The sequence below is a fragment of the Cyprinodon tularosa genome, unplaced genomic scaffold, assembly GCF_016077235.1.
Source record: "Cyprinodon tularosa strain WSP-4 unplaced genomic scaffold, ASM1607723v1 ctg14, whole genome shotgun sequence".
Taxonomy (NCBI): Eukaryota; Metazoa; Chordata; class Actinopteri; order Cyprinodontiformes; family Cyprinodontidae; genus Cyprinodon; species Cyprinodon tularosa.
The window spans coordinates 616374-760552 of record NW_024038220.1 but is presented as its reverse complement, the minus strand read 5'-3'; the positions used below and the strand labels follow the sequence as shown (position 1 = coordinate 760552).

The window sequence follows — 144179 nt, the reverse complement described above, 5'->3', positions numbered from 1 at the left end:
GAGGCACTTCATCCACGTTGCTTGAAGTCCAGTGTAAAGTTTCCACAGTCAGTGATGGTTTGGGGTGCCATGTCATCTGCTGGTGTTGGTCCATTGTGTTTTCTGAGGTCCAGGGTCAACGCAGCCACATACCAGGAAGTTTTAGAGCACTTCATGCTTCCTGCAGCTGACCAACTTTTTGGAGATGCAGATTTCATTTTCCAACAGGACTTGGCACCTGCACACAGTGCCAAAGCTACCAGTACCTGGTTGAAGGACCATGGTATCCCTGTTCTTAATTGGCCAGCAAACTCTCCTGACCTTAACCCCATAGAAAATCTATGGGGTATTGTGAAGAAGAAGATGCAATACACCAGACCCAACAATTCAGAAGAGCTAAAAGCCACTATTAGAGCAACCTGGGCTATCATAACACCTGAGCAGTGCCACAGACTGATCGACTCCATGCCACGCCGCATTGCTGCAGTAATACAGGCCAAAGGAGGCCCAACTAAATACTGAGTGCTGTACATGCTCATACTTTTCATGTTCATACTTTTCAGTTGGCCAACATTTCTATAAATCCTTTGTTTTTATTGGTCTTCAGTAATATTCTAATTTTCTGATATGATGAATTTGAGATTTTCATTTGTTGTCATTTGTAATCATCAAAATTAAACAAAATAAACATCTGAAATATATGAGTTTGTATGTAATGTATGAATATAATATACAAGTTTCACTTTTTAAATGGAATTACTGAAATCAATCTACTTTTTCATGATATTCTAATTTTATGACCAGCACCTGTATTGCTTAGATTTAGTTATATCTTTCTACCCCTTTATATCATTACATTTGCTTTTATTTGTTTGGGCGGTGAAAGCCGCCGAAGGTTGGACCTGTTTGAATTCACAGCCAAGATTCCAAACTCATTTTTCACGGACCTCAAAGATCCAGTCCAGATTGACTGGATCCTTTGAGGTAGAATCATTGAAGGATGCAGCCTTGAAAAATGAACACAGCCCTACTCTCTACCATTTTGATTTTATGCTACTTGTCTCTCTCTAAGTTTTAAGTGGAAGCTACTCAAATGGATGTATATGCATGCACAGGAAACCAACAGAAAAGATGGTGAGGGAGATTACACCATATTGCATCTAAAAAGATATCTTTCCTTTTTAGCATCATAATTTTTTAAAGTTATTTTGTATGCAATAATTAATGTTTGAACACCTAAGTGTCATAATTCTGCCCTTTCTTGAGTTTTTGGTTCTGTTTAGGTTTTTTAGGGGGTTCTCAATTATGCTTTATTTTATGTTATTCTGTGTTTGTCAAGATTTATATCATTTTTGAATTCTTAGTTTTACTTTCCCTTGTTATTTCTTTCCGCACTTTTGGTATTATCTATTCCTTGGTCTAGTTTTAGTTGTAGTCAGTTTTATTTCCCTTTAGTTTCATTTAAGTTATTTCCAAGTTGCAGTTAGATCATGTTGTTTTCCCTGGTTATTCTTTGTTGCACCCCTAGTGTCTCTTTCCTTTCCAATTAGCTTCTTTTTAGCTGCTACTGTCTACACCTGCTGCCTATCAGCTGATTAGCCTATTCATTTTTTTGTTTCTCCCATATATACTACTCCTCTGCACTTCCTTTTTGTTTGATTCTCTTCGGTTTCTATGCATGTTCCTCCTAAGTGTCTCCTCATTTTGGTTCCAGGAACTTAAGTTCCCTGTTTATTCAGTCTGAATTTATGCTTCTGTTGCCACTAACTTCATCATTAAACCTACAAGAAACAATATCTGCTTCTGTCTCCACAAACATCCAGCAAAGCTGACACTTACTCATTTGATTGTGATAGGTTGTGTCTTTTAATCCCCATTCAAGTTTCTCACTTTCTTGTAAGAATGCTACTAATAGCTAGATATTAAACTAGGAGCTCAACAATGTGAGCTTTGTTAAGAAATAATATCAGAAACAAAAGTGCCAGTTTTATCAGTGGTACTACTTCAAGCACCTTAAAGTGCTTTAAACAGTTGTCATGGATTATTTAAACAAAGGTCCTTTTTTATATATTCCCTTATTATTCCAAACATAAACACCAACACAACACAGTGATGATCAATATACAGTACACATTATTTCATATCATTTATGTATTGCTTGGCATGTTAGCTTGAAGGGGCCTTATTTCACTTAATTAAAAACCTTAAATTTGGATAGCAAAAAGTTTTTTTAATTAAATGGAGATTGTTTCACTAGTTATTCCTATTTTTATTATTGTTTTATGATTGTCTTTTATTTTCATTTTATTTTTTTTTTCAGTTCAGCTGTTGTAGGAAATGTTCTTTCTATATTCTCTTTTTCTATGTGGCATATATTTTTTTAAACAGGTAATTCTAGAAATACAATCTTGTATCACGTGTAGAAACACTTGCAAAAAGTTGAAAAAAAGACTAAAAATAGTCCTCAATATTTTGAAACGGATTTTTTAAAATTATATATAAATAACTATAAAATCCAGAGTGGAAATGTAATGTTGCAGCTAATGAATTGCCTGCATTTCAGGTGGTTTTCATCCTCTGTCAAACATTTTTCTGCTAAGGGCAACAACAGTCCATGAGGCTCTCCCAGCATGTGTTTGTTGGGAGTTGAGATTTACTGCTGCAGAGACTGCCAGATCATTATGAAGGTAATACGAAGAGGCACACAAACATTTTCACACTCGTATATGCATACAGGCAACTGAGAGATTCTTTCACCTTGGTTGCATGTCTTTAGAACTACAACATTTCTGGAACACATATATAGCCCACCTAATGCTTAGCCTATAATCTAACGAGCTGTTTTACTTGAAGTTAGTTAATCTTTTGCCTTTTGATTCATAGAAAACTGATCTTAAAAAAAAAAAATACCTTCACACATTGATTTTTCTGAAGCATGCATTGTCTGAACTTCATTACTAAATAAATGTGTTTCCTTGTAGCTCTTATTGCTGTGTATGCCCGGAAAGTAAAGTCTAGAATACTTGATTTCAGTCAATACCAATATCAACAGTCTATCTTGCTATGATGCATTTTTTATCCAGAACACGTGCTGTTTTTAAGCGGAATGGTGAGGTGGCTCAGTCGAAATTACTAGTAAAAACCTGCTTGTCTAGAATGTTTCACAAGTAATAGCAGCTGTAGTCCTAAAACAGAAATGCAAAAATAAACAAAGAATAAAAAGCATATTTCAAATTTAAAAGGATTTTCTTGGAAAGTTTTTATTTTATAGTAGATATTAATATTTTGCTGGATATATTTTACAGTAGAATGGCCTTAAGTTTAACACAATGTATAATTTAAACATGCAGATCTATATGTATATATTATACAAGGTATAAAACAAAAAACACTATTCTCAGCGGCAGCAAAGACATTTTTTTTTTTTTGAGCCAATCTCTCCTTTTGTGTCACAATCCTACAGTGAAACAGCCTAAACATAGTGCTTCTGCATTCTCAAACATTTGACTAAAATATCCAACCACTTTATTGAACAAATTTTATCTGGCATTTGAATGTATAGAGGCATTTGCTGAATTGAACTTGGCAAAATGAATAAATAAATAAAAAATTGAAAAGGAAAACTTACTGACCCCTACTCACTCAACATATTGACACTTCCAGACACTTTAATGGACTTCTACATCTGGGAAATGCTTAAGCTTGAAAGTCCTGCAGGGCCTTTCAGAAATCAGTATTAGGAAAACTTGCAACCAGAAACCAAACTTTATTCTTTTTTTTTTTTGGTTTCACATTCTTAAAAAGGTTTTTTATTCAGTGAAATTTGCTTTCAAACAAGTACATTTAATCTTGACTTTTGCAAATGCATCCTCAGTGTGGTGAATTTAAATTCCGCATATGATGGCACAAGTTTTTTCCCATAAATTTCATTCAATGCAAAATTACTATTTTAATGTTGTTTTGTTTCACATATTTTTTTTATACAAATAGATATCTTCAAGGCAATAAAATAGTTAAATACAGACGCAAAATGTGTCCATCTTAGCTTTCAGCCAGTGCTTTTGTTGTGGTTATATGGTATTTTTTTAACATGTTGTTGCACTAGCCTGTTAGTTCAAATTGAAAAAATTTATAATAGCTGTATGTACCCCACAAGCACAACAAACGAATATTAAAGTTGGAACATTAATCCATCTAGATTCTCACTTGTTAATTGCAGAAAGGTCTATCAGTATTGTCGGTGTTGTCTCATAAATTGCTAAAGAAATGTGTACAACCCTTTAGTAGGAATGTTAACTGTTTTGATAGAATATAAGACTTTTTGACTTTCTGTCAGATATGAACAACGGGACAACACCAACAACTACTGGCTGAAGAAGCTAATTTCTTTCCATTAACACCTAGCAGCACAAATGACCACATCTCTAAAGAATGGGACTCATTGTGTATGGCTGACCAAGGGCCAAAAAGTCTTTATAGTAAAAGACCCCCAGAAAGGGACAATATCAACCAACTATTGGTCTAAAACCTGCCTCTAGAAAACATCGAAGCTCCTGTCAATGATCATAACAGCTAAGGTAAGTGGGCACATGGATCAACACATGTCATAGGTACAGGAAGACATTGGTAAACACAACAGAGGAGCCAAACACCAACTACTTGGTGACATAACACTTGTATTAGACTTTAAAACAAGACAAACAAACCTTTGCACAGCTTGGGCTGTTTACAAGAAAGCCCATGACTCCATGCCACACTCATTGATCTTGTCTTGGAATGCCTAAAGCTGAACAAGATCAGCTGCACTCTAAGATTCTTCATTGTAAAGTCCACTGGGCTTTGGAAAACCAACCTTGAGGCCAATGTCAAGCAATAGCAAAATCTCCATCTACTGTGGAAAATACCAAGGGAATGCTCCACCCCTGGTGTGGGCAATTACTTTCATCACAGCTACGTAAATGTCCTGCTTTAAAATGTAACACCTTAAGAATACAGGAATGGCCACCCCAATTTTTTTTTGGTCTCAAACAGGTTAAGCTGGAAAGGTACATGATGAATTCTTCTGTTTGCAAACACACAGCTACCATGGGAGTTCAGCACGATGGCAAAAATACATTCATGCGTAAACTATGAGATAATATTCAAGACAGTCATATAGTACCTTCAAATAATTTGTTTTCTTGTGCATTGTTCCCAAAACTCCAATTTACAGCAGTAGCAATTCAATATGGCCCTTCCCAGTTTAACGCCAGCCGAATGGCAGCCCACTTCCCTCCAACTCCCAGCAAAATCCCTTCTAACTTCCAGCCACTGGAGTGATCCCCTCTTGCTTTTTTTCTTTTTACTTTAACTCCACCCTTTCACTGAATTACAGGGTCTGACCGGGAGATGATGCTTCTCTTTAGATCTTAAGATTCACAAATCATGAGTAAACTAATATTTTAGTACAAAGAGTGATGTTTAAAATGGAATCGTAGGGTACCAGACAAGGAACAGCCAAATAAAGTCAAAGTGGGGTCAATTTGAATGGCTACTATTTTATGTTATTTAAATAAAAGCAAGAGTGCTGTTTAGTATACGCTCATCCTTTGCTGCATAATGTACATGGTATTGGGGGGTTGGTGCCTATCTCAAGCAGTTTGTGAGACTTGCATAAACACTAGTGCATCAGTGCAAACTCTCTACAATTTAAGGACTACAGTTCTGTGTACACAAGAATGATCACTGCTTTCAAATTTAAGTTTTCAACCAAAATACAAAGGGAGATTGTTCCCATTAAGGAGCATCATTGCCACCCATGGCAGAGATACTTGGTCAGCAGCAATTTGTAAGTAAAATATTTCAGTTATATCATGTTATTGGAAACTAAGACTACAATGAAACAAGGAATTTTAATTATGAGTTGTAAATTATTTTACTATTCATTGAAATATAATTAATAAATCCAGTTTCTTTTCCCGATTGCTTAAAATGAGGCAAAAATCGCATTGATGTATTGATACAGTAAGTATAAATCCATAATTAGCCATATGAAAGATGAATACATGTGCAAAATGTAAATAAATATAAACATTTTAATCTACCAGGAAGAACGCAGTACTAAAACACTTACCATAAACATCTATTTGAACACAAAATTTGGAAACAGGATTGTGGAGACCCTTGCCTGTTTACTAATCACCTCATCTATATCTAGAGTTTCACTATCATCCGCCATCATCATCATCTTCAGTAGTAGCTGTAAGCCTTATCTATCTAATTAAATTGGGGTCAATCTGTTCTTAGCTTGGCTCATGCACTCTATTCTCAGTTTCTTTTCTCTGAAATATTTATTGTTGCAGTGCATTTTAAACCAAGAGGTCAAACATCAAACCAGCAGAAACAAAAGAAAAGTTCTTTAACTAAATCCAATTTAAATCCAATGACATTTATTTGATATTATACACTTTTTAATATTGATGCAGGAAGAATGAAAAGATTAAAAATAAAATGCCAAAATTAAGCCGACAGAAACCTTTATATGACATCATTTCACAACTGGAGATGTATGGCCTGCAAAAGGTTTAAATTGTTTGTTGTGTTTACTCTTAACTGGATTACCTTGTAAAGCTTGCAGTCAAACCATCTGTAGCTTTCCTGATCTCATGAGCCCAGGATTGTATTGTCTGGTCAGTACAGTAGCTGGAAGACTATGTAATAGTCTGGAGCTGTGCTTCTCAGCATTAGTTAGGAAAACACTATGGGGCTTTAATTTTGATTAAGTGATTAAAATGATAATTCTCAGTTATGGATAGTAATTTTAGAATTTGATCAATGTGGTATTCACTCCTTAAAACAATTTCAATCTTTGTCACGTCATATTTATAAATTGTGATTGTGTCGGGATTCTATCTACTGACTAATTAAAATCCAATTTGGATGTAAAACATATACAGTTAAAGTTAAACTCTTCTTGCCTGTTGCTTTTTTCTTTTTAATGTATGAAGCCACCCTGAACCAATGCAGTTTTGAACTACCATTTGGTGTAAGTATCATTTACAAAACTCATTTGGTAGTTTAGCAGCTGCCCCATGCTTTTTCTGTGTTTTTGTTTTTAATAAATAGTGTGAACTGAGTTTTTGCTACAGTACAGCAGACCTTTGTCTCGTGAACAAATGGCCTCTTGATATTTGTATTGTATCTGCAGAGTCTTTTAAATCCTTCCTGCAACTCAATTTCAGTTTAAATTGTATCAGAACAAGGTGGTTGATGTTTCTTTTATTTATTTTGTACTTTTTAAAAGGTTTTCTTTCTCTTTCTTCTTAATTTTAACTGATTAGATTTTTTTAAGAGAAGCATGTTGGTCAAATTTGTTATTTAATGTCCAATGTAAATAAAATCAAAACTAAATGCAATTGGTCGCCATTGATTTTATTTAAAAAGTATCTCAGAAAAGCAAACTAAAGATAAGAAATGTGACTTTTAGATTTTTATTTGTTTACCTCGCTCTGCATTTATCATGATTTCAGTCAGAAACCCAGATTTTTGTATACAACTTTAAAGTGCTGCCATGGACACCTACACCATATTTTTACATGAACGTAATAGACAGTCAAACCCTTCACATTTTTTTTTGCATGTTAATAGGGATAAAAAGCACCATGCAAGCGTCCAATGCTATAAGGAGGTAGAGAGTGAGTATATTTGAGTTACTGAGTTATTCACAACGTTGAACTGAGAGTTTAGAAAGTGGAGTAGGGCGGGCTTAATTACTTTAAGTCAAATATTTATGGTGGTCAGGGATAAACTTTTTATAAAGATTCAAAGGTCACAGGGGAGCTTACGTTCTTTAGCTCTGGAGAGGAAGCCTCCCAGTAGTGCATAAACAATTGTGAAGGTCAAGCTCCCCTTTTGCAGGTTAAACATGATAAAGCACATTGTAGAGCGGCGGCTCCTCCTGGTACAATGTTTACTTTGAAGCGTATTATATGTATGTCAAAAGAATAAAAAATAATAATGCTGCCCTAAAAGAATGTAAAATTAAAAACAGAAAGTTATGATACTATTGTTTTTAAGATGTGCTCATACAGCATATTGCGAAAGTAATCGGCCCCGTGGAAATTTTCGAACTTTCGCCCTGATGCCTGATAGCTGATCTAATGAACAAAAGATAAATGAAAAATGAAGTTTTATATCTTTGTGTTTCAAGCCTGAAATGTGGCAAAAGGTTGTAAGGTTCAAAGGGGGTGAATACTTTGAAAAGGCACTGTTCACATACAAACACACTCACACACACCCCCACATACAGACACAAACTTGTCTCACTATCTTCGTTTGGTGTTTTCCACTGACTTCGATTGATTTCTACAGTCTAACCGTGACTATTTCTATAGTAGTCTTTACAAGAAGTTGAACAAATAGTCTAAAAATAAGCTTAATGATTTTTAACTTTCAACTAATCTGATGGCTGAATAATTTTAACGAAGGATGAAAATAATTAATATATACGTTGCTGTGATCATATGTTTATTTAATAAAATGCAATTAGTTGTGATTAGGTAATTAATTATATACCCTATAAGTAACTTGATTAAATGTTTTTGTTTTTATTCCCAACACTGATATAATACGAACCAATAAGCAGATTTGTATAGTGGTAAGGAGAATTTTTTTTTTTAGATTTTTATCTGTCACAATTATGTAAAGAACGGTTTAAAAAAAAAAAAAAAAGATCTAACCTATAATCACAAAACTTTCTGTGACAAAAGAAAAGAAGAAGAAAAGAATGACAGATGTGGGGATAACACAGGTTGGTTCATTAATAGCTCGAGGCAAGGGTTTTATGAACAAAAGTCATGTGGCCCGTGCGGGCACATGCCTTCTTTATTTTCAGGTGCAGGCACTTTGATTTGCACTCTGTCTCGAATAATAATGAGCTTTTCAATCTCTCTCATTCTACATGCAGTATGCCCACCAGTCTCCTCTTCTCCTCACTGGCAGCCGTGTTGACAGGTGGTCCCTGTGACTTGCCGCTGCATATCGGTCATTTGAAAGATGATTCCCTTGGTCTGCTTGGAGATCAGCTGGGCTTTGCTCTGTATTAATGAGTTGGTTCTGGGTTCCTTCAGGCTCCAGAGTAATCTATCAGCATAAATCTTCTATAACAAGAATGAAGAGTTGTAGCCCATCAACTTGGTGCACATAAATCATAGACCTCAATTCCTTTGGTAAAAACAAGATGGAAACTCACATATTACTCTGCCTGGACAATTCCCCAATTGCAGTAAACACATTTAATTGCTCACATGGAAAAACACAAAACAAAACGTTAAGGCGGGCATGCACTGTAGGAGTTTTTGCCCTTTTCAGGCCAATTCTACAGTTTGGGGAGAATTTTTTGAATTGGGCCGAGTGTCTGCCTCGTTGTGTTTCCTGGTTAGTTATATTAGTTAGATAAGGTTGGTTATCCTTAAACAAAATTGGTTTAATGATTTTTTTCCATTACTATAGATAGATAGATAGATAGATAGATAGATAGATAGATAGATAGATAATTAGATAGAGTTACTGCATTTTATCTTGGTTTAGAGTTAGTTTACCTAGAAACAGAGCAATTAGAATGTTTAAGTGATAAAAACGGTTAAAAATGTTTCTACATGTTTCATTTGCTGGGAAGTTGGATACTGCTGGTTGGATGTTCTGTGCATTTTCTTCTTTAAGATGAAGTTTTTGACGTAATTATGGTGTCAACATTGAGAGCAAAAACTACAGGTATCTCAGAAGTGTTGTTAGACATACAATTGTGATGTTGATTGATTCATCAATTGTTGCACATGTTCACACCCTTATGGTCGCTACATTGTAGTCTACATTGACTACATTGTAGTCACAGCTGCCTATTGAGAGTGAAGATTCTTTTCACCAGGTCATTTTAGGTTTGGTTTGAAAACCGCTTATCCAAGTAGATGAATTCTACCCACCATCACAAAAATCTTCCCTAACTGTTGTGCATCAATTGAAAGTGAAGGAAAATGAGCTTCAGATATATAACCAGTTTTCTGCTTTACATCTTACAAGTTTTCTTAACAAGTAGTTCATTTTCAAAGAATTTTATTGTTTAGGGATCAAGATCATTTGTTGCTCATCTTAGAAGGTGAAAGCAATTTTTTAAAGGTTCATTAATTATAAAATTACAAATTAAAAGCTTTTCTTTCAGTTATTTTTAATGACTCAGTCTCTATTGGCACACAGATGAGGAAAACCAGAATTTCTGTGTCTTAGAAATTTGAATATTGAAAATAAGTTAAAGATTTGAAAATCATGGTGCCACAATTTAAGCACCTGATTATGGCTGAAAATGTCCACTTGACTGAAGCAGTGGACACAGGAATGGTCACTGCCAAACATACAAATGTGTACAGGTGCCCCATGCTTTCACTCAAGTCAAGGAGATCAGTGGGAGATTTTCCTGCAAATTCATCCATGGCATACATTACAGTCTGTTTCAGTTCAGTTCTGTTTTTAGCCGAGACAGTTCAAAAAGTGTTCCATGGCTCTGTGTTATACTGGAGAAGGCAGCTGCAGGAAATTTTTCTTGTATTCCGGAAACTTCTGGGGGTTGAGGAGGGTGACAAACATCGGTTTTTCGTGGTCTTGAAATCTGGTCTGTGTCTGGAAAATAATGTCCAGAATCCTGCAGTGGAGTTGGCGGTAGTGTGCACCAGGATCTTGCGCTTGACCCTTCGTGCGTTCGGAGCGCCGGCTGTGTCTCTCTCTCTCATCGGTGTCACAAAACTTTTACCCTAGCCAGACAAGACTGTACATCCAGTTTTTTGTCATGTAGTATTGAAAAGAGCATGTCTGAACACTCAAAAATGCTGTTAAATGTGTGAGGAAAAAACAAAACTTAAAATCATCCAGAAGTTCTTCCTGTCATGATGGGTTCAGAAAAGCCCAATATGCAGAACACAACGGAGACAGATGAAAAGTTTAACAATGTTTATTGAGCACAAGCACATGGAATAAACACTGGAACTGGTTCAGGCCTGGGGGCAGGTTCACTGGAGTCTGTGAGGATGATAGTTCAGTTAGCTCAGGAACTGAAGAGTTTGAGTTAGAGAGTTTCTGAAGAATACCTTGATTGATCCGGGTTTTGCTTGGAGAGAGGAACTGTTGGGTCCAGAGACTGTTTAGTTCAGCAGAGTTCAATAACCGCTTCAGCGTCTTACTTCTGACTTGAGGGCAGACCTTGGTTTTGGGTTTCCAGCTCTTAGCCAAGAGCTGCATGGGAATCCAGAGAAGAGTCTTCAGGTTTGGCTCAGAGGGCAGGCTAGGCAGGTTAAGCTCATCCAGAGCTTACAAGGGAAACAGGATTCCTGAAAGCAGAGACAAGGAGGTGTTAGAATCTAATCTCATCAGAGACAACAAAGATTCTCAGGTGATTGCTAGGCTCAGGTGCTAACCAAACTGGATCAACACTGCGGCGTTGAGGCAAGGTCTGAAGGCAGGTTATATAGGAGAGGATCCTCTGATGACGAGATGCGCCTCAGGTGTGTTGGAGGCTCAGCTCAGGAGGATCCACGGCGCACTCTGCTGGAGAAAGGTGGTACAGCTCCAGATCCCAACACTTGCTCTTCATACTCGTCATGATGCTCCAGAATGTGAGTTCCTTTAGAGGATCTCTCTTATTAAAGACTAAAAAAATGGAGCAAGGCCACTGAGGTGGCTGAAAAAGATTTTGCATTCTTTGAGTTTGCCTTAATTACTCATGCCGTTCACCTGCTTAACTCTTTCCAACTCCTAATTACTGTATTACTCATCTCATCCACCTGCCAGTTGCCCTTATATAGGGCTCAGTTCCAGCTATCATGGCCAGATCATTAGATATCGCTCCATTAGACTGTTCCTCCCCTGCTGAGTCCTCAGAGTTTTTGGCTCTTTAAGTGGGGAGGTTCAGTTTTATTCCAGTAAGCCTTGCTGCAAGTGGGAGGCAAGTTTAAAGGTCCTGCTCAAGCTCTGGTTCCACGTCCTGTCTTGGCTACCCTCTTCCACTAAGCCTGCCCTAAGCCTCTGCACCTGATCCTGTCTGCTCCTGTGCGTGTTCGCCTGGTCAGGCTTCTGGACTGTGAACCTGCCTGGGAGTTCTAGAATGCCTGGAAGCCTGGATCCTGCCTGTTCTGTATGTTCCTTCCTGCAAGTTCTCTGGGGCTGCTGCACCGGGGACACTCAGTGACACATGTCATGTCTGTCTTCAGTCCAGTGGCTGCATTGCACCGCTTTCCAGGGAGATGGACTGGACTGTCTAACCAGAGTGTCAGTGATTGGGCGGTGTTTTCCGCTGAAATCCTTTTCATTGTGCAGCTCAGATCCACTCTGGTTTCCCTTGAAAGTTTTGGAAAGCACCATTGCTTGGTTAGGCAAGTCAAATTTACAAACCAAGTGTGGCTCCAAACACCATGTCGACCAGTGGCAAGCACTCCCAATAATTCAATTTGCAGTGTTCCTCAGATTCTGAGGGGCCAGTGGTGGACAAATCCTCTTCTAGTTTGTGACAGGCTTGCTAGCTTCAGAGTTGTCCGACCTTTCTTAACAATGTCAAGCTTTTCTTGAAAAGTCTTGATGAGTCTTGAAAATGGCCTTGACAGTAAATCTGCCACCTAATCAATTTCTTCTCCCCCTTCAGCCATGGTGCAGTGATTATAACTATTAATAACATTATGTTTCGATCCATCCGACGCCGCCAGGTTGCACCTTAGACTGTCCAGGAGCTCAGTGATGCCCTGTTCCAGATCTGGGAGGAGATACCCCAGGACGCCATCCGTCATCTCATTACGAGCATGCCCCGATGTTGTCAGGCATGCATACACGCACGTGGGAGCCATACAAATTACTGAATACTATTTTGAGTTGCTGCAGTGAAATTTCAGCAAAATGGACTAGCCTGCCACATAATTTTTTCACTGTAATTTTTGGGGTGTCTTTGAATTCAGCCCTCCGTAGGTTAATAATTTACATTTCCATCAAATGATGTGGCATCCTTTTCATGTCCATCAAATGATGTGACATCCTTTTGTTCCTAACACATCACCTAACACATCACCCAGTCCATATCATTATACATAACCAGCATGATTTTTTTGCCTATTGAGATCTGATATGTTTTCAAAGTGTCCTTTAAATTTTTTTGAGCAGTATATATATATATATATATATATATATATATATATATATATATATATATATATATATATATATATATATATGTATATATATATATGTATATGTATATATGTAGGGAGAAAGAGCTAGAGAGAGATAGATACACAATATGAAGATTTCCAAGTTACCTGTCAAAGGTTTCAACCTGTATTTATTTGCTTGTTCTATCACCCACAGATGCAGCTTCATTGGAGCACTTTCTGTTAATTATACTAGCTATTTGAGCTTTGATCTTCAGTGCTGATCTCATTTGAGAGCCAAATGTAGATACTCTCTTCTTCTGAGTTGATCGCCCATATCCAATTAGGCACTGCGTTTGACAAGGGCTGAGGAACTTTAGTGTTTGCTCTCTTCAAGTACTTAAACTTAGTCTGCAAGCTTGCAGACATCTGATTGCTCTTCCATGTCCTGAGATTGCATGTTCTTTACTGAACTTTGCTGAATAGATGATGGAAGGAGTACTTGGAGGCAAACAACAAATCATCCAACAAAGATTTTACATGGAATAAAAATTACATATTGTAAAGCTCAAGGATTTATTAGAATTTATTACAATTAAGTTTCTTTGTCCATGTTATATTACAAAGCTCCTTGGCTGTAGCAAACAAACTAAGCCAATTCATCATTGCCAGCTTCAGCAGCTTTAGGTTCCACTTCAATGAACACCAACATTTTTATTGTATTCTGAGCAATACCTGTTTTTTATTTTATCCTGCTTGGCATCTGATATGTTTTGTGCCTTTTCACACTTGATCTTGGACTTTTTCTTTTCTATTGCTTGTTTACACATGCATGCAAGTGCAATATCATACTTCTAGTCATATGCTCTTGTGGTGGTGAATATAGAAAATGTTTACATGTATTAACAAAGGGGACCAAAACAGAGTATATAACATTGAAATGTCATAAGCCAAGATTAAACGTTTTTTTTTTTTTTTATCCAGACCCTTTTTATATATTTTGCAAGTTTCTATCCTGGAATACTCTTGTTTTCTCCTTGAATCAAAAATCAAGGAAATTATTTCCCAGATGTAAATCACTTGGTGTGCGTGTGTATGTGCATGGGTGATGATGCTTTCAAGTGAGGTGCATCTCACCTGTCTGCAAACAACTCCTGGGAAAGAAAACAGACAAAACACAATTGTTGTGTAAAATGCTCCTAAATAATGCTCACTGCTAATAAACAAACAAACAAAATGTTAAGCGGAAATGTACATCTTTTAAAAGTATTAAATGAGATCAATTATTCCCTTAGTCATTACTGTCTTTCTACCTTCACTGTATTAAAATTTGTGACAAGCTGTGCATGACGGCCCATCTGCTAAATGAAAAATTGATATCCAAATGAGTCTGACAGGTGTGACCATCTTAGAGGTAGAGGTGATCTATGGTGAGGCTTCCATTAGTCCACTGTTAACAGCTGTCAACCTGATGTATATAAAACAACATTTTACTGTGATCTAAATGAACATTAGAACTAAATGATAAAAAGGATCATAAATACAGAATTATCCTATTGAGCAACACAGGGAGTATTTGTGTAGGGGGGGAAGCTTAATTCTTGAAAAAAAGAAAATAACATCAAAAAGCTGTACATCACGAGAAGTCAAAAATTAGTGTTTGAACTTGATATTATTTTCAAATTATATTTTATTATGTTAAATTATGAATTCATCTTTTATTGATTTAGAATAGCATGGAATGTCTTGGCATATGTTGCAGTGTGTATTTTTTTCTTGAAATGATGGACATAAAAAATAATTACCTACTCTATCTGCCATCAGTCTGGCATTGGTACAGCTTATTTTGGCTGTAATTTGGCTCTAAAATAGCTCCACCACCATGGTGTTAGTTTATTAGAAATACTTCAAATTTTATGTTTTTTTTCCCCCCTTACTATCAATATCTAATACACGTTTCGGCTTTTCTTACATAAATTTCTCACTTCAGAAACAACCATGAAATAATTTACTTGTGATATCCCTTATCACGTCTTTAATTCTCTCTGTCATTACGCGGTTTACTTACACAATGGCTCCTCTAAAATAGATTCTTTCATCAACCAACATGTTTTTGTTGCTTTTGAAGGAAATTAAATCTCTGTACAATAAATGTTTTACATTTAGGTATAACAAGACTTTAGTTGAAAATGCATTTAAAATACATTGATGGAAGGAGTACTTGGAGGCAAGCACTGCTCATCCAATATGGAAAGAGTATGGCAAATCCCCAGACATGCCCACTTTGACCATATAAACTGGAGAAATCAAAGATTTCTAAGTGAACACATCCTTTGAAACATTTAGTCATCCACTCCACAATTCTCCACAAGAAGACAACTACAGGTGCTGGTCATAAAATTAGAATATCACGAAAAAGTAGATTGATTTCAGTAATTCCATTTAAAAAGTGAAACTTGTATATTATATTCATACATTACATACAAACTCATATATTTCAGATGTTTATTTTGTTTAATTTTGATGATTACAAATGACAACAAATGAAAATCTCAAATTCATCATATCAGAAAATTAGAATATTACTGAATACCAATAAAAACAAAGGATTTATAGAAATGTTGGCCAACTGAAAAGTATGAACATGAAAAGTATGAGCATGTACAGCACTCAGTATTTAGTTGGGCCTCCTTTGGCCTGTATTACTGCAGCAATGCGGCGTGGCATGGAGTCGATCAGTCTGTGGCACTGCTCAGGTGTTATGATAGCCCAGGTTGCTCTAATAGTGGCTTTTAGCTCTTCTGAATTGTTGGGTCTGGTGTATTGCATCTTCTTCTTCACAATACCCCATAGATTTTCTATGGGGTTAAGGTCAGGAGAGTTTGCTGGCCAATTAAGAACAGGGATACCATGGTCCTTCAACCAGGTACTGGTAGCTTTGGCACTGTGTGCAGGTGCCAAGTCCTGTTGGAAAATGAAATCTGCATCTCCAAAAAGTTGGTCAGCTGCAGGAAGCATGAAGTGCTCTAAAACTTCCTGGTATGTGGCTGCGTTGACCCTGGACCTCAGAAAACACAATGGACCAACACCAGCAGATGACATGGCACCCCAAACCATCACTGACTGTGGAAACTTTACACTGGACTTCAAGCAATGTGGATGAAGTGCCTCTCTTCTTTTCCTCCAGACTCTGGGACCTTGATTTCCAAAGGAAATGCAAAATTTACTTTCATCAGAGAACATGACTTTGGACCACTCACCAGCAGTCCAGTCCTGTTTCTCTTTAGCCCAGGCAAGACGCTTCTGACGCTGTCTGTGGTTCAAGAGTGGCTTGACACAAGGAATGCGACAGCAGAAACCCATGTCTTTCATACGTCTGTGTGTGGTGGTTCTTGAAGCACTCACTCCAGCTGCAGTCCACTCTTTGTGAATCTCCCCCACATTTTTGAATGGGTTTTGTTTCACAATCCTCTCCAGGGTGCGGTTATCTCTCTTGCTTGTACACTTTTTTCGACCACATCTTTTCCTTCCCTTCGCCTCTCTATTAATGTGCTTGGACACTGAGCTCTGTGAACAGCCAGCCTCTTTAGCGATGACCTTTTGTGTCTTGCCCTCCTTGTGCAAGGTGTCGATGGTCGTCTTTTGGACAACTGTCAAGTCAGCAGTCTTCCCCATGATTGTGTAGCCTATAGAACTAGACTGAAAGACCATTTAAAGGCTTTTGCAGGTGGTTTGAGTTAATTAGCTGATTAGAGTGTGGCACCAGGGGCCATCAATTTTGAACCTTTTCACAATATTCTAATTTTCTGATATGATGAATTTGAGATTTTCATTTGTTGTCATTTGTAATCATCAAAATTAAACAAAATAAACATCTGAAATATATTAGTTTGTATGTAATGTATGAATATAATATACAAGTTTCACTTTTTAAATGGAATTACTGAAATCAATCTACTTTTTCATGATATTCTAATTTTATGACCAGCACCTGTATTATTGGGAGAAAACAACAGAAAGCCCTGTTTGTATTTTAAGTAAAAAATTTGTCATCTGGTTGATTGAAATGTTTTATATTTCGGCCAACATCTACATTATTGGCCTATATCTGAAGAAAGATGCTTAAAACTAACACGGTATATCAGGCCAAAATGATTATCACCACAGTGAAAAATGGTGGTTGAACCATCCTACACTGTGGAGGCACTATTCTTCAGGAACAAAAGGTAAGCCAGTGAGTGTCACAAGAAAAATACTAAAGATGTAGCTAAATACAGAAGTCCTGAAGGAAAATCCACTGGAGGCTGAAAAGACTTGAGATGTTTAACATCTGGCAGCGAAATTGTTCCAGAGAGCTACAGTCACAGCTACAGTAATGTGGTTTAGATCAGAGCAAAACTACGAAAGGCATGATTTATGATTTTTCTTATAGAAACTTGGCTGCAATAAGAGTATTATGTTAGTATAAATGAGGTAACTTACTTGGGCTAGGTAAATTTACCCTTTACCAGAAATTCTTGACAAGGAGAAGGAGTATCCAAAATCTTTAAGTAAGATTTACAGGTTTGTCCAAAGCCAGTTAAAAGTTAAAATTCTTTTAAACATTTAAACTTTGGTTTCCTCAATCCAAATTGCAAAGCAACAAACAAGTTCTATTTGTTACATTTTATCATCCGCTAAATATGGTGGTAGGCGGTTAGGGCCTTTAAGGCTTACGCTTCAATGCCCTAAAATCAATCAGAAACACTAACCTGCATTCATAACCTAAATATTACTTTTCTTCTAACCAACTATATTAATTTATTCCAAACAATCTGTTCTCTCAAGATATCAGATTTACCCCACTGGGTCAGCTAGAGGGCCAACCCTAACATCAGCCTTTTCTGTCCTCTGGTCAGTTAGAGCAAAGTGTTTACAACCAAGTTAAACTCTCACATAGAAAGTATTTATTGTTTGTTTTGTATGTCTACTTCTGGGTCCTTGAGCTCCCAGTCAGCCTCAATAGAAAAATTACCACACTGAACCTGATTCAGCTGGAGGTTTATTCCTGTTGAACGAGAGTTTTTCCTCACCACTTTCACTGCATGCATGATCAGTGTGAGACATTGGTGTAGAGTCAATAACACAATGCACAAAAATGCCTGTTGTTGCTACATTCTCATCCAGGAAGAGCAATCTGAATATATATTCACACTAAATTAATGGAGAAAAGTAACTTGATGACATGTGTTGAGAATTGGATCCATCTGAAATCAACTGAATTAAATTAAAGTTAACTATCAGTCATTACTAAACCAGGATTTATGTGAAAATGTTTTTTCATATATTTGTTGAAAAGTAACTTTTGTAGAACCAAACTCTAGCTGAAGATATTTTAACTTTATCATGCTAGTCATGCAAACTATTTGTTTTTACATGTGACTTTCATTCATTTTCCGCAATGCTCAACATTCATTACCATTTGACCTACCAAGGCTGTTTCAGTGATAATACTGGATAATAAGAGCTACTTTTTCTCTCCCTTCCGCCTTCTGTCTCCTCTTCAACCCCATTACCTCTCCCTCTTTCACTCTTCTTCAATGCACCCCCAACCACGTCTCTCTCCATCACCCTGGGCAAATATAGATAAGGGAGAGTTGAAAGGGAGTTTGGAGTTGGTTATGAATTGCTTTAATGAATGTTCACTAATTATTTAAAACTTTACTGAATTAATTACAATATAAAAATATGATTACTAATACATTAATACTGTTACTAATTGCTCATACTTGTTGTCTTCTGCTTATCTGGGACTATGAAAGGCCAAAATGGCCAAAAGCTGGATGAAACATGCAAGACTGTTCAGAGGAAATGGCACTCAACTGAATGATATATAAGCAAGACTGAATTGAAGTGCTTGCAAATGAGTCACTTACACACACACACAGTGAATGAGAGTGTAGTCTACAAAAGATAGAATGAAATACAAGCGAGACCAAATAAAATGTAAGCTAGCAGAAACAAAAGTGCACAACAGTGAATTAAAAATACACAAAAAATAAATTAATTGTAAATAAAACTGCTTTTTCTGAACAATTAAATAAAATAATCAATAGATAAACACCAAAAGAAGACTAAACCTGGTGCCTAGATTTCATATTCGATTAAAATGAACAGAGTCCTTATATAACTCAGAAAACAATAACAAAAAATGAACATACTATATGCAATTGTCCTTTTAAATTATTGGCTTCCAAATAATATGACATTTTGTTTATATGCCATTTTCCTGCTTAGAAACGGGTTAAAAGTGAATAATTTGGCATTAAGTCAAAGTCATAAATTCACAGTATCCCAGTATCCATCCACTTTACCGTTACCAGAGTGGGGAGAAAAAAACAACAACAGATCCAACTGTTTAAAAAAGAAAAATTAAAACCATTTAAGTTTTAACTGTTCTTGTGCATCGTTTTTTCTTGCTTTTTAAAAATTCTGTGTTGTTTGTACTATATTCCCCTTTAAGTGCCACTTGGTCACACCAGTCAATTCCGTAACATGCAATCTCCTTTGTTCATGCTCAAATTTAATTCAGTTGTGAGCTCTTTTATTCAGTCATTCACAGTTTTTCATTCTGATCATTCCTGCATGCTTCATTCAGCTTTTGGCTACTTTGGCCCAGATACCTCCTCCTCAAGCCCCTTCCAGGGCCAGCTGAACAAATGTCTCAGCCAACTCAGCTGACTCCTCTCAATAAGGAGGAGAAACGGCTCTACTCTGAGCCTTACGTGGATGGCCGGCCTTCTAAACTTTTCTCTACAGGAGTGTTTTGTGTAAGAAGCTAATTTCAGCCACTTATATCTTTCAGTCACTATCAATATTTCAAGACCCTAAGAGAGATAAAAACTGTAGACTTACTGGTAAATGGAGCTTTGTCATTTAGCTCATCTCGGTGCAGCATCTGTATTTCAGAGTTAGTTGCACCAAGCTCCCAGCACTCGATCGTGCAAAGGAACCAAAGGAACTTAACTCAAAAACTTGAGGTAGGAGCTCCCCTTTGACTTGAAGAAAGGTATATATATGTAAAAAACTAGGTGTCGAATCCATCTTTTTTTCACTGCTTTTGGGGGTTTTTAAAAAACGTTATGGTTTCCCCAAGACGATTCATAAGTTGTTCATAGAGAACAATTAAGCAGAAGTCTGTGATGTTAACTTTCACCTGTGCTTTCATTGTGAAATGCCGTCTGGAGGATCTTGACAGGAAATGCTATGTGTTGCCAGGGGTAACAGCAGGTCGAAAGAGAAGGTTCTTGAAGGTTGATAAACTACTTAAGATTAAACAATAATTAAAGCCTATATATAAGGCTATATGTAAGGTAAACATACCCACTGTTATATATACCAACACAGGAATGATAGATGATGGTATGCAATAACTTAAGGCTATATCAGGAGCGAGCGCCGCACTTGCGATTGCTGGGATTGCAAAGTCAATGGCCAAAATGAAAAATGATTTTATCTTAAAAACCAAATTGGCCCTGAAAAAGGTAGCACTGAAATTTTGATTCAATTTGGAGATTAATGGGTGATCGTTAACCTCTGGAATGCCTAAACAATAATCTTTAATATCTGTAACAACAGTAGCACACATGATATGTATTCATTTGTTTGTTTGTTTATTTTAAGTTTTATAAATGACTATTTTGAATGCACAAACCTGCACTAATGAAGCACTAACCATTCAGGCTATTTGCTGAGTTTTTTTCTAATCGGTGGGGTGTAAGCTTCACGCAGCTGAAGCTCTTCTAAATTGATTACGCGTTCCAGGGTGTAAACTATGTGCATCTGAAATGCAGAGTGGTGAACTCCCCTGAGGGGCTCCCGGAAATCACCATGGACACCACATTCGGCCTGAACGCATCATAACACTGCCTCCCCGTAGCTCAGAGAACAGACCTTAAATTCCTTATGTTATTCTATAAATCACTGAATGGATCAGCACCATTGCAGATTTGTTGTCAGTGTATAAACCTCCCAGACCACGCACGTCTTCAAGTTCAAGCCTGTCCACCCAGAACTAGAACCAAATATATAGAAGCTGCATTTAGTTCCTATGCTCCACTTATATGGAACAAACTCCCAGAAGGCTGTAAAAACACTGAAAGCCTGAGTTCTTTTAAATCAAAGTTAAAAACCCATGTATTTGGAACTGCCTTTAACTATTAGTTTAAGTTTATGGTCCAGCTATTTTATTTATTTTACTACCTGCTTTTATAATGTTTTTATCTTTACTTGCTTTTATTTTCCTTATACACTATTGTTCAATTCATGTAGAGCACTTTGATATGTCTTTGTACGGAATTGTGGTATATAAATACATTTATGTATCTACATGTGTGCATTTTTTTAAACTCTTTTTGGAAGACTCTAGTCCTAGTCTTAAATGAAATCATCCATGTGCAGTTCCATTGCGTACTGATGTCTGGGAGACTAAAGGCTGTCTGGATTCAGCAGAGCAGTCTGGAGTTCATTTTCTGTTCACCCTGTTTAACCAACAGAAACTGAAGGAAGATGAACTATGAGAAAAAGACTTACATTTTACCACATATAGATGGAAGGAAGGACTCTTTCAACTTCAGCCAGCAGAATTTGTTAATCTAGACAGAATTCATTAAAACACATAGATCTCTCTGATACACAGGTCAACCCAATCTAAATTATGTGAAATTTGACGTGGGTATACCATATCAGAATGCGATGATGTTGTATACTCCTTCCACCTTCAGGTATCTGGAAATTGTATCCAAGCATTAACAAGACTTGTAGAATTTTTTGTTTTGTTAAATCACACAAGAAAACAGTGCTTTTTCATATGCACAATCAAATACATTTACATCAAATAGAGGCTAAGAAATAGGATAGTTCAACCTGCTCTGAATCAGAATATTTCAACCCATGAAATCTTAAACCTTTGGAGTTTCCTACATTTTTAAAAATCATAGTAATCATGTATAGTCCTTTCACACACTTCTCAAACTAAGCACTAATAACTTTGTAAATATATGACAAAAGCAATGATTATGACCATAATAAGGATACTGACCTTGCTGTATGTGCACCCTTAACTTTATTTCACAGTAATTTGTCTGAAAGCAGATAACATAGTTTTAAGAATTTAAAATAAAAAAAACACATTTTGTGCTCTTGTTTGTTTCAATGCACTCAAACAACAACTGTTGATCTCTCTATGTTTTCCTCATCACTTAAAACTTCTATTAGACACAGAAGTGCTACAATATGCAATATATAAAAAACATGGTTTTAAGGGGCTAAGCAAATTAGAACCCTGACAGCTCTTGAAATATTCTGAAATGCTTTTTATATATATATATAAAAAAAAGTTGTAAATGGAGTTTAAACAATATAAACATTAGAAATAAAACAACAATTTACACTTTTACTCAAATCTTAAAAATTTAAGGCGGTTGAAATATTAAGTCAGACAACCAAGTTAACTGATAACAAGGTGCTTACATAGGACATTCACATCAGGCTCATGAATGTTTCATTTCACAGTAAAATAATATAGTGACGCACATAATTAAGATGAGTCATTTAAAAGGAAAAACTAAAAATGGGTTTGAAATCTTAATACATGAAATCAGGCTTACAAAGAACAATCAGCTTACAAATGTTTTCTGATAAATTATTTTTCTCAGGCCTGAGACGGCTCATGGCCGTCAAGTACACAGATGTTTAACATACTGCTGCTGTTTTTTTCTAATCTATTTTGTTAATTAATTCCAATTGAGCTGTTATTGTTACATTATGATATTAGCCCAAAAGTTAATATCTTAAAGTAATATAATTTAATTGAACTTTTCTTTTAATAGTGCAAGTGAAAACTGCAATCAATGTTTTGTTTTTTCCCCAAAAAACTAAATTTTATAACAATAGCAACAAGGGAATCTAGTCACCCACTAAAAGTGTTTTAGTGTAGAACTATAAAAATAAGTTGTTAGCTCTAGCAAGATGTCAATAGTTCCTACTTTCAACCACTAAAAATGATAGGTTGGTTCTGGCCTGGTCACAGCCTTTACCTTTTGGATCAGGTAAAAAAACAAACAAACAAACAACTTGTTTTAAACAGTAACAACTAAAATATGATTTAAGATTAAATGTAAGATAAAAGAGAATTCAGAAAATATATTATATAAATTTTCTAAGTAATTCCGTATACTTTTCTTAAAAGTGAAAAAGGGTAATACTGCTCCTATTCCCCTTGGCTAAAATCTTCCAGACTAAGAAGGGGGTTGGGTTAAATTTGATCTCAAATGTAAATTGTCAGAATAATTGAAGACACATTTTCCTTAATTTGCTTTCTTGTTTGTGGGTAAGTAAGTTGCATTTAAAGTACTGACCATGAAATTTATAAAAACATTTATACAGATTGAAATTCTAGCAATTTGGTGTGCATAACAGAGTATATTGATTACATTTTAGCCATGTAATGAATCATCATGAGCCTTGTTGGAATAAAATACATAAACATCTTACAAATAAAAAAGCTTGAAAAAATTGATAAATGTAATATATAAATTCACAGCCATTAAGTCAGAGGATTCAGTTTAACATTCGAAAACTAAACTTTAGTATGTTGATGTTTGCCTGGTCCTTATCTCTCATAATATACAAAATGCAGAGAAAATTCACAATAAACCTCTCAGCAAGCATCAAGGCCCATTTGAAAAACCAGTTATGTTTGTTTGTATATTATCACACATTATACAATATAGCAGGCTGGAAGAAATATAAAGCAAAATAAAAATTAAAATAAAACCCTCAGTTGTTAACTTGATTTTGAACTCCTCTTAAGAATACATAGAGGAAGCTGCCATAGATAAATTAGAATATGTATCTGTTACATTCATCCTCAGACTTCCCAGCAGGGAAGCTTTCTGTCTTAAATAATGATAATGTACAGCTGCCTTCCCATTGGTCTTTTAGAGATGTACAGCAGACTTTAAAATAAAATCCTATTTCTGGATAAAAAAAGGTTTCCCAATTATTAATTTTAAGGGGGAACCTTAAATAAAATACTGACCTACTCCTGTATGTTAATTAATTCCTCAGACTACGCAGAAAATTTGTAAACATTTTAACTTTTTCTACTTTGGTATAAAAGATATAAATGGCGGTTAATGTAACTGAAAAACAGACGTTTATTGCAGTATGATTTATACTGCATTTTTGCCTGCAGGGACTGGATCCAAACCAGTGAATACTGCACTCTGTGATTCAGGGGACTAAAAACTGAATCCATCTGAATCATTACAAAAATAAAAGAACAAATTAAGTAAAGGTGGCAATAATACAACAGGTGGTGTTTTTTGAAATTACTTTAACACTAGAACCGTAAGAAAATCATTTTTACTCCTTGCACTTTTTCAGCTCTATGTAAAACACTAATTAAACCCTCTGTCTAATACTCTATGGCTTTTACTAAAGTTTCTCTCCTTAACATTGTATCAGGTATAAGATATTTGTGTCATAAAAAGAAAAGGCATTTGACCTTTTATAACAACAACTGCCAAGTAGTCATTTTTATCCCAGAAACACATTATATTATCCTGTAAATCATAAAAAAATATATTATATTTAAATGTGTGGGCCAGAACAAATTGCTTTTGGCCATAACTATAGACTGGTTTTGTTAACTATCTAAAAGCTTGAAAAAGAACAAGATTTGCAAAAAGGTGCAACAAGCTGTTTTTAAAAATTTCAATGCAGGATTTGGATAGAAAAATGTCCTTTTTTGTTTATGAAGGGCTGAAAATCTTTTCACTGCCATATGTACTGAAAACTAACCATAGCAAACATGGGTCTTCTTCTGAGGATGTAGGCATTTTTTACATACATTAATCTGCAAATCACTAAATGCCTTCAGTCGTTGGCAAAAAAAAAAACAAGAACTGCACAAAAAAGAACCGAATGGGCAGAAAACCATTCAATATCAATAAATATAGATTGCTTTTATCTTTGTTTTATAGACTACTATTATTTTATTTTATTTTTTTACTTGTAAGTTAACTACCAACCTTTTCGAAACTTCAACTACATTATATGCCTGTCGTGACTTAATGTAAAACAAAAATATTCCAAATAGCTTTTCTCTGCTGGTTAAGTGTTATTCTCCCTACATAATATATAACAGTTGATGATCAAAAAGCAGTGGTTGTGAATAAAACTTTTGCCTTTTTATGGTCTTAGAAATGGGCTTTAAAACTCTGGCAGTTCGGAGGAGTACTGAAATGATTGCGGTTCTAGGGCTAAAGTTAAACTTTAACATAATTGTATTAAAAGCAGAATGCGGTCAGTTTGATAAACCTGATTCATCTAAAACTTCACCATTTACACAGAAAACGTTTCAAATATAGAAACCCATATCTGTACACAATTTTCAATTAAATATATGCAAGGAGGAAGAAAAAGTGTTCTCTTTGCTTGGGTCCCGAAAGTTCGTCAAAAAAATAAAAAGTTTCAGTTTCTTCATATAGTAGTCTCATATTACACAACAGCAAATCCACTGTCACAGGACTTGGCCATGCGATACCCGAAAAACCTAATATCCATTGTCACATATATATATATATATATATTTATATTCATAATTAATTTGCACTTTTTTCCCCAGATGAATGCTTTAGATAATAATTGAAGTTTTACAAATCTTCACTTCATCTTCTTCACAGTCAAAAGAGATGTGATATACATGAGAGATTAGTTAATTATGGTATAGAATTATCCATTGACTCAGATGTCATACAATGTTCTTGTGTCATTTTAACAACAGAAGGTCCATTTTAAAATCAACTACATGAATTATGATTTATGCTGGGCTGAAACCCCTTTCCAGTAGTCTAAAATATCATGCAGGTCCTCATCTTTTGCAAATTGAACTTTCTTACGAAGAGCATGGCCAGCTGCCATGTACTCTTCATCTTTATGTCGCTTGCGGTGGAGTCTGAATCGCTCCCAGATGCTGTGTGAAGGTTTGCAGTAGTATTCAGGACTAGATGAGTAGCTTAGATTGTGATATTGTGAGGACATCTGGGAATAGGCTAAGTCTCTGGAGCGAGAGTGGCTAATGGGTTCCAACAGCTTGTGGCTATCAGGTCCTTCAAGCTCCTCTATCTGAGCATCGGGATATGAATGCCTGTGGTCACTGTACTGGCGGATCTTGTCTGCCTCAGCCCTCAAGATGGCTGCGGCAGGTGTCACTGTTATTATGCTCTCTCCTGTTGGAGAGGTTTTCTCTATGTACTTGGAGTCAGAGCGATAAGGCCTTGGGCTTCGCATGGGCCCACCTGTGGCAGTGCTGGGCCTCTTCGGCGAGACATCAGAGCTTCTATGCCGCTGAAGAGAGTGATGGTAGCTGTCCTTATAAACTGGAGAAAGAAGGCCAGATTTACTTTGAGGGTGCTCTGATAAAAGAACTAGTTGAGGCTCTGCTGTGGATACTGCTCCAGATTTAACCCCTTGAAAAGAAGTTGATTCTGACTTTAGGGCATCTATACAGTTATTAATAATTTGATTTACTTTATCAACTTCTTTTGCAATTGTGGAAATTTCTGCTACTGATCCTTGACTATTCCCAGCCATTCCCATGTCACACTCCCTACGCTCATGATGATCCATGCTCCGGACATCCATGTAGTTACCCTTCATCATTTTGGGAGTCTCACTTATCTCCTGAAACTTGTACTGCTCCATTTCACTTGCAGATGGTAGGTATGGCATACGGCCCATGCTTTCTCCGGCCATCAGTTGCTTTTGAGACATTCGAGAAATAGTCCCACCTTCTAGTTCTTGTCCATATTTGAGTTCCATTATATTCTTCTTAAGACTGCCTGCTTTCCTTTGCTTTTCATCTTCTTGACGCTTCCTGCGCAAGCAGTAATAAACAAATCCAAGAAAAATCACCATGCTAAAAAGGCAGCCCAAAATAGTCATAATATAGTGAGTGGCAGTTGTGTTGTTTACAACTCTGTCTTTTCCATTCCAAGGCCCAGTGGAGACTGTTAGACATGTGTGGTTGTGTCTAAGAGCATTACGTATCGAAGCAACACAGTATGTGTAGTTAGTGTGGGGTTTAAGGTTTTTCAGCTCTATGTCTTCCTTTTTGGCCTTTAGTTTTTGAATATCTGTGAAAAAGCTGTTGTTATAAAGTACCAGACTAAACATCTTCAGAAAGGGATTAGGAAGCTGTACTGTAATGGTTGCACCTGTGTTTGTTACTTCCCTAACTTTCATCAGAGGGGTTCCCTCTACATCATTTTCAGTTGTACTGATGGTTAAATCCTCTGGTTCGGTGCCTGAGGGACAGTCTTCCAGCCCACAAAGTGTAACATCAGGTGGTAGCGTTGTGGACTCCATGGAGACAGTAATAAATGGTGTCACGTAGTCGTCAGTACACACAGTAGTTAGCATGTGCAGTGCATTTCGGTATGTAGGGTTGTTAGGATTCTGGCTCAGTAAGCTGTAACCTGCAACACCACGTGGAGAGTCACAGACCATCCGCTCATTTGTCCGATTTGGAAAAGTTGAAAGCCATTTTACAAACCCAAGCAGCTCACAAGAGCAGTTGAAAGGGTTTGTGTACAGCTCACAAGTGGTGAGTTTGTTTAGACTGGCAAACGTGGACCCATCTAACTGCTGTATTCGATTCATTGAGAGATCAATGTTTTCTATGTTGGGGCATTCCCAAAAGGCATTAGGTGTCACAGTTTCAATCAAGTTTGCCTGGAGGTAGAGGTACTGCAGCTTTCCTAAACCCCGGAGAATCCCCTCTGTTAGATTTCGTAACTTGTTGAAGCCCATTTGGAGAACTTGCAAGTTAAACTGTGCAGAAAAGGCTCCATCCTCTACGTATGAGATTTCATTCTTGGTCAGGTTTAGGTAGGTCAAGTTGGCAAAGCGACTGAGAGAGGAATAATGAATGCTTTTGATTTTGTTTTCATTAAGACGAAGGTCAACAATGGTGTTATTGATATGCTGTGGGATGGCCTCATAAGGCGGTTGATTTTGGCTGCAAATTGCAAGCCATACAAAGCCCTTTTCACCCTCAATTAACCAACAATCACCATTTACTCCTTCAATGTGAGTCAAACATACAACAGTAACAGACCAAAACAAGGCACTCATCACCATGCCTGATCTGCAGGCCATTTGTGCTTCTCTGAAAGTCATGTATAGGGCCGAAAAAAACAAGGGGGCTTAATACCACGGTTTCAGTACTTTGATGTGATCCTTCTATTGAATCAGCAGGATGTTCAACTGTTCTCAGAGCCAGAATAATTGCTTTTACTTGTCTTGCTTTTACTGATGGATGTGTGATGACACATATTGTCCCCATGTACCAATCAAAAAAATGTTGACTGTCTTCTTTCAACTTCTTCTCAATGAGATATGCTTGTTGGAAACTTGAGGCGACGTTCAAAAGGAGATTTCACCACCTTAGCTTGTCTGGAACTTTTGTCCTCAGAGGCTACCATCATTAAATTGTCTCATCTTGGTGATTCTGGCAGTTCTCTCTTTTCTCTGTCTCTCCCATGTGCACAGATGAATAACCTGCAATATAAAAAAATAAGAGAAGAAAGTGGATGAGCTTGGATAATAACTTATGAAAGATATTAATGTTGATAATAAAATGTAACATATGAAAAGGGAATTCGTGTTCACTCAAGCCCTTCTTATTTGCTCTTCACCAATTATTTTGTACACAGTTTAAGAAGTGTTTGCAGTCTCTGTGGCACACTGCTATTAAAGGAAACTGTTGGCCAATTACCATCTGACAGGTTGAGGAAAGCATGGTCCCTGTTTTCACACCATTAACCTGAGGACTGTCAGGCGGGAGGTCCATGTTAAGAAGCAGTGTTAATTCACATACACAGCATCATGTGAAGTGACAGTTTGGATCAATGTATTTAGCAATTTCCACTGAGAACCTTTTGCACACATTAAATGTCTCAAACGATTGGATTATATCAGGGAGATAGATCATATACCATGATCATGAGTTTTTTTTAAATGTTATAGTAACAGAATCAATTAAAGATAAACAACTTCAGCTTGTGCAAGGAGTGGTTACACAATAAAAATTATGTAATGCAGTGAACAAGTATTACCTCTACAGATTGCTTCTATTTTTTCTTTTTTTTTTTTTTATCACATGCGAGTGATTTAGATACAATCAATTAACCTTAGGGAATACAAATTGTAGTTTTTGAATAGTGATTTTTCTTTTTATGAAGGCAAAAGAAATATAACATGGCCCTATGTGCAAACGTTCATTTCCCTAAACCTAATAACAGGCTGTGCCAACCTTGGCACAAGCATCTAATCAATTGCATTGATGAGAGCAGTTTTAGTTTCTTTCGGGCCATTCTGTAGCATCTCAACCTAAAAAGACATTTCAGATAGATCCATTAATTACAACATGATGTGTGCGTATTGAAAAAGCAAAGCTGCCACAGACGGCGGCTCTGGGATAAGACTAAATTGTTAGTTTTATTCCAGATGTGATGGGGTGGAGCTTCTAAACATCTTTTGTTCTTGTCTTGTCAGTTTACAGGTTATCTTAATAAACAATTTGGGTATTTTTAAGAATATGAGACCAGTGTTTGTGTTCATCTTGCTCAGTAGAGTATTATGTAATAGAATTCTTCCACTCATAACACTTTAACCAACTTTCTGTGTTATTTCAGAATAATGGAGGCTGTTCTTAATTGAGGCAAGTGAGGCCTTAAGTGCTTTAGATGTTCAGTTTTCATCTGTGACCTTCTTGATGAGCTGTAAATTAGCTTTTGGAGGCTGGCCACCCCTGGGATTGTTTACTGTTGCAGTGTTATCCATTTGTGGAAAATGGCTCACATCGTGTTCACTAGAATCGAAACCCACAGATGTCTTTGGTACCGATTCCAGACTGAGAGATGTAATCATTGTAAATGTTTTTTGGTTTTTTTTAGTTTCTTAGTTTCTTCAGATCAGAGAAAGAAAAAAATCTTTTGTTTCTTTATACTTCTCTCCAACTTCATATTGGCGACATTCCATTGTCAGAGAGGTTTTATCCAAGCAGGTTTGTGATTCTAAAGATCAGGGAGTGAGAAATACTCCTCCTCCAGAAGAAGGGTCATTGCTAAAAAGAGTATCAACTTGTGTTGCCTTCCACATACTTATGTAGTCTACCTCAATAACCAGATGAGATTATGTGTATCCCTAAAGGTAATTTGTCTTTCAGTTTGTGCATCCTTATGAATCCCGTGTTTTGGGAGGCCCTAAATGATCTTTTTCAAAACAAGGTCCCCAGTGTTAAAATAAAATGTCAAAATGACAGATTTGTTGTTTACATGTGTTTTCTGCGTTTTTTTTTTTTTTGGAATATATATTTTCTGAAAAGGTGACATTGAACCTCCATCTTTTACTGTACTGTAAGTTGCATTAGCCTAGCTGTCACAAATAAAAACAACCGTGGTACTGCTTGCTGTACATATATAAGAGCTTTTTTATGGTTGTTAATAGTTTCCTGTGATTCTTCCCTTTTAGAGAACCTACTCCACATAGCATGTCCCCTACCAAAAGACATAAAGGTCACACTGAACATGCATACATTTTTGTATATGATCCTGCTCCATGTTGCTCCGTCTACTTCACACAACCTCCCTGCACATGGCTAGGATTTTTCAAATTTTTTGTGGCATTGTCAAAGCATCACCAGCAGGCCTAACATACCTGCCACAGCTGTTTATGTGATTCTCTTGAATTGACGCACCTAATTTCTTAGCCATTTGTGGAAATTTTTTTGTTTTTTTTGTGCATGGACAGAGATTGAGAATCCAGAGGCACAAAGGACCATTGACAGTGTTTTGAGTTAATTACAGTTAATTACAGATGTGTTCTTGAAGTTTATGTTAAACCATAAAAGATGCACAACAATACCAGTTTAAACTTTTAACTACTTGCTAAAAATTGTGGTCTGTAAGAATAAAGCCAGACATTGGTGTAAGGAAACTATAGTAGTGCTTCTTCTCAATAACTATGTTTACATTTACATAAGTAATCCGAATAAATGGCCGATTAGTGAAATTATTTGTGGTGTAGACATTCTAGTCGAACTATTCTGATCAGATTCAGCAATGTCTTAATGAAAATGTAAATGTCTGACTGAGAGGATTGTTGTATACTAAATGACAATGTGATCAACATCCATTTAAATGCTCCTCAGGATCAAGTTATTCTGAACGAGTCATTATTGTAATGTATTTTCACCTTGAGTAGCTAGATGATATGTCAGAATGCTCCAACTGTGATGTTTACATGACACACTTTTAGTCCGATTGGCCATTTTATTCAGATTACATATGCCCATATAAATAGTATTAACCAATTTTTTTTTGTTTCCAAATCTTAATATATTGCCTCTTAAATTCTACGTATATAAACATAGCTAGTGCTTTTGTCAGTGTCATGTGGCACCATCCATGCTTTCTTCAAGAGAATGGGCTATATTTTTACAAGAAGCATATTCTGCAGTCTGACATTCTCTGAAAGCTTCCAGCATCCATATGTACAAAATTCAAGATGCTTTGTTAACATGATTCCAATACAGCATTGTTAAAACATATGAAAGCAAACCTAAAATAAAACATAAGATATTATAAAACCAGTTACAGTACAACAACATCAGTTGGATGTACACCAGCTAATGTCAGCAAACAACTGTAATGTTTATCTTTATCTATTAAAATTGCTGTTGCTATGAAGTCTAATGTCTGAACATGTGTCATTGTCTTTAATGTGAATAAAAACTACAATGCAGGCACAACACTAGTAATGCAAAAGAGGTTTAATCAGTCTCAAATGGAACAAAACTAAGTGAAACCAAAAGTATAAATTTGTAATGAAGGGCTATGTAGCAATTACAAAGTTTAGGATTCTTGAATGGCTGGTGTTAAGGTTAATGCTGTGTCCACACAGGTTGCATTTTTTTTCTTTACAGCTTTTTTGCTGTCTCATTGCCACTCTAGCTACTGCAGGTGGTACAGTCAATGGCAAGCAGGGGAAAATGACAGTCTCCACCCACTTTGAAAATAGGGGGGAAAAAATTAGTGTTTTCAATTCCCGAAGATGTCAAAAAGACAAAGAAACAGATAATTGGAGAAGAGAATGATTGTAAAGGATGTGTAAAATGAACTAAATGTATTTGGAGGGGCCAAGACCCTTTAGAGCGAGTCAGACCAGGGAAAACACTGGACCAAGCAGCATGGCTATGGCAGGTCAGAAATACATGTCCCTATCATCACAGCCCAGACATGGCAAAGAACATTAAAGACAGCCTATTGACAATGTTACACTATATATGTATAGGTAATTAGTCTGTTTTATCAATCAAAATGAAAGTCTACCCATTCTATGACTGACCAGGCAAGGGCCCACACATTTCTTTGCTGCAAAAGGAAATATTCTGGAGATAGGCCATGTTCAAAGTTATAAAGATAATATTTGAATAAATATACACCCTGTTATCCAGTTCTCTTTCAACTTTAATACAGAACTATTTTACCAGCCCAATAAAAGATAAAATAATAAGAAAACAAAATAATAGAGGAAAGTTGAATGATTCACTTAGACCAGTGTCAGTCGTGGCCATATAACCATAATAGCAACAATAATGGCAATGATAATATTTTCAATAAAGATTTAAAATAATATCGAGCAAGTAGGCTACATCTTATTTGATTGTAGATTTTAAGGGGCCTAGACAATGTTGCAAATTATAAAACAATAATGATGTGTTTTACTGTGGGTTACAAGGGAGAAAATGTATCTTTATATGTCTTCACTTAAATTTTTTCAGCTAACAGAAAATGGCATCTTTGATCCAAAATGGCCAACTTCCTGTGGGGTTTAGACCAAGGCTCCAAGAGACTTTTTTCTGCATCTGTTGGGTTTTACATGTGAACCAAATTTCATAATCCTCACTTAAAGTATGGCCTGAGGCTGTTTAGTTACTAGTAGTTGTTAGTTGTAATCATGCAAGCCTCGCTTTTCCTTTAATGGTCAAATTTCTATTTAAAATGCCAAAAAAAAGACAAGCAGCTCTTATGCTTACAATTTTTTTTTTCAAAGTTCAGTTCTCCTTAGTTCACACAGTGTTAGGAAATTATCAGCGACGATGCTTAGATAATCAAGTAAAAGCCCTGGTCAGCTTTTCGAGTACAGTTAAAGTGCAGCAATAAATGGTGCCATGAATACTGCAACAGACTGCCAAAGGCTGCCATTATAAAACCACCTTCATGATGACAAAAGAGCAGTGGCACAGGAGCACTGAAGAAAAAACATTCTCAAAACCCCTGAGAGGAAAGAGGTTCCAAATCAAATGTTCCATGAAATGAATATGAAAAATACAGCTCTGCAGAATATCTAGCCAAGCAAAAAGATATTCTAAAGAAAAAAGGGGCCTTGTTACTGTTCCTCAGTCTATGACCTTTATTGCAAATACAGCATGGCAGAGATTGAGCTCATCTGACCTGGCCTCCGCTTGCTCACAGCGTGGTAACATGCTTTTAGCCATTAAATGGAAGTTTAAGTTAAACCTGAGAACTTTCCCACCTCCCCCTCATTTAGAATGCATTGGCTGTTTTGTTTGTCCACAGTGACTCACTCGTAAGTGACTCACTGTATTACTGCTTAAACTGTTGCACAAATTAGACAGAGAATAGTTCCCCTATGTAAGGTTAGAGTAAAACACACCTCCTTGCTAACACTGACTGGTAAAACTGTATCATTTGGGTGGGAAAAGATAAAATGTACTGTTGGATTTGATAAGATATGTAACTCCTCCGGCTTGGGAGCTAAGAAAGACAAAGCAAATAGCAACAGGAACAATGCCTGAAGTCTTAAGTTGTTCAGGGATAAACAAAACAACTAGCTACATAAATTTAATTTTCAGGGCTTCAGTTTTATGCAAATTACACCAAAGTCAGTGGTGAGATCACAAAAAGGGCCAGAGGGACAGAGTGTGCATGTTGCCTTGTGAAAGCTTATGTCTATTTGCCACTGCAGACCCACTTTCCATAATAGCAGCAATCCGTATGGTCCAGTGTGAGGCCTTAGTGCAGCAGGCCAGAACACCCAAGGCATTAGAGCTGAGTGTATGCCCCCATCACACACAGGCAGCCATTTCACAGACTCTTTTCCATTAAGGTCCTATGTGCTCAGTAATGAAGCCTTTTCTTTTCTTTCCCCCTTCTGTGGATAACCTATTGAAGCACTGCTGCTCAAAATGAAGAGACTCAAACAGGGTAGTCTATATTTCTGCTTTAGTCATAGATGGGTTCATAATAGAGAGATGGTACAGTAAATCATTTGCTCAACTTTCATAAAAAATGGGCATTAAATTACAGCTTTTTAGTTTTTTTATGAAATGTCTGAACTTTGTACTAAAAACGAAAGAACTGTGATTTGAGGAGCAATATAAGTTATTTTTGGTTGCCCAGTGGCTGTTGCCTTGCAACAAGAAGTTATTTGGTTTTGATCCAGGCCAGGGCTTTTTTTGCATGGAGTTTGAATGTTCTCCTTTTTCTTATCTCTAATTTACCCTTATGAGTAAGAGTGACCACATGGCAGTTTATTCTCTGCATATGTCATTGTTTCCCTGTTAAATAGCAACCTGTCTTAGGTGTATCTACCTCTCGCCCAATAACTGTTGAAGACAAAAAGCGGCATCCCAGACCTTTAACAAAGCATAGAGAGGTTTAGACAATATAGCAAATAGATGGATAGTAAACCAAAACTTTAAAATGTCTTAGATAAAGTTTGTCATGACTTTCAGAGACCCAAATATACATTTAGAAAACTGGAATTTAATGTACCGGTATGTCCTCTCTTCCCCAGACCCTGAGTTTTGCTGATCTAGTCACATTGTCAGGGCAACTTTGTCAGTTGCTCAAGAACACCACACATAGAAAACATATTAAAATCTCTGCCCACCCTCCCAACAAAGAGTTTAGTGTATGCAATAAACAGCACTGCACTGCCTAGCTATCTCTGCCTGTCAGTTCACTCCTTTTTTTTTCTCAATGAGCCTGTCCAAAACATTCACTCTGCATACCAAACCACAATTCCTCTTTCCTGTCTGCAAGTGTCTAAAAAAGCATTATATCAAAGAATCTGTTTTCACTGTTAAAGGCGCTGCTTTTTCTTGTTTCTCCCTTGGCTTCCTATCTTTCACTTTTGTGACAGTGAAGGTGCCTCAATCTCGAAGGATCCTCCTCATCCATACCAATGACTGCCCTTTATTTGATGTCATTGACAATGCATGCACTTCTTACTCGGAATGAAAAAAAAGTTAGAGATGGGAAACTAGAATAGAGAAATCAATTGAGTTGAAATGGAAGGATTTCTCTTGGGGCAGGAAAACATTGAATTGCTTAGAGAGCGGAGGAAGAGGATCACGTATGTGAGAGGATAACAGATGATGCTTTAATTACTCTGGAAGTTTACTAGGAAAATATTCAATTGTTCTTCTTCTAATTTTTATTATTAGATAAGGTTAAAATACTCCTATCTGTCATATGAAAGCAAAAAAGTATATGTTTTTTCTTAGATTAAGACTTAATTCTTATAGTTCAAAATTAAAACACCTTCTAAATGTCTGTGTGAGAAGCAACTCAAAATCCATGAACAGGAATTCTTTATAACTTTTTTAGGTTAACATTGCCTCTAAAGTTATATTTCAAAACCTCAGTTTATGAAGATTTTTTACTTGTGAGGCTCACAAACTCAAAACTCGGAAATTTCTTACCTATTGTTGAAAAGGGCAAAAAATTGAGATTGAGCTCTGAATTATTAACTTATGGGCCAGTATAAAATAAAAAAAATAAAGTATGTCCTTTGTGAGTGCTGTATGCCTTTTAGAATTGGAAATCATGCTGATAAGAATAAAATTGTTTATTTTTTGTTCATAAACATTACTATGTAAAACTTACAGATAATACATCAACTCTTGATAGTTTTGATAGAGATGTTTCTCAAGCTACTCTATATAATTACAACTAACTTAAATATTTTGCTTATCAAAGGCCTACTAACCTTTTTCGTGGTTTTTAAGTTTGTGATTAAAGCCTTTATTTCTGTTACGTATTTGTTCTAAAAAATAAGTGTAGCACATTGGTTTTAATGTTTCCTTGCCTCAATCTTTAGATTAATGGTTTAGCAAGGCTTGCTCTGCATTTTTAATGCGGATAATTGCAGTTGTCAGCATCATTTTGATTTATCGTCTACAACTTAAAATGCACAGATTAATAAGCTAAACTTTTATGATACTTCCCATTTGATTTTGCTGGCATGTTTTACAAGGATGCAGCCCTTATGTAATGGTAAATGGTAAATGTCCTGTGCTTGTATAGCACTTTATCAAGTCCAAGGACCCCAAAGCACTTTACACTACATTCATTCATTCATGCACACATTCACACACTGAAGGTTGTGAGCCATATTGTAGCCATAACTGCCCTGAGGCTTACTTATAAAAGTGTGGCTGCTGTACACAGGCACCACCAAGTCCTCAGAGGGCCTGGTAGTTTTAGATGAAGCCTTCCATGTTTTCCACTTTCACATGTCATACATCATCTCTGAAAATATTAATCCTAAAACATTTCCACACTTACATATTCAAGCACAAACCTTAGTGTGTTTTATATGATTACTTGTATTACACTACTATAAAACTAGTGAATGTGTTTTTTAAAATTTCTTTTCATTAATTTTACATTGAACTAACTGAAAACAATGACATGAAAAAGTAAAGGCACATTTTTAGTTAAAATATATGTCATCACACACTATTTTTCTGTGCCGTTTTTCAGTCTCTTGTTTATGAGCCAGACCAGGTGGAGTGGAGGTCTAGAGAGGCGTCACACATCTTGTTTGGTCTACAGACAGTGCTGTTTATTTTTATTTCTCAAAGTTTTCCATGAATGAAGCGCTGTGCCACAAATTAAATTAATATGTAATTTAAACAATGATTCATTTATAGTGTATAAAGACCAAAATGAAGAACAAAAGCCACATTACATGCAAAATGTAAAATTATGTTGAAGTTAGGAGCATGGTTAGGTTAGGAAAACTTAAATTGTTTTGATAAAGCTTAATGGATAAAGCTCTGAAAAGGTAGCCACAAACCATCCAAAGGACATATCTAAAAGGTGCTTTGGCTACGTGAGCTGTAAATTGAACATTTGGGCAATTTACTATTTAAGGAGAACTATTTATTCCACATATTATTATTATGTATTCTTGAGGGTTACAGCACTGTGCTGTGGTGATGCTTTTCTTCAATAAGGTTAGGGTCAGTTCTGGATGAAAACCAGTTAGGTGCTGGAAAAGATTGGAAACTGCCATAGAACAGACTTTCACGCATGAAACCTTAAGCCAGAGCTCAGATGCAATTGTTTTGACTAAAAAGCAAGCAGATACAGCCCAGATGAAGCTACTATGACAGGGAAAACATAACAGGGAGAACATAACATTATAACTGGAACAAATACTGCAGAATGGGAGAATATAAATAGAATGAATCAAGATGAGGAAAAGTGGTTTCTTTGTCATCCAGTAGCCTAAACATACAGCAGCATAAAAATAGAAAGTAGTTCAGGATAACTGCCTATTTTGGATAAGTTGTGAGAAAGGTAGAGCCACTGTAGGACCAAGGCAGAGCCAAGGAGAAACATATGCTCAGATTGAAATTATTTCCCGCGAGATTGGGCTGTTAATGCTCTACCTCCACCTACCTCTCTACTCACACAGATACTGAGCGAACATCATTCTGTTTTTAAATATAAGTTTAAACTGTTAGAAATGTGAGGAAAAATAAGATCACTGATCTAAGAGGGGCTTTGTTATTTAGGGCTTTATATGGGAAATTATATTCTGGATCCAACAGGAAGCCATAGAAGGTATGCATTTGGAACAGCTGAAGGCTTTTAAATACAGTTTGTGGGCTTTCTGATGGTAAAGAGTTACAATAGTCCAGCCTTGAAGTAACAAATGCATAAACTGATTTCTCAACACAACCCCTGGACAAAATATGTCACATTTTTTGCAAAATTTCTAATATGAAAAGTTTTTAGTCATTTAAATGTGATTCTTCATAAAAAATAACCATATTTTCTTTAAATCAATTAAATCCCATCCAAACTATATGATTGTCTAATCCGCTTCTTTTTCAGAGACTGACCAAAAGACAAGAATTTTTTTGCTGTGATAAAAAGTAGAAAGTGTAATCTATGTAATGAGTTAGTTTCTTTAGGAATTATCGACAGATAAAGCTGAGAATCATCAACATAACAGTGAAAATTAAGCCTTGCTGTCTGATAATATAACAATTGGGAGCATATATATAGTAAAGAGAAGTGGCCCAAGCACTGATCCCATGTGGTACTCCACAGGTGACCCTGTGAAAACTATCAGACAAATAAGATTTAAACCAGCCTTGTGTATTTCCCTTAATTCTTACAAAATGTTCAACTCTATTTATAATAATATTATGATTAACTGTGTCAAATATTGCACACGAGGCCATGAGAATATCATTTGTGACTTTTACCAGTGCTGCTTCAGTGGTAGGATGAGCTCTAAAACCTGACTCAAACAAAATTTCCTTATGGTCACAAACTTGTTAAGCAACAGTTTTCTCAAACATTTTAGATACAAAAGGAAGATTAGATATAAGTCTATAATTGACCCAGTCATCTGGGTCAAGAGATGGAAAAGAGTCAGGGGAGACAAAAGCCATAATGGAGCTAAGCTAGTGATAATCAAGGCTAGCTACCCTTTACTACCAGAAGTAAAAGCCATGACAACACAAAAGCTACACAGTAGAGAAGTTTAGCAGTAGAAAGTGTGTTTAGGGTGCTTCTGGACAGTCAGAGTAACTTAGAGTTATCACAGAAAAAATAATGAACCTTAAACGCAGAGAGCCTTAACAGTGCTGGAGAAAGACAGTTTGTACGTACTGTAGGTCTACAAAAATTAAACAAAAAATTATGCATGGTTGGTACAATTGTACTGGGAGGCAGCTCTACCGAGTGTAAACCTTCCCACTGCAGTGATAAAGCAACCAACAGCTGTAAAAGAGAGTTTTGCCTCTCTGCTTTCAGGTTTTAAGTCATTTTTAAATATTTTTTTCCACCAATCCTAACATCAGATTTATCTTCCACTTGGAATCTCTTTACATGCATTTATCACACCAACATTTAATGACAGTTTATAATTTTTTTATCCAGTTTGGATGAAGTCCCTTTTATAAATCTATGGACCGTAAAATTTTATTTAAATTTTGAAAAAGTGCTTGCTTTCCTAAGTTTTACATTTTTTGCATTATACCTTGTAATTTATAATGCTATTATGAACATAATTATCTAAAATAATAAAGAAGACATTATAATGTCTTCTTTTCTTAAGGTATTTCCTAAAATCATTAAATAAATACAGATTCTCAAATATTTCAGCTGCCAATTAGTGCATTTTTAAGGCAATCAACATCAAATTAGTATCTAGATAATAAGCATTGCAGAAAAGTTGTTAGATCTCAATTAATGCTTATTATACATTCGTGTTAAATGTCAGGGAACAGGTCTTTTTAGATAATTGAGACCTTGAGGGCTAAGATTTGGCTGATACAAATATATCCTGAGGCAGTCTGAATTTGAAATTGTCTCCTGGTCTTCTTCACCATACTTTGTATTCCATGCATGTGTCATACTTTGTAAAACTTTAAATGACTTACTGCCCTGCCGTCTCTTGTAAATTCCTTATATCTGCCTTTATTGTTCTTCATTGTATTAAGAGTCCTTCAGCAGGCTCACGACTTAGTGCGATTTAAGCATAGACGAGAGCTAGAAAATCTCATTAAAAACTAAAGGCTCGACTTTAGGTGACACCTCTTATGAAGATGATAAGCCATGGAGAATGGCACTGAATCGTGGTGCACTGATTGAAAAAGATGCATCAGTGAAACCCTGAAGGAGAATTAAAGTAGCTCACTGCCATCGTTAGCAGAAAACCAGAAAGAAGATAAGTCCATCCTGCATGGCCCTCTGCAGCACCTTCTCTTTCACTTTTGTGGTGATCTCTGTTGACTTAAAGAGTGACATTCTATAATAAAACCATAACACTTCAGCTTAACAGGATGCATACTGAACAGGGGGTGCAACTGGAATGTAGAGCGCATTTATCAAAGAGACAGGAGGAAAGTGGAGTTTAATTTAATTCGGTATGTTTGAGAGTAAGCTACAACTTAGAATAACACCTGAAGGTTTAAATGCAATTTTCCAGGCCATCAACTGACTATCAACGGGCCACGATATTTTGCCCTCCAAGCCAAAGTGTCTGCCAGCCACGTCTGTAGCTGCTGATTCATGACATATTAAATAAAGGTGGGAGCTCCTGTGTATGCCTGGCCATGCTGTAAAGATGGCGAAACCTCACTCTGAGAGAATTTATACTGCACTGTGAACAATGTTAAGACAGTATTCTCTCTATAGTTTCAATGTCTAATTGTTAGGAAACTGATAAAGTTCATGCATGCTGACAAAAAATTGTGATAAGACGGCCATCCTTATCTTTGTCAATTACTTTGCCACGTTCAGGCAAGGTTTCACCACCAATTAACCTTCAGGGAGAGACTGGAGCTAATTCAATTAAACCGGACTGCAGGACCGCACTTCTGACTGACAGCTCAGCATCCCTCCGAGTTCTGATTGAAAGGCTGTGAACACGAGCATTTATGTGTAGATCTGTCTGACCCAGCGGGGCTACCTGACACATTTAGGAAGACCACATTATCACTTTGAGATTAGCAGCCCAAAAGAAAATGTCGGGGTTAGATGAGATTTGTAAGTAAGTTAAGTTTACTGATAATTTAGCAGTTTCTAAATTTACTCAGATTTAGGTTAATCATAGAAATGTATATGCTTACTTATTTCTTAGTCATTTATCATGGAATTAGGCATTTAATAAAAGAATGTAGAAACATGACACTATAATTAAGCAGATACATCATTCTCACACAGGTGTATAGGTTGATTGTTCTTGTGGGCAATAAGATCATGGTATTTGAGTTTGAAACTGCTCTTCCTACTAAAAAAAAAAGAAAAAAAAGCTTATACCGTTGGGCAAGGTGAGGGGAAAATCAATTGGTTCTAGCAAGGATATCAGGAAAGCCTGGCTTGTATTGCTGTTTGATCCATTTGCAGTAAGCTCGGAAGTGAAGGGAAACTCCATGGAGGCAAATGGAAAGAACCGCCTTGTGTGATAGCTTTACCTCGATAATGAAATTGTGCCTGAATGTTTTTGATTTTGACATAATACATTTAGATTAATACAGATCAGGGGATACATCCGGAGTGTCAGGTTGATGGTTGGATGTAGTCAAGATTTAACCGGTCTACTGTTCTAATAACCATTCTACTGTTCAAATTCAGAGTAGCATAAAAAAAGACCTCAGCAGAACATTAAAGATCCATAAATGGGACAATTCCTTTCATGAACATAGTTGCAAGAAATTAAAACATTTGTTTAAGAATAAATGTGAAGGGATGTTGTGTCCTATAGATAACAGTGAAGATTCTCAGTCATCCAGGTCATAGTAATTCCAAAAAAGCTAAAAAAAAAAAAAAGGCAGGCCAATGACATCAATGACTCCCTATTACTTAGGGATGGACCAGGTTTTTTTAGTTCAATTTGCATGGTTTCTTAACCATACCAAGGCTTTATTGTGCTTTGCAATAAAGCCTGGAACTCAAGGCTAATCCAGACATTTTGAATTGAAAATGCTTTTCCTGGATGGGAAGTCTTCAAACTGGGAAAACAAAGTCCAGTGATTTGTTTTTTTTAATTTTAAAATCTTTTTTTGGAAGTCCCTTAGATTAAACAAACCCAGATCTAAGTAATGTTTAGCTAAGTACCTCTTAAGGTGGATGAGGCAAGTAAAGGGGCTGCTACTGCCATTAGCTTTTTACTTTTCAATGACATGGAAATTAGTTCTTGACCAGAACTTATGTCTTACTTTATTGTCTTTATGCTTTGCCTTTTCAACCCCCATTCAGTCTTTGCTCGTGGCCCCAGAGACTGAGCCAGATTTTGATCCAGTGTGGCTACTGCTGACCCAGAAGGAGTGAATACAGAAAGTCAGTGATTTTTTTTGTTAATTAACCTTGATTACATAGTTTAATAACTAGGATCAGTCTTGCATTTAAGAATATGACAAATTTTGCTTCTTTTTTCATGAAAGTCTTTGAAATGTAATTTATTGTGGCACGATATGAATGAATTGAATTTAAATAAATAGTCCTCACATAGTGACCTACTGTATTTATCCATCTTTAAAATGATCAATAAGGTGATTTCTAATGATTTGTATAAATATTTTTATAAGGGACTGGTTAATGTCAAAAGATATCTATTCTTTCTTATTATATGCTATAATTTTTGGCAGTAATCCCTAATCAAAACATAATAAAATATATACCCTTATCTAGTTAGATGAGCTAGAAAGCTCCATTATTATATGAGTATGTTATAAAAAACAGGCAAAGCGACAAATTTATGCTCCATACTTTAGAAACACATTTTAAAGCCTTGAATTATTCATGTTGTGTTTGACCTTATCATCAACCAGCATTGTTAAAGAAATGTTTCCTGACTCTTCAAAACAGTATTGCTTTACATTGTTGAGGTTGCAGGTATCCAATTATGCATTGTGCTGGCCAAGATCATAGCTTCAGCTGTTGGGCCAGTGACTAAAGTTCTTGGTATATACTGTAGAAAATATCATGATTGGCCTGATAAAACTACCAAAACCTTCTTAAGCAAAGGTACATCACACAATTATCTTTTAGTTCAGGTGACTGGTTTAGTTTTTTTTTATTTGCACAGGGGAGCTTTTTACTCCCTTAAATCCTCAGTTGGCTCTAATGTCGTGATCTTGGCACTGATGTTTAGTCTGATTACTCATTTCACACACGTGCTTAGCACAGCCCAGTTTCTCATTACCTGCTTATCTGATCCACCTGTACTAGTCTAACCAGCCTTCAGACCAGTCATCAGTGCCAGATTATTTTCAAGCCATTGGTGAGAAGTTTTCTAGCATACCTGTGTTTAGACTGCCTGATCCTAACAATTTCTGCCTTTCCACCTCTGAACCTTCCTGTCTCCGTCAGATCTGTTTGCCTGACCTGTCTTCTGACTCCTCTCGGATTTCTGCCTGTCTGTGTACGTACAGTGCCTGGAACTGTTACCCAACCTCTGACTTCCGGCTTCTGACGTCACTCACATCTGATTTGGCTTCAGCCCCAGGACTATACTTCCTTCCTTTGTCTGTTTGGTTCTGATCTTCTGCCTGTCCTCTGGCCACCAATACACCTGTGTCTGGGACTCTCTGGGTGGCAACCGCTGCACTGCTTTGGCAGCCAACCGGCTGGAACCATCCTCTGGGCTCAGACTGGACTGTAAGACCAGGTTAGTGACTCACACATTTGTTATCATCCATCTCCAGAAAAGACATGGTCACTAACTTGTTGTCTCCTTCTGCAGAGGTTTCTACCTTAGATGCCAACAAATCTGTTTGTCTGCCTCAAATACTGGATCCTACTGTTCTTAGCCTTTTCAACTAAACACTTTCACTGCACATTGCCTTAGTTTTTGTTTAGGACAGCATGTGTTACCCTTCATTCCTTTTCTATTAGAAGCAAAAATAGTTTAAATTGTACAATATGTGATGTTGGAAAAATAAGATTCAATTGAATAAAAATCTGAAACGTAAGTTTACCCTTTGTTTTTATCTTTTTTTATATTTATTTATCATTTAGTATTTGACCACCGATCAAGTGGCCATTTAGTCGTCCTCCGGTTCTGTCCTCTAATATATTCCCTTCAAAAATGTCCTTGACAATGTTAACCCACATCATTTTTGTCCCCAGAGAAGCTATTTCACTCTCATTCAGTATAGAGGGAGATAGTTGGGGGAATTGGTTAGTGTATGACATTTAGATGAATTCCAAGCCCTATATCTCTCGCAAAAATCCCAAAGACAATGGTACTACATCAGTGGCAAAATTCCTTAAAACCTTTTAAAGTTCATATCCACATGACTACCTAATTTCACTTAATGTGTTGTTGTGATATTTAGCTCCTGAACATCATGATAGGGGAGTGAGATAAAGGTAGAACAAAATCATAAAACTGCTTTCGATCAAGTAATACAGATGAAACAGAGTGTCTTTTTAGTGGAGCGCAAACTGGCTGTCTGAAAATGATATGTCATTGCTGTACAGTATAAGTGTCCCCAATTAGTCTGATTAGATTGATTAATCAGAAAGTAGGTCAAACTGCATAAAAACAATGTGGCAGTATTTTGTGTGATTAAATTTGCTTTACAACTATGACCAATAGATACAAAGGTGATGCTTGAGAAATACTTTATTATAGTGTTGTTTTTGAAAGGACTAAAAAAAAAGCTGATATGCAATCATGTAAAAGTGTAAAAGCCCAAAATGAAATTCCCTTCACTCCTAAATAATTAGATTTTTTTTTATTTTTAAATAGGTAGGTTGTCACTGGCTATTCTGGATGTTTGAACTTATATGGATATCATATTTGGAGATTTGAACAAAAGTTCTCCTGCTTGTGTAAAGCCAAATACCATAGTACTACTGCTTTACTGTAAATAAAATGTGTCCTTTCCTGATCAATGGCAACTGACATCACCAGCAGTTTTTTTTTAACATAATAGATTAATAATGCCTTTAACCATACTAGGTTTTCAAAGCACTATGCTTGAATGAATTGTTGTTAAGCTTGTACCACAACACAGATAAATCACCACCCAGTTGAAGAGTCAGACATTGATAGAGATCTTTATATCCTCTACGGTGCAATTAAAGGCTTTAGTGCTTTTTCCCAAAGGAGGCAGAGAGACAATAAGGAAAAAGTCTAAGGCCACTTCTTAAATAGAAGCGACCCGAGCTAGCCATAAAAAAGCCTTTTTCGAAGTATTTCCAAAAAGTGTTGACAAAAAGGTAATACAACACCACACTCTGAGAGCTAATAATATAAGCCATTTGCAAATGGTTTATCTAATGACACTGTGAAGGTTTTCTCATTTCAGCGGCCTGCTGTCTCATATCCTGCAATCTTGACATCTTTCACACCAAAAAAAAAACTCATGAAAGTCACTACACTAGAGGGAGGATGCCAAGAGAGGCATATACACGTGACAGTTTTCATTACAATTCATCATAAACAATGAGTAATTTATCACTCAATTCCAAAGATCTTATAGCTTTACAGACAAGATCATATCAATAGTTTTAAAGTCTCATTTATGAAAGTCTTTTGTCTGGTTTTAATAATAATTTTGGTAGAAAAAAAAAGCCTTATTGAAATGAGCTAGGAAAGTTCTGATGAAATAAATAAATTAAAAACAAATGGGGGAAATTAAACATAAACATATAAGGTAGCTTTAAATAGGTGCAAGCAACAGTAGAATGCCACAGAATCGACTTTAAAGATGATTGGCCTCTGTTTTCTAATGCTACTCTTTAGGCTATAAACATAAGCATCAGTGATCACCACGTTTTCTGTTAGTACGTTGCCATATGTGCATTTCAACTTTATGTTTCCAGGTCTTCCATAAGTTATTATAATATGGATAACAGGGTCTATGCAGGACGAGTCTGAATCTCTTTATGAAATCCTTCTCTTGCACCAAATTAGTCTTAAAACAAAAACAAAAAAAATTAGAAATACCTTTTTTAAATTCATTCCCATAAAGAAGCCACTTTCCCAGAATGTATTCTTATTTCTAATTAGCTATAGCTACATCACATAACTTTCATTTTAGTTAAGACATCAATTCAAAGTCTGATTCAAACATGAATGTTAATACTGTTCCTTTGTGCACTTATTTAATTTAATGCCTATATTCCAACTGAGAGCAGAGACCTTGTCTTGTGCCGCCTCGTAAAATGAATGGCAGGTAATAAGAGCGGAGAACCTAGGTGTCATGATTTGAGAGAGGTATGCTGTCATATAGAAAAGGTGCCACAGCATTTTATCGGCAGTGTAATAAAAAAAAGTCATTAAGCAGTCTTTAATAAAAATGGCTGACAGCTGTCTGTCAAAAGTGTTGGGATATTTTTTAAACATCTTTTTGATTTTATTTTTTGTTTAACATGCTTGCTTGTCATTGCAGTTATAAATAATTGTGGTATAGGAGCACTAATTTACTTACAGTCTCGCACACTATTTACATTCTATCACTGATGCATCTTATGGAATGGAAATGTTCTGAAAGCTGTCCAAAACAAAATTTTGTATTGTCTACACTTTGTGCATACAATATGTAGAATATATTTTAGCATATATTTATGTATGTTTCCAGGACAGTTTTTTTTATGAACAATTTAATTTTGAAACATCTGTGCATTTGTTTTTTTTTAAAGCATTGTTATTTAAAGGGTTTTCTCAAGACTCATCTAGAACCACATCTAGAACTAGTCAGTAAAAAATTGAGCTCTAAAATAACGATCCTTTAGTACGATGAGAGCTGTCTAATCAGACCATGATTGGTTTCAGACGGAACAAACATCATTACAATTTCTGCCACTATTTTAATTTAGCAAAAAGGGTGCTGTTCAGTCAAAACAAACACTAATATGTATTATGTAATAATACATAATGTAATGTAATAATATATGAATGGTGGGTAGCACCCCTGCCTTGCAGCAAGAAGGTTTAGGGTTTGCAAGAAGGTTTAGGGTTTGATTCCTGGCCTGGAGTTTGCCTGTTCTCCCTGTGCATGCGTGGGTTCTCTCCGGGTACTCCAGCTTCCTCCGAAAAAAATAAATAAAATAAAAATAATAATTTTATTAGGGATTACTGCCAAAAACATGACTGTTAGGTTAATTGACTTTTCAAAATTCTCCTTTGGTGTGAGTGTGTGGGTGAATGGTTGTTTTTCCTGTTTGTCTCTGAGTTGCCCAGCGATAGACTGGCGACCTGTCTAGGGTGTAGCCTGCCTCTCGCCCATTGACAGCTGAAGATAGGCACCAGAACCCCTCAACCGTGGTTTAAAGTTGTTGTTTTTTTTTATAATTTCACACTGAAATTATAAAAACAAACAAACAAAAAAAAAGGTATTTCTTGTGTACTTCTTCAGTAGGGACAATGGATCAGTTTAGAAAATTATGTGTTCCAACAAAATCCCCCGTGTCACACTTCAGTCACTTTATACAGGTGCTGGTCATAAAATTAGAATATCATGAAAAAGTAGATTGATTTCAGTAATTCCATTTAAAAAGTGAAACTTGTATATTATATTCATACATTGCATACAAACTCATATATTTCAGATGTTTATTTTGTTTAATTTTGATGATTACAAATGACAACAAATGAAAATCTCAAATTCATCATATCAGAAAATTAGAATATTGTGAAAAGGTTCAAAATTGATGGCCCCTGGTGCCACACTCTAATCAGCTAATTAACTCAAACCACCTGCAAAAGCCTTTAAATGGTCTTTCAGTCTAGTTCTATAGGCTACACAATCATGGGGAAGACTGCTGACTTGACAGTTGTCCAAAAGACGACCATCGACACCTTGCACAAGGAGGGCAAGACACAAAAGGTCATCGCTAAAGAGGCTGGCTGTTCACAGAGCTCAGTGTCCAAGCACATTAATAGAGAGGCGAAGGGAAGGAAAAGATGTGGTCGAAAAAAGTGTACAAGCAAGAGAGATAACCGCACCCTGGAGAGGATTGTGAAACAAAACCCCTTCAAAAATGTGGGGGAGATTCACAAAGAGTGGACTGCAGCTGGAGTGAGTGCTTCAAGAACCACCACACACAGACGTATGAAAGACATGGGTTTCTGCTGTCGCATTCCTTGTGTCAAGCCACTCTTGAACCACAGACAGCGTCAGAAGCGTCTTGCCTGGGCTAAAGAGAAACAGGACTGGACTGCTGGTGAGTGGTCCAAAGTCATGTTCTCTGATGAAAGTAAATTTTGCATTTCCTTTGGAAATCAAGGTCCCAGAGTCTGGAGGAAAAGAAGAGAGGCACTTCATCCACGTTGCTTGAAGTCCAGTGTAAAGTTTCCACAGTCAGTGATGGTTTGGGGTGCCATGTCATCTGCTGGTGTTGGTCCATTGTGTTTTCTGAGGTCCAGGGTCAACGCAGCCACATACCAGGAAGTTTTAGAGCACTTCATGCTTCCTGCAGCTGACCAACTTTTTGGAGATGCAGATTTCATTTTCCAACAGGACTTGGCACCTGCACACAGTGCCAAAGCTACCAGTACCTGGTTGAAGGACCATGGTATCCCTGTTCTTAATTGGCCAGCAAACTCTCCTGACCTTAACCCCATAGAAAATCTATGGGGTATTGTGAAGAAGAAGATGCAATACACCAGACCCAACAATTCAGAAGAGCTAAAAGCCACTATTAGAGCAACCTGGGCTATCATAACACCTGAGCAGTGCCACAGACTGATCGACTCCATGCCACGCCGCATTGCTGCAGTAATACAGGCCAAAGGAGGCCCAACTAAATACTGAGTGCTGTACATGCTCATACTTTTCATGTTCATACTTTTCAGTTGGCCAACATTTCTATAAATCCTTTGTTTTTATTGGTCTTCAGTAATATTCTAATTTTCTGATATGATGAATTTGAGATTTTCATTTGTTGTCATTTGTAATCATCAAAATTAAACAAAATAAACATCTGAAATATATGAGTTTGTATGTAATGTATGAATATAATATACAAGTTTCACTTTTTAAATGGAATTACTGAAATCAATCTACTTTTTCATGATATTCTAATTTTATGACCAGCACCTGTAAATCGAGCAGAGGGATTCCTTTATATAATCTTTCCCTTTTTTCTAAAATGTTGAAAAGATTTCCTGTAATTTAGCAGGCTATACTTTTCATATCTCCCACTAAGCTCTTTCTTTGCAAAACTTTACACTAATTGTCTCTATTCTTTAAAAAATCCTATACAGCTTGCAATTATTTATTTCAACTTATATTATATATTCCAATTTATTAATTTCAGCAGTATGCATGTTTATGTGAAGCACCTATCAGCAATTTTTATACCATATTATTGGCAATAAAGCTTTTTCTGATTTTGATGCCTTCTGGTAAGTACTGTATGAGGATTGCAGCATAAACACTTTGAAGTATCAGGACCTTTGATTTAAAAATGTTAAGTGAATCTTTCAGCAGTGTAGTGATGCAATACTGTATATGGCCATGTATGAAATGGAAATAAGTAATTATTGCCCTTGGTGATGTAAGGGGATTGTCTAATGATCAACAGCCAAAGAATCCTCCCATTGTTTCCCTCAGCATGTTGAAGAGACATAGGAGAAGGCTGGGTGCTCTCTCTTTGACAAAGTAGGACAGTGTTGATGAAAAGCATAATTAGAATTGTGCTCATTTTGATTTTATTTTCAAACAATAGTGCCGTTTTGGAAATTTTTCTTCAAATGCACTGAATAAAAGATACCTTTTTCAGTTTTTGTTTAATCTTGCACTTTTTCTGCAGTGACATGTAACGCTCTGTGAAGAAAATTTTGTTCATGGCAAAAGCACACTTTTACCATGGAGCAAGTACTAAATTTACTTCCCCTTCATTGCACAGCAAAGCCTAATAAGCTATAAAAATACTGTCCACAAAGCTGAAAGATGTGGTGCTCACCAAAATATTTTGTTGTGAAGCAGCATCTATTGAGCTAAATGATCACTTGATGACTATTAAAGCTGATGAAAGTCTGGCCAGGATAAGTAGATAAGTTGAGCTCTGGGAAATGCACTAAAACTTCAAGCATTAACACTTAATGAACATTTCCGTCATTTTTGTTTTTTTGTATATTTTCTTAAGACTTAAATATGATTTTACCATTCAGAGAAAATAGGATGTTTTATATCAGAGACCTTTAACATCAGTTCAAATCTGGCTGATTTGACTTTACAATCTGTCACTATTTATTGTTATCCATATAACAAAACTGTTGATGCCTTTATAAACTAAAGCTATGTTTAGGCACTGATATACACAACAGCCTATGCGGTTTAAAAAGCTGTAGTATTACAAACACACCAAGAAAAGGCCTGCATTGCTTTAACGGGACAGGAGTCCTATAATTGTCCACCATACAGATGTTTTATAATCACTTTATGTGAGCAATTTAAAAACTCCCTTGGGGTCCGAGGCTAATCCATGATGCTCTTTACAGTAATCCATTCAAATAACTCTTCTCTAGTGTCATTGATTAGAAATCCAGGTTGATGGAAGAGCTTGGACTATGCAGCATGATGAGGCTAAATTGGTTGTAACTCAGCCTCAACACTATCCAATCCAATAAATAATGAATTCATAATTTTCTGAAATCAGTTTTTAAAATGCACTCTAAATGTATGAAAAAACACAACAAAAGTCATGCAAACAGTGGACAACAATCAAAGCACTGTAATAAAACAATATTTTCTCAAATCCTAAAACCATATCTCACATTTTTTGTACTCAAATTATTTAAGCTAAACGAATGCACCATTACTGAGAATTGACTTCTGATTAAGACTCAAATTAAACTATTTTAATTGGTAGAAAAGAAAAAGAAAAAAAACAAAAAAACACCCAATTCATAAAATCTAGCAGGTCAGAAATGCAATATTCTTATCACCTTTCTGTCTAATAAATTGACACGCAAAAAGTTTTCATATGATGTTGCATCAGTTTAGTTCATCTTTGCATTTTATGCCCCTTTTTCAGCTCCACCTGGTCTGGCTCTATAATCCTCCCAATTCCAGTTGTTTTCCACTCGCTCTGTTACATCCATGGTTCTTAAACAGTGGTAAAAAGAAGTAATACATTAGAGCTATGTTTCCCAACTTTTTTTGACTTGTGTACTCCTTTGGGCATTTTGTCTTACCATGAGTACCCCTCTCAGTCAAAAGTATTGATGACTAGAATGTGCAATACTTCATTATAAAATATGCATCTAATTCTTAGCCATTTGATTCTTTCGATCGCAAATAAAAAACAACAACATAAATATGTAGCCCGGAACTTAGTAAGGAATCAAAAATAAATACATAAGAATAAAATATAAACTTGAGGAAGTGGGAACAAAATACCGAACAAAAATTATAGTCAGACTGACTCCATTTATTTTACTATGATTTCAAAATTCATGACACCTGAGCTTGCTTTGATGAGCTCAGGTGTGAAAAACACCAAATACAAGACTGTTCTCTACATCCAGTCTGCTCGTCTGCCTTGTTTTGATGTTTCTCAAAGCTGAAGGTGACTCAAACATAGAAGAAAAAAGGACTATTTGGTTGATAAAAACTTGCTTAAAGTTTTTTTTTCCAATTGTGTCCCCACAAAGTAAAACAGATCCCAGCCCTATTTTGTTTTACTACCTAAGAAATAAATTATTTTCATGTAGTCCTTGCAATGCAGTTCACGGGCCACTAGCGGTACGAGTACCCCTGGTTGGGAATCGTTACATTAGAGGATATACAGTACTGTAGAGTAAGAAAGGACACAGCCAGGTTGATGAAAGTTACATAACAGAACATTTTCTTTAACAATACTAGCAAAGCAAACTTTAGTGAAAAATATCTTTAAGACCTTTTCCTGAGAACTAAGGTCGGTGACAACGAGGAGAAAGTCTTAATATTAGTAATGGTAACAGAGTTCAAACTTAAGTTAAATGAAACATCTTTTTAAATGAGCATTTCTACATTATTGTGAAAGTTATAACCTTTGTGTATATTTTAAAGAAATGTTAATGAACCCAGATTAGGTCAGATAAGAGTGCAACAATTAATAAAAAAGTTGTTTTAACAACATGCTAAAAAAGCCATCTTTAACTTAAAAAAATTGACTTTTATTAGACTTACTACTTTATTTAGTTTGTAACAACACAAATAAGGTAATGTTCTGCAATCATAATGTTTTTTTTTTCTTTTTACTTTTTGCACTTTACAGTCATTGAAGAAGTTAATTGCTCATGAAAATCATTGGTTGGAGAAAAAGTCAGCCTCTTAGATTTCTGTTGAACCAATGACAGATGGTTTAATGAAGCCAAAGGCCACCTACCCTTTGCATTTTTTTTACATGACACCTGAATAATATGTGAGTCAGCTGAGCTGAAAGGTTGTACTAGTTGGGAGAATAAATTGCAAGAAAATTAGTCAGTGCTGATTCATGGGGTCAAATCACATCTTAAGCCCCACTTAATTAGCACTAATAGTTAAGATTGCACACACTCATTCTGTCATTGTTCCTACATCACTTAGCAAAAGGATCCATTTATTGAACAGATTAAAGAGGGAAAGACAAAAAATGATTTCTTTATTTAAAAACAGCACTTTCATATCTTTTCAACTAAATGTATTTAATATTTCAGATGAGTACTATGCAAAGCCTGAATTCTAAACAATTTTGTATAGCAAGTTATCTCAGGAATGCTCATTCAACACAACAAAAATGGAAAAGTAAAAGATGTTTTCTGCACGAATCATAATCAATAGGCAAACAGACAACTGTGGATGTGTAAAAACGGATGAGTCATATTTATGTGGCTCAAAAATCATCATTAGAGAATTAATTAAAATCTAATTTGATAATGACTAATTAGTAACCATTTAACAAAGTAATTAACATTCTCAAATGTGTTTTTTTCTGTTTATTTCCTAACTTATCACTTGTGTGCTGAGAACAGGACAGATGGTGTTATTTTGTTATTAAAGAGTAAAATGTTTAACAAAGGCTCCAAACAAAGAAGAAAATCACATAAATTTAAAAAGATAAATCTGATAAAATAGGGATTTTGACAGACTTTATATTGAAACTGTATCCAGAAAATAAAAACCTTTGAACTTGAACACAGCTTAGGTTCTAAAAAGGGATATTTATGCTGTCCACACTCAGGATGACACATCCTTTGAGTGACGGGCTTTGGCGCTGTACTGTTCTTGTCATATGTATTGACCAGCGGATTAGAGATGTAATCCTCTTAGGGGTACGTTTGCTCATGCAGAACCTCAACTGAATCAAGTCACATACGCAGCTGTGCTAAACACCTGCACTGTACTTACTGATGGAATCTGGGTTGGAGTCCTCAGTTATTGAACACATCCCTGATAGCCTTGTAGAGGGTAGATCTTTCCTGAATTCTCTCACTGGTTTCTGTAGAGAAAGATTGATAAAGATGCATGTTAAATGCTGCTTTTCCTCACAGGGAATGTTAATTAAAAGCGTTGAGGATTTATCTCCACAGAACACAACAATTTTCACAAAAAAACTTAGATCATGGATAACTTTCTCTTTCTTGAACAAAATACTATTGGAGAAGTGTAAGCTAATAAAAACCCTGTGTTTCAGTTTAGTTAACCAAAGTTAGTTTTTCTAATTAATCAAACATAGCCTGCACTTCTCCATTATGTTAATGACTTTCCCACAAAGCAAGTAAGAATGCATAAACTGCCCAAGGGGAGACTACTTTGGCACAAATTTCATGCATTTTTATTGGATCCTGAAGTAGCGACAACAAAAAAGCTTTGCACATAGAAATATGGATGCTCTGCATTTCCAAATATGCTTAATGGAGATGAAACACAATTTTTTTTATTGCTTGGCCATCTTTTATCCTTTTATGTATCTGTTTACAGACTCTACAGAACGCTGCAATCTTAGGTTGCAATTTTCTAAACTACATACATATTTATGTCTTGAAAGCACATTGTAACAAAGTATTTCGAGTGTGCATCTTTCAAACAAAACATTTTGGTGCTTTCATCCATTGTGATCCACAGTGTGTGACATGTGGTACCAAATGAGAAGCTTGGGCAAAATCCAATCTTCACCAATCAGTGATGGGAATTTGCAGATTTTCACTAAATTAGAGGACAAAAGAAAATGCGATTCAATTAGCTTCCAAGGCTGCTATTTGCATTTTAGTGAAAGGGGTGATAGTTAAAATGGCCTATGGCAGGTGCCTTTCTGCAAAGAACCATGACAACACACAGCTGAACCAAGAGAAAAGGGTAGTTTGGGAGTCTTCAGCTGTATTCTTTTAATCACTCATCATAATGACACCATTTAGTACTTCAATGACCCATTTCACAGCATTGAACAGGCATTGGAAGCTCTTCGTCCTTGGCAGGGTCGGTTCTGCAGCTGCCCCTGTTCCCATGGACGTTTTTTCCATTGGGCTTGGGAGGCAGGTTTATCCCTCATTTTCTCTTATTAACACTTACACTCCCAAATTATCACCAAAAATAAGGTGTGGTCTAAATATCTGTCCATTAGGGATGTCCGTTTATAAAGGTGCTCATGATGTGAGCAAAGCTTCAGAGGAGTTAAAGTCTGACATGTACTGTAACCATCCTCGTACCATCAATAAAGACATTTAGAAAATCATACAAATTTAAAACATAAATAAATAATGACCCATTGGTTATTCCATGCAGACCAGACTTTTCCTTTAAGGAAAGCCAAGTTGAGAACAAAAAAGTGTTAGAAAGGTAACTATAATCAGCGTCCAAAATTAGATTGGAGGGTGGAAGCATGGCTTTGTTTTACCTAAAAAAAAGTGGAACATAATTTAACAGTTCTTGAATTGCTAAGAGAAGCAGGCAGGTCATCTGTCAAAAAAACAGCTGCATTTTGTTTCATCCTGAAAAGGTATTTTTTTTTAAAAACTGTGTCAAATAAGGCATTTTGAGGGGATGCGGAAATAATGTTGCATGTCAGGGATGTTTTTAAGGGCTTTTGATTCTGATACGGATACTATAGGGCCTCAACTTTGCTTTTTGCAGATAATGTACATGTTTGAGCCAAGTGTGTAGGATGGGAGCCTCCTCAATTTCTTCACAGAAAAAATGTGGACTGCTTCATCCAAGTGTGAGGCATGTCTGTGTCTGAAGCTGTGGTGATTTTTGCCTTATCTCCAGAAAGACAGAGGCTGCTCCGCTCTCTTGTGATAAAAAAAAAAAAAAAAAAAAGAAATACATATAATACATATACAAGACAATGAAATACTCTTTCCCCTTAGGGTGCTGAACATGGTCTTAGATATAAGATTACAAGCCCCGTCTTCCAGAGATTATATTGTAACAAAGCTGACGCTACTCCACACTGAAAGGAGTCCTCCATGATGATTCAAGTGTCACTCTTTTTGTTTTTTTCTGCACATATACTACTGGAAAGTACTATACAATACACGTGAAAGCCTTAAGATCCCCTATAATGATTCAACGGTGTACCAAGAGAGAGAGAGATCCTTGGATTTTTGTTGCAGGTCCCTAGCTTTGCAATTTGGTAAAGAAAATTCAATTGCTGAGCTTCACCTCTCATAAAATGATCATTAATTGTATTAATTACATTTTTGCTATATCAAAATCATTTGATAATGATTTGTCACATTATTTTTTTTTCCATCCATTTATTTTCCGTCACCCTTATCCCAAGCAGGGTCGCTGATGCCTGTCTCCAGCTCTCAATGGGCGAGAGGCGAGGTACACCCTGCACAGGTCGCCAGTCCATCGCAAGGAAACACAGAGATAAAAAGGACAAACAACCATTTATGCACACACTCACACCTAAGGAGAATTTAGAGAGGCCAATCAACCTAACAGTCATGTTTTTGGACCCACGCATGCAGGGAGAAGGTGCAAACTCCATGCAGAACTTCTCTGGGCCGGGAATCAAACCAAGAACCTTCTTGTTGTAAGGCAACAGTGCTACCTACTGTGCCAATGAGCAACCTCATTATTTTTTTCAGTTCTTACATTTTTTCACCAGTATGTATAGTATGATAAATATAAATTGAGAAAGCATAAGTTCACTTCTAATCGCCTGTGTAAGAATGAAGTTTGAAATCTTAGGTGAGTGGCGGCCTAGTGGTTAGGGCATAGAACTTGGAATCTTGAAGTACTGGGTTCGAGCCCCACTCCCACAGACTGTTACTCTGGGTCTCTGAGCAAGACCCTTAACCCCACAATGCACCCCAGGCATCCCATGTTGGCAGCCCACTGGTCCCCAAGGGGATGGGTTGAAATGGAGAGGTAAATTTCTCCAATGTAAGATCCCTAAAGTTCAGATAAAACATTATATACAATATTATTTAATGTCCTTTGTCTTTTATCAGCAGATGCTGGGAAATCTTCACAGAATCTCCACATCTAGTGATGTGATTAGGATAAACAATTGATGTTGTTTACCTCAATCCATTACCTCCAGGAACCAGATCTTAAATATTTTAGCTCATGTAAATAAGCGCTCAGTAAAAAGGCCATTAATGTGGGAAACTAATTAATTAACAGGATATTAATTAAGTCCTATATGTCCTATATATTCAACCAGGACCAATCCTTTTCCTACATGTAGGTTTATTTTTACTTTTTAGAGCATCCTTAGCAGGCAAGTAGTCCAAGCCATTTAACTATACTTAGGCTTAGCTTACATGCTGTAAAATTACATTGAAGAACTGTCTCTACATTAAAATTTATGACCAAAGGGTGTAAAAAGCTTTAGTATGTGATGACAGTTGGGAGGATGTGTTAACTGTGAAAAGCTTCTTTTTCATTTATTTATTTATTTATTTTTTTATTGAATGAGCGCAAATGGATTCTTGTGTTCTGATAAATTGTTTTGCCTCATCTGCCCCGGTAATACAACCTTATATTATACTCATGAGGGTAGGACAACATACCACCATTAGTTTAGCTAAAGAGGTCAAGTTTCTGCCACAGCTGTTACCTTGTTATTCTGCAACATTATTGATTCTGGAAGCACAATTTTTTTTCATATTCAAAGTGGTACTCAGTGTTGTAGATGAAAATGGTGGAACCTTGTACTGCTTCAGGGCAGCCATCTGCTGAATGCTCCATGGTCAAAAACTTTTCTTTTCTTCTTTCGTGGGAGGGTAGGGAGTCATGATGGCTAGAAGCAGCCCACCCAATATGGTCTCAAAGAGCAGGGGGGGTTTGGCAAACGTCTGTGATGCTGACCCAGAGCATTCAAAGGTTGAGCTTTGGCACTGATCTGACTGATTCTGCACAGCTGTTAAGGTGCAGAGGAGTGCACAAAGATATGAGGACAAAAATAGATTGCTAGGGTCCACAGCTCAATGCTGGTCTTAAGAATGTGAATCACAGCCAGGTTGATCTGTTGCATGCTTATTTTGTACAAATTAAATGCCACACTTACAAATGTGAAGACAAAACTTATTTCACGATTTGCCTTTTTGTATTTTTTCATCATAGATCCACAGAGGTCAAATTTTACATAGCTACAGTTCAAAATAATGTTTAGACGAGACCTTCTTTTCCTGCTGAGTCACAACCTTCTTTAACAAATATTACAAGTAGCATTCAGTACAAAAAAAAACCCAAAACATTTTGTTCGTGCACTTTATACACAGGTTTTTAGTTAACATAGAGGACATCACAAGCAATTCCTGGAATGAGATAGTCGTGAAAACCAAGCTTTAACACTCCTTTGTTCTCTCAAGGTGAACTTTTCTATTGTAGATAGTTGGTACTGAAGTCAAGTTTTTTTTTTTTTGTCAGTGTTTGTTTCTCTTATAAAACTTGATCAAACTTGTTTCTAATGATTGAAGGTGTTTCCTGAAGCATTTGATGCTTTTAGTGACATTTTCATAAAAATCTACTCTAAAGAAGTCCTTGCATCTACTGTACTTGTTTTCTGCTGTTCATGGGACTTCCAGGGATTGATATTTGTATCAAACATCCCTGCATCATCACACTTGTATAACTACCTTCTAGTATAAGTAAAGTGTATATCTCTATAAGCTCCACGCACTTAAAGGAAAAGCGATTTGCACATTCTCCGTACAAAAAAACTGCACATATGTAATTTTGGACTTAAACCTGTGAACAGCAATTTTCAAGTAAAAAAGAACAAGAAACAAACATTGCATTTCAGCTCTTGTTTGTCTGTTTGAGTCTTTTTCACAGAAATGGGGAGCATCTAAAGCATCTACCAGGTGTATGTACTATATATATATATATATATATATATATATATATATATATATATATATATATATATATATATATATATATATATATATATATATATATATATATATATGTATATAAAATAAATATTCAAAAATATTCACTACAGAAACGTCTAAAAATTCAAATACTACTTTGAGCACAGTGTTACAATATAAAGAGATGTTGTTGCCTTAATTGCATGAATCACAACATGATTTATCACACTCACTGTGTGAAATGTATGAAATTTGTTGTAAATTTGCACAGTTTTGATTTTGGGCAAGGCTATGAGGAGGTGATGCTAGTGAGAATGTTTCCTGTTATTCACTTCAGAGGAGCAGTCAATCAAGAAGTACCTAGCTGTCCTTAAAAGCATGACAGATGGTGTGGAGGAGGGAGTACAAAAGCGCAATGAATCTTTGAAGCCAACCGCAGTTGCAGGCAGGCTAAAAGTGTCTCTTTGAAAGGTCCACTTGGATATGGAGAGGCAGGTTATGTGACTGGATGTGTCTCATGAATACTGCTAGGTGAGCTTTTTGTTTTACTCTTGCTGACTCAACCTGTGTTAGTGTCTGACAAGGATTTAATTGATGAAAAAAAGAGATGAAGTTGTATTGGAATCCAAACTCAGGCAAATTTCCAACTGTCCATAAAATTTGGAGCTAAAGTAATTAGATTCAGATTCTGCCTTGCCAATACTTTACAGGGGAAATTCCTGATAAGGTTTTTGAGCAGCTCTATTTCACAACAGAACAAGGAAGCATCCCATCTTCATCCTCTAACGGAAAATAAAAAAAGTTACCTGTAGAATCCTGGAAATTAGCCTTGAACAAGTAATATGCCTACAGATATTTAGATGAATAAACACATATATGCAGAGAATAATCTCCTAACAAGTTAAATAAGTTGTTTGCATCTCCTCTGTTCATTTCACATTCTTTCCTTTTGTGCTGTTGTTTTTTATGCACTATTGTTATATATTTTATACAATTTTTAATTCCTCCTACTCAGTTACACACATAATTTAATCTCAGTGTGCTGTTTAAGAAAAGTGCACATTTTTTCTTCTTTCCATTGCTGTTTAAAACACCTGCATTACACACTGTGGAAAAACTAAATAAATTCTATTCTATTCTGTTCTATTATTTACTATAACTGAATTAACTTTTCAGGATTGGACAACTATGTTTAATATATCCTTAACTAAAGTGAATGCAATCCACTGTAAAAACTTAATAGGTTCTAAAAGTAAGACACTGGTGTTGTGTTCTTTCAGTCATTCAATATTAAACTGGGATAGTATTGCGTCTAGTCTAAAGTACACATGATGATTTCATGGTGTCTTTGCTCCTGGAGTTAGTGCATGGCAACATTGAAATCCACAGCTTGGTTAATCATTGTAAGGTTTATTTCGACAGGGTGTATTTTGTATACTGCACCATTTCTGTTAAAATGCAGCAGTTATGTAGTACAGCTTCCAATATTTTAACATTTTAAAGATCCATCTATTTAAACATTTCCAAACTGACAGAGTCTTCGTTGTTGATGCTCAATTTTAGGCAAGCATTTGTTAAAACAATTTTGTGACTATGTCTCTTTTTGCATCTATGGCAGCAATAAGCTAAGATGAAATTGTGAACATGTTTCTGACATGCAGTGACTTATAGAATTCACCTAAGTTGCAAAAATATTACTGCACTCATTCTTTTAACTTAAATGCTGATTTTTTTGTGAAACTTACATTTATTTGTCAGTATGAATAGACCATTCGAGGCATCTACTATGGGCTCTGTGTGGTCTTATCTTTACAGGCTATCTTCAGGGTAAGCTGTGCAAAAAGTGCCTTTTGTTATGCTACCCAAGAACTGTTTACGAACAGTGAAATAGAAATCGTCTAATGTAGAGAGCCTTTCTTTTGGAAAAGATCCTCACTAGGTGGTGTGCTGGACTGAAAAAAATGTCAGGTTCTGCTTTGTTCACAGTAATTCAGTATTTCTGAACACTGGATTCAGAAGCATCTTAAAGATCTTGTGCCAGCATGTCTGAATATGAATTTATGACACTTCCAATGACTTTACATTAAATGCTGAAGTCATATTAGGTAGAATTTGGTGCAATGGATCACTGATTTTGCTGAGACGCTCTGGTCCACTGCACTTTCTAGATAAAGCTCATATAATGTTCGTAAAAGTCACTTAGGATTCGCTGCAGAGAAAGTTGACAGCCTCAGCACTAACTTAAGATAAATCCATGCCTCGGTGCCAGCAATAAACCTCGGTTCAAGCTATAATTCAGGGACTCAGACAATAAGTCTATGAGGAATGCAGTGCTTACTTCTGTGTCATTAACTATAAACTAACTTAATTTAATAAATGGAATATCATAATTTAGGCCATAAAAAGGGAAAAAAAACAACATATATCCCCAGCCTTTTTGTTAAATTGCGTAATTTTTGTTCAGTGGGTATTAGTTGATAAGACTGAAACATTAAAACTAATTTTATTCAGTTTTAGAGGCAAGTCAAGGTCTAAAATCAGCACTTCAGTAGTGCATTGTCCTTTGCCGTTACTTGTTATTAAATTTGTTGATGACAGAAATTTACATATGAATCGAATTTATTGCAAACTTCAGGGTTTTTTTTCACAAACCTGAAGGACATAGAAAGACAAAGAAGACATGTCAGCAAAATCTAATAACAGCACTCCACATTCCTGCCTCTTGTCCAAAAAAATTGCAACTCAGTGTTTCACACGCTCATCAAAGCACAAAAACCAGCAGCGCCAAATGTCTTGTGGCTCAGTCTTAAATAAACCCCAATGGAATAAGAAAATAGTGAGCGGAGCATTGCAACATCAAAACGAGCAGCAACAACAGTATCATACTCAGATTTGAAACCTAAAAAGGAAACATAAAAACATGAAGTGGCAAAGTGTTTTTGTGTTCTTCTTTGAAATTTTTTTTTTGGATATAGCAAGTCCTTGTTTGCTCTTTTCAAGTTATGCATTTTATAAGTTTAAGATTACAACAGACATAAAACAAACACAGTTCTTTATAGCCATATCTAAGCACAAAAAAGCTAATTTATATGTTATTATTTTAAAAGTATGTATTCGAACATGCATTATCATAACATTAAATATTTGATAGAGTTGTAGATGAGTAGCAAAATAAAAAAACAGCCTTTAACTAACTTATCATGCTAACTGCATAAGAAAATCAGTGATTGTCAGGACTCTGTCTGTGTTATGTGTTTTTTCTGTGTTTGTCTCCCTTCCTCCACCAGGAGGCGCCTGGTTCTGGTCTGCCTCTCTACACACCTGCTGTGAGTTACCTCATTAACGGAGCGCTCTTACGCTGCTAAATGCCACTACCTCGACGCCAGTGTTTGCCAGTTTTGGGTACTCTAGCCAAGCTGAGGTTTGCTGAGTCAAACTTAGTTCTTGTCAACCTGAGTTTTAATCTTGTTTTGTCTTTGCCTCTCAGCAGGAAGTCATCCTGCAGACTGGATTTTTTTGGACCTTCTCTCCCTGGAAGGATCTACTGAGCTTCAAAATGAGTTGAGGTTTCAAACTGGAGGTTTGAACCCACTTTCCCTCAAGGGATCATTTGAGCTTCACACTGAGCAAGGGATTCATCTCCACTACAACCCGTTCAAGTACCGCAGGAAATCTGAGTGGCAGTCAGCTTCTCCGTTCGCCTACAAACAGCTGCATTCTGGGTAAACCCTGTCCACCCTCCACCGAATCAGACAAACACTGGAACTACCGCACACAGACTGGGGTCTTAGAGTCAGCTACTTCTCTGGAAATGTGAGTTATCTACCAAATTCTCCTCTTCAAGTTCGAGATTCAAATTTCCTACTGAGTCTGAACTAACTGCAGTGTCTTCCCCTCACCTTTCAGTTCCGATTGAGCAGTGTTCAGAGAAACCCTGGATTCTTCACAAACTCCTAAATAAACCTGTTAAACCTTTCCATTGGTCTCTCTGAATTGCTCTCTCTGCATGTGGGTCCGAGCTCTTCATAAATCATGACAGTTATCAGTCACCGCAATCCCTATAATATAAATTTCTGAAATCTGAAAAACTAACACGAAGAGAAAAAAAAAAATAGGAGAATCTATTGATACAATTACCTTGTCTTTGGCACTCAAACCTCAGCAGGAAACATAGCGCTTAATTTTTATAGATATGCATGAACAGGAACAAAGAATAGGGCTGTTTTCCCCCAGGCCTGAAACTGGTAGTGGAGTGGAGATGAAATTGGTCAGTCTGTAGACTGCTGGTTAGCGAGACGCCTGCTGAGCTTTAAGGGGAGATCCAGTGGATCACTCAGGGACCTGGAAGATGGAAGTCCAGTTTGGATAACACAGGTTGAGCGATCCTGTCCATGATGAGCAAGCATGAAGCGACAGTAGAGAGGGAAAACTCCCCATTGGGAAGAAACCTCTGGCAGAAGCAGGGCAGTCTTCTGCCGGACCAGTTGAGATGAGACAGGGAACGCAGTAAGTGTCTGGAAGAAATGACACTCTGACGAAACTTTAGCTACGATGGTGGAGAAGGGCTGGAGGTGGGTTGAAACGGGGTCATGTGAATAAAGTCACATAGCGCATCCGCTGCGTGCGCACAGGAGCAGACAAGTGCGGATTGGAGGCCTTTTAAGATGAGCTTTTGGATGCTGTTTGGCTTTCGTAGAGGTGTGGTTCAAAACTGATTGGCTGTGTCGCAGACGGATTTGGAGAGCAATGAGTTTCTTCAGTTGAGCTTCCGCCGAGACTCCATGTAGCTAAACCTTTTTTTGAAAAATCATATTATCACCTTATAAAGTCAACTGTAAAGTTGAAATAACTAGGAAGTACAGTTTTTTTTAAATGGGATGCAGCTTCAGACCTTTCAAGGCCCAAAAACAAATGTTTGCGTCTTCAACATTAGCTATACAAAGAGCAGTTGGTGTTGCCGTGCAGATTAGGTGCTACGGGACACATTTCATCCCAGCTATGAGCAGGAAAAGTCACACTCTGCCTCACTTAACTGCTGATAGATCAGAGAAGGTGGCTATTTGTTTGCAGAGCAGGCACAGTGTGATCAGGGTATGTGCATCCTGGATGGTCAGTAGCTGTTCAAAGGACAGAATCTGTAAAGATTACTCAGAAATTCATACATTTTAACATGATTTTAATGAACTAACAGCATAATAACATGGCATTTTTTCTTTTAATAAGGCCCTTAATTTTTTTATATTCTTAATTCCTAATATTCCTAATATAATATAGCAAATAAATATATAAAAAAAATTCCCATCAGCATAACTTCTAATTTTAAGTGTTTTACATATTTTTTTCCCCTTCGTTACTAATAACAGCCCAAGGTTACATATATGAGGCGCTTACTGGAATTTCAAATGGGGCTGCCACTGGAGTTTGTCTCACAAGCCACTTCAGAAAGCATGACTCCTGTCCTGTGTTTTAGGCTTTAGTATTTTATTATTAAGCATTTACAGTTATGTTGCAGTTCCTTGAAGACAAAAAATTTAAATTGATCTTTTAAAGGACATGAACGATTCTGTATAGCTTCACAATTTCACCAGCCGCATAAATAAAACAGATTTTATTTTTCAAACTGGTGAAAGCAAAAGGAAAACTAACATTTTTCAATCTTTGATTTTGATAATCAACTTACCATATCAAGCACTTTTGCTTTAAAGATGGCACTTAGTTAAAAAGCTCAATTATTCAGTGTTTTCTCTGATTCTTTAAAGACCAAGATAATTAAAAAATTGTTTTTAGGATGGTCATGATTTGACAGTTTTGAGTATAAAAATCTCAATAATTAAATCAGTTCATAAAATGCAAAACCAAAGGTAGCCTTTATACCGTAACTTCATATGTTTTACAAGTATGTAGGACAGTCACTATTATCCTGTTAGAATAAATAAATAAATAGTAGTTGTGTCAGTTGGCTGATGCCAGCAAAGCCACCATCCAGGTCATGTGAACAGCTTTAGAGCAGGCTTTTCAGTGCAATCGTGAGGACAAAAAGTGTAAGCCTTCCATAAAAAGAAGCCTGCACTTTAATTGATGGGATCAGAGGAGTCTTAGAGTGCGGATATCCCCAGTTAGCACATTTAAGCCTTTGAATTGTTTGCCGAGGGTGAAGGGTGACACAGCGTGATAAAGTCCTCATATTTAAGTTCGTTCTTACGCATCGAATGAACCAGTTTGGAAGATTGGCTGCAATGCATTAAATATGAATGAAAAGGAGGACACACTAAACACATCCTGTCAAGGTGATGCATATCTCAGACATAATCTGACATGAAAAATTACCAAAAGTATCCCGCCCTGCTCAACTCTCATAGGTCAGCTGGCAAAGGCTGTTAGCCCCATGGGCGCTTTGCAATGCATATGTTAATACAGAAGCTTGAAAGGCCTAAAAGCAGAGGAGACATCGAATGCAAAACACCTTAATGGTGACTGTATGCCAGCAGATTACATGTCTGGTGTTTTTAGCTAAACACACTTAACAAAGACACATGCACATTACCAACCCATTATGTTCATTATTTAGAACAAGCTGTCAGCTCGGCTACTTTATTCTGTCCTTCCTCATTCATATATTCAACACTGATAAATGTTAAGAATTAAATTGCCTCTGAAGACACAATTCTTGCAACTGTTCATTAATTCACTCATGAATATGGAATCATTCAGACCTCATTGGCTCTTTTTACAGTAATGTGAGCAGTGAAACCTCGAGGGGAAAAAAAATCCTCCTCAGACCACAGTCAGCCGCACATTCCAGGTGAGAGCACTTTATTCTCCCTGCTTCCCGTTGCAGTAGGCCCATTCAATAAATCACAGTGCAAAGCGTTGCCTTTACTCTGCAGCTAAGACACCAATGTCACTGGCTGCGAGGATAAATTATCATGAGTCAGCAAACTTTTAGCTGAAAAAAGGGTGTCCTTTTGCTTTATATTTAAGGCAAGATATGCAAAAAATTCCACTGCCAATCTTCAGACCAAAAACTAAAACAAAGATCTATTATGCCCTCTTGACTTTTACTGCAACAAGAAGGATGATTAGTTTAATTTGCCCCTTTAAATGATCTGAATTATTAAAAAGGGAAAATTAAGAGAAAGATCATCTATAATAGAAGAAGTAGAAAGCAACCTGAGATACGTGCTTGTACAGGTATTGTTATCTGTAAGAGACCTGCTCAGGGACCCGTGTTGCATTTCATGGTTCCATTTACAGTGTGCCATGAGAGGAAAATAGTTTCATGAGGCATTTTATGCACGATTGTTCCAGCGTTATGTAAGTATCACCAGATCATTAGAACAGTGTCAATATCTCTATGAATAATTTATCAAATTGAGGTATTACAAAGACTTCAATTAGGTTGACGATATGAATGAGAGTACCGTAGCAGTATAGGGTATACACTTCCCTGTTTCTTCAATCAGCACTGAAGGAATGAATACGGTAACAAGCTAAGCGCCTGCACTAAAGGCATTATTCAGTGCCTTCATATTGATGAGTCTTGCCAGTGTTGATTCATTAAAGAGCTTCAGTGTGACTGGTAATGCACTTTGAAGTCTGTTGCAGCTAGAGGCAGTGAGTGTGAGTCGTTGCTGTGGGATTTTTCTCTCTTTTAACAATCACCATGGATCACTGAAGAGGAAGTCGTAATAAAACTAAAATGTCTCCGACTTCAATTATCTAAAGAATCTGACTCACCCAGGGATTCAGTTTGTGAAATTTGGAGGAGCTTCTAAGTTATTGGCCAGAAATACTCGGCTCAATGTTAAAGCAAAATGTATTTGATGACAGAAGCTTGTTTTATTGTACACATATGCCACAAAACAGCAAAAACAGCTCTTTATCCTGCTATGTATCAAAGATTGTCTGATTAGTTGTTTTTTTTTTAAGGCCGATTGCTGATTATAATATACAACATACTGATCTCTAATGCATGCTGCCAATAGAAGGGGGATGTGGGAGTAATTCTTACATGATAAAAATCATACAATGATACCAGATATAACATTTATCAACAACTCAAATAAAAATGGAGGGAAGAGTAATAATCCTCTTCATGTGATCTCAAGGCAGCAGCTGAATGCACTAATTAAAGGGAAAAAAAAGATGCAGATGCTAGAAGCCCAAAATATCATTCATTCACGCACACACTTACCCCTAAGGAGAATTTAGACAAGCCAATTAACCTAACAGTCATGTTTTTGGACTGTGGGAGGAAGCCGGAGTACCCGGAGAGAACCCATGCATGCTCAGGGAGAACAAGCAAACTCCATGCAGGAAGGTCCCGGGCTGGGAATCGACCTAGGAACGTTCTTGCTGCAAGGCGTCAGTGCTACCCACTGAGCAGCCCCTAAGGTGAATATTTTTTTTACTTTAATTCTCTTCCCAACCTACATTTTTTTTCTATCTTACATCAAAATATGGAACTGCTTTCAAAATCCTAGTTCCTTTGCAGCTAATGATAAACTGATCCATTGTTAAAATTGACTCATTTTTATCTCTGTTGGTCATGACCAGTAATCAGCAAGTTAAGTGCTGATAATGTGGGTTTTTTCTCTGCTCATTAATGCTTCCAAACTGAAAATACCCAATTATTATAGAAATATAGATGTTTTTTGACTGCTGTAATTCCTGTTTTATTGTACTGCTTGTATTGGGCAGGGTGCTCTTGAAAGGAAGAAATTAAATCACACAAAAGTATTTAATGGTTTTTATGATCTCATTCATATTGCTAGCTTGGTTAAAAAGTGCTTAAAACATTTTAGATTACTAAATGTTATTTTTATCTAGTAATAAACCTTCTCCTGCAGCTTTTAGATGTGCCTCTGCTGGTGCAGGACATCAGACCTAAAGGACAGGAATCAAGGAACTCATAACGCAGGACAGCAGTTTTAAACCAAATCTGGGACGTATTCATGCTCTTCCATTGTACTTTGGTCGAGAAAGAAGAGAGCCCAATATTCCATTTGAACATCACGTTCCACGTGGTAGAAACTCCAGAGCTGAAACCAACTTTGCTGGCGAGGTAGTGGTTTCTGAGAAGCCTTGAGCTAAAATAACAACAACTTACTGTATTGTTGGTACTGTTCACTGTTTTTAATGGGTGTGTAGACAGTAACTTCCACCTGTCTGATCAACTGAAATAGCACCTGGTTCTGTCCTGGCCAGACGTTTTCATCTGAATTGTCTTTCTGCCTGCTTTCTGCCCCTCTCTGCTGGTGAGCTCCCACAGAACCCCCGCTGAGCTGAGCTGCAACCTACACCCTTACAAACTCAAAGTGAATGTGTGTGTTAAGAGGTTAAGATTCTACATAGTCCCTGTGTTGCTTTGCACTAGACTAAATTTGGATTCTTCCAAGTGGCCATGATGGACTTAAGAGAAGACCCGCCTGGAAGGTGAATTGCATTTTTCCATGCATACCTTAAACTACAATTGTGAGATCGAGTAGAAGAGGAGCTGGCAACAAGCCTGATTTTTGAATACAAGAAACAACTTCAATAATCTAGTCATGAATATTTTGTATCCACAAATGTGTAGAAATTTCTCTGTGCTAATCAATCATTGGCAACAACAAAAAATAAAGTTTTGGCATAATGTTGTTTTTAAAAATTTTTTAATTTAATTTCTTTAGAAAAGATTTCTCTGTGTTTGTGCCTTCAAACAATCTTATGCAATAGGTCCTAAATTGTATTCTTACTAATTTCGACAGAACAGGTAAGGTCTTTTCCACTGACTGCATCTTTACCCAATAACAATCTTAGTTCTCTTCAGAGTAGTGGTAAATTGGAGCTGGCGTTGGTACATGAAAAATAAATCCATTATGCTCTCCCAAACTCTATCTATCTATCTATTTTATTTATTTGTTTATTTATTTTTTTGCCTGGTCAACAATTAGGTTTAGTTTAAACCCAGCATTTCACAGTTTTCCAGTTTTTCAAATCATAGAATGGACTAAAAAAGTATACATTCATAGTGCTGCAGTGGCTATTGTACTGTCTATCATGGTTGTAAAAAAAGCTAAATGTTTTATTATTCTTTTTTCAATTCCACTATGCATTTGACCCTCATTGAGAGATGTATCATTATCCATTTGTGAGTACCTAGCTACCTGACTTCTCTACTGATGCTAACATCTCATTAGTAATCTTGCAACATAGGCAGACCCATTTCCCCCATTGCCTCTTTCTCTCATCTTCTCTTGATCTTCTTTTTCTCAATAGGGTTTTAATGTCTAACAGAACTTGAGTGTATTGGCAAAAGGGGGAAAGAAATATGGCGTTTAGAGATATGCTAGAAAGCAAGTTGACAAAACATGATAAAACCAGAAAGGTTTATTGAAGCTGCCCTCCGATGTGTTTTGCTCTATTAAATAAAATTGATAATCAAGAATCTGCCACCTGTGTGTCGAAAGTAATTACTTATGTTTTTAGAAAATTAACAAGAAGCATTTGTTTTTAGTCATCCTCAAGTTTTATTTTTTTTTTCACTTGAAAAAATCCCAAAACATTATAGTGACATCATGCAGCACCAAAAAGAAATCGATCATATTTAGGTCTGTAAAAGCAGAATGATTTGGACAATTGCAATGGATCAGAAAATGGCTACAAATAGCTAGACTTAAGGCACACCTTTTCAAAATATAACTTTGCTTTTAATCATTCTAATAAGTGTATTTTTTTAATAATCCTTAAATGGGTATAAGGGGATTGTTATATGATATTATTGAGGTTTTATCTGCATGTATGTCTTTTGATTTGAACTTATTTATTTCTTCTAGTTTGATTTTTATGTGTTGCATGGCAATAACCTGGGTTCCTAACTAGTATAAGCAACACTTCGGCATTTTCATTCTACTCATCTCCTTTGTGTCTATTGGTGCATTCTCTACCATCTGTTTGCATTGGCTATTTTCCCGGAATTTCCTCTGCCTCCATAGTTCATTTCAGTGGGTCATAAAAAGGGAAATGTCTTTTTTATTGCATGCATTGTTTTCCTCCTGTTGATCATCTCTTTGCATATTTTTGAGTTATCTGTTCAAATTTCTTCTACACCAGTCCTTAAGGATCAGTTTGTTTGCTTTTTGATAGATGTTGACTAATATATATAATGATTTACCAAACTCACAGTGCCTATAGACTGAATAAAAAATTCTACATGCCTGTTTTAAAATTCCAAGTTTTTGAAACCATAAAATTAAAGCCATGCTATAACATTTAGCTCTGGATTCCAGAAGTGTTGGCTAAAGAGGGATTTTATTTATTTAGTAAGATTATTTTTCTTCAAGAGGAATCATTACATTTTTTGTTCTGGTGTAATGGGACATTGGAACACAATGTAATGTAATGGAAAACTTTTTGTTCGGAGCAAAAAAAAATTAACTTTGCAAATGACCAAAATGAATATTATGCCCATTGTGAAACAAGGTGGTGAGAGTATCTTGTTGTAGGGTTACTGTATTTTTTATTTATTATTCTTTTTATGGAATTGTGCTTTTTCTGCCATTGTCGATAAAAATTTGAGCTGTAAACCCCAAAAAACTGTTGCATAAAGAGACAGTGTCCCGACATTTTAGAGCAAATAATTGCACGCTTTCTTTTAGTTTTTCAAATTTGCTCTTTTCCCAGCTGATTTCTATCATATCAAATGTATGGGGTAAAATGTATGCTAGGGGTCTGAGGGTTTTTGCCAGCTCCTGGTTCCATTCGACATCAAATATTTAACCTGATATGATATTAATATAGAAGCTATGAACACAAGTTACAAAGGTTGCAATGAAGCAAATACAAATCACAGATTTGTGAGTATGAATTACAAATTTATGAGTAAATATCACAAATTTACAAATATGAATAAGAAATGTATGTATTCAAATCTACAACCCGTGATGAAGCTGCTATACTTGTTACCAGACGGTGGTGGTATGCATCTGAAGGTTGATCACCACCCATGTTAAGTTAGAAGTGTCCAGAGACTGTCGTCACTACCAGGACATGTAAAGGAGGCTATAGGAGGGCAACAACCCAAAGGCAGGACCGCTATCTCAGGCTTTGTTCAAGGAGGAACAGAAGGAGCACTGCCAGAGCCCTTCAAAAACCTCCAGCATGCCAGAAACCATTCAAAACCGACTCCATGAGGATGGTATGAGGGCCCGACATTCAATAATGGAGGTTCTGTTCACAGCCCAACTGTGCCAGCGCTTGCCATTTGCCTGAGAACACCAGAAATGGCATATTTGCCACTGTGCTCTTAACAGATGAAAGCAGTTTCACACTGTGAACTTTTGACAGACGTAACAGAGTTGAGAGACTCCATGGACAGCGATCCTTCAGCATGTCCAGTTTGGCAGTAGGTAAGTAGTGGTGTGGGTTGGAATCTCTTGGGGGGCCACACAGCCCTCCATGAGCTCACCAGAGGTAGCATGGTTGCCATGAGGTATGAAATCCTCAGACCTCAGGATATATCTTCAAAAATTTGTATCTTTGTCCCTCAGAGCTTCTACAAACTGTAATCTGGCTGTTTTTATTTATTTGGAGCAAGTGGATTCTTCATGTCTTTCAGCCCATATTGATACATCTCTTGTTTTACTGTGGATAATCAATTTTACCAGTTTTTTTCCAGTGCCATGTTTATAAGACTTCTTACTTTTGCTGAACAGTTAATACAGACAACTTCCAAAAAATAGTAAAAGGTATAGTATAAAGGTATAGTGGAGGATTTTCGCACATTTTTGTAAAGACCCACCCTCTTTACTTTAAACAAAAATGCACATTCACAACCCTGTACCTGCTTCCGAGATGGAATGCCTATTAAACGTGTGTGAGAGCGTGCAAAAGCCCATTTCTCCTTGTGCACGCACTATGTAAAAATTACTGTTTGCATTGCTCATACAAGCTTACTTTACAAATGAAGGTTTGTAATTTTTCACTATGTCAGACTCACCACCGGTAAGTGAAAATTGGGACAAACACGTCGGTCGGCATTATGTAAACATATCACCAGAATGATTGACAATTAGGAGGACCACTTATTTGATGATCCACCCGGAAAAAGAAGATCCTCCATTACACCTTTAATCTCTTATACGGAATGTATTTTTTCCTGAGCAGCATTATGCCTGTATGTTGAGTGATCACAATAAGACAGATTGCTCAAATGTATTCTTTCTCAATTTCTAAAACTTAAAAACAGGCCTCCCAGGCACTGTTTTCTTCTAAAATGCACGTATGTTCTAATATACATTTTCAAATTGTGAATGTTGTGAATATGAATGTTTTGCTTACTTTATTGTGTATGCCAACTAGAGAGGTTTAGATATAAAACACTGATTAGAACACATCCAGTGTTCCTCTTTCAATGTCTAAAGATATAAAAAAAGATAAATCATTTACCTCCTCCACACAAATAAAAAATGAGAAATATTCAAAAAACAAAACCATGTGCCAAATAATTAGCAAATGGATGCAGTGGGGACCACATTATTAAGAAAGTAAAAGAACTGCATATTTCACCGCTTTATCAACTCAGAGCCTTCTTACAATGCTGTCTTAATTCCTTTAATAATAAAGAAAGTAGTTACATTTATTCTCTAATGTTATTTTTAGCACATTATTTTGGATGTATAATTTTTCATGACAGAAGCCATCATAAACAAGAGTTGCTTCATTGGCAGTCTGCTTGAATCCTGACCTCCTGTACAAACTTGGCTTCTCTATCCCCACATTGCCCTACTAAAGCTAAAGCTCTAGACCTGCTGGTGGTGGATTTGTGCCCCGTTTTAAAATAGATAAGTGTTTTTCAGGTCAAAGTTAAACAAGGCAAGTGGTATTTTCATCCTACTCTAGTAAAAGCTCAACAGAATCCTCTACTATGTGCTCTGACAGTCAACAAGAATATTCACATCATGTTTAAGTGCTTTTAAAAGTGAGGTATAAAAAGGTATTTGTCTTTGCTCCAGGGGAATCCAAATGTTTTCCTCTGCCTGCCCTGCATCATTTATGAAACACGAAAGTCAAGGCAGAGATTGCGCTCACTGAAATGTGATTTGCTGCCCATCACTCATGCCTGCCTCCCTCTCATATATCATTCTACCTGAATACACACCAGCCAGCTGAAAGCCTCACATCAGTGTTCAACAGGGAGGAAATATTTGCAAAATTTAACACTCACCCCAAAGCAAACGTTTAAAATCACCACAGAGCACAGAAAAACTGCATTTCTTAATCCATGTTACATGGTACAGCTCGTAAAGAGATATACTGCCCTAATGCATACTCTGTATACTCCGAACTCTTTAATGTTTAATTGATGACATTTTCTAAAGGTTTTTCAAAAATAACTTTGAAAAAAATGAAAAAACATATAGGTCAAATATGTTTAAATCCAAGAAGCAGTTATAACACAATTTTTACCAAACCTCTATTGTTGTGATTTGATAATATTGTCATAAGGAGTACAATAAGCACTACCATGTGTATTTTAGATCTTTTACATTTATAGTAATTTGCACGATGTGTTGATTTGTTCATCTTTGATCTACTATTTAGTCTTTTTGGTCAAGGTTTACTGTACAAGTGACGTGTTTATAAATCAACATGTAGGGCAGTGGTTCCCAAAGTGTGGGGCGCGCCCCCTGCGGGGGGCGCAATGCCATTGCAGGGGGGGCGCAGTAAGCGGTATGGATGAATGAAGAAAAAAAAACAGTTGTGACACTGCAACCCAGATATGAGAAGATCTACAGCAAAAAGCAGGCTCACTACAGCCACTGAAAAGATGGGAGGATTAAAGTACAAAGAAAAAACTCTCAGGGAGCTGTTCAATGTTTTCACTCCATTTTGCACAGAGGCTTTTTTAATGTATAGATTATAGCAAAGTTAAATATTGTTACAAATAAAAAAAAAGAAATGTGTTTAAAATAACACAGACAACAAAGAATCCTCTTCTAATCTATAGTATAGAACTATGAAAAAAATACAGTTACACAAAAGTATTCCACTGTAAAGATGGTGTATAGTTTGCTTTGTTGCAAACCTGAAGTGTAAAATAAACTTCAGTGGAGTTTGAAAACAAAATATGTGTATAGGTTTATTATATGTGGTTGAACGCTGTGTGTGCCCAGTTGATTTTTTTATTTATTTTTTTATTTTTTTGGGGGCGGGGGGGGGGGGCGTGGAAATTTTATTGTAATCCAAAGGGGGCCCCAGAAGAAAATCTTTGGGAACCACTGATGTAGGGGAACATTCATACTACAGAGGCTGACCTGTTACTGGAGGTTACACAATGCAAGCTGTTTGGACCATCTTGAAAATATAATTTCATTACAGCTTCAGTGTCAGGGCAGAGGGCCCTCTAAATGCACTTTACAAAACAAACTGTACCACAGTGGTTTTTTGAAGCTTCTCCCTGAGGACTGACTTAGAAACTCCTGCCTGGTTGAACATGCATATTCAACTTGGGAGAGAAGCAAAATGTGAGGAACAGTTACCTATAAAGTCCTCAGTATGAATCTATGGCTATAGTTAAACTTTTTAACTTTGAACCTCATGGCAACTTCTCATCAGTCAGTCTAATTTCTAGAGTTATACTCGATAAATGGATATATAAACGTCATCAAAGCCAGACAGACTCCATCTTAAATAATGACTCACCCTTCTAATAATACCAGACATTATGCTGTATGACGACGCATTAGTAAATCTAAAAATGTACCTGAAATGCAGCCGCTTAAGAGCAAAGGGGTTGGATTTTTCTTTGAAAACTGGGTTCATATGAGCTTTTGATAATAGTTGCAAGTCTTGCACACAGAAAGACATCTATGAATCACAGTGTTTGGATGGAAATAGACTTGTCATCATTCACAGCCTTTTCCATAACATTTATTTTTTTTATCATATAAATGTCTTCATCCTGTGAATGTGTGAAACCATAGTCAAGTTCCTGTTTTTTTTTTTTTTTTTTAACAAAAGCCTGGCCAATTATTATTTTTTGGTATTTGCCAGTGTCATAGTTTTGGTAAATCTTTTCAAATTACCCCTTATGTAGCTGCTGCTCATGAGGATATGCTCTTTAAGGTATGCCACAAAACCCACAAGAAGTTGGCCATTTCAGGTCAATGTTCAATTTTTCATTTAGTTCATGTTGGACTTTAACAGACGTCTAGAAATTTTGAGAAAATAGCTTCAAACATCGGGCGTCACGGTGGCGCAGTTTGAGCACAGTTGCCTTGTACGTCTTTTGTGTGTCTCTGTGCTGTGTTGTGTGACTGCAGAATTTGTTAGTTCAATTTCTAACGATATGCTCTCTCTACTTTTTCTTATAGTTGCTTCATCTGGTCTGTTCATGTTTGGCTGTGACACCACCATGGAGAGAAATATCAGCTATGTTGCTGCCATCAACGCCTTTTTTTTTTATAGATGTTAAAGATTGGCCCATTCAGTGTAATCCTTCTTCTCTGACTGTGACTGGTTGGATGTTCTCTCTTCATCCTCTAAAATGGGAGCTGGCTCGGAGCTCATCTGCCCTGGTTGTGTGTTTACTGGATGCAGCTGCCTGTGAAGCTGGTTTACAGTTGCCTTTTCTATCTCTGCTTCTGTCTCCTTGAATCCCCCGTCAGACAGCCTCGGTAGATGGCCGCTGGTTCTGCTGGAGGTTTCTTCCTGTTAAAAGGCAGTTTTTCCTCTCCACTGTCACTACAAGCATGCTTAGTGTGAGGGATTTCCTTTGAGTCAATGAGTTGATGCAATCAACTGGTTTTCCTTAGATAGAAAACTTTGAATCAATTTGACTGTATGATTTGGTGAATTGTAAAGTGCCTTGAGATGACATGTGTTGTGAATTGTTGCTATATAAATAAACTGAATTGAAAAAATTGTTGCCCTGGGGCAGGCTGCCAACCTGTCAAGGGTGTACCTTGCCTCTCACCCATAGACTGCCAGAGATGGAGACCAGCCCCACCACGACCCTGACAGAATAAGCGGGAGTAGATGGATGGCTTCAAACTTGGTCTATATGCAGTTAAGGCAAAGGAGTATAAAAGTTATCAAGTTATGTTTAGGGGGTGTGGTCAGGCCCCAAAGTTAGATCCAAAGTTAACCAGGTTTGGTAGTATTGAGCCCCTTTGGGTTCTGGCCAATCAAATTATGACATCATCGATGCCCTTGCCCCTGAGAGAAGAGAGACACTTTCTTCACTTGGGAGGGTCCTTTTCTGACATTTACATCATCTACTTGAAACTAAGTCAAAAGGGAGATACCATGTTGTTCTTACTTTGTTTAAGACACAGGAGTTTTAGTTAAAGGCTGTTTCCATGGCAAAGAGAGGTGTTCTGTCATGATCATATGTTTTGCTGTAATTTCCACATAGATCATTATATCTGCACCAGAATGACTATGATAGATACTAGTCCAACCCCACAAAGGAATCCAGCTCAACATTTGTTGGCTTCATTTTTCTAGTTCCCTAGAAAAACTGAAAAACCCCAGCCCCAATCCAGGCTTTTCACATACTTTTAGGATTGTGAAATCTGGCACACGTGTAGGAATCCAGGATCTACAAAAAAGTCTCTTGGAGCCATGATCCAAACCCCACAGGAAGGCAGGCATTTTGGATTAAATGTTCCATTTTCTCAATTATGCTAGGATGAGCTTTGAGCAAGCTCCTCTTAGAGCATTTGATTTACAATCTTCAAATTCACTATGCATAGAGATCATGCATTGGGGATGAAAAGTTAACAAAGTAATTTTTTTACATTAAAGAATGTGGCTGTGGCTAACCATTAAATTCTGACTTTTTGTCATAAAATTAGAAAATCAACCCCATATAATTGCTTGACTAAGAATCATGAAATTTGGTACACATGTATAATCCACCAAGACCTACAAAAAATTCGATTGGAGCCATGGCCCAAACCCTAGAGTAATATATTTTCTTTGACATCTCAGACCAGCAACTTGTCCAAGGTGATTGCCAGAGAAAAATAAAGATGATGAACTGTATGGATGGAAAGATTTACATTTCGTATATTATTGTTGACATTTTCTTGTTTGTTCTAGTTTGTACAATTACTAACACAATACCTCTCATAACCTCTTATAAGGGAAACAACTCAAAAAAGAAAAACTGCTCACCCAACTCCAAGATCCATGATGAGTGTCTGTTGGTACCTCCAAGGCCAACTCTGCCTAAGCTTAAACATCTGCTGTACAGTAGCTCACTGTGGTTTTACTGAATAGCTGCAGAAATTGCCAGAGCACTCAAGCCATAAGCTGCAAACCAATGGAAGACAAAGCATTACCAAATATGAAGAGAACCCAGAGGAATATAATGCAAGAAACACTTAATCAAAAATGGAACATTTTCACACATGCTAGCCAGGCACACATGGCAGAGTCTTTAAGGAAGTGGAGAACTGATTTTCAGTTCAGTGAATTTAACAGCTGATGTGTGGGAAGAGGTCTGTCCTTTCAAAGAAAACCCGAGCAACACTTTACCTCAATATATCCCAGATTTAACATGATGCTGCTGAACCCTCAAGATGTCAAGCAGCAAATGATTGGTGTAAGTCGCTTGACTTTTTTCTCATCACCTGACACATCTGTCCCTGTAATATATTGAAGAAGCTTCGGGAAGATAGGACATGTAGGGATGTACTAAGCTTATATACTCGTGAATGACTCATACCTCTGCACCTGGGAAGATGCAACATATTTGTTAAAACCTTGAAAAGGCATGCACAGTTTGCTGCATATTTATTTTTCACCACAGTCCTTTCTCCTCTGCTGTGTCAACCTGGTGTGTCGATGTGGACCACAGCAAGCATAAGAGAGGAAACGTGTTATCTCAGCATGCAGGTCGTAGCTTAATATATGTAGGTTCAAACTACTGTAAAAAATATACTGCAATAGGCTAACTGGCCTATGTTCCCTCTGAGTCTCAGGGCAGGTCTGCTGCATAGTGATAACTATCAAAGATTCTTAATTGTGTCACTCACCCACAAAGATTTGATAAATGTACTCACACATTGAAAAATATTATGTTTCAGAAATAAGAATACCATACACCTATTATAAGCAGAAGGCCCCTTTAGAAGGTCTATGCAGATGTGATTTTACTTAAAAAAGTTAGTTTGAAATAATCATTTTAATCAACACTACTTTTTAGCATGCATTCTACATACAGCCTGCTCATTTAAAATATTAGATTTTTCAGAACTTCCTCTTTAACAGTTTTTTTTTATGTTTAAGATAAAGGAAATACACATTTTTAATAAAAATAAACAGAGAAAGAAAACCCCAACAGTAATAGCTATGGGCTGGCTTTGGCTCAGGTGAAAGATTAGTTGACGTCCAATTGAGAAGTTGGAGCACAATTTCTTCTTTTTACCACCTTTTGACACCAGTATGATTGTTTTATTAGAGTATGAGTGTGTGAATATTGTGAATCCGGTTGGGTGAATGGGACAGATAGGGTAAAATTGGGTGGTACAATTAGAAAAGCAGTATAATAGTTAATTTAATAATTAGCATGTATGGGAGGGGAATAAAATGTATTTCTCTTTAAAGATTTCTGATTGAAGTGTGGCCCAAAAGTTAACCAGGACGATTCCTGCTCCTAAAATTCTCTGCATTAATTCAGCTGCGAATAAAGCTGTAAATCGATCAAGACACAAATTAAGAAGTCTTTCATTTATTTCACATCAGAAGCAAATAAGGGTTGAGGCCCAGCTTGTAGAAAACCACATTGGCTAAAATATATCTTATAAGCAACTCTTTTCTATGTCCTCCTTAGTATGTTAAACACAACCTTCAGAGCCAAATATGGAAAAGTCTAGCATTAAGAATTAAAAGCAACTATTAAACAATGCCAACTCATAAAAAATGCAGAATATGACGAATATATGAAATATCGTCAGATAAGCACTGAATAAATCTTGTAATTGTGCCCTTCTTCTCATTAATGCCGCTTCTGGTTTTGCAGGGAAGATGGGAATGTTAGTGCTGAAACTATGAGTAAGACAAACAGCTAAGATGATGGCAACAGAAACCCAACAGTGCAGACAGAACAGGCCCCTGAGTGAGAGCCAGGCCATTCCCCCAAAGACCAGACAGAGCATCACTGACATGGTAAGGTTTATTATGATGACAAAGCTTATTTGGCTTGCTTGCTTTTTGGCAGTATCAGTCACAGTAGCTAATTGCTACAGAGGGATTTATGAAATATTAATAGGATGGGTTCCTACTTCCATTTTTACTGGCAAGGGCAAAACTTGATCTTTGTCAATATTCTGAAGAAAATGAGAAATGGCAAAGGGAAGGTAAATTTACATAAGTGTTAAGTTGGTAAGGGGGTGGGTAGCGATACTAAACTCTAAACAATGTCTTCATTCAGTTATTGTGTTTTCCTGTGGATATAACAGCTTGCTCAATCCAGTCTAATATTCACCCAACATCTTATTAACAGGGAAATCTACGGTGATCTAATGATTTCTAGCTTCTCCAAACCTGACAAGTGAACAGCCAGACTGAAACTGAAAAAGTAATTTCCATCGGTTGAAGTGTCATATCCAATATACTGGTGAATATTCTCAGTCATCCAGGTCATAGTCATTCCAAAAAAACTGAGCTGAAACCTGAGTCACACGGGGGGGGGTGGGGAGAGGGGTGTATACTCAGGTTTCAGCTCCCAAAAACCTACAATGCAGCAATAGAGTTGGTTCCTGCCCGCTATCATTTCAACCTCCCATTGAATTGAAATAGCCTCCCTGATAGGAAGCAAAACATCTTCAAACTTAGATACAGTCCAGTGGATTGTTTTTACCTTTTTTTGCAATATCATATCCAAGTCTGAACAGAAGGGACAAAAAGAGCTAGATTTTGTAGGGTGCTGATCTCTTTCCATGTCGTTCTTTGTCATATTGCAGGCTGTTTCATATGTGAATTTTTGAGAATGAAAAGGAGCCTGCACAGCTTCACAGTTCATTCCCCTCGTGAGGAAGTTTTATTGGATTGTCTCTTATTTAGTTTTTACATGTTTTTATAAATGCATTTTTCTTTTCAAGTTGCCTCACATAAAAGCACAGATTCTATTTCACTCTATTTAACATACATAGTACAAACTAAAAAAGAGAAGAAACATTGCTGTCACAGCTCAGAGTCATGATAAAAAAAAGATGATCCTAACCACATAAACGAACAGTTTCTGTAAAGGCTCCCATTTTCATTGCTTCTAGCAGGCTACATCAAACATCGGCTCTTTGAGTAGTGGTCAGGGCTCTTCTCTCTGCTGTGGGAATCTGTGGAGGCAGGATGGATAAACAAAGAGAAAAGAGTGGCTGTGGACTTGAGCTGAGCCTGGGCAGCCTGGAGGCAGCAACAGACTGGAGGTCTAAACTGCATCCTAAACAACACATGGGAGCCTCACGCACCCACAGAGCACGTCCTACCTCTGGCACATTACATATAAACTCCTTTACTTCTCCCATGAGACTTGTCAACCAAAAGTCTTTGTGGTTGTACTTTATTAAGACACTTGGCTTTCTCTCAGCATTTGGACAGTGTGTGTGAACATGCTGTATGTAATGAAATCCCAAGCTGTTCAAGATAAGAAACAAACAATGCAGAGTTTGAGCTCTAGCCTGCTGTGGATTTCCTCTTTAATTCTCCAAACAAAACAATTTACAGGGATTTTTTCCTAAAAATCTCTAGCTACCGAAGCCTATGGAATCATACTGTGTCATTCTTTGTGATACTTTAACCAAAACAAGAATTGCATATTCTGCTTATCAACACTACATAAAAGAATGATTCAAAAATCATTCAACATTTAATATGTTACCAATATACATTAGATAGATACTGTATAGTCCTGGCCACATCTTGGCTATTAATCCCTGGCCAGGAGGTGGGGAGATAGGGGTGTGTTGCCTTAAGACAAGTACAAATCTAATATGTTAACCTGCTTAAAGAAATGTAAAAACAATAGATACATAAATACACAAAAAATAATGAATGTCCTTCTCAAACAAAACAGTTTTATTTTATTTTATTTTACTCCACATCATTTGCAGTGTCTACTGCATGCCATTTAAACTTGTTCTAAGGAGGATTTATGACAGTCATTTTAGTGCAATTGCTGTAGCTCGTAGTTGGACTCCTTAAGTTTATGCAAGGTTGAGAAATGTTGGAGTAATCTTCATAGCAGTCTTTAAAAACATAGGAGTTTAAGATATATGTTTGATGTCAGATAGAACTACTAGGGGATTTCCCTTCAAATGGGAAATTTCAATGTTATATAAGTATAAGTTTTAGGCTATATATATTAATGGGAATGTGCAGCCCTATGTAAATAAGCAGAATTAAAATTTACAAATTTTTTTTGGAGCAAACATCTTTTAGCTACACACCCCAGATTGTTGTGCCTGGATAAAGTCCTCCAATCACATTTCACAAACTTATGAGCATGTCAAGGACAGACTGAGAGTCAGTCCATCGTAAAATAGTTTAAAGCCGCAACTGGCAGGCTAAGTTAATTTAACCACATACAGGTGCTGGTCATAAAATTAGAATATCATGAAAAAGTAGATTGATTTCAGTAATTCCATTTAAAAAGTGAAACTTGTATATTATATTCATACATTACATACAAACTCATATATTTCAGATGTTTATCTTGTTTAATTTTGATGATTACAAATGACAACAAATGAAAATCTCAAATTCATCATATCAGAAAATTAGAATATTACTGAAGACCAATAAAAACAAAGGATTTATAGAAATGTTGGCCAACTGAAAAGTATGAACATGAAAAGTATGAGCATGTACAGCACTCAGTATTTAGTTGGGCCTCCTTTGGCCTGTATTACTGCAGCAATGCGGCGTGGCATGGAGTCGATCAGTCTGTGGCACTGCTCAGGTGTTATGATAGCCCAGGTTGCTCTAATAGTGGCTTTTAGCTCTTCTGAATTGTTGGGTCTGGTGTATTGCATCTTCTTCTTCACAATACCCCATAGATTTTCTATGGGGTTAAGGTCAGGAGAGTTTGCTGGCCAATTAAGAACAGGGATACCATGGTCCTTCAACCAGGTACTGGTAGCTTTGGCACTGTGTGCAGGTGCCAAGTCCTGTTGGAAAATGAAATCTGCATCTCCAAAAAGTTGGTCAGCTGCAGGAAGCATGAAGTGCTCTAAAACTTGCTGGTATGTGGCTGCGTTGACCCTGGACCTCAGAAAACACAATGGACCAACACCAGCAGATGACATGGCACCCCAAACCATCACTGACTGTGGAAACTTTACACTGGACTTCAAGCAACGTGGATGAAGTGCCTCTCTTCTTTTCCTCCAGACTCTGGGACCTTGATTTCCAAAGGAAATGCAAAATTTACTTTCATCAGAGAACATGACTTTGGACCACTCACCAGCAGTCCAGTCCTGTTTCTCTTTAGCCCAGGCAAGACGCTTCTGACGCTGTCTGTGGTTCAAGAGTGGCTTGACACAAGGAATGCGATAGCAGAAACCCATGTCTTTCATACGTCTGTGTGTGGTGGTTCTTGAAGCACTCACTCCAGCTGCAGTCCACTCTTTGTGAATCTCCCCCACATTTTTGAATGGGTTTTGTTTCACAATCCTCTCCAGGGTGCGGTTATCTCTCTTGCTTGTACACTTTTTTCGACCACATCTTTTCCTTCCCTTCGCCTCTCTATTAATGTGCTTGGACACTGAGCTCTGTGAACAGCCAGCCTCTTTAGCGATGACCTTTTGTGTCTTGCCCTCCTTGTGCAAGGTGTCGATGGTCGTCTTTTGGACAACTGTCAAGTCAGCAGTCTTCCCCATGATTGTGTAGCCTATAGAACTAGACTGAAAGACCATTTAAAGGCTTTTGCAGGTGGTTTGAGTTAATTAGCTGATTAGAGTGTGGCACCAGGGGCCATCAATTTTGAACCTTTTCACAATATTCTAATTTTCTGATATGATGAATTTGAGATTTTCATTTGTTGTCATTTGTAATCATCAAAATTAAACAAAATAAACATCTGAAATATATGAGTTTGTATCTAATGTATGAATATAATATACAAGTTTAACTTTTTAAATGGAATTACTGAAATCAATCTACTTTTTCATGATATTCTAATTTTATGACCAGCACCTGTATATACAATCCCCTTTAGAAGATGCGTAAAAGCAAGAGCTTTTATCCTGAACCTTTTTCAATGTGTCTCTGCTTCAAAACACATTGAAAGAAATAATGATGCCTTTAGGTAATTCAGCCCTTTTATTTAGATACATTTTACCTGAAAAAGGTTTCAGTGTACCTTCCCCTCAAGAACTGTTGTTGGACACCATGTCCCTGGAATGAGCTGGATAGGGCGCCTGAGAAGATGGATGGATGGATGGATGGATGGATGGATGGATGGATGGATGGATGGATGGATGGATGGATGGATGGATGGATGGATGGATGGATGGATGATTGGATGGATGGATGGATGGATGGATGGATGGATGGATGGATGGATGGATGGATGGATGGATGGATGGATGGGGAGATAAGAGGATGTTTAGAACTCTACCACATTATTCTATAGCCTCCATATTCATTTGCATTAATGAATCCCTATATTAAAAAATAATGTAGAGAAATTAATATTTCTGTCCAAAGATGCATTTCAGCCTTTACCTTCAGAAATGAAATGAATGAAAGTCTTTTTTTCTTCTACATGTACATGAGAGCTTTTTTCAAAATCTCTTTTTCTTTCAATTGAATCATGCACAGACCCTTAGACTTTTAGTTATCAAGAATAGCCACATATTTATTGGGTCCTTATCAGTGTTATTTAATCCTACTGAAGTTCAAACACAAGGAGCTAAATCAGAGCATTGAAAATATAATTAAAAGGATTACAGGCCAGAGAACATGAAAGGAACGATATGTTCTGATTTTCCGAAGGATCAAGATGTGTGTTTGCACAAAGGAATTGATAACGACAGAGGTAAAAGCTTGTGCACGCTATAAACCAAAGTGAGATGATTTTTATGTTCCAGTGTTTGATGTGCAACTTGGTGGGTTGAAGAAATCAATTTACAGAAGATAATTGTTGATTTCCAAGGGGAAAGGAGGAGGCAATGAGAGGGTATGAAAGATTGAGCCTACATCACTGTACACAAATGGCACTAATGGGTACAATGATCATCTCCATATGAATCCAATTACAGAGCCGCTCTCCTCACACCTCACACATTGTCAAATCTTCATTACAGAAGCTAATAAAAAATACTTTGTAGATTACACCTTGCTAATAACCTCTTATTTTGTCCGAAACAGTCTGACAGTGAAATGTGAGAAGCTGACAGCTGTTCAGGAAAGCTCAACCAGAGAGTTTATGGTTGTAGGGAAGTCGATGGGATTACCAGAGGGGATTAGGGGCTCTAAGTATGATAACAATATGGCTCGACGAGGACACAATTACATGGCATGTTTGAGACAAGCAGATAAAGGCAGGGGATGTGAAAATTAGTACCTGAGTTACTGTCATACTTAGAGATTGGCTCCTGCCACGAAATGAGCATGCTGCAGTCCCTAAAAATATCTTAGTCTTCTTAAACCCTTTTCCATAAACCATCATACATAATGACTTTGTACTGTGTGGATACATAAATGGTTATGTTTGCATAAAAAATATGAAAATATGACAAAGATAATCAGAAAATACAACAAGGTTTCTCCCGATGTTGCATATCGTGCTTTATTACGGGTAGGTGAAATGTCTTTTGCTGAACTCAAATCACCTCTTATTTAATTCTATCAAAAGCCTTTTATTCAAAATTCGGTATTATGAAAACCACATCAAGTCCTATCTTTTCATTTCTTACTGTGAAAAGTAAAATCAGTGGAAGTAAAGATGAAATCCCTCCTGAGAAATCTAAAGATGCAATTTCCCTGTGTCTCCTTAACCCAACATATTGAAAAGCCAGCACACTATTGAGACGGTAATCAGCCCTATGCTGAAATTATATCAGATCTCAGACTACTATTCACAAACCTCTCATCTACTCAACATTAGACCTGAAGCCCCACAAATGATGGAAAGCGCTCCTTCAAGGACCAACTTCTTTTCCTTGATGAAACCTTTCCAAATAGTTTAGGAACACTACGTGGTCACACATCATTTTCAAACGGTATTAGGGAGAATAATCAAACTCCAAGAGCTGACTAACTACCTCTCCAAGCCAGAGAACCAATATTTTACTGCAGTGTCAAACTGATACACAGCCTGGAGCTCCCTCATTTGTAATGAATAGGAAATGAACTCAGAAGACTCATAAATTGTTTGTCTGAACCACAGCTTAAAGAGCTTTACATTATTCAGATGTCACAAATTGATCAAAGGGGAGCTGGAGTAAAAGGTCCTTCAAATTGCTTCTGTCCCTTATTCTTCCTTTGATCATTAAATGTATCAGACATTGTGTTTGAGGAAATAAGAGTTAGTTTAAATATAAATTATGGTTTCAATTTATGGTAATGTGGTAGGTATCAAGGTCAATTCTACATTGTTTTTCATCTCTGCAAAATTCAAAATTAATTTCTTCAAAAAGAGACAGCATTAGGCCATCCACTCAACTTTTCCAAGTTAAATGTAGCAAGTTAGGAGAAGTCTACTCACATTTTTGCTGCTAAATTTTAACCACTTAAACTTCAAGTTTCTAAATTTGAGGAAAAAGAGTAAAAGACATAAATATTTATTTTATTTCAAAACACTAGCCTGTTGTTTGCCTGCAGATTAACTGTCTATGATTAATTCAATCCTAATATATTTAAATCTGTCAAAGTACTCAGTCATGAGAAATTTAAATTCCCTTTTTATTATTTTAAGAAGTTACTTATGGTGGTGAACATGGCTTCAATAATTTCATCCATTCCAGAAGGTTTTTAAAGTGATTTTAATCAGGAGAACATGCAGGTTGTTCAAAAGAGGATTTTTTATTTTTTTGCCGAAAACATGCCTTGTCAGATTAATGTTTTGAACTGCAGTGTTGTCCTATTTAAAGACTCAGCAATCATTGCACAGTGAAGGATCATAATTGAACCACCTCCTCATAGCCAACTGTGCTGTGTCACTCCTGTACAACTTAAAGCTTAAATGTTCCAAGAAGAAGCTCCCTAGATAAGGTTGGAGCATACCCCATTGTGCTTCTGAGTAAACATTTCCAGTAATATCTGCTTGTCATGACAATTCCTATTTGGCTCAGTCCAAAAGGTCAAGTTTATGACATGGGAGAAGACCTGACCTTTGCAGGTTCTTTTGTTCTTCAAGCCCTTCTTAGAATATGTGTTGTTGTTGATGGGTTGCATGCAATTAAAAGTCTCCATTTTGTTCGAGGATTTGCATGTGTACATGCACTAACTTATTCATTATAAATGTTTCAAATAAACTTTGATTCTCAAAACATAAAATGCTGAACTGTGGTAACATTGCTTCAATGGTTTTCGGCCATTTCTTTTTATCCCTTCTTTATGTATATAGTAGCTTAGTTTAGATGAGATTCAGTAATTGGTCTCAGGTTTTTAAGTGAAATATGTTTGAGTTTGAGTTTAAGGATTTATGTTGATAAATTCTTCTATTTGGAATGGAAGTTAAGGTGAGTTTATTCCCTATATCTTATACTTAGATAAAATAGGCTTCACTAATGATGTTACAGACTCAGGACACATACCGCTGGGATGAAATGTCTATAATGGAGGGGAGTGGAGCCCCGATGATCCTTTCTGCTGTTCTCACCACTCTTCTCAAGTTCTTCCAGTCTGAGGCGCTGCAGCCTCCACACCACACAGCGAGACAGCTGGTCAGAAAGTTCTCTATGGTGATTTTGTAGAAGGTCGTGAGGATGGATGAGGGCTTCTGGGCCCTTTTGATCAGTGAGGAGGTGTTTAGAGTTCAGGTGAGGTTGTCTGTGATGTGCGCCCCCAGGAATTTGGTGCTGCTGGCCACCACTACAGCTGAGCTGTTGATGATCAGTGGAGCGTAGTTAGGCCGGTTCTTCCTGAAGTCGACGATGATCTCCTTCGTCTTCTCAACATTCAGGATCAGGCTGTGATCATTGCACCACCCACCAGCGTCTCCATCTCCTCTCTTTAGTCCTGGACATTGTTGTCTCTAATGAGGCCCACCACCCGGGGTGGTGAGAGCCTGTGCTATATCTGCAGAGTTTCCGGTTGAGGTTGTTAAAGATTTTAAATTTTTCATACAATTCTTCAGTTTTCCAGTTTTTTTTCCTACTTTCTTTTTATAAACGTGGAGTTAAGGGTACATATAGAATATTTATAAATGCTCCACTTTTGTCCAAATCAATTTTTAATTATCATGTTAATGATGCTCTTCTATTTATTGTTTTGCTCTCAATTCAATGCACTGTGTAAATCTATTGGTCAAGTAGAGCTTCCACTGTTTAGCACTGTAAAGACCCCCAAAATACCCTGTCAAGGATACTTGTACTTTGAAAAGCTTTTGAAACCACTGTAAAATGTCTAGAATAAAAACAAAACAAAAACACTGGTATATAAAAGGTGTAAAATCGCAACCTTGAACCTAACCCAGAAGTTCCATCCACAAAATATGGATTAGATACTCTAAATCTAAACTGAAATGGCAGATAATTCTGTGCAGTCTAGTGACCTGTTATATGGCCCATTTAAATTCTTACACATCCAATTTGCAAAAGTAGAATGTCTTATTTCTGCAGAGATAAAGCCAGAAGGAGAAAATTCTCTCTGGAATTTATTGTTGGCAAGGTGTTGGAGGACAGAGATGAGGTTGAATAAGAGCAGGCAGATAGTTTTGCAAGAGAGGTTATGGATAAGAGGAGAAAAACAAGGGACTGAAAACAAAAGGTGAGAGGAGGAGACAGGGAGCAGGGGTGATGAGGAGAAATGAAACAGATGAGGACAGTGAGTGCTGCCAGCATGGCAGGAGTGCATTTGTGTGCATTGCTGGAGGATAATATGGCCACAGTGGCAGAACACACATCTCACATCACACTCAACAGGTGGGTCAAGAAGGGGCAACTCAAACAGGCAGGCAGGAGCTTATCTTAATTCTGGGGGAGAGAAAATCCAAGATCCCATCCACACAGTCTCTCTGTAATCGATGCTGACAGGTAATTCAGAGTAGCGCAACGGAGAGCTCACAGCTCTTGTGTGGCCTTGGTTTCTACACTCCATGCAATCAAAACACCTGGGGGTTCTTACATATGCTCAAATAAATACCTTTTCTTGATCCAATAAATATAAAACAGTAAACAAAATAGATTTTAAAATGAAAATCCTTGATATCTTACCTAATTAATTTCAATATTCATGTGTTTACTGGCCAAATTAACTTCTCGAATATAATAAAATAAAATTAATATCAGTAAAAAAAAAATATATAAAAGAAAAAAAAAAAATATATATATATATATATATATAAATATTTTTATACTTATATACTTATATTATATAAATAAAATACATAAGACTTTTCAGGGTGTTCTTGTTTACATATTATCAGATGAAGGTCTTAAATCAAGGCTGTGCTTCAGTAGATGAGATTAATGGAAGCTTTACTGAGGTCTAGACGGAAGTCCATGAATAAAACATTACAGATGTTGATAATTTAATAATCTGTGCTGTTTTTGTTTTTTTGTTTGTTTGTTTGTTTTCTTTTGGGTTTTTTCTTTTTTTCAAAACTATTTTCAGTTAGACTTAACACCACTGGATTGAATAATATGATCAAAACCGTCACATGGAGATTTTTCTTATCACAACAGTTATGCCACAAATGCAATCCAAAAATCTTTGTGAGGACAATGCATTTGTTAGACCTGTAAATGAGTTCTTTAAGTGTCTTTTGTAGTAGTTTTTTTGTGTAATATAAGCCAATTACACTGTTGTTTTCTGTATCATTATCCTGCTAATTGAAATAAGTTTGAGGTTAAAGATGGATTAAACACCATACATTTTCCTGTAGGATGTTCCAGTTGAGAACAGTATGTATTCTACTATACGGATGTCATGAAGTAAGAAAGCAGCTTCAGACTATTATACCACTACCACGACCACCATGTTTAACTGACAATATACTGGTTTAATTTTTTCCCAGCCTGCCTTGGAATTCTCCCAAAGATGGCTGACTGCCCTGAATTGTTCCTAATTTTTTAATCATTAAAGAAATTTTAACTGAGGTAAATGAGGCCTGCAGATCTTTAATTGTTTTTCTTGGTGCTTTTGTGACCTCTTCAACAATTGACCTAGGAGTTAGTTTTTATTGCCTGCGACTTTTAACTACCATTTCCATTTCTCCATTTGTGGCTTACTAGAGTCCCTAAGCCTAAACGCAGTCTACCTTTCATTTATATACCTTCAGATATTATATTCATATATTTCCTTAGATTGGAACTCTATGTGTAGCTTTTCGATATTTTATTTAACCTATTTCACGTTGCCAGGTTCTATCCATGTCACTATGAGGTTCCATTTATTAATTATATGATCTACTGGTTTGTGCCTAAGGAAAACTTAACATGACATTTATATAAAGGTCCCTTGAAGTTGAAATTGGCATTGGACATGTTTAAAAAGCTTAAAGATCTCCTGCCTGTTATTTGAAGGGTTTATTTAATCTGTTTGTAATCAAGCCATGATTTAGCTACAGAAAATAAAAGCTGTTTTCTAAAACATGAAGTTGACTGTGTTGATTTTTATTAAAAGAAATGGGAATTGTGTTATAATAGTTTTTTTATATCAAAGTTTTTTCTTTTAAGAAATTAGATGGCTATTTGAAAACTAATTGTTTATCTAAGTTAACTTTACCTCTTTCTGTTCTTTTTTGTGCTTTATTTGTTGTATTTTTTCTAACATTGTAATGGAAAAACACACTTTGATGATCTTGAAAACAAACAAACAAAAGAACCTTGGACACTGTGTTTGCTCTGTGTGCTGTGAGTACCGACAAGGCTCCAAGCATAAACTACCCCTGGTGTATTATCTCACTCCCTTTTCGATCTTCAAGTTTCTCACTATGTGCTCCTCAACTGTCTGAGTCAATAAAAACAATATACAGAGGAAAGCACTTCAACCGCTTAGCCATTTAAAACCACCATCAGTGTTTTGGGAAAAGTCAAAGACAGCACGATGTAGAATTAAAGGATATTTCCAGAGGAAAAAAAAAATAGAAAAAAGAATGTCTATTTATGCAAGCAGTAAACATTAAAGTTCATGGCTATCCAGAGCACATTTCAAAATAAGATCTGTCAAGCTGCTCCATCTAAGATGAAGTTGAAATCCATCCAAAAAACTAAAGTAATTTTCCGACTTGATAATATTTACTTGTTCTTCTGTCATAAAATCAAAATGGTTCTGGTGAACAAAACAAAAATATGTCCAATACAAAGACCTGGATATAATCTGCATGGTGTCTTGATTTGATTAGCAGCCGAGCATAGATTCTGAACCAGACTGTAAAAATTGCCAACAATCATATGAGAAAATCCAGTTAAATGTTTTAACATTTTGCACTAATTTTTAGTTTTAGGTAAGGAGGTTTCTAACTTCAGTAGCAACTAAAATCAATATTATGTTTCTTCAGAAAGAGGCTGCCGTGCCAACCAGGAGAGGAGCTAGGGGATTAGCAGGGGTGGCCCTGGCCATTCATTGGCCACAGATTTGGCTACCGCTAGCAGGTGATTTGCTGTTCCCATGTGGATGTAATTAAGCAACTTCAGAGAAACTACTTTTCCTCTAAAATAGAAGATAGTAGCAGAGTCATAACTAATTTGAGACTTTAATTGTTAGCATATTAACCATAAACTGACACAAATGTACAGTAATAATTTAATTACATCAAGATACCCGTACTCAGCAGAGACTCTCAGACATCCCTCTCTCCAGACATCTCCTCAAGCTCTGCTGGAGGAAGCTTCGAGATGCTCCAGGGCCAGCAAAGGGACATGGTCCTTTCTGCGTATCCCCAAATGGGACATGAATGGAACACCTCTCAAGGGAGACATCCAGAGGGAAATCCAAACCAATGTCTGAGCCACCTCAGTCGACTCCTCTCAATGTGGAGGATTATTAATGTAACACTAAATTCAATTCAGTTAAAAATAATGTAATGTTAAGAATTAACTGGAAATTAAATGTTTTTGTATCTCATAGTTTTTTTACAGGTTGTTGTACATGTTAATAGTGGTATGCCGCAAAGAAGTGGGTCTTGCATCAGATCTGGAGGAGTTTTTGACTAAAGACCGGCTGTTTCTCAATTCACTAGAATGCGAGTACAGACTCCTCACAAAGTATGTTCTTGACAACAACACATGAAAGGATGGCTTTGGAGAGAACGGGAGCACGCACCATAAATATGGGTCAATTGGAACAGAAGCGTACTGATGACATCACCAAACGCTCAGCTTGTCTGGAGCTGCATTTCACCTCCTGTTATTAACCCTCCTGTTATGTTACGGGTCAAATTGACCCGTTTTAAAGTTTGAAGATCTAGGAAGAATAGTTAAAAGTATTTTTTCAGTATGAAACTTCTTCTGCTTGCCTTAAATAGTGTAATCAACATATAATATGAAAATGGTTCATCTCACATATTTGCAACCACCCCCTGCATGTTTATATCACATAGATACAGTTCGGGTCAATTTCACCCAGCAGTCAAACTGGAGGTAAAACGGTGTCAGAAATGTCAGACTATTTCTTTCTTTGCAACTGTGAGACATCTCACACACACACACACACACACGAACACACACACACGTTCTGTCACAATATCCTTGTGGGGACCTTCCATTGACTTCCATTCATTTCCCACTAATTTATATGGCCTAACCGTGACCCTTGCCCTAACCCTAACCATTACCGACACATACCTATCCCTAAACCTAACCTAAACTCAATTCACACCTTGGTCCTAAACCTAACCCCCACACCAAGAAGAGAAACTTTCATTATGGGGACCAGTTGTTGGTCCCCACAAGTACCTATGAGTCCCCAAAATGTAGCATATTCCTAGGAAATTGTCCCCACCAGGTATTAAAGACATGGCCACACCCACACACACAAACACACCCACCCACACACAAATTTGATAATCGAGAGACAAGGGCTGGTAGACGGGAGAGAGACAAGCTGGCAGCTGTTAGGACAGTGTGGGACAAGTAGGTAGAGCAACTTCCACTACTCTATAAACCAGGCCCTAATGTCACAGTGGATGAAAGGCTGGTGGCATTCAGAGGTCGCTGCCCATTTAGGCAATACATGCCTTCCAAACCGGCTAAATATGGGATAAAAATCTGGGCAACATTTGATGCAAACACCAGCTATGCTTTGAACATGCAGGTTTACACTGGAAAGCCGGTTCGAGGAGCCCCAGAGAAGAATCAGGGCACAAGGGTCATGCTCGACATGGCACAGGGTCTCAGGGAACAGAACATAACCTGTGACAATTTTTTCACAAAGTACAACTTGGGTCAGGAGCTTCTAAAGAGAAAGCTCACAATGGTCGGAACTGTCCAAAAGAACAGGGCTGAACTCCCTGCTGAGCTGCTGGTAATCAAGGACAGGGCCCCTCAATCTCCCATGCTTGCCTTCACAGATATCACAGCCCTAGTGTCTTACTGCCCCAAAAAGGCAAATAATGTTGTGCTCATGAGCACTCTGCACAAAACTGCTGAAATCAGCGCAAGAGAGGATCAAACACCAAGCATGATCCTTGATTATAATGCCACCAAAGGGGGGGTAGACATCTTTGACAAAGTGACAGGGTCCTACAGCACCAAACGGATGACTGCGCACTGGCCATTGGTCATCTTTTATAACATGAGCCATGTATCAGCCTACAATGCATTTATCATCTGGACGGAGATATTTCCTGACTGGAATGTGTCAAAGCTGTACAAGAGGCGCATCTTTCTCGAGGAGCTGGGGAAGGCGCTTTTGACGCCGCACATCAGACGGAGGATGCACCTGCCAAGGACCCTAGCCGATGCAGCCACAGTGAGGGAGATCCAGGAGAGGACTGCATCAAGTACACCAATGCGTGAGGTAAGTAAGTAAGTAAGTGGGTGTGTCTGTGTGTGTGTATTTGTTTGTGTGTGTGTATGTGCGCGTGTGTGTATAAGTGTATGAGAGTGTGTGTCTTGGGATCAGCAAAAAGACACCATAGTAAAGTAATCATGGTCCTCTTGTTTATAGATTGCTGCTGAGGTGAAAAAAAAGAGGAAGAGGTGCCAGGTCTGCAGGCCATCTGACGATGCAAGACAAGCATGACCTGCTCGAAATGTGCAAAATTCATTTGCACAAAGCACAGTGTGATGACATGTCACTCGTGTGCTGTGTAGATGTACAGACAGACAGACAGACACACACGCACATACACCTTGTTCATATTGCAATTGCTTGTTTTTTTGTATTTTTGTATTGCGACTTTGTTCATTTCTGGTTCCCAAACAGTGCATGTATGTAAAAAAATATTTAAATGTTAAGTTTCAACGTTGTGTACAACTATTGTGTTTTATATGTTGGTCTTTCAAAAGTAATAAAGTGGTGAAACATTAAAAAAAGTTTGAACATGCAGGTTTTTTTTTTGAAAAACGAGTGAATTATCATAATTGGATCATTACCTGTTAGAGGTAAGGAACACTATTGGACTAAATATTCATAGAATAGTTAGTAATGGAGTTAGCAATGAAATATTAAGAATGCTTTTGGGGATTTTTTTTGGTTTCAGACATCTTTTGGATAATTAAACATGCACCGGGTCAAACTGACCCGGGAACAGCATTGCTGTTCCTAATAAATGAACATAACAGGAGGGTTAATAGTCTCTAGATAATAATCAATTCTTACTTTTATAATTTTGTGGGGTGATAATAACACAGTCAGATAAACACAAATCAAATTAAAATTTTGCCAATTAAAACAAATAATTGGCATCAGAGCCAGCGGTCCTTCACACACAGCTATGCTGAGAGAGGGCTGCAGCAGACAGGCTAGGAGTGGTACTGGCTGCGGTTAGCCTTGGAGGACCGCTGGTTGCCACGGTCCTCTCAACATTGGAACTTGTTTTAGATTGCGCTCTAAATCAGTAAATGGGCCATATAGGGATGCTTAAAAGTATAATGTTTTTGCCTCAAATTACCTTGAAACATATTTTTATAGATGCATGCCAACAGAAAACAGATCTTTAAACTTAATAGTCTGAGCTTTGTGAGTGCTCCACTGTAAGCTGCTGCTTCCGTGGTGCACGCTGGGAAATCTGTCAATCTCAAGAACAGGCAAGTCTGCACTGATGAATACTTGGTAAAGAGGGAGAACAACATCGGGGGACTTTGTCCGTTCTCGCTCTTGTGTTCTTGTGAATTTGAACAGTACTACAGCTGAGGCTGATGATGTTTCACACACGAGCACATGGCAAAGCACAAGTTCACATATTGAGAAAATGCGACTGTCTTATTGCTTAACAGTCTTCTGAAGCGGATGCTTATGGTGCTAATGGCATAAATATGTCCATGAAGTTCCTGCTCTTTTAACAATAGCTTTTGTGTTTTATGGTGGTGAAAATTATCTCTCTGCAGCAATTTACAAGCAATTCAAGAGAAAGAATAACTGCTCAACCCATTTAATTTCTAAATTATGCAGAAGCACAAATGATTAAATTTAAAAACATAGCTAAATAAGCATGTGGATTTATTAGCAAGAGATGGATGAAAATGTTGTTTGTGTCTAGCTATTTATCGTAAAAATACACAGATCTTGTCAAACAGTGTGATTAGTTCAAATAGATAGACCTTAAGCTGGTTTTTGGCCTTTGTGGTCTCTGCCTGGCCACCCTGAGGAAAATGTTCTAGCTCCGCCACTGACCTTAACGGTACTTGTAAATGGAGTGCAGATTCAGGAGCAGCAGTAGTTGAACATTTTGAAGGTCCAGCTTGACAGAATAATTACTGGATACAGCCTGATTGCCACATACGCTGTAGGCAGTGACCTGCAAAGTAAATTAAAAAGAAAACAACAATCTAAACTGTCAGTCTTTGCTCACACATTTATTAAAATGAACACAATTCATTACAGTATTCTAAGTTAATTACTCGAGATTATGTGATATATATATATATATATATATATATATATATATATATACTGTATATACTTTAAATATATATATATTTCTTTGTCTTGGGAGAGGGTTGCGTATTTGGCATCACATTCAAATCTCTGACAAACACAGGAGGGAAGAGAATGTGATAAACCAAATCCCGAATAAGGACATTGTTTCTATATAATATGAGTGTTACTGTATGACACTAGGTCATCAGAGGGCCCTACTTTATGTGGGCAGTTTTTTCAATTTAGTCCTTAGCATAAAGAAGGCAACCAAGCTTAAAATACAAGAAAAATTATAGCAAGAAACACTGGTGCTTTTCAGCAAAACAATTCAAATGTATTTTTAAAACAGAGATATAAAGCAACTATTGGACGTTTAAAGGAAACTATAATTAGCAGGAAAAGAGAATATAAACAGTGAAGGTTTATTATTAATAAATAAATAATAAATAAATAGCAAGGAACACAAACATTCCTCTAAGTACCATGTTTCATCTAAAAAGGAAATTTTTCTTTAAAATGAACCCTTTAGGATTTCATTACTATTACTGCATTATTAATTGAGTGTGTGATTTACTTAGCAACCTCAAGTTTGAATCAATTAAAGAGGAAGTTCAAATTTGCCCTCCTTACAGGGATGCCCCTTGAATCTTTGCCACCCACTGACTTATTTAAAACTCTGGCAGCAGTTCAAGCTAAATGGAGGACAGCCAAGATCGCCCACAGCACCTGGGTCCTGTCTATTGGTTCTCAGTGACTGATGCATTCCAATACAAAAATCTTTAAAAGCTCTCATGTGCATGTGGTCCACCTATGTTTCATTTATATTGGTTTTCCCCAGCTTAGCTTATAAATTCTGCACATATTACACAGAAGCTGCAATGTCATCACTTTGAAATCTGTTCCAGTAAATACATTTGCAACATGGCACACTTTTTTTCTCATATGCATTGAAATGAATATTAACTTACTTGCAAACTCCTTTGTGATATAGTTTTATGAGTGTGTGCTCTTTTTTTTGCAGAAATGTTGAGGGGAAACCTTTGGGAAAGGTTCTAATACAGGATTCTTGAGTACAACATGAAAAATATCAGAAGTGACATTATTCATTTCCATTTTCTAATTACTAGTCCCACATGGTGAGCGCTGGTGCAATATGTTATTTTGTTTACAGTATTCCATGTCTCACATCAGAGCTTAATGTTCTTCTTAATCATATCTAACAGAGTTATTAAAATTCCATAAACAGTAGGAATAATCAAAAGTGAAAGATATAACGTTTTTAATTAAAAGTACCATGACACTAAAATATAGACTCAGGCAGAAGCATGTCTGATCTGTAAATCAGATCAGACAGAAATAGAAGCATTGGAACTGCTAATATTGAGATACAGAGCCCAGCACTTCCTACTTTGTGCACTTTTTCTTATGGACATGTCCTCTTTGTCTGATGTGAATTGTATGCCTCTCAAAATGGATTATATTTTTTAATCAAGCTCATATCTACGAGGACTATCAGAAAAAGTTAATTGAAAATTCAACTTCTTTTATGCTCTGATTATAGGGAACTCTTAACTTTGCATGCTATACTGTACTAAGGGTTATCGCTAACATACATTCTCTCACATGTTTTTATCTCTAATTACCAAGACAAATTATACTATTTAAGATGGATGGATAGACTGACAAACAGGTAGGTAGGTGAAGACAGACAGACAGACAGATAAACTGCTCAATCGATAATTTTCCTCAGAATAATATATGTAATCGCTTAGCTGGGGATAAAGTTCCTAACTTCTTAAAATACATTTTGAAAAATCTAGTATTCTATCACTTTAACGCCAACATCTTGGTGACATAACAGATGTACCACTTTGAAAATCTCCCTTAAGGAGTGACTGGAGGCAGGGCACAGAAGAACTGACAGAGGGTCTATGCCTGCGGCACATTGAAGCCTGAGCAGGCAGCCCTGCAGGGCTAATAGGCTCCCATGGCCCAAAGAGAAGTCCTGTCCTCAAATAAAACGTACAGTATTTATACTGTAGTAACTGCTCAGACTTGTTTCTACACTGAATACTACTGAGCAGGATATACTTGGAAGAATAGACCCACTGTTTTAAAGGATACAGGAATGTAGATCTTACATTTCAAAAAGGATTTATTATTTTACACATAAGCATGAGTAACTTAATAGTGGTTCATATGCATGAGTAGTAAGGAAAGCATTGACATCAGAATTGTCAAACAACAGTTTGATCTGATCTATAAGATATGCTTGCTTCATAACAAAATTAAATTAAATAGTGTAACTTTGGGTAATTTATCATTTTCTTTGTTTTTACTCATCTTCGACGTAAAAACAATTTCAGGTTTTTTTTACTCACTTTAGACCTCACCAGACATTTTTGGCAGCAGGTAGTGAGTTTGAGGACCAGTGTTTTACCTAAAGTGCTTAAGGCGGATCTAAATTCAGGCAGGTCATGGAGCGCATCCAGATTTTTATTTTTACATTCTAATACTGCTCTAACCTTTCACCCAGTTTGGATTTTTTCATACATTTAGACTGTATTACAGCAAGGTTGTCCTTAAATTGTTATTTTTGAGTTGTATGTGCACAACTTAATATGTTTATTTTAGTTAAGTTCTTGAAATTTGCTCTGCGTGCAATTAAAAACACAGACAGTATACACATTAAATATAATCCTTGCATAATTTTTAAATCATAAATTGTAAAGCTTTGTAATGTTTAATTACCTGATTTTAATGACAATTACAATGTTTCAAACAAACAATTAATGAACTAAAGGTTTCTTAAATTTGAATTAGCAGGAGAAGAAACTGTTTACCATGACTTAAGAGTAAGATAAGAACAAATATGATTTAGTGACCAAAAGACTTTTTGAAAGTTAGTGTTGTGAGACTTTTGCTTTATTGGTTTTTCAATGTTTTATTTTCTCCAGTTCCCTATGCTGTCATTTTCAAGCTTGTTTTCCCTAACTTCCACCCTTCCATCTGTCCCTATGACTGCCAGAGGGGTAGTGCTCCACAGAGGACTGACTATAGTCTTTATTTTCACATCTTTTGTTTAATAACTTTGTAATACATTTAGCTCCTGCAAAAAAATGGTTTGGCATTTGTCTAATGAAAATGTTTTTTTAGGACCAGAAGTAGAAAGGGATGGCTAACATCCAGCTTAATGTGGGGACATTGATAATTTGTTGTGTAATTGAATGAGTTTTTAAGGATTTTAACGATTTTACTGCACATTTGTTTTGATGTTTTTATGATCTAAGCATTTTGAGGTGCCTTTCCACTGAAATATGTTTTAGAAATACATCTTTACTTTTTACTTTCTTGGTAATTACTGAAACTGATGCACCTCAAAATAACAATGGGTAGGCTCTTTGATGTGTCAGGATTAATTATGTATAAATATGTTAAATTATGTTAAATATGTACTACTCTACTATGTAAGTGTCTCTACTTGAATAGGCTTAAGATATCACCCATATTCAAACAATGGTTTTAACAAAATATTCTGAAATTCTTTTTATTTTTTTCATTATAAACAAGTTTAATTCATAACATTGATATGGAATGAACAAAGTTACATGAGACTCAGTTTCTATCTGACTCTCTTTGTCTCTCTGAGCCAAGCTGTTTACTGTATTATTTTCTCCTGACCATAATATTATTAAACATTTTCATATAAAATCCTCTGCTTTCTTATGAAGATTTTATCAGCCGCATTTGATAAAACACGGAGCGTTCTACGCGACAGGAATATTGGTGCCCTGAAAAATAATCTAGAATCATGCTCTCTTCTTTGTTTTTGTAGCTTAACAAACACAGATATAACAAACAGAATGCAAGATGTTTCAGGTGGCTCAGCCTAAGGATGAATTAAGGTTTCCTTTACATCTGTACATGAGATATACACGTCCATAACATTTTAAGAAGGCAATGGTAGAAATAGATTGGTAGTAACAGTTAACAGTACAGGTATGCAAACTTGACATCACAGGAAACTAAAATGTTGTCACATGTATAGGCAGCAATAACTGCTTTTCTGTGTAATAATAGGTACCCACTGCATGGCAGTGTAACTGAACATTAAAAGTGAAAGTACTGTGCCAAACACAGAGCTAAAATTGAGAACTGAGAGTCACATTACAAACACAAACAGGGAACAATATTGCTTATTTTTAGGAGATGGCCACAGTGTGTGGAGTTAGGTACCTATATTGATCTCCTGGTAACAATTTACTTTACTTTGATTTTTTTTTTAACTCCTCGGATCAGAAAATTGACAAACCAGTATTAAGCTCATGTGAAAATGTGTATCTTCAGGTTGAATGCTGTGAGACAAATTGAACAGAGGCAGGAGTTTATCTGAGTGTTTTAAGCTGACACAGGTGGAGAGGTGTGAGGGGTATTTTCTGTGAAAGATGCCATGAAAGAGAACCAGCAAGATTCTTTCGAAAGCTGTCCACCAAGCAGCGAATGAGGACATTAAGGAGTTTAGGGAATCATTTCCTTGTTTTTTAACGGTGCTCAAACAGATCCACTTCCTGGTTTTATTACTGTAGCTGTGAGACATGAACACTGTGGATAAATGATAAGAAATATTGTTATATATTCTTACTCCAACTAGCCCCTGAAACGGCCTCAGGGATTTTAAAACTCTACTGGGAACTAATCCAGAAAGGAACTAAATAACGATTTCCAGATGAGTAATTAAGGACAAGGCGCTGGTGTAGTGCATGGTGGTTGGCATTACTAATATTTGGATGGATGTTATTTAGTTTGTTCTTTTCATGCTCTGAAGAATCAGATGAACTACAACAAAGATTCATTACCATTATTTGCTTCTATCAAAGTTAACATGTTCAATTTGATTCTGTTCATTGATCCCAAAGGGAAATTAAATGTTGTACCTCATACATTTTCAGTTATTGTGTATGCTGATGGTTGTGAGCAGGAAGGATCTTCTGCAGATTGATCTGGAGTTGCTTTGACTGAAGACACTTTGTTGGTGTTTAACAATCTTCTGAAGATGATGCTGTTGTCCATAATCTTCTCCATTTTATGTAGAATTCTCCCTTTTGAATCCTCTGCAGAGGGTGTTCAAGGAACAGACCCACCCTTCTTTATCAGCTTGTTGAATTTTTTTTAAGCATCAGCTTTGATGCTGTTACCGCAGCATATGATGGCAGAAGAAATTATACTCTCCACAACAGACTTATAGAAGATCAGCTGCATACTGCAGAAAACACTGAAGGACCATGCTTCCTACTCTGTCCCTTTCTTGTAGACAGCTTCACAACTACATCTCCAGTCAAATTTGTTGTCCAGGTGAACACCAAGGTATTCATACTCCTCCACCACCTCCATTTCTTCCTCTACGATGCTAATAAGACTTAAAATGTTCCAAGTTCTCCTGAAATATAAAATAATCTTCCTTGCTTGGTTAACATTCAGGATTAGATGAATGTTTCCCCACCATGCCAGAAAGCTTTTCAATAGCCCTCTGGCTGCAGAGTCATCCGAGTATTTCTGCAGATGGCAGGATTCTGTCTTGTACTGGAAGTCAGAGGTATACTGAGTAAAAAGGAGAGGTGAGAGTACCTTCCCTTGTGGTGCTCCTGTGCTGCTAATAGACACAAAGTACCTAAATGCTTAACAAGGTGTTAGCCTCTAAGGCACGTTTTAGCTCAGACTAGATAAAAAACATCAGTTTAAAATTACCAGGACTGAATTATTGAAAGTCTGCCTTTGCAGCCCTTCTAAAAAGAAAGATTGGCCAGTATTTTTGTTAGTGAGTTTCTTTCAGTATAGAATAAGAGAAATCAAATGTAGTAATTGTTTGAGGTCACTGATGAGGGTCACTTGGACCTTGTGGTGAAGCAAACCCAGGATCCCCTAATACCGCTCACCACTCACGCCTTCACCTTGCTAATTCTTCTAAACTACCTTGAATCGTACAGTTATCAATAAAGTCCAATAGGGGGCAGTGATTTACTGGTTTTCACCGATGTCACTCAAATAAGGAGCGAAAAAAAAAAATGAAAAAAGGATCAAATTATTTTAAACAAGGCAAGCAATTGTATTTTTAATCCTCTTGAAACAAAACCCATTTTGCAGACTCCAGCAGGGGAAATGCAGAGAACAGTTTAATTTTCTTTATTGCACAAATTTTATGACTGAGTGGACAAAGGTGGAGGTTTGGCATCGCCACAATAATATTCCAACTACCTTTATTTGTTTTTATAAAGATTTTGGTTTCTATTTTATTATTAATTTATATCTTTATTGCAGACCTCATTGAGCCAAATTCTAAATTAAATACCGGTAGTGTATTACTGTCAAGAAAACATGGTTTATGTGACAAATTAACACATTTTACTCTCAGTAAAGAAAACAACTGATAAATTATTTGCTTTATCTTAGTCATTATTAGTTACAGCCGGAAATTGATCAACAATACTTAAATAAAAGCCATTGCAAAACATATTCAGAGCTGTGGTCTGTGTTTATGTCTCTATTATGTATGAAAACAATGGCAGTTCAAATTCATTAATAAGTAGAAACTTATAAAGATTTCCAATACATAATAATGTTTAGTGTGCACTTTCAAGATGCATTTTTAAATCCTGCATATTAAAACAGAGTAATATAAAATGCATTGCATATATTAGGCAGAGAGTGTGCTTAATGTCATCCCTTGGTATTTATGAATGATTATGTGCTACAGAGGACGAGGGCTGCAACTAACGATCAATTTGTTGATCGAATAATCTGTTGATTTTTTTTTTCTGTTAATAGATTAATAATTAGATAGCCAAATGTTCCTTAGAGAATATTTAAGATTTAAACCAGGTGAAACCAAAACTTTGGACTTGAGGAGTTCTGGATAGAACTTATTGACACACATAAATGTGTTTTTATCTAAAAGAGGCATGATGTAAGTTCTTACTGGAAAATATCTAAAAACAAAAAACCTTTTTAGTTGAACCTTAATGACTAAAACATTGTATGATGAGCAGACTGATACCTCAGCAGTACAGTGCTGATGCTTCTATAATCTGGTAGCCTAATATCCCTGCATGTACTTCAGGTTGGAAGTTTGCGCCATGGGTCCAACCTAGCAAACCATCTAATTTTATCTTTTTAAGAGGGATTTTGTGAATACTCAGAGGCAACCATCATCCTACTAACCTCAGAATGGAAACTGTAAGTTGAAAAGTGTATAAAAAAAAAAAAAAAAAACAACCTTGTGAAGTACAAGTGCGAGCTGCGAGAATAAGCAGTGCTGCAGTTCCGTGTTTTGGCTACAGGTGGCAGTATCATTAGAAAACTCCATTACAGTATGACTCTAAATACAAATAGTTCAAATGTTGTTTTAAATGTTTGGTATAAAAAATTTTCTTAGTGGGTTTCTCTGTCAGCTAGAAGCATGTTTTTGAGTTTTTATACTCAAGTTAATCATAAATCGATTACTAAATGAGTTGACAACTAATTAAATAAGTGATTTTTCCAAATAATCCAATAACTGTTTAGGCCCCACTTAGAAATACTGTAAAAATATTGAAGACAATCCCTTTTTCTCAAACTGATAATTGAAGAAATGTAGGATATTTTAACCCACAGCTCAATAACTCCTTTTAAATTACAGATAGGATTACCTAATTTATAGGAACAGATCTAAAGGTGACTATTGTTATTGTGATTATGATAATACAAACATAAAAAAATGTATGTGATTGAAATGACTGCAGATCATCCAAACTCCTGAAAAATGTTAACATAAATCATATTCTGTTGCTACATCCACCGAAACTTCCAAAATTGATCCATGAATTGAAAAACGCAAACATGCTGTAACCATCACTGAGATGTCTGAGCTTAAAAGAAGTGAAAAAATATGTATTTATGCCATATTATCTTTTTTGGTATTATCTTTTTTGTGTCCTTACTTTTTAAACCTGTTCTATTTTTTTCTGATGCACTTTAAAACTTGTTTTCCACGTCCCAGCTCTCAGTGATCTCTCCGTGTAGTCTGTGGGTTGAAAGTGTTCTAGAATTGCAGTCTTAAAACATTCTCTGGAAATTACTTCACTGAAATCGCTGCACAGGACACACTATCATTATTTAGCAGCTGCAAATTACTGACTGAAAAAGACTGATGATAATAATTTGGCTTCAGCAGTTCAGGCTTTGGTTTTTGACCAAAACTCTTAAATTTTACAGGCTGCAACTTCGTTTTAGGTAAGGAGAAAAGCTGAATAAAATTGATTTCAGAGTTAAACAGATTCACTTTTAAGGGTTTCATGAATATTGATAGAAATAAGGTTTGCATAAAAGGAATACCTTAACACCTGCTTGGCTTTGCTCTTTAATCAATAAATAATGAAAAACAGTCCATTAAAAAGCCTTAATAATCTGCAGAAAGGTGTACAACTTTTGGCTTAAACTGGGTTCTAAGAGGAACATATGATTTTACATGTAATTTGCTGTTTTATTAACTGTATCTTTCCCAAACTCATAATTAATGTAATTAATGATTAGAAAATGTACTCATAAAATGTTCAAGTCATAAAAATGTGTTATAGAGATAGAAAGTCATTGTTATGTGGTTATTGAACAAAATGATATGTTTTCACAATGTAATATAAGATCTTTAAAAGCTTTCTGCTGATAATTACAACCCTCTAGGATCAGTTTATTTGATACAATTCATTAAATCTACAGAGTATAAATAAAAAAATCAATGGCTTGATTCTTACAGAAACGAAAAAAATACCTTCTGGTTTATGATTTTTACCAGTGGATCATTGCCAGTTTGTAAGTTAAGCTTCAAAGTGCAAAGAGAGGCGAAAAGAGGAAAATCAAGTAGGAGACACGTGTTTTGATTCTATATTTCAATTAAAATGTGCTGTTCATTAACAGACCAAAAGCTTAATGCTAGCTTAAGAACTAAAAAGAAACACAGCTTTTGTGTAATTCATATTAGTTATTCATATCATCATGGTCCTTTTAGAAAGCAAAGTAGTACCAGCAAAAACTCCAAAAATGCACCCTTGCTGCCAAGGTTGAAAACAGTAAAACAGCCGTTTTAATTTTCTTGAATGGTGTAATATCATCAGACAACCTAAAGTGCTGAGTGTCAATTCATATGCTGATTCTGCAACTAAGGCTGTTTATGACGTTAGAATCCCAGAAACCAAAATCTGTAAGGAAAAGGCTTAAAAAAAACATTTTTAAAGGACATATCGCCTGCCAATCATAGTATATGTACCCATTTGGACTATGCTGAAGAACACCAAATACATTGAAAGTTGAACAAATATTTAGTCTTTGTCTAGAGGAAATTTTATCTTGATGGTCTATATGGGTTGGAAGTTTATTGGTAGGACAAGGACTTTAAATTGCAAATGTTTTCTGCACAGTGCAGAAATAACAGGGTTATTCTGTAATAATCTGGGGAACATTTTCTTTATGGAAAAATAGAGTTTCAGGTTTTGATGAGGGCTTCAAAACCACGGCAGGTTATTTGGAGGTGTTAGGGCCCTTGTCGCACAGTGATTTCTGAGATTTTCTGCACATTTCCCTGATTCCACTCTCTTTGAAAATATTTTGGGATGGATAGAAAATAAAAAGAAGTTTAAAGAAACAGGATCCAGCTCAACATTTGCTAAGCATGACTGTTGAATGCTTATGTACAAGAATTTAGGGCTGCTCCTTACTTGGTCCTTTTTAAAATAGTTTGCATTGAGCTTTTGTTTTGGGTGGGGGGGTGGGGGTGGGGGCTGGGATCTCACAATTCTGATCAGCTTATAAATTACATGATGACATTTTTGTGTTTCTCATATGTTCATTGTATTTCACACAAACTCCAAGTGGCCTCAATAAAGTGAAAAGGCATTTAGATTTAGACCACTTTATTAATCCCACCAGGTGCAATTTGTTGGAGCAGCACAGGTGACAAACAAAAATCATAATGTAAAACCATAACGAAATAAATAAAAAGAGTACAAGAGAATATGACAAGGATCTTGTTGATTGAAATTAATAATAAAAAAATAGTAATAAGCACAATAGCATAACTGCCATGTAGACTTTACACATAATCTCCATATTTAGTTAAGGAATAACACCTCACAGACATAACAATCTGGCACCACAGATCCGTCCTATCTGTACTCTGGTCTCCCAGTGGGCGATAACCAGCCTGAGCTGATCCAGCCTGAAAGGCAACGCTGTTTAATGAGCAATGGAGGGCATGAGTGAGGAAACAACAGGTGGGGTGTCAGATTGATGCTTTGCAGCTAGTGATGGGCCATTTTTCTTGCCAGCTGTCGGTCTTGAAAATAATAATAATAAGCAAAAAGGGGATGTTTGTAGAAGAGCTCATGCTGTCAAGACAATTGGAGAAAGATTTGGAGGCACAAGATGTTCGCATATCTCACTGTTGTTCACATTCATCAGGTATCAGCATGACGGTTATTAAAGTAAATATTGATGTTGTTTTGTAAGACGTAGAAATCTGCCAAGAAAGGACTTTCAATTTCTCTGAATCATGAACTCTAATATTTACTTAGAATATTTCCAAAACCTGGAGCAGAGAAAAACAATGTATGGATAGAACAAGAAGAGGTTTATTTTAAGTTTTGTTAATTCTATTTCAGCAGAATACATCACTAAGTGAGCTGCAAAATAAAAGGTGTTTTTTTACAGCTCAATGTGTGTGATAAAGTCTCTATGTACTGTATGTTTAAAACTGTAAAGCTTTACTAAGATGACTGTGTAAAAAATCTCTGTATAATTTGCTTCATCATGACTACTGAAGCCTCAGGATCGTGTTAATGAACACTAAGTCACGTATTTAGCAATTCTCTCCAAAAACGAGTGTTATGGTACATGCTGCCCTGCTAATGGTGTGAATACTGGCACATTTTTTATAAGTAGTTGCTAGTATGTTTGCTCCAAGTTTGGAAGCAGTTTCTATGGTAACCTTCTATCTTTGCTTGCTTAGTGATAATTTGCAGATATAATCTCTCTGTCTTTTTGAAATTATCAACACTAAAACCTTTTTTTTTCATGGATTAACATTATGTTTGTGTTTAATGGCATTACATATTAATAACTCAAAAACCGAAAAATGAAAGTTTTGCATTGAATTTATGTATGCAAATAAATAACAGGTGTGGTGGCATTTTGCAGGAATAGCTGTTAGAAGTTAAAGAGTTAACCTTTAAAAAAACCCTAAAACAAGAAAGGTTAAGCAAAGGCTTTAGATTACTTATGAGTGTCACACTGGTATTTTACAAAATGTCCTTCAAAGCTGCCTTTTAATGCTGCAGCCTGTTCGTATCTAGTAAAGATTGACATAGTGGTTTATCTCTGTCTGATATTGTAAGTCCATGATCCCTATTTTAATAGCTCAGTAAAGACTCAGATGGTACAGTTTTAATCATGTTTGTCCAACAATAACAGAAGTGTTCAACAGAAATTAAACACAGATAATTCTTAGGCTTTTCTGTAGCTTTAATCAAGACGAAAGAAGATAAATCAAACTAAAGTGAGAAAACAGGTGGTTGGAACTTTTTGGGATACATTAAATGTAAAATAACTGGGAGACAGTCGAAATTGTCTTCTTCTTAATTATTATTTTTTTTTTTTATTAAAACATAAATGTACGTTCAAGGACACATCAAGTTAAAATACCATTTTAAAAATAATAATCTTTTCAGGAAATAGATGTAAATCTTGTTAATTTACGATCAAATGTTTATTTTTATGCTTTATTAGGCTTTAAGCTTTCAAGTCTAACTATCTCTATTTGAGTTAATATATTTTAAATAAAAACAGTTGACATTATTTATTCATACAAAAAAATGTTAAGTGAAATTGAGTCCCTATATGAGCGGCAAAGCCCTTATGCTTTTTAGGGTAACCTTGTTTCTTAGAAAAGATAACTATATTTTCTGGTCCTTCACCACCTCTTGAGCTGTCAGAAGCATTTCAAAGTAAAGTGTTAGACTTTCTCAGACCATCCATCAGAAACTTCAACAATGTGTTGGACTGCTGTGTGGAGGAAGATTAAGGGATGACTTCACACAGCATCGAAGTGGAGAAGAATCCTGGGTTTGATCATCTGATTGCTATTCATTTTCTTAGTGTTCATTTTGAATGAATGTGCACTTAAAAATGTTTGCTCAGCTGGTGACGGGCAATTAGGTGTGCAGAGATAAAAAAAAAACACAAAAAAAACAGCCTTATACATAATTTCCCTAAATCTAAAAAGAAAATCAGTTCATCTCACTCACCGTGAAACGTTTTGGGTATTCTCTTATGCTTAAGTTAAATCTGTTGTTGTCTTTTATTTTCTCCCTCTGTTAAACAAGGATTAAAGCAGAGCTCAGCACAGAGATAGTAAAGAATTAAGTGCTTTTCAAATTTTAAATTCAAATCAAATCTTTTTTCAATGCCTATCATAAGTTTTCACCTCCTTTTCAATGATGGTCAACACAGTTTGGCTTTTTTCATGCAAACATATATTGAAGAAAAAAACTCTTTAAGCTCAAATTCAAGACAGATTAAGGAATATAATTGTTTGGATAATTATTCACCCTTGTTAAAATTTTATGGTCTAATTCAGCAGAGGTTGAGCCTTTTGATGCAATAGTCTCACAATTAGTGAAAGTGTGGGTGTGTGGGTGAGACTAAGGTATGAAAGACTAGTGTCTGAAGCGTCCAGAAACTGACTACCATAACACCATAAAGGCAAGACCTCAGGCAACTTAGAGAAAAGTTTAATTCAGGGAATGGAGACTAACAAATTTCCAAGGTATTGAGCATCCCGCAGAGTTCAGTGAAAATCAGTCATTAAGATATAGAAGGAATATGGCACAGGGGTATCTGTAACCCTTTATGTGAGTCAACCCTTATAACTACAGTGAAAGAGAGTCAACTTCAGAGATGGGAGAGACTTCATGTACAGCAACTGCAACTGGTCAAATATTTATTGAAGAGTGGCGATGAGAAGGCCACTGTTGAAGAAAAGTCATACTGGATCTCAACTAGAGTTCATTAAAAGGCATGTGGAGTCCTCCATGGTCAAGTGTAAGAATGGTCTATGGCTGATTAGAACAAAATTTTTGTTTTTCGGCCATCAAGACTAGACATTTTGTTTGTTGGAAAGCTAGACTGCACATCACTAGAATATACAGCACTGTGCTGTGGGGATGTTTTTCAGAAGCGAACACTGGGAGGCTTATAAAGACAGAGGGCAAGACAGCTACGGCTTGGGAGAAGATTATTCTCCAGCATGACAATGATCCAAATCATACTGCAAAAGCTACTCAGGAACAGTTTAAAAGTATCAGGGAAATGTTCTGGAGTGGCAGAGTCAAAGCCCAGACCTCAATCCTTTAAAGAATTTGTGGCTGGACTTAAAAACAGCTGTTCATACCCGTGCAGCATAACAGAAGCTTAGCAGTTTGGCAAAGAATACTTTCTTTATATATTTTGTTTTATTGACATTACTTTGTAGAAATATTTTTTCACTTAGATTTTTCAAAAATGTTCATTATGAAAGTCCTTTTTTCGCATAATGCTTAAATTACGAAAGCAATAGAAAATTAAAACAACCAAGGGGGGTGAATACTTATTTTACACTGTATTTATTTTGCACAAATTCACCAACAAGAAATGGGCCTCATGAAAGAACCTTTTCGTATGCTTGTCTTACATTTCTCAACAAACATTCTTAGATTCAGTAAAGGATCGTAAATAATCCTCATAACTTTGATGATGCATAAGTGAACGTACGTTACAAAGAAATTCATAACTAACACAATAATTTCAATATAAGGCTATGACTTCCAGCACTTGTCAGGCTGAGTTTATTCACAGAAATGGCTTTAAGGACAAAGAGGACAGACTTTACCAGTTTGGAGATCAGAGTTCTGCTGACTGAGAGCTGAACAGCAGAATTAAATGACTGAAAATAGTGTCAAAAAATGTCTAGCAAAAGTAAGACTGTCAATAAAAACTACTCGAGGAGGCAAGAGGTTAAACATATAATTTAATTGCCTAAAATGAGTTTGCCATCACCCAACACGGCACAAAATTCTGCAAAATCTCCTTTCAATATACATGCATGCATGTATTCTGCATCTCCAGACCATGTCTGACATTCCTTCATCACACACTCCATCTCTCTCATACATTATCATAAAAATGCTATGGCTGAAATTCTAATTTGACAATCTGTTACAATTACAATTATCTGTGGAATAACAAATCCAAGGCACCATAAAGTTACCTGAATGCATGTTTTACAAAACACGTTTAAAGGAGCAACATGTTGCTGAACCTTTTTTCTGAACTTTCTATCCATTTTTATTTCTGATGTTATTTCAATAGAAGCTTGATCTCACATACATAGAGTTCACTGACTGTTCTTTCTTTTTTTTTGACAACAAATTAATACAGAGTCCGCTGGATACTGACATGCCAGCTGCATGTGTAGTGACTGATAGTTCTTTCATCAGCAAATAAAAATTTAATTTACAGTTGTATAGTTCTATATTATAGAAAGATATAGTCTAATAAAATGGGAGTCATTTAGTGGAGAACTAGGCTTGGATAACAGTTGACTACGCAAAACTACTGCTTCTATTAGAAATAGAAGAAAAATGTTGAATGCAACATTTTATCCTGGTGTAAATTACCCAACAATTGAAGAGCAGATTCATTGCTAAAAACTGTTTCTTGCATGATGCATAATAATTCAAGACAATAGAGCAAACAAACTAAAAACTTAGAACCATGTCCGGCTGTACTTTGTATACAGAATCAATAATCCATCCATCCATCCATCCATCCATCCATCCATCCATCCATCCATCCATCCATCCATCCATCCATCCATCCATCCATCCATCCATCCATCCATCCATCCATCCATCCATCCATCCATCCATTTCTTTACACGCTTGTCCCAAGTGCGGTCGCGAGGGGTGCTGGTGCCTATCTCCAGCAGTCAGAATCAATAATTTGGGTTTCAATTAGAAAAGTGGAAAACTACCAATATTATACTAATTATGTAAATGCTGTTTTGTTTTTATTGCAGTATTTCTATTAAATGAGAAAACCAATTAAAATTGCAAGGGAATATGTAACTCATGCAAACAACATGGCAGCATTAGTTCTAAACACATGAGAAATATTTCTATTTCACCCTTGGCTCTTGTACTCATTATTGCAAACTGATTTTATAAAAATAGTCTCCTTATGAATCCAAATATGCCGTGTCATCATCCTCTATATTATCCAGCCCAGCTGCAAATCATATGATTTCTGTGATGAGAAAAAAAGTCTTCCTATTGCAGTTTTGCTAAATATGTCATTTTTATGTATGTAAGCCACAATATATAAAGAAATGGGACAGTTACATTTTGGAAATGTAATACATCAGATCTGACTCATGTTCACACCTACTGTTAATAGTAAAGTAGTTGTTTATGAAAAGTAATGCATATTCTAGGTGAATAGAAATACAACATTTTCCTTAAGAACTCTATTGTACATATTTAAAGGTATAAATATAAAAAGGTTCAACAGTACGTCACTGATTGCTCAGCCAAATTTTGTAAATTGGAGCAAATGCAAGAACAGCGTTAATAAGCTGGAAATTTGCAATTATTGACAGGATTAACAAGAACTTTAATGCAACTTTTGGTTTTTTCATTCCTCTTAATGAAAATCATTACCAATAAAAGCAGATTTAAGAACATGGCAGAGGAAACTGAGTTACCTTGAGGCGCTTATAAGCTTCAAGCTGGTTTTATATGGCATTTATAAACTCATTGAATGAGGGTTTGCAAAGAAAACATGAAAAGTCTCAATGGAATGAAAAGCTAGTTACAAAAAAGAAAATATGATTGAATTGTTGATAGTGAGAACTAAGGAAGTTATAAACTCCTGTGTAGAGGCAATAAAAGAGAAATGTTACAATTATGGCTTTATATTTATTTACATCATTTAACAGTTTAATTTTCTCAAGTGCAGCATTAGATCATAACTGAAGACAGACTAGAGTCTCTAAGCATATATAGGAAAGAGAGGCTCTGCATTGATTACCATTGAGCGACTCATGGCAATGTTCCCATTTGATGAAAAGCAGTCTGTGTGGCACATGAAGAGAGCTTCATTCACTGAGCATCTGTCATCTTCAATGGCTGCTGGTTTGAAATTTTGTAATTGGTATGAATCTACAAACTGCTTAATCATGCTGCATTTGCAATGGGCAATCTAATCAGCTGATTTTTGTTTACCTTGCTATTGCACTGAAGGGATGGTTACAAAACAGAATGGAAAGTGGCTTTGGGGAAAACATCCTTTATTGTAGGACCAATAAGATTCTTGTTTTATTTGTATTTTTACAAATATAAAGTGTTTTTTTCTGTACTCCCTTAGCAATAAATTAAATTAATTGCTCTCAAGATTTTCTCCTAGTCTAATTTATACCGATCTATAAAATACTATTCTCTCCGATCCATACTGCTTCACCCAACCAATGGCATAAATGCAGTGGTGCATTTCACACTCAGTCTGTTGAATTCAGTTCATGGAAACCTTTTTGGTTTTTTTCTAGGTTCAGTTTGATTGAACAGGGAAAAAGCGTTCCTTTTCAAGCTCAAGTGTGCTCAAAAAAAAAAAAAAAAGCTGCACGACCGCATAGAAAATAAGCCCCTCTGTCCTTGTAAGTGCAGCTGATGATAATTTATGCAGAGCATTCCATCTAAGATGCTCGTCTTTTTCATCATATAGTTGTGGTATAAACTGAGTGCCTTTCTATTTCATGTTAGTCACTCTGCAGCCTCTGAATTAGCTTAAAAGACTATTCCTCACATAATCTTGTTTTGTCTAATAAGCTTTTAAATAAAGTAACAAAATATCTGTTGTAAAAAGACAGAAATAACAAATTGCTGCATTTAAAGCCTCAATAAAAATAGTAAAGATACCGTGTAATATAACTTATTACCACTACTCTTTGAATGACAAAGTCTTGTGACTGCATATAAGCCTGATTTTAATAGACTTATTTAATTTAATTAAAACTGGACTTAAATTATGACATTATCAGATCTTGAACAGCAGGTTAAGTAAAAACAATTCAGATCATTTTTTACAGAAATGCTAAGAACTGGATATGGGTGGATGTATTTAAATGTAACACCTCACAAACTGATTCATTGAGTAAGATCATAAGAAAACAAAAATAACTTATGGTCATTTGTTCAAAAAAACTATTAATAAGTATAAAAAGCCAGGAAGATACACCATTATATCCTTCAAGAAGTAATCAGTAAGTATTTTTTTTATTTATATATTTCAGGGAGATTCTTAGCAGCATAAATTAATGGGTTTTGTCGAAAAATCTACAGAAATAAGGAAAAGGCTAAGTCAAGACATTGACTCAGGAGAGTATTATTATCATTTGTGAAAAAGTCCCATATAGCCCGTGGTGTAAAGTAAGACAAATTAAGCATTTTGCAATAATAACTTGATGTATGTATATTTGGGGAAAAGGTGGAAGATGTCTACTCAAGGGGGAGGACTATATTGTGTGGGTGTTTTGCTGCTGTATCATGGGTGCAAATGGCTCTTCCAAATGTACATCGATCCCAAGCATATAAACAAATGAGTCACAATGTGGCTACAGAGCAGCAAAGCCATTTTTTTTTTTTTTTTGTCACCATCACTAATTCATATATACATAGATAAATTTCAGAAAAAAGCTGAAAAGCTGGCCATCAGACATGACTCTGTTAAAACTCGTCTTTGAGGAGGACTGGGCAAAACATCAACAAACAATAACAATGTCTAGTCAAAAATAAAAAATCAATTAAAAAATTTTCTTTATAAATTCTTATCGTAATTATTCTGTCACATAAATAATTACAAATAATATTGTTAACCCTGACCCAAAACCAGTGACTGCTGGCCAAAAGAGGGTGCAAGGGCGCTGCCCCACTCACCGGATGGCCTTGATTAAGACGTTAAAAAAAATACATATTATAAAAATGAAATATTTTGAAATACATTTACATCTTTTTTCAATGTGCAAGGTAAATATTTGATCTTTGATGACGAGTAATGCTGTTTCGTCATTACCGGATTGCGGATGTATTTCCACCCTGGGACACAAAAATCTTTGCCCATAGGCTCTCGTTAAAAGTTGTACATGTGCAGTAGCTCCTCTTCAAAGCGAAAGAGCTGAAAGCAGCTTCATTTGCACAGCACCTCCCTCCACAGCTCTGACGTCACAGCAACAAGCTAACACTTTATTCTGTTTTCCCTGCCTCCTTTTTCAAAGTCAGGATCTGACCAAGCATGGGTTAAGATAGGTAGGACTGCTTTAAACTTTTCAGAAAATGTTATTATGTTGTTTTTTGTTGTTGGAATTCATATAAATATAGTGGTGTGATGCCTTAGTACACTTGATTGGTTTTTGGTTTACATCTATTTTGAAATTTTTGCCTCCCCTCGAGAAAACTCCACCAGGTGCCACTGCCTAAAACTGAAAAAAAAATCACTTTTTTTTTTTTGTATTTTTTATTGATTTCAAGGAATTATGTTTGTGCTTTGTTAAAGTACATGGCAGCCATGTAGCATTCACTGCAAAGCCACATTAGCACTGCATTTATCATTCGTCTCTGTGTTTTGAGTAATTTAAAGATTACTCTCTGGTAAAGTTTTTTTTTTTTTTTAGTTTAATGTTTTTTCCTTAGTCTTTTTTTTTGCATTTATCTTATTTTTTATTTACAAAAAAGATAATATTAAAAGACAAAACAAGTATCTGCCAGCACAAGCCCAATCCATGATTTGAACAATCCCTCAGTGATAGTGATCATTACCACTTAAAGCAAAGCTCATAAACTTCGGTTTTGACAGGACTTTCTGAGGCCAGCTGTATTAGACTCTCATCTAAAGATATTCATCAAGCGATGCAGGTGCCTGAAGATACACTGCCATGCAACCCAGTGCCTAATTATTGTGCAAAAAGATGGCAAATAAGAGGCAGCACAGCATTCAATATGCCTCATTCTGCCATTTCATGATGCTTGTTTACTAAAGGGTTTTGTGCATCATAAGGAAACCAGCAGGTGGCTGAGGAAACTACACGAATGTTTCTGGCATTCTGCAGTGGAATCATTTTTGTTCACTTCTAAATGAATGATGACTGATTCACACCCCAGAGTAAATCTGCACATTTCCAACATTTACCCCCACAATTTGTCTGTTACAGTCTGTTGAATCTTTCATGTGTGCAAAGTATATATTAAGTCTTTAGTAATCCATTTTCAAAAAGCCTCTGTTGCATTATTTTTCGCAAGAAATAAACAAGAACATTGTAGGGTGATATCAGATAAGAAATTTCCAAGCGATAATAGCTGTACTTGCTGTGTTCCCTTTCTTGATACTGGAATTTAAAGAGCCATTTCTGCCACTTTTAACAATCAACTCTGGTTACATTTACATACATGTTTTCCCATAAGAGAACTAAAGCACAGGTCTGAAAATACTCTTTGCAGGTACTTACAAGTTGCCAATTCAAGGGGACGGTTTTTCCAAGAGTTGAAAGAGATACCATCTCGGAAACAGTACATGTTTTGCATCGAATAAAAGAAAATGTGCCTTAGGGTGGTTGCAGTTGATGGGCAGTGGTTGTTTTTTGTCTTTTCAGCCTTATCAGCTCATTACAGCCTTCGTTAGACATTGGAAATCCTCAGCAAATAGTTCCTCTTTCCGGAACACTAAATTACTTTCCGTAACACTTCCTTTTTAATGCCAATTGTCCCGAAGCAGAACTCAGAGAATGTCTCTGATAGCCTTGCCCTTTACCGGAGAACATCTCTAAGCAAATGGTCCAACAGGAAACACTGGAGAAAAGCAGTTAAGAAATAATTATTCAAATTAAAGTGTTTCACAATTTGCTATCATAAAAATTTAGATATTTCCTATCTGATTGCCAAGATAATATATGGACAATAGGACCCTTCACACAAATCAGTAGTTGATACAGTAGGATGGAAAGAGTTGTTCACAATAGATATTATATAGACTTGTTAACAACATATTATAAGATTTCTTCAACAACTTTTACCCTTTTGATGTAATCAAACATGAATCTTTCTTTATTTTAAGTAATTATTTTTTATGTTGTGCAGTCCTGATATGTCCTCAAAACACCAGTGTTGTAAAATTAAAAGGAAAAACAACTAAATATACATTCAAATAGCTTTACCTTTTAATTCTGGCCATAAAAGGCTAACTTTTTCAAAAGCAATAAAAGAATATTACAATTTAGAACATATTTTACAGACTGATGTAATGATTAGCTGCTCCTGATAAAACAGAACACAAATCATGGCACCTTCTTCTTAAAGGTCTTTATTCTAAAACGATTGATTTCTTGAATGAAAATAAATAAAACCTGATGAAAGGATGAAAAAAAACCTATTCAAGAATTAATTTTCCTTGGCTTTTTTATACCATGAAAAATGACAGCCATAGAGTTAAATGTGTATATTTTCCAATTAATGTGATATGTTAATTTTACAGTAGTGCATAAATAGTAATTAAAATGATAATGTTACAGATTCTGTTTTTTTTTTTTTTTTGCTTGTTTGTTTTTTTTGGCTGCATCTTTAGGGTTTTTCCTTCTATGGGAGGTAAAGCTACACCATTGTGTGAATTATTCTGCAACCACAAGCAGGTTTCCTTCCAGGACTTCCTTATATTTTTTTGCATCCATCGCCTCTTTGTCTCCAACAGCCTTCCTGTCCCTTCTAAATCAAATGATTCCCCCACCATGATGCTGCCAACCTAGTGATTTTTCACTGATTATTTCCATGAAACTTTGTATTTAACATCTATTACAAAAAGATTACCTTTAGTACAGTATTATCTGAACAGAGAAAAATTATCAGCATAAGATTTGTTAGAGAAAGATTTCATTAGAACAACGATTCATTCAAATCTCTTCAGTGGACAAAGTCTCTCAACTAAGCAGTGGCTCTCTAGCTCTTCCAATGTTACAAGAAGAATCTTGGCTGTTTCTATAAATGTAGCTCTATATTTAATAATAATTAACCTTTTATTTTGAGTTGATGGACAAAGCAGTATTCAATGAGATAATTATGCTAGAATATTATGTTAGTCTATAACTTATCCCAGATTAAAAGTTCTCCACACCGTCATGTACTGACCTGTCTAGTATTTTCCATGGATTTTGTGATGCAGTGTGCTCATTTTCATGGTCTCCAATAGCTAATATAGAACTGCAGACTTAAAGGGACATCTGCGTTTATGCTGCAACTAAGACAAGCCTTACAAACCTTTGGACTCTATTTATTAATTACGTATATTCAGAAAGTGAATGGTTGAACTGGAGAGGTTCTTTAGAGATCAATAAATGCTGGACTCACTTTTTAGACTTCCATTAGTAAAACATTTTGAGAACAATATATCTGTGCCTATGTCCTAAAAACTATGCATCGCCTTTTGTTGGAGTAACGCATAAAATCCTAAATAATCTATTTTTTTCTGCTGTAAAATAAAAAAATGGTAAATGCAGGTTAACTAAAGTGAAAATGAAATGTCACTTCTTCATTATATTTTTACCAAATAAACTGTTTGTTTCATTTATTTTTTTGCTCCTGTTGCTGCTTCACTGATCCATCCTTCCAGCATGAACCAAGAAGCGTTACTTCATTATTCCTTTTAACAAAACAGCTAAGTATCATATGTGACACTTGCAACTGAGGTGGCAGCTCTGCTTTTGTAAAATGGCACACAGTATTCAAGGCACAATAAGTATTTATGGTTGACAAGAACTGTGCCACTAAATTAGACCATGCTGTTGTACCATATGTTTCACAGCTTTGTCTACAAACCCTGCTTGGTCCCTTTGATTACAGTTTTGTGCACTGTTAACCAAACACCCAGCGCTTCACTGATATGTTTTCGGCCTTGGTAAATTCCTTACAATGATACTCTAGTGTGATAAATGTATTAACAGATTCAAGATATGTTTATCAGTTTTATTGGGCCAACTGTATTATAGAAGATCAGAACTGACGAGAGAAGAGAAACATGCACACACATGAATAGCCTCTCTTTGTAACCATCCTTGATACATTTAATGCGTATGTTAAAGTTATAAAGCCTGTCAACTTATATCCAACCTGTATCCATCAATCCATTCAGAGACTTGTGTAAAACTGTAATCCACACTGCCATTACCATTTTAGACAGGTTAGTCAAATTTCCAAAACCGCTGCCCCCCCAGGATATCTGCCTCTCTCAAACAGTAATTTATCGAACAGGACAACCTCGTCTCTTCTGCTTCTCATGGTCATGAGCCTCTGTAATTCTCTCTCAGTATCCTCAGCACGATCTGGTTCTCTCTCCTCCACAAAAGAGCCAAGCCAAGGCAGCTTGCATACAAAACAGCTGACTCAATCATCCAGCTGTATAATCAAGATAAGGGAGACGGGGACTGGAAAAGGGAGATGTGGAAGGCAAATGCGGGAGACATCTTTAGCAGCAACAGCAAAACAGAGATGATTCAGAACTGTCACAACTCTCAACATCAAAAGTTGGAATATACACTCTACTGGTAAAGCCTAAACTGAAGCGTATCCTTTCTAAAAAAAAATTTAAGATGATGGCACTCGATAAACATAAACAATCACAATTCATACTATATTGATTTATTATGTTTAAAGCCATTCTATGTATTTGATTATCAAAAATAATGTTGAAAATCACCAAATAGAAAAATAAATGATTAGAAATATATACATTTTGATTTGTGCAACCAGAGGACTACAATGGTGTTTCTAGCATCACAGACCCTTACTGATGCCCCCTCTGACTCTCAGTAAGTCGTAAGTAAATAGGTTGCCCAGAATGTTGAAAATATGTAAACATTAATTATGTGTTGAGTTAGAGAAAAAGAAGCCACTTTGCGTGAAGACTTATGCTGCTAAATTGAAACGACTCATCCAGGGTACAACATTAAGTACACTTTCTTCAGACAGATGGCACACACGCAGCAAAATCCTCAGCTTATCTGAGTGAGACTATACAAAGCAACTCTGAACACTGGGCAGTTATACTGCATGGCATTGAATGACATTGTTTCAAATGATCTTTTTAAGTTTCATTAATTTGTTTGCATGGACATCTCTTAAGTATGTCCATTTTAAATGCAGATTCGTGTTGTTTTGTATGTGTGGGCCTAGCAACACAGAGGCATTCATGTCCTAAATAATAATTAAAGGGAAAGTTTGTAAACAGCTCGCACTAACTGATATGGGTTTGTTGAAGCGGAGCTGTCCGTGGTGCTGAATCGGCTCAAGCTGCGGGTTTACAGTTTCTAAGCATCCGATAAAACTGAGCTAAAAATAAAACCAACGCAAAATCGAGTCTAGTTTAAAAGAAGCAACAATTTGGGAAAATGCCGTATTAATAAAAGTAAATCTTTCTGGATCGAATCGCGCGATTAAGTGTTCTATGTGCTTTGCTTTCATCCATCTTATGTCAGGGCGCATGGCTCTCACTGAAACTAATGTAAAATCCATCGGCTTCAGCAGGCTGCTGCTCAAGTTGAACTATTAATTTTTAAAAGAGGTATGCAAGACTTAGTAATTGCACAGTGACATGGCTAAACCATTTCAGCCAACAGTTATTCCAATCACAACATTGGAGCTTGGAGATCTATCGATGACAACATGATAAAGCAAAATAAAACACAACAAACCTTTTGCAAAGTCTGTTACGTTAAAGTTAGGCATAAAAAAAATGAACTTACCTGCTGAGTGATAGCAGAACAGGAACCTTCGTCCCGACACTAAACGGAGTATCACTGTATCTCACATCGAATACAATACAATTTCAAAGGATGCGGATACATTTATGGCGTTAAAGATTAAAAGCAATTATTTAAAGTAACTAATGAAATAAAAAGATTCCAGATTTGAGGATCACTCAACAGCGAGCATCTGTGAAGCGAGCCTCAGAGATCCATTAAGCGGAGACTGATTTAATTCAGCACTGAGCTCCTCTCGTCGCTCGCCTTCATGTTATTCTGAAGAGACCTAGAGCCCTGCCTGGGTCTTTCTATTACACCGAGAGCTGACACCGGCGTTTAACCGCTGTCACGGGGAGGCGTGTAGGTAGGCAGATATTACAGTATCAGTTGGGGAAACATCGAGGAATAGGTGCGAAGGGAGGGGAGCGCGTGTTGATCCTTCAGACTGGCAGAGGCAAAGTTTAAATCTCATAATAAGATTGTTTGTCACCGCGAGGCTATAAATGGTTGCAGGTCGAAGACGAATGCCGGGAGGGTTACAGCAACAAGCCCCATACCACTCAACGTGAAACAACGCGTTTTATATTTAATTTTGGTTTAAAGCAAAAAAAATAAAAAAGAACAATTTTAAGTTGCAGGGGATATAGTTATTCGCCACCGCTTTGAAGCTCTAACTGCTTTGTGTTACACATGAGCAAACTTTTCTCCTCGCTGGAAAGAGTTTCAAACTGTCCAATTTCACAGACTGATTGGGGTTTGTGTTCCGTTTAGTGTCTAAGGGAGTGATAATTATCTTCCCTAAGAAAGAGAGGAAAAAAAAGAGTACCGATGCAACCGGCAGGGGGCTCATTTAAAACAAAACCTTTTTTAATACGATCATTCATTGCTATTTAACAAAGGTATGTTAAAAAATAAAATAAACAAATGAGGTGGAAGTGTCTGAGAATGTGGGCTCCACTAATACAACCAGGGGCCCTATTTAGGTATATATTGCTACATAACCTGATGTAATTCTTCTTCTTTTCCAACTCTGAGCCTCAGGGACATGCCAGCATCACAGAGATGCTGCACCACCTACAACCACATTATATTCAGAGTCATGTACGTATATTTTCTTTACTACTTTGATCCTTGGTTTTGATGTCTCCAAGTCATCTTTATGAATAGGAATTTATTTCAGACAATTTCAGACAGACAGTTTGACAAACAACAGTATATGAATCAACCAAATACACACAGAAAAGACTAGTTGATATCAACCAAACAAACGCCAAAATTCCAAACCAACTAAATTAACCTGCACATAAATAGAGACAAAACACTCCACCAAATAAACCTGTCAGTATATACAGCCAGAGAAGTGACATCGATTAATGGAAACTGTCTGAAAAGGAATATAAAGAAGTAAAGCCTTTTTTTTTTTACCCCCACTCCCTCTAATTGTACTTAAATCAACTTAAATTTGAGTAACCTTCCTGTTAAACTTGTTTTTTTCCCAATATTGACACAAACTATGTATATATATACTACATACATGTAAACAAACATACAACATACGAACACAGATAAATCTGAAATTTACACCCTTCATCAGCAACCTTCCCAACCTTTTGTAAACACTTTACTAAATGTATCATTGAGCCAAGTTTTAGTAGTAATGTGTACAATCGATTGAGTAAACAGTTGCACGTCAACAAAAAGTCTTTAGGTTTTTCAATTATAACAACAAAGAGTGCAGTAGCCTAGAGTCTTATTTGACTACACCTTTTAACTACAGCTATAAACCTTAAGATTGTCTGTTACAGACTTCCACCAAGCAGCACACAGGTACATAAAAACACAAACTGGACCCTTCAGATTGATGAAAACATAATTTAAAATGCTACTGGTTTAGAAGTGAGAGGTAAAATGGTGGAGAAGCGAGAAAAACACTGAAATAACCCTCACTTCAAAGAGAGGTCAAACCTTGACCCCTGAGATAGAAAATCAATAGTAATCTTTTGATAAATTATTTAACACACATATCAAGAGTCAAATCTGTTAGAACTTGTATTGACAGAAAGCAACACAAAATGAAGCTTAGAAATATGTTTAAGTTCCAAATAGTTTTATAAACAATGTGTCTCCACATTCTTACATTGCGTACACAAAGCTGAAAAGGAATGACGGCATCAGGTATACCTACGTATGTTTCATGGACAAAAATAGAAACAGAATAGATATCTGTCCTATGTGCACTTCAAGGGTTAATCTCAGACTGTGTGGCCCTGTGTTAATGCAGTCCCAGATTTAATTTATGGAGAGTGCAGCCTTATGTCCTCTATAATGACGTAGTCTGGGGGATGACCCAAGCAAGCCAGGAAGCAGCAGCCAGGATGCAGATGCTGCTCTCTGAGGGGAAGCAAGTGGATGCACAGGGACTCGGCACGTACGAGCCAGATTCCTCGTCTCCCTGCTGCAGTCACGTTGGTGCTGTGAAATGTAGAGATGGACGGCTTGGCCAAGAAAGTCTCAGCATTGCAGCTGCAGCTCAGAGAATGACAGATGCAATGTATCATCCTACCTAATGTCTTCACAACCAGGGCTATATGGAGTACTACAAACACTGCAGCCTCAAGGGCCATTGATATCACTGAACAACACCCTAAAGAGAAAAGAGAAGATTTAATGATTCTAGGACAAACAATTGCAGAATGGAGGAGCAAACTCTCATTTGAGTTAAGTTTCTATTAAATGTCACCATTTTAATTTATGTCTAACCCCCTGAGTATTATGATTAAAATCTGAGACATTTTTGTCAGTCCTGATTGCTGCGCCCTGTACTCCATACAATAGTTAAATTAAATTATGGCTAGTGTTCTTATACAAAATGTCTATAAGATTTCTTCAAAATGTATTACCCTATGAGGGCCGTGCAGCTTAAGTTGAAAAGAGACCGAGGAGCAGATTTATGGGTTGTAATAATTACTCCTCCCAGTTAAATTCACCTTGAAGACATAATTGCTCACACTTGTCATCTATATGGTTTGACTCCCTTCAGATATAAAAGTGTTTTCATGATTCAGCAAATAATTTATAATGCATAAACAAACATAAAGACATGTAGGGGACATTTTCATATACATTAAAAGAGCTTTGTCTATCCACTGTTTAGTGACTTTCCATGTGCTTCCTCAAATAATTACAAAACTATAGGATAAAATTGTCTTAATTAGTAAAACTGAATATACAGAAACATTTTTGCTGCAAGGTTTTTAGGATAAGAAATGTTTGTCCTTTGTAATTTGTATAATAGCTTAAGTTCAGAATTGTTGGGGAGCAGCTGAGAAAACACGTTTTTAAGTAAAGCCACAGATCTTTTACTCAGTTTCAGCACTTACTTTTAAATTATATATTTGATTGAAAATAATATCCATACCACATGTGCTTTAATCTAAACCATAACTTTGGTTGTTTGTTTAGGGTCATTTTTCTACAAGTAGATGAATCCCCTCCCTGTTCAAGCTTGTACTGAAAAGATGTTTTTAAGATAATCTCATGACGTACCAATCCAAAAAGTATAACTCTCACATTTGGCAAATTTAGCAGGTTTCACTTAATAAAGTTGAAGGTTATACCTTGGACCATATTAATGCTAATAAAATCAAATTTACCTTTGACTGAATTCAGCAAGATAGCATATTCTTAGAGAAACACAAACTATGCCCATTTAAGATTTAACATAACTGTCACTATATATCACGTTTTCCATCATTGGAGGACATATGTTTGTGCTTGATAGACTGATCGCATGAAGCTTTACAATATATTGTTGGTTGCATGTTTCACTGTAGGCCTACTGGGCTTAAACGTGCCACCGGTTTAGAACAACCAGACAGAGTATTTCTGTTTCATCCTGAGGTAGGTTAAATTACTTTATGCTGAGGACGGATAATGTTTGGAAATGAAAAAAAAGATTACAATGTCACTGAACAGAGTTCAGTGAGTTTAGGTGGAGATGAAAAAGGGTGGCCAAAATATTTAAATACTGAACTTGGATAAGCCAATTTGGTGCTGAGGCAAGTGACAGGGAGAGCAACATTTCAGGTTTCAGGGGAGGAGACGGTGACTGCTGGTTTGCATAATGGAATCTCAGATGTTGCCGAAGAGCAGGGAGGCCCATTTTAGAGGCTAAACGGTGGAACATATTGTAAAGAATCTGTAATGCATTATCTACTGTCACTGGCACTCCTGTCATAGATATGTAAAAAGCTTTGAAATGGATCTCTTTCTATAGCATGACCTTAAAAAGAACACTTAAAATCTTCAGGTTGAGTTCACTGATGAAAGAAATCTAACTCAAGGAAAGGAAATCCAAATGGTAAAATTGCAGGTATCTCTTACAATACTTTTAAAACAAATGTAACTTATGGTCATTTTACGTTTTACTTCAGCTTTTAACATTTAATTTTTATGTATGAGTTTTTTTTTACTTTCCTGTGGTATGAATATACCCCTATTAAGAGGCAACTTTAGTCACCGGCCTACAGACTAGATGAGGACCTATGGTTATAGTATTCAGTGATGGTTCTAGATCAATTTTACCAGATGAACCAAGGTGGGAATAGTTGTTTTTAATGGGGGCATAAAACAATAGTATGTAACAAAAAAGAGCATAAGATAATCTTTTCATATATGGAGTAACCCCAGACATAGCAGATTAAAAAGTAGAGTTGTAAAGATTTATCAGATTCAATTTCCTTAATTTGAGAGATCTTTGATCTTAAGCAGCAACGTTATCTAACTCTGCTAAGGTATAATAATATAATAATAATAATCAGCCACTCTCAGTGCTCTAAACATGTCATTTATATTTGAAGGTGTTATTTTGTGCAGTTAAAACAAAAGCCGCTTCACATATCTTTTTTTCTTCAATAAAAAGGTTAAAATATTAAAAGTGTTTTGAAATCCTATAAAAACTATCAAAAACAAAATATTGGTATTGTTCAAAATTGGAATTAGCATGTCAGGCTTTTTAAAGATCAGTTGTCTCAATATAACTAAAGCTGAAAGTGCAAAAGTAAGAAGATTTAGTACTAAGCCTCTAGTACAGGGGCAATTAATAATAATAATAATAAATCCAATTTGGACCGCACTTTTCATTAAGAAAAATCTCAAAGTGCTACACAGTGCAAATAAAATCAAAGATAAAAAATCAACCATAAAAATCATGTGGTCAATAAAATCAAAGATAAAAATAAACAACATAAAAATCATGTGGTCAATAAAATCAAAGATAAAAATAAACAACATAAAAATCATGTGGAGGCAGAATAGGCTTGCTTAAATAAAAAAGTCTTCAAGCCTCTTTTAAAATCATGAATTACAGGGGCCATAACTGGTTTTACAAGGACGCTGGCCCCTGCTGGCCTCTGTCTGGAACTTTCCATGATCTTATCATCTGGAAAGGGAACTTAGACCCTTTCAATGTAGAAATGGTCTCGGGGATGCAAAATTAACCTTCCTCAATCTCTGCTGAAGACTTGCATAACAAAATCCAGAAGAAAACCTGGGTGCTGAATAAAAAAAAAAAAAAACATTAATTAAGAGAGGACCCAGTACTCTGGGCACTTTAAAGAGATAGCGCAAAGAGAAATACATTAAATAAGCTCCATGAAATGAAATGGTATAGAAGACAAATGTCTGTATAGATTGGGAAAAAAAGGATTGTAAAATGTAATAAGAGCATGAGAACTAATGAGCCACTTTCGCTCATTTAAAACATTCAATTAAATACAATGAAAAAGTGTATTCCAATTGGAGAATTGATTTTCTTTTTTCTCTCTGTGAATTTAAGGCACTGCAATAAAAGATTAATCATATTCGAGCCTATTTGCAAATCTTTATTTCAGGTTTCAGTAATTGATGCTAATTATTTATATAAAGCGCATTTTCAGTCTGATAGTTACAGATTCTAGGTTTATCAAGACCTGACACAATAACAGAATGGGAAGGACAGGATATTATAACAGTTTGTAATGATCTGTAATAATAATATTCATCTACTCCTAGATTTACGGAGAACTGATGTTACTGTATAGGTCTATTGGATATATTATTCAACACAACAAATGCTAAGAGGAAAACATACTGAAGAGGCATGGGTGTGATACTGCAAGCAAAGTAGTTTAGTATATTTCACTAAGTGCTGCTGTTTTCCTTTTCTTTCTACTTTATGCAGCTAAAAAATATTTAAAACAATAAACATGAAGGAAAAACTTTCAGTTGCATCAAAGCATCAGAGATTCTATTGACCTGGCAGTAAAAAACTTATCAGGATGTTGTATGCTGTACATCCATGTTGCAAATCTAATGTTCCATCACATTTTAAATGTTTTTTTGTAACATGTAAGAAAAAGGTTTGAGATTATCAGAAATTGGTGACCAGGCATATTATCCTGCTAGAACATGTCATGAAATGATCAGTACAACTTGTTCATGTAGGGATTAGCAAGATCAGCAAGAATGCTAAAATAGGCTGCAGTGTTTAATTAAGCTCATTTTATAATGAGGTTCCCAGAGTGTATATGGAAAATTTACACACTGTAACACTACCAGCCTCAACTGCTGCTGCAAGGCAGGAAGGGTCCATGATTTCATGTAGATTATTCCAAATTTTGATCTTAGCATTTTGATATTGCCACTAAAATCTGTAAGATTCCTTGGACCATGTATTGTTTAGTCCTGATTGTCTGTGGTTGGTTTGATTTGTGTGAACTATAACCCTAGCTTCCTATTCTTACTGTAGCTGACAGTCAGTATGTGTTCCTTTAATGCATGGTTGTGTGTTCAGATATAGCATTAAGCATGCCTTGGTTGCAGATCTTAGTTATTTGAGCTACTCTTATCTTATTAAACGCAGCTCTTATATTTTATATATATTTATGTTATATTTTAACTTACACATCTTTTTTTTCTGTTTTTTTCTTTCAGCACAACTTTAAGATGAGCTCTGTTGTTGTACTTGAATTCTTCCATTAATCTGAATCTTGTGTTTTTCAGTGCATACTAAGTAAGGCATATATTTTTATTAAACTCTTTGTATTTTACAGTGTCCAATTATGCTACTGTAATAAAATGGAAATCTATTTTATATATTTTTATTACATCTTTAAAAAAAAAGCCCTGATAGATTTGGGGAGGATATTTCTTTGGAAAATAAATACATTGATCAAATGTCAACAAATAGAAATTTGTCTTATTTTTGTTCATCATTAATATATTAGAATGAAATGTAGGCAACAAACTTGATATTTGTTTGATTGTAATAAGAACTTCAATTATTTCCAATATTCAGCATGACCTTTACTTTGAAGAACTTATTGAGAGAGACTGATTTATATGAAAGTATGAGCAATTGTGCAGGTGGCATTTGATTCCATTTAAATACTTAGTCAGCAGAAAAATGAAGATTCGTGAATTGTTTCTCTTGTTGTTCTGCAAGGAGACCTGCTGTTAGTAATCAAGTGAGTGAGCAATAAACTTGTGTTCATATCATGGAGACCCATTGCCCTGAGATCCCATTTGTGGCGCTAGAATATCAACCTGTTGCTGACAGAGTCAGGTGGTCAAATTCCAGATTTTATCGTCTTAGCAGTGGCTCTGGAGGGAAATGAGATGTTGCTTAAGCCCAAGTATTTTTCTCCATGAAGTTTTTTTTTTTGCTTCTGCCTCTATATTTGTCATCTAATAGCAAAGGTGTCAAGCTTACAACATAATTCTCTTAACAGCTTGGGAAAAAATCAGCATAACTTGCTCCGTTGTATTGTAAAATTATGTCCACTCCTGGCACCCTTAATCCTGTATGTTCCCTGTGAAGATGGTTGACAGCTTGGGTGCTGAAAGAGACAGACAGCACAAGTGGAGAGGGGAGCGTGGGCAAACTCCTATGGTGGCTGCCTCAGCATGACCGCTGGTATAAACACGCCTCCTACACTAAAAGCCTTGCAAAGGAGACAAGGCTATTCTAACAGCTGTGACATGCAGCTAGCACTCTGACTATAAAATGAACTAGGATTATTTATGGGTTTCATGAAAGAAACGCTGAAAATAACCAATGGTGACACTTTCAGTTCTCCCCACTGAGATACTCTAAGGTTTGGGATGCCTGCCCTCCTTTATTACAAGAGGAATGGAGCTCTAAAAAGTGTCCAGCTAAAATTTGCTTACCAAGATTGCTAAGAGTGGCTATTTTGACAGGGGGATTAAAATATGTGTAATTAAAAGTGCCTGCATACGTTTTCCAGCCTGTTTTCATCCTCTTCTCTTTATGCATAAATTAATTTGGAGAGAAAACTGTACATGTTGACAGTGCAAGAAAAGTGATTCAGCTTTTTCTTTGCAAAGGCTGACCTATGAACCATAAGGCCTGCTTAATTTCACAAAACAGATATTTAGACTTTTGTGTGCTTTCCTTATTATGACACTGTTTTATTTTGCTGACAGAGAGAAAGCTTAACTGAAAGCAGAGTAAACACAAAAACTTTATTAGATGCTTCCTGAGTGTTTATAGTGACATTATTTACAAGAACAGAACTGAAGGATGAAACCTGAACTCAAAATACCTTTGAATTGTAATCTTTCAAAATTGAAACTCAGAATTCATTACAAGCCGCTCATAGAGCCTTTTACTAACAAGCTTGGCCGCATGCCAATGAAGCCATGAGATCCTCTGACTCAATGCCATCGTTTATACAGTGAGCAATCCTCTCACCTGTCTGCACATATACTGGCAGCCGCTTCATGCCCCCAAAGGGGTAAAAATAACCGGTTAATTATTCATCCAGTGGAATTGATGCCTTCTTTCATGTCTTTAGAAACATCTCAACTATACAGTGCAGATGCACATACTAATAGAGAAGTGGAAGAGATCTCTCAGCCTTGAAGGTTGTGCCACCCATTAAGGTTATTTGAAACTAATTATGGATAATATAAAAGAATCCTGGAAATATTAACTGATAGCTCATGTCAAACCCACAGCATCCAAATAAATGTCTCTTTTTTTGTAGCGTAAAAACTTAAACATTAACTTTCCAGGTTTAAGAAAACCTAGAACAACTGACATTTACTCCCTTAGGAACCATATGGGGCAGCCATTATTTAGCATTTAAGCTACTTAAATGATATTTGAATATCCATCCATCCATCCATCCATCCATCCATCCATCCATCCATCCATCCATCCATCCATCCATCCATCCATCCATCCATCCATCCATCCATCCATCCATCCATCAGCAAGTATTGGAATCAGTCCCAGTTAAAACATGAGTAGGTAACAGTAAACCACAGTAAAGAGTGATGGAGTATCTACAGTACATGTTGAAACATCTTAACTTTGGAGGACCGAATTAAAACTCTCCAATTACACCAACACAAAAACCTCAGCACCTTTAGAGGCACAGAAAGAACATTATGCATTGCATCTGAAACATAATCACAGTTCAGCACTTTTTCTGCATTTAGTTATGTTAAATTCTCTTTCCAATTGGTGCTGTATGGATATCTTTTGCCTGGAATTCCACTCCCATTGTTGACAGCTCATCAGTGCAGAGAGGAACACCTTCCAAAGGGACAGGTATCTCCTTGCTGTGAATGCCAGGTATGTTTGGAATAAACCAGGCACACTTCATCTTCAGGCCAGACCAAGCACAGTGGGGATGGTGATGATATTGCACAATGAGGAAGTTTTCAAGAAGGAGGAACAGGCAGACTGGTCAAAATAGAGAAAGAGATCCATTCAGCAGTTGATAATTTAATTACTCATGACAAAAAACAACAAAAAAAGAAATTACATTATGTTACATCTCCACAGCCTTTGCCGAACACTATGTCCGTCATGTTTGGCATCAAATATGGACTCAAGTTATTATAACTATGATACCAAAAGCTTAAAACACCTATCATACAAGCTTAACACACATATCCTTGGGGTGTTTTCTGCCCATTCCTGTTTCGACCACAATCCACTCTTCATCAGACTGGATGGGAGACTTCTCTGCACAGCCATTTTCAGATCTTTCCAGAGATGCTATATCAGATTCAAGTGTGGACTCTGGTTTGGCCATTCTAGAACATACATACAGTACATTTCTTCTGAAGCTACTCCTTTGATGTCTTGGCTGTGTGGTTTGGGTGATAGGCTCATTGGCTTGCTGAAACATCTACTGTTGTTCCAGCCTGAATGCTATGGAGCAGGTTTTAATCAAATATGTCCCTGTTCATCGCTGAATACATCTCTTTGTCTATCCTGACCAGTCTGCCAGTTCCTGATGGTTAAAAACTTCCAGATAGCACAATGTCATCACCACCGTGCTTTATTGTAGGGATTGCATTGTCCTGTGGATGAGTTGTGGATTGTTTAATCCAAACATGATGCCTTGCATTCACACCGAAGAGATATTTGCCCCTCTGGACTGCTCTCTCTCTCTCTAACCCTTCTCCTGTGATCGCTCAGTTTAGACACTCAGTTAGCTCCAGGAAGAGTCCTGGTGGTTTAAAACTTCTTCCACTTATGAATGACAAAGGCCTCTATTGTCATTCCCCAATTTTCTGCCTCAAAACTATTTTGTCTTAAAGGTCTACAGTAAATTCCTTTGACCTGATATTTACTCTCTGATATGCACTGTCAACTAGTATGGGAACTTAAATAGAAAGGTCTGTGCCCTTCCTTATCATGTCCAATCAACTGAAAGTGCCAAGCTTGACCTCCACTTATGCAAGAAACATCTCAAGGATTTTATCTGTGGAAACAATATGCCCCTAAACTCAATGTCGGCTTTACCAGAAGGCTGTGAATACTTAAGTAAATGTTATTTATCAGTCTACATGTAGTTTGTAGTATAGCAAAAATAAAATAAAAAACAAAGAAAAACACTTTTTTCCTCATTGTCATAATGAGGCATTAGGTGTGAAAAATTGAGGTTGTTAAAAAATAAATAGTTTCCAGTGGCCTTTTGACTCTTCACAAAAACTCTTCTGACTTTGCCCTGGATTGGTTTGTAATATACTGACTTAATTAAGCTCTAGCTCATTTTATTTATTATGTTGTTAAATTTATAAAGCAATTTGTTTTTAAGTATGGCCATATTTTGTCTCAAAAGAGTCACATTATATTTTGCATCAGTATGGAACATTTAATTGCTCTGGCAAAAGTTTTTTTTTTTTTCTGAATTTAATCACACCTGAGCAACTTAAAAAATTACCAAATACAAAAGTAAACAACAGCAATAAATATAACTGCCTAATTAGTAATCATGTAAAAGCTGACCTTTGGATGTTATGAATTTGCATTTAGCTTTGTTTTCTTTTCTTTTTTTAATCTTACTTGGTTAATATGTGTATTTTTTTTTTTACTTTCTACTCTCTTTCCTATTTTGTCGACTCTTCTCATGGATGGATCCACAGTAGTAAAATTATTGATTGTGTTGCGGGTTTGTTCATATTAACCTTGTTGCACTTAAATATATCATATCATTAGACAAATGACATGACAACAAAGAGGTTTAAATAAATAAAACAATTGTAGTAAATAAAATATGTCTAATTTAACCTGGTATTTCACTTTATTGACAATGATGAACTGACATTGTGGCAATGTTCAACCTTTGAGCTTTTTTTTTCAACTTGAATTTCCAAAACATTTTATAGATCAGAAAACTGAAACAGTACTTTCTTTAAGAAACCAACCTTTATTCACAAAAGCTGGCTGCTGATGCTGTATATCTGATCAACCAGCCTGCAGTCCCCTGCCTGTCTGTCGTCCCCCAACACAGACACTAACACTCATCAGAACCTACATTTCTATTGGTCCAGCCTCTCAGGATGCCTCAGCCTACCCCCTGTGCCATTAACCTACCTGTTGAAATTAAGTCAAATTCTGATAATCACATATACTCTAAAATCCAACCTGAATGTCACCAGTCACGTCCTCTTCTCATGCAGACAAATCCCCGGCTGTGTCATCGAATGCAGGAAACTACATCAGTATTTAAATTGCACAATTAACCTCCTGAAACTTAGTCTGGGAGGAAATGGTACATTGATGCATTTTGGTTACAAAAAGCAAAATGTATAAACAAGAGAATAACACTAAACAATACATCTGAGTAACTAAGTTAGAAAAAGGGTTTTATAGCACGTTTTCCCAAACAGGTTTCAAAGTGCTTCAGAAGAAGAGTAAACCCAATAATATCCACAGCAATTTTTAACAGCAAAAAAGAAACACAAATCAATCCTCTCAAGTGTGTATCATAAAAACTCCACTTAAACTAAATACTTTTTGGAACAAAAATGTCTTTAGGTGCTTTTAAAAAGTATTTACCGATTACAAACTCCTTTGGGTGGAAGGGTGATGCATTCATCAGTCTTGATGCAACAGCTTAAAAAGATTTGTCTCCTAATGTTCTGAAGCAGGTGGGATAGGATACCCAGGGGCGGTGCTAGCTCATTTGGGGACTTGGATGAACTACCTATCCCTGAACAACATGAACATTGTTAAATATGGCACCCTTAATACATTCTGGTCAGAATCAGAATGATGACATCAAGCTGTCTAAGAAGACATTAGCATAAATTATGAAATGCTGCATGGCCCCATGTGGAAATAATTTACATATTTCAGACACCTTTCTAGGCTTACATATATCACAGCCATACCACAAAGAAAAATGGAAAGTGAAATTTGCTAAAACTAAAGCAGCAAAACTACATATGAAAACATGACATTTTAATTTGAAATTAAAATTTACTTGATTGGAGTCTGTATCTAATTAGCACTATACTTTTACATCAGATTGAGGGTGAGCACATTATAATTCAGAAAAATTAGGATACTTTGGTCTGTCTTCATATGTGTAAATCATACTCAAATTTTACTAAACAATATCTCCTACATTTTCAAAAATATAATTAAAGCCTCCTCTGTATCATTATAAAATTAAGTTAAAGAACGAAATAAAATTTCTATCTATAAACCACTCAAAAGTTTTTAAACATGCTTTATTGTACTTAAAATAAAATATGAAACAAATCTCAAAGGTTGAATTTTAGTAATTAAGTAAGAAATAGAATAAAAATCTGGAATGAAATCATTATTTTAACTGTGCTATTTCTGTATCAGAAAATCAAGCTGTTTTTCCCTCCTGTAGTTCATCCATCAGTCCTAAATTTGATCTATTTAATGATTAAGTCAATTTGACAATGGCCTCTGAAATAAAATAAACACAAATAACTTTGGATTTTGACATGATCTGTTATAATGTAAATACTCATAAACAAATGCAAGACTACAGTAAATTTTACTTGTAGTAGTTTAAGCTAACTTTAATATATATAAGCCTCCCTGCAGAACCTGTAGCTTCTAAACATTTATTTACCTGGCATCTTTTAGCCACTTGGAGAAGTTTCCTTTCACTTCGGCAACATCTTTCTGCATCTCCATCTTTCGTTCCCCCTTTTTGAGCTCCTGAGAGCTTCCTTTTATGTGTGTAGTGGGGGGCTAATCTTTAACATGCTTGCTGCTGTATAATTTACGCATGCATAAATGCTGTTATATATGAAAAAAATTCATAATTGATTTTTTTCCCCAGACATTGCTCCCTTAGTGCCAAAAGGAGGTGTGTTTGCTGTGGGGGTCTGTGAGAACGTGCACACGGTAAGGGGGTCTCATGCCGATGCTGCCCTATATGGCAAAGCTGCCTTGGGCGGCTGCCCACGTCGTTAATATCAGAAATCACCACTTAGGGTACCAATAAAAGGCTTTGATTCAATTACCTCATAATATGGGAAAGGGTAAGTATTTGACACAATGTGGAATTTTTCTCACCCACATGCAGAAACCACTAGAGAGACATAGCACTTACAATGCTGCAGCTGATAGTTATGGTTAGGTTTGATCCATGAGATGTGAAAAAATTGACAAATCTTGAGACTCTGGAATGTTCAGAAGCGCCGAGGTCTGACTAAGGACGAAAACTCCCTTGTAAAGACCAATGAACCTAGGGGACAGCCTCCAAGAAGAAGAATTCAACATCATGTCTCCCACAGAAAGCTAAACCTCCTGTTCGGGAACGCATTGAGGGGCACAGCTGCATCTCCTGTTGGCTAAGCGTTCTATTCCATAGTGTGGTTGAGGGCCAAGAACCCATTCTTCCAAATCCTCTTGCAGGTGTGAATGTCATGCTGGACCGAGAGCAAAGGTGAGTCTTTCTCTTCAAGAGGAAAAAGACAAGGCTGGTAACCCAAAGAGGCCTCAAACATGGAGAGTACACTAACAAAAGACACATGACATTTGTGGGCATATTCAACTCAAAAGAGCTGTACTGTAAACTCGAGGTAGATTGGCGCGAGGAACAGACACCTAAGAGTTGCTTCGAGCTCCTGGTTTATGCGCTCCATTTGTCAATTAGTCTGAGAGTGAAAACCAAAGCTCAGAGCATCATTGGCTCCTAATAGAGAACAAAACCTGAGACCCTTGAGACAAACTGTGGGCATCGGTCAGAAAGAATCTCTAGAGGTATCCTGTATAGCTTCAAGACATGTTTGACCAATAACGTGAGCCGTTTCTAAGAAGGGGGGTGTGGAAAGATGAGGAAGCTGAAACAAGTAAAGAATAGCTACCATTATCACTGTCTTGGGTTAGCACTTGGCCTCCTGTAGGTAGGACACATTTTAATGATCTGTCCAAACAACAGGGTGTATGGACCCCTCCAACCAGTGAGGCTACTCTACGAAAGCCAGCTTAATGGCTAGGAGTTCTCCGTCAATGGGACCGCTGTTTGGCGATTATTCCAAATAAAAAAAAGTTAGCAAAACCAGCAAAAGTTAGCAAAACCTAGGAAATGTTGTAACTGTTTCTGGTGGAAGGTATGGGCCACTCAAGAACAGCTCTGATCTTTACCGGATCTAACTTAATCTGCTCACTCCCTACTATGAATCCAAGGAATTTTACTGATGCAGCATAAAATTCACATTTTTCGACCTTAATGTACAGTCTTTTCACCAGAAGTCATTGTAAAACCTGCTGTACATGCTGCTTGTTTTCCATGATGGCTATGGAATGTTTTAAATGCTGTCTAAGTAAAAACATATTCCTTCAGAAAATAGTTTGGTATGTCATTCCTAAAGGATTGGAAGACAGTGGGGGCATTAGTCAAGCTAAATGGCATGACCAGAGTTTCAAATTGACCCAGTGGAGTTTTAAAAGTGGTGTTCCATTCATCGTCCTATCTGATTCTCAACAGTTGATAGGCATTACGAAAGTCTAACTTAGCAGTTCGAAAGCTCATGTCAGAAGTGGAAAAGGAAATTTAGTCTTCATAGAGATTTGGTTTAGCCCTCTGTAATCTATGCAAGGTTCTGAGAAAGCCATCTTTCTTAGAAAGAAAGAGGAATCCTGCCCCTAATGACGAAGTGAGGGCCAGATAATTCATGCAGCCTGAGACTACATGTAGTTCTCCATACTCTCTCTCTCTCTGGGCTTAAAGGTTTGTACAGCTGACTCAGTGGTAGCGGGGCACCAGAAAGCAGGTTTATAGCTTGATCATAGGGTCTATGTGGTGGTAAGATCTGGGCTCTAGACTTACTAAACACCTCTCCAAGATAGTGGCCATCGGGTAGGATACATTGGACTAATCTGGTGCGGTTACCATTTGTGGTTGATTATAAAGGAGTGGCATTGGCTAATGTGGTCAGGTACAAAAGTAGAGGGTGCTCCAAGATCCTAACCCACTTCTCCAATTTAAAGTGTTATTATCACAGCAGTTGACAGGGATAGCCAAGGAACAATTAGGACTGCCGGGAAGGAAATACATACCCGGTGATTCTCTCTCTTTGAGTTCCAGAAAGGATAAGTTCCCCCTTGTTCAGTCTTGTGGGATAGATCAGTGAGGGGCTTACCATTAAGCGCTGAGACGTTGGCTGAAGCCGATTAGTGAATGTTTGAAACCTTAAATTGCTCCACTAGGTTACAATTGATTAAGCTCTGCCTGCAGCCTGAGTTGATGAGACCTTAGAGTGGCACTGTCTGGTGGTTCACAGCCTTGGAAATGGATAAAATAAAACTAGAATTGTGGTTGCTGAATCTGCCAATCCTCCCATTGTAACTGGTGGGCTTGCTCTTTTGGCTGTATGGGGCAAGCAGTAATGTAATGACCCACTTGACCACAAAAGAGACAAACGTGAGCAAAGGCATTGCCACACCTCTGGAGTAAACCTGGCAAAGCTGATCTACATAGGGTCCTCTGTGGAGAGTCAATGGGTAGGGGCTTGTGCTGGAACAGAACTGTTGGACATTGTGCAGTAAAATTTTAAACTTTTTGCCTACTTCCTCTTGCTTGTTCTTTAAAAGACCGGGTAATTAGTTTTTCCAAGTTATCAGACTCATATCTGCAGGCTAATTAATCGCTAAGTTGGTCGCTCAAAGCTTGGGTGAATGCCCCTTTAAGAGCCAGATTATTCCAACCTGATGAAGCTTTAAGAGTTCAGAACTCTATCAGCCACTGACACTGTCTCTAGCAGGGGTCCCTACCACAAAGGAGACCAATAACATAAGATATCTTAGATGGATCTACAGGAAAAGACTGAGGTGACCAAGTTAAAACAAGGGAAAATTAGAGAAGAAATCCCCCACATTTACCTAATTCCCCTGAGTAATGCTCTGGAGTGGGGGAAGCTGCTTCACTATAATAAGACAGGGTGGGTGGAGTGCGAGGAGGCGTGGCAGCTGTACCACTGACTACAGATCGAGGAGGAATTAATGCTGAGAACTGTCAGGATAATTCTTGAAGAGTCGTTGGGAGCTGTAATTCTGTTTCTCACATAATGAACATTATAGACTTGTGTTTAGCAAGTTTATCTGTGGGCACAGACAATGGTGCAGCTGGGGGTTCTGCTGGGTCTGACTGGGCTCATGATTCTGAAATAATTTGAGGTAATTTTCTGACGCATATAGAGAAACCACCGGAGAGAATAAGAAGAACTGGTTTAACTTCTTTTATTGTTGGAAAATGATTGGAGTGCTGGGAGCTCTGCTGACTGGAAAGGGAAATACAAAGTTTTATGGGGCAAAGTATACTTTTCTACATCAGTTGCATCTGTTAATCCCAAGAGAAAAACAATAAATCAGTGGAGGGTGGGCAGGCAGGAGCTCCAGCGAAGATTGCCGTGGAGATGAGCAAACCAAAGTTATTTACTATGAGGGGGTCTTGAAGAGAGATCCAGGTAGACAGCTCAGGAACAAACCTGAAGGCAGACAATGACAGACTTTAACAGGATGAAGGATACAACTTAAGGAAGCACAACATTTTTACTTGGAACTTTTTTTAGAAGCTCAACTCTGCCAGCTCAGTGGAATCATCAGGAGTGAAATGGCTCTCCTGCAGTTCATTTAAACACTGCAGCTGATGTGATGATAACACGCAGGTGTGCCATCTGTCATCCAACCACAATCACACAGGCTAACCCCAGGAACATGACAGTCTATGTTAAGTTCTGAAGCTTGAGTGTTTCAGATCTTTAGTAGAAAGGAACTGAGATCTGATTGGCCACCAGGAAAAAATAAAATCAAAAGACAAGCCACCCCTTTTTTTTTTACCTGTTCTTGTGTTTGTGATTCTCTACTTTTAAAGAAACATAAGCACAATTTCTGCTTAGATAGATGAGATCCAAACTGCCCATATCTTCAGTTAATCCAAAAGGAATGTAACGACTTTTGTTAAATTACAGTTATCTTTTTCATTACTCTAACAAAAGGATGACATTATCATAATAACAGAAAAAAGGGTGAAGTTTTTTCCTTTTAATGAGCTGTTCCGAGACACCAAATTAATATCTAGACATGAAAATTATGAGGCAAACAAATAAACAAAGCAGTTATATCATTTATATATGCATCAAAACTGATGAAACATTCCACATCCTACACAGTATTGTTTCTTCATTCATAACGTATGACTCATAATGTAAACAGACTTATGGTGGGTCAGAGGTCGGAGAGGACTCAGACAAATGTTTGGTATACCTTCCCCACTGTGATTTCACACTGAGAGTTGCTTCACTGCAGCCACTGTTTGTGCATCTGTCTGCGGGCAGTTAGGGAATCAGGCGCCCACAAGTCTGCATCTGTCAGACTGCAGCCAGGGAGCCTGTGCCTTCCAGTGCCCCATCCATAAGAGGGCTGAGGCCAGCGTGCAGCCCACACTGATGCTGTGCATACTGACAAAAGGACATCCACCTACACTGTTTTCTAAATGATAACGCAGCTCACGTAATCATGTAAAATAGACCAGCAGATTGTAAAATCAGTGGAGGTTGGAAATGAGATTAGAGAGACAGAAACCTGACTTCCTCTTAAACTTTTCATTATTGCACTGTGGAGGTGCTTGAAAATAAAAAAGAACGAGGGTTAAAGGTTGTGAGTTGGTCTCCAAATCCTGGCTGATAGTGAACAAAAACAGACAGTTTGATAAGCTTGGGTCAAAGGAGCATTATATATTTTTAACCTTGTTTCTTTTGTGAGGAGAGGGTAAGTAGAGTGCACTCATACATGACAGGCACATGTTCAGCTATTATTGCAGGTGCTGTTATTGAAGTTATAAAGTAATAAAAATGTGACAGTCAAACAAACTGACATGCAGAGGGTGAATATAAAGCCACTCTGTTACTCTGACAGATGACAACTTTATTTTCAGCAGATGTTTTTGTCAGTTTTTTATGCCATGAAAATAAACCACAGGCCTATGAGCTGAAGCATAGGAATGTCATTGTTAAATATAATAAATTTTTACATTTTCTACAAGAATCTTTTTAGAATGTCCACCTGCCCCTCTCTTTTTATAAACATGACATTAGTTATTACAAAGAAACAACATTAAAATGATTAATATCTAGTTTTATTTCATGTGCATCGGTACATTTTATGTGGCTAATATATTTGTATTTATCTATGTTAGCAACAACAACAAAAAAACAATACTAAAAACAATAATAATACTACTTACGTAGCTTAGCTCTGTTAATCTTGTCGCTCCATGTTAAAGCAGTATACTATCAAAGATGAATTGCACTAAGTATCAGTCATTGTCACCACGCTTGTTCAGGAGACACTACTGCAAAGTCAACAATTTAATGTGATGATCTAAGCTTTCTTACACAGAAAAACTACTAATAGGTATTGAAATTTACAGTATTTTGTAAAAAAAGAAAAAAAAAATCTAAATGCAGTTCTGTCTAAAACATTGCATTGTTGGATTCATTTGATCTATTTTCTGAGTTCAATTTAGAACAGACACTCTGGCTTTATCCTACAGCACAAAAGTGAATTCAAGTTAAATTGTACTCTCTCTACTCTCTGATGCCCAATAACAGGCAGCCAACCTCTCCAGGGTGTATCCAGCCTCTTTGCTATTGATTACTGGAGATAGGCACCAGCGTCTGACCACCCTGCATAGATCAGTGAAGACAAAACATGAATAGATAGACATATTAGTGTAATTTCTCATGTAAAGTGCATTAAGATTACATTTATCATTAATTGGCAATATATACACTATATAAACAGAAAAAAAAAATTCCTTCAAATAGAATGTAACTTAAAACGAGGTTTGGCAAATTTGTATTGTTAAATGACTTGGATTTGTAACAGGGACAAAATAATCTTATTTAGGACATCTCAGTTACCACCTTTGAAAAAAGACTTTAGCTTTTATCTTAAGAACCTTAAATACTCTTAACTCAGTGAAACTGCTCAATAAAACCATTTTATATACAAAGAAAATAGCTGTTCTATGAATGATTAGGAATGAAACTAAACTATTGGAATGGTATGACTCTGACACTATAACTCCTGACCAAACATGATATGACTGCAAGTGAAGCCATGCATTCATTTTTGGGGATTAAACATTTTTATCTGGAGGTTCAAAAAAATGAACAAATATTGAGATCACACTAAAACCACAGCAAGGGTTTTAGATAGTTCCAGTTCATGATCATACAGTCTGGACTGGTCCCCTAAAACTTTCTTTTTCTTTTATTACAACCTAATGTTTTAGATGATCAAACAGATAGATGTAAGTAGAAAAGATAACCTGAATAGAAAATACAGTTTTCAAATAATGAATAATTTTTTTAAGGAAAAACAGTCCAAAATAACGTGAACTTTTTTAAAAGAAAAAATGCCCACTAAACCTGGTAGCTGAGAGTAAAATCTTTGGTGGAAGCAACTAAAGTCAGGCCCGTACTGCAGATTGCAATGAATAAAAATATTTTTCCAGTGGTTGAATTTAGATAAAAGTACTCAGATGTTGTGTCTTATTCAGCCATATTGGTGGGTTTGTCAACATGAACAGTCAGTATAAAGACATGCTACAGAATCTCATTGGGTTTAAATGATTTGTTTTGTCCACTCCGGTCATATTTTTTGTTTTCTCTATTTTAGGACAGCAAACTGATGAGTGTACATTGTCCTTGAGGTTTTTTATAGTAGAGTTGAATTTGAGGATTCATCAATTTCAGAAAGCCTTCCATAGCCTGAAGCATTTACTATAGCCCATCAGACTACTACCACCATGATTGACGCCTGGAATAATATATTTTTTCAGGGTAGATTACTACGACAGGAAAAAGACTTTCCAGTTGTTTTTTTTGGTGTTGTTGTGTGCTCTTTAATTGTTTACATGAGTCCAAAACCCTTAAAGCTATCTAAGCCTTCCTAGAAATGCATGTGTCATTTACTTTATTCTTTCAGTTCTTGGTTAAAAGAAAATTCAACCTGGAGTGAATCATAAATAAGGAAAACTGGCAATTAGAGTGATTTATTGATGAGTCTGACAGTTCTTTGGCACTTGGATCCCGGGAGAAGACATGGAAGCTCTGAAAAGAGAATTCCTTATTTAGACAAGGTTTTTCTTTTCCTATTAAGATTTATTTAGTTATCTGTAACATTTAAATGTGTCAAGAATTAAACAAAAGTAAAAATGAGACATCAGTAGTAGAAAAATAATTTTTTCCATTCAACGAAATCAAAAAAGGATGTTATTTCAGTGTAACATTAATATATAAACACTTAAAAACAACAACAAGAAATAATTAAATAAAAACACACATAAAATGAAGGTAATGCTTTATGGAGTAGCTGATATTGCAAATTTTAGCAGTTATGATTTGTGGTAGAAAAGTTTGTTTGTCAGGAGCTGCACTGTGCAGACATTTAGCTGACAGTACCATTGAACACGGATCATTCCTCAGGTTTCATCTGAAACTCGAGATTTTTTGAACTGCTCGATAGCCTCCCTTTCAAACACTTCTGCTGTAATGTCCCTCAAAGTCAATCAGTTGATTAAAGTGCTTCTATTAAAATTTTAGATAAATACTAAATGCCAGAAATACCACCTCTAAAAATTCTGCATGTCATATTTGAGTTTTTGTCAATTAAATCCCTTTTTTAAGGAAGTAAAAACAATCACTACATCCAAACTTAAGTTTGAATAAAGCTAGAAGTAATAATAATAACATCACACTTCTTGATGACGCTGTTCTTACTGGAGCCAATTATGGAACCAAGAGGCTACATCAATGCTTTTCGACCTCTTTTAAAGAGGAGTTTGTGAAGGTAGAAAGAAAATGAAATAGGAGACTCCTCTGCCAAACTGACATTTTAATCATTGCTGCAAAATAGAAAAAAAAAATCCTTCATTTCTCCAGTACTACAGGTGCTGGTCATAAAATTAGAATATCATGAAAAAGTAGATTGATTTCAGTAATTCCATTTAAAAAGTGAAACTTGTATATTATATTCATACATTACATACAAACTCATATATTTCAGATGTTTATTTTGTTTAATTTTGATGATTACAAATGACAACAAATGAAAATCTCAAATTCATCATATCAGAAAATTAGAATATTACTGAAGACCAATAAAAACAAAGGATTTATAGAAATGTTGGCCAACTGAAAAGTATGAACATGAAAAGTATGAGCATGTACAGCACTCAGTATTTAGTTGGGCCTCCTTTGGCCTGTATTACTGCAGCAATGCGGCGTGGCATGGAGTCGATCAGTCTGTGGCACTGCTCAGGTGTTATGATAGCCCAGGTTGCTCTAATAGTGGCTTTTAGCTCTTCTGAATTGTTGGGTCTGGTGTATTGCATCTTCTTCTTCACAATACCCCATAGATTTTCTATGGGGTTAAGGTCAGGAGAGTTTGCTGGCCAATTAAGAACAGGGATACCATGGTCCTTCAACCAGGTACTGGTAGCTTTGGCACTGTGTGCAGGTGCCAAGTCCTGTTGGAAAATGAAATCTGCATCTCCAAAAAGTTGGTCAGCTGCAGGAAGCATGAAGTGCTCTAAAACTTCCTGGTATGTGGCTGCGTTGACCCTGGACCTCAGAAAACACAATGGACCAACACCAGCAGATGACATGGCACCCCAAACCATCACTGACTGTGGAAACTTTACACTGGACTTCAAGCAACGTGGATGAAGTGCCTCTCTTCTTTTCCTCCAGACTCTGGGACCTTGATTTCCAAAGGAAATGCAAAATTTACTTTCATCAGAGAACATGACTTTGGACCACTCACCAGCAGTCCAGTCCTGTTTCTCTTTAGCCCAGGCAAGACGCTTCTGACGCTGTCTGTGGTTCAAGAGTGGCTTGACACAAGGAATGCGACAGCAGAAACCCATGTCTTTCAAATGTCTGTGTGTGGTGGTTCTTGAAGCACTCACTCCAGCTGCAGTCCACTCTTTGTGAATCTCCCCCACATTTTTGAATGGGTTTTGTTTCACAATCCTCTCCAGGGTGCGGTTATCTCTCTTGCTTGTACACTTTTTTCGACCACATCTTTTCCTTCCCTTCGCCTCTCTATTAATGTGCTTGGACACTGAGCTCTGTGAACAGCCAGCCTCTTTAGCGATGACCTTTTGTGTCTTGCCCTCCTTGTGCAAGGTGTCGATGGTCGTCTTTTGGACAACTGTCAAGTCAGCAGTCTTCCCCATGATTGTGTAGCCTATAGAACTAGACTGAAAGACCATTAAAAGGCTTTTGCAGGTGGTTTGAGTTAATTAGCTGATTAGAGTGTGGCACCAGGGGCCATCAATTTTGAACCTTTTCACAATATTCTAATTTTCTGATATCATGAATTTGAGATTTTCATTTGTTGTCATTTGTAATCATCAAAATTAAACAAAATAAACATCTGAAATATATGAGTTTGTATGTAATGTATGAATATAATATACAAGTTTCACTTTTTAAATGGAATTACTGAAATCAATCTACTTTTTCATGATATTCTAATTTTATGACCAGCACCTGTATTTGGTGTGCCAGGAAGAGCAGTGAAAGCTTCCACATTCATAATCTAAGAAAGCATCAAAAGCACAAATTAGCTAAGGGCAGCAGCTGGTGTTAATGTTTGATATAATGGCTAAAAGCTGTTAGCAAAAAGAAAATGGTAAAATACATAATGTTTCCTTTCAGAGTAGTTCTGAAAGTCTAACTCAGGAAAGCTAGAAAATTAGAATCGTATTCATTAGAGCTAAATGTATTCTTACTCTTAGAAATGAGGGTTTCTGCAATCCTGTTTTAATTCTGCCTATGCTCGGTCTCACAAATGCAAACCAAAGAGCCCAAGAGAGGAAGCAGCATGTGTGAGGCATGCTGAGGACTGCTTGTTTCCGGCCTGCAGCTTTCAGGTGTGAAGCGTGAAACATATGGGGGCTTTCATCTAGAGAGCCTTAAACCTTATACATGCTACATACAGTACAGAGCATGTAATCTCAGAATAAGCTTTTATCTTCATGATACTGGCAATATGCTAAATCAATTTCCTCGGTCCAGGGATATAACTTTTACCTGTCTTTTGCTTAGCTCTTTCCAAATGAGGCCAAAGCTTGCATGTAAAAAACAAAGAGCTGAAATAAGGAAACAGCTTGCCTTACCATGTCCAAAGGCATCACAACTGTTAATTAACGGATTTCATATTTCACAAAACAGCGACTGCTCTCATACACTTCACATTTATTGACTCTCACAATATTCCACTTAGGCTAAGTGTCTAAAGGGATAAATTCAAAAGATTTCTGGCATTTATTATTTTAATATACATCATTTAATTTACAGCAAAATATGGCAGACCGAAGACTGGAGAAAGTGCTTTTCGATGACCTGGTAACGTTGTGGTATTTAGTATTTCTCTTTTGTTTCTCTAGTATTTGCAATTGATGAAAGATTGAGCTAGAAATAAAAATAAGAATAAAACTATGTGAGGAATATAGGCAGTAACTGTTCTAATGAGAAGTATAAATCAAGTCCCACATAAATGTGTGAAGTGTATAGGGTGAAGTATCTTTTAAAGTTTGAAAAATAGATTGTGTTGTAGATCGAACAAAAGCAAAGTCTCAAACACATCTAAGAATGTCCTGGAGCTACTGGTCATGTTTGCAAGAGATCCTTAAGGTCTTATTGATTGTATTGTTGGCTCTTTGTAGACTGGTCTTTCTCTCTCTCTCCTGATGAGATCCCATCAGACTAATATGTAAAACCCCAGTGAGAACCTCAGCTGCTTTGTTATATGCTCGGAGCGATTCCTTCACAGCTCTACTGGATTCCATTGCTGTCCTATTTGTTGGGAAACCCATCTGGGGTTTTGATTAGTTTCAAAAGACATCTAGATATAAAGTATGTAAACTCTCAAAAGTAGTGGATGGAGGGTTTTCTTCAGCACCATATTAAACCTGCCCTGTTTTTAACAGAGGGATATAATTTCAGTAGCTCCTTAAAAAACAAAAGCTGCAGAAAGTATTTCCCTCAATCATGCAAAAAGGTTTTCTAAGGTTTTTTTTTTTATCAACGTTTGAAAAGAAAAAAAAATTGGATTAATTATCATTGCTAAAAACATCAGTAGCAGTTGCTGTATTATTTTTAATCGCCTATTTTAGGTTGTGTCTTTTCCTGTCAGCAGAAAGATGTACTTTAACATGGCAACATAAAAAAAAACACAATTATGTATCTAAAATGACTGAAAATGCCTGAATTTGTCCTCTCTCCAGCCTCCAGGTTTTGTTGTAGACCCCTCTTCCGTTGACCTCTTTGACCCTTAAACAGCCCAACACAGTCAGACATCAATGGAGTGAGACAGATGCAATCCTGGTGATCTTTCCTTATATGTCCACAGCTTCACAAGATGAAGCTATTAAAATGATTCAAGCGTCAAGTAGCCCGGAGCAGGTCAGAGAGGAGCAATGACAACCCTGATGACTGACTGCAAGTGATAAAGACGTCTACTTGCTTCCCTCCTGCTAACACCTGCATGTGCTCCACAAACTCAGCATGTCTGTGTGTGTGTTTTGTATTCAGGTCAAGGGCAAAAAACATTGGCTCGCCAACACAATGAGGAGCAGAGTGCTAATGACTGGCATATGGCCCTGGTAAAGCATGGTCCTTTAATTGATAGATTAGATAGACGGTTTAAATCCAACATTTTGGGACAGTTCCATTTTATTTATCATTCAGTCAGCCCTTGAGGAGAGAAAGCTGACTGAGTCCATAAATAGGCTCATTTTATTTCTAAATAAATGGGAGACTGATGGGTAATGTTAGCCATTTGTGCTCTTATCCATTAAGAGATGATGCTTCCACATTTCACAGCTGCATCACTTGATGACACTCCAGGGGAACAGATGTGTTCAAATGAATTTACGGAGAACTCGGATGTGAGCAACATGGTTTTTCATTATTTCCCTGTCATTTTGCTGAAAGCAAAGTCATCAGCTCTGCAGCAAAAGGTT

General features: G+C 36.5%; 1 protein-coding gene across 4 annotated transcripts; it reads right to left on the bottom strand.

The window, feature by feature from the left end:
- Positions 1-24787: 24787 nt before the first annotated feature.
- elfn1a (extracellular leucine-rich repeat and fibronectin type III domain containing 1a) lies at positions 24788-118786 on the bottom strand. 4 transcript variants are annotated; one of them, XM_038278235.1, is made up of 4 exons: positions 118348-118786; positions 94212-94335; positions 53353-53443; positions 24788-28742 (listed from the first exon to the last, which is right to left on the bottom strand). In XM_038278235.1, exon 4 carries the CDS (start codon positions 28359-28361, stop codon positions 25995-25997), a length of 2367 nt encoding a protein of 788 aa, XP_038134163.1. In that variant the 5' UTR covers positions 28362-28742; positions 53353-53443; positions 94212-94335; positions 118348-118786; the 3' UTR covers positions 24788-25994. The 4 variants fall into 4 exon arrangements, with proteins under 4 accessions (XP_038134163.1, XP_038134162.1, XP_038134164.1 ...); XM_038278234.1 differs by lacking the exon at positions 94212-94335; XM_038278236.1 differs by lacking the exons at positions 94212-94335; positions 118348-118786 and adding an exon at positions 76440-76550.
- Positions 118787-144179: the final 25393 nt, after the last annotated feature.

What these genes read in the sequence shown, in the direction of transcription:
- elfn1a (XM_038278235.1), bottom strand. Translation starts at nt 28,361, where the DNA reads ATGACTTTCAGAGAAGCACAAATGGCCTGCAGATCAGGCATGGTGATG.